This window comes from Drosophila subpulchrella, chromosome 2R (genome assembly GCF_014743375.2).
Source record: "Drosophila subpulchrella strain 33 F10 #4 breed RU33 chromosome 2R, RU_Dsub_v1.1 Primary Assembly, whole genome shotgun sequence".
Classification (NCBI taxonomy): Eukaryota; Metazoa; Arthropoda; class Insecta; order Diptera; family Drosophilidae; genus Drosophila; species Drosophila subpulchrella.
The window spans coordinates 5,843,098-5,953,699 of record NC_050611.1 but is presented as its reverse complement, the minus strand read 5'-3'; the positions used below and the strand labels follow the sequence as shown (position 1 = coordinate 5,953,699).

Genomic DNA, 110,602 nt, shown 5'->3' with positions numbered 1-110,602 from the left:
GCTATAGTCGAGTACCTCGACTATCAGATACCCGCTACTCAGTTAAAGGGACCAAATGGAGATATGCAAGCAGCAAAGCGAGATTGAAACGCGCCACCTACCGGCGGTAGACAGATTTAAGCGTTATGGGCGTTAGAGTGGGCGTGGCAACATTTTTTTTTTGGATCAGTCGATAGGTATTGACGAGACCAATAAATTTCTGTTGAATTTTTTTGTGTTTGTGGGCAGTTTGTGGGCGTTAAAGTGGGCGTGGCAAACTTTTGGGTCAATCGATAGGTATTGTTGAGAACAATACATTTCAGTTAAAATTTTTATTCTAGCATCAAAACTGTAGGAGCCACCGTTTTGGGCGCTTTGTGGGCGTTAGAGTGGGCGTGGCACTCTGCTGAAACAAACTTGCGCTGCGCAGGAATCTCAGGAATCTGCATGTCTAATCCCAGTATTGTAGCTCTTATAGTTTCCGAGATCTCAGCGTTCATACGGACAGACGGACAGACGGACATGGCTAGATCGACTCGGCTAGTGATCCTGATCAAGAATATATATACTTTACGGGGTCGGAAACGCTTCTTCTGCCTGTTACACACTTTCCGACGAATCTAGTTTACCCTTTTACTCTACGAGTAACGGGTATAAAAATGTTTATTTCTTTTTATATTCAGGATCACTATCCGAAAGTTGGAGACGTCTAGAAATTAATATTGTTACATAAACAACCATTTTTAAATGTTTCAATCGTAATATTTTGCTATGTTGCAATATTGCCGACTTAAATTAAAAGTTTCGCTAGCATGTCTAAACTCATTCTGCTCAACCTTCGCCAAAGCCATAAGGCAAACAAAGAAATGTTGAATGTTGAATTGGGATTAGCCACCTCCGCACAATAAATGATAGCGGATATGGAGACGCAGTGGTTATTGTTGGCGCTGTTATTCAAATGAATTCGAATCGGAATCATCACATCGGAGGTTGCGAACATTAAGACAATGCTCAATTTTGGATGTTGATCGATACGCGATATTGATTTTGATGTGCTTTAAAAGACAATCGGCCCTATCTACAGCTGTCCATCGGCGATACGATTGTGAAAACCCCGGCGAAATGGACGAAATGTGCATTCCACCAGATATGATGAGTCGACCCAGTGAACTGGGCAAATATTCGATGACACCTCGCATGATTGGCTCTTACATAAGTGTGACCATAAACAGACGACAATGCGGGTGTCTCAGCAGGGCCCGGGGATTATGCAAATCCCGAAATGACTACCGTCATAAAGCCGACACAGTTTGTGCGTTTTTGGAAATTTGTGCATATTTGATACGAAATCAAATAATTTGGTTCGTCACTTTGGCGCCACTTTTGACGCGTGCTGATTGAACCTAGGGCACTGGAACCGAAATTGGAGTTGGTATGGAGTTGGGATGCGGCATTGGGTAACCGGTTAACCCCCAAGCGTTTTAGTGGGTGAGACAATGGCTGGGCATTGTCATTGCCAAGCTGTTGGCATCGTGAAATCTTTCACTTTCGATTTAGTTGTAAGCGAAGTTCCCCTGCTAGGATCGCTCAAACTAGATCATAAATCACGCTCGAAAACGTATGATAATGTGGCATCATTACGCTTCCCAGGCTGATCAATTTGTCATGGGAAGTCGTGGACTTGCTCCAGCTCAGATCCGATCAGATCCGACCTGTGCTCATCCTCTCGAGCTGACGAAACCCCAACAATCAGCCACCATCGCAATTGCCCAACCTTTTGACATTTGCAAAGGCTTTCGTGGCGAAACGAAAGTAGCAGACAGGCCATAATAATAATCCGTTAAATCTATGGCAAACATTTTTCAATTGCTATCCCAATCCCAATTCTGTTATTATCCGCTTTTGACTGCCCATTTCCATTGATGGATGGTGATCGTTAGTCGACCATTTCTTGCCAGCCTGTGTGATCTTCAGGGTCATTTAGATTTAATAGATTTTTGTGGCCCGAGTCATTACGACGAGCACCTTAACCGCAGTCTGCTCACATGTGGTCTTTAACTTGTTGTTTTTAACCCCTTTATTTTATTGTGTGCTACGCGCTTTAATGAGACCTCGTTGGGGGGCTTCAGCCACACTCATTATTGAATAGAGTAATTTTCAAAAATTATTTATCGAGCACTTCTGCTATTTACCCAAACGTATCTGCGGGCTCTTGAAGGCGGCTTGGGTTTTCAATCCGGTTGCGGCTCATAACACTTAAGAGCCAACTAATTCGACCTCAGGCCATTAGGCATTTCACGAATGTGCTGAAAATGCATAATTTTCGGTGGCGATAATAAAAAAGTATTTCGAATTTAAGAGGTGTTAATTTTTTCAACCGAAGAAACTAATCTGTTTCAATGCCGGACTCGCTGCATTTTTACAAACTAGTATTTTGAGGTCGCACACGAAATGAAATTCCAAAATCTCGTCTCGTATCTCCCGTCTTTCTGCTTTGTCTTATTTTAATTTTGTTTTTCTTTTCGGTAAGGTGACTAAAACAAAGGCCCCCGCCAAGCAGGTCCATCCAACTGCGCCCCACGGACCACAAAGTAATTTATTTCCTTCCTAGTTTTTGTCGCTCAGAGCCATTAGGGAGTTTTAGCGAAGATTGGCAAAACAGTTGCCACCTTTCAGCGGCTGAGATCTTCCCACAAAGCAAACGGCTCCGAACGAATCCGAAACTCCAATTACCATGGCTCTGGAGCACTTTGAACTTTAATTTGGCTGCTGGGTCGCCGATCGGGCCAGTGGCGCCTCCCGCTGCGACACCAATGCGTATACGTAACGTATTAATTATGCGGCCCAAGAGCTCAGTTAAACCAAAAAACACAAAAAAACACCAGCTCGCAGTAAGATTCGTACGCTAATTAGCCAGATTAATCACAGACCTCTGCCAAACGGGGACAGTCTTGTTGGCATCAATTCGAGGCATTACAAAATGAAAGTTGCCTGATGAGAACCCCAGTCAGTTAGAATTCAAATGAGATTTAAACAAGCCGCAAGAGACACATTGGCAACATGTGGTTGCATGTTTGGGCCAAAAGGCGGAGCAACAAGTTTTCAACGGGAAACCCATTTGTTTCGCCCTAACAACAAATGAACATGCCATTTGTGCATTAAGTGCCGCAGCAAAAGTGTCAAGTGCGGCCTCAGTCGGTCAGTCCCTTTCGTTTTCGACTCGAAAACGTGTGCAGGAAGCCTTTGATTTAAATTTCCGCTTGTTTTAGTAATTGACGTGACAACTGGCGCAGAACGTGCGGTGGGAGGGCCTTGCGTGCCTATCGGTTGTACCTCTAGTTATAGGTTTTATGTTCACGCTTAAAATAACCTGCAATCTAAACTAAACTGACACCACAAGCTTTCCGTGATAATTCATGTTGTTCTTAACGGTGTATTAAGCGATTAAGTTATTATTTCTTCGTTCGCGATTTTAAGCTGTACACTGAGAAAATTCGGACGTTCTCATCTCAGTTATAAATGTTCTTAAAAATATAACGGCATTTTTAAAGTTCAAAATGTTTTTAATTTGCTTGAATCAGGTTGAATTGAAGGTTTGTGCAATGCATGTATATCTCAATATTTATCAAAAAGTTGTTTAATAAACTCAATTTAACTTTCTCTTTTCACCATTTCGCATTGATACCAAAAGGTTCCTGCAAGGTTTTTAAGAACGAATGTTCTCAGTTCAAGAACAATGTAATTGAATATTTGTCTCTGTGTATAACTTAAACTATATTTAGGATCTGATTTTAGTGTTAGAGAACGAGACTTAAGTTTTGGGTAGTGGTAGTAGTAACTTCAGGATCTCAATAGGAAAATATTGGAGTGCTTGGACTAATACTTTTTTTATTTATTTATTTTAGTATCGATAAGACAAGAATGAATCTTCTTTATATAATATTATGCCTGAAAAATGTTCTAAGCCAGCAAAGATGCAAATTTTAAATTGATTTATTATCGTACCATTTTCTCAGAAGGCGTTTTCTTTGTCACGATTCCCAGGCCAAAAATAAGTTTAATATGAAATTTTTTTTTAATTTGAGCACAGAGACCAAGTCAACTTTTGTAAGTTTTCTAATTGTTATCTTAAGAATCCATCATTGATTTCAAATTGGCTTAGCATGAGAAACAAAATTTTATTTCCGGGCAGAAATTTAATATTTTTCAGCATTCCGAAGACAGAAGTAGATTAGTTTCAAATAGTTTTGAATTTAACCGCCGATGCTATCGATATATTCCCAGTTATCGTGAAATGTCAGGTGGGTGTATCGGTGTATATATTGAAAATTGTCGGGAGTGTGCATCGGCTATGTCGGGAGGGGGACTCCGCTATTTCCGGTGTGTGCATCGGATACACCCCGATTCTTGGCGATGGGCGAACCGCGATACCACCGATAACAACGGCACCGAAGAGAAGCAACAGCCGTAGAGTAAAAAAAACATGCCAGAGTAAGTTTTCGTTGTTTTTTATTGTTGTTGTTGTTCCTATTGTTGTTGCCGCCGTCGCGCTTAGAATTAATATTTCCATTTAGTCTAGTTTAAGCCACTCCAGACAGCGGCGGTGCGCGGCGCTAAACGGCAAGCAAGCAGAAACTGGAATTGAAATTCTGGGCGAACCGAGAGCCACGATTCATACATATGTGTGTCTGCTTTTTCGCCAGCGAAACGGAGTTAAATGATTGAGTAGCGGATAACAACGGACACCCAGATCCGCGGAGCCACGTTTGCGTGGAGCTCAACCCAGTGCTAACTACCTCAGAAGGCCAGAAGCAAAGCCTACTCTAAGCCAACATGCTGCCTCGGTTCCGTTCCTTCTACGGCAAGCTGATCATCTTCATCCTGGTCGCCCTGTGCTTCATCCTCTACAGCAAGGTGCAGCAGAATGGCGCTCCCGAGGAGCAGGTGGCTCCACCGGTCCGGGCGGCCGCTTTGCGTGGCCATGGACGCGAGCGCTTCGAGGCGGACAGCGACAGCGAGAACGAGATCGCCAGGCCAGCCACCCAGTCGCCCTACGAGCAGATCATCCAGCTGGACCTCCAGAAACAGAGGGTTGGACTGGGCGAACAGGGCGTGGCAGTGCATCTTTCGGGCGCCGCCAAGGAGCGCGGCGATGCCATCTACAAGAAGATCGCCCTCAACGAGGAGCTCAGCGAACAGCTGTCCTATAATCGCAGTGTCGGCGACCACCGGAATCCCCTGTGCGCCAAGCAGCGCTACGATGACGCCTCCCTGCCCACCGCCAGTGTGATCATCATCTTCTTCAACGAACCCTACTCCGTGCTGCTGAGGACAGTGCACAGCACGCTGAGCACCTGCAACGCGAAGGCGCTCAAGGAGATCATCCTGGTGGACGACGGCAGCGACAACGTGGAGCTGGGCGCCAAGCTGGACTACTATGTTCGCACGCGGATTCCCGCCGGCAAGGTCACCATCCTGCGGCTCAAGAACCGGTGAGTAAGGGGGCTAGGAGGTCATACGAGGTAAACTGGGAAACCCCATCCATAGAGATAAGACTTTCTATTTGGTATCAGTATAATTTTTTCGACAGACCTTAAAAAATGTCAAAACATTAGTATTTTTTGTTCAAATTAGGTAAAATTTGAAAGTATTAACATTTTTTAAAGACTCTTAGCTTTGTACAATCAAGATAAGTGCTTAAATAACTATAAATAATCTACAACGTGGATTCCCTGAATTAATTGACTCTCTATAAAGCATACTCAACGATAAAGAAAGTGTGATAACGTTAGCGTCGCATGCTGTTTATCAACAAGAGTTTAATAATTCCAAGTAAGCTTCGACTTGAACAAACATGTGCCAATTATAAACATATGTTTAATGTGAAGTTCTTTATGTGGCATCTGTTCAATTAAGATAGCGTAAAAACCTACTTAAAGAAAAAGGGGCACAAAACCTATTGAAACTTAAAAAGTTTCGATGACACAAATAAAATGTGTATCTCGCGCAGATTAGAGAGGCTTATTTATTATTATTATAACCTTTGGTATATGCAAATGTTGTGTGATAAACTTTCAAGCATGCTTGTTGTTCTCGTCGTTTAAAAATGTATAGTATTTATATAGCTTGAAAGAACTCTAATTGTATCTAACCAAATAGAAATCGAAACTAGGTTTTATGATTTTTTAAAACACCTAGATTCTCTCCATTATTGCCAATAGACGAGGAAAAGTTCAGCAATTCGGCTAATCGAATCGCTGGCGGCTTGAACTCATTTGAATAACTTGTTTGCCCTGTCAGACGCGCATGGAGCATCTTCTTTTTGGCCAGAACCACTGACAAACGCTCAAAAAACCCAAAACTAAAAACTGAACACAAAAAAATGAAGAGAAAACCAGTTCGTCAAGTTACGATTATGTGTGTTGGACTTGACTTTTTGTAACTCCCAGACTTGGTTTCTGCGTGCATTACACTCGGCAGCCCGCGAGCTTTGCAGACTTTCTGATGACTTCACGCGGCTGAAGCCATGTAGGATGGTGTTAATCGTGCTTGGCAGACGATCGAAGGTTTTCGGTTGACCCAATAAATTTGTTTTGTTTTGCCCTTCACATAGCTAAAGAAAGTTTTCACCTCTCTCGATTTTCAGATTGGGTCTGATTCGTGCCCGATTGGCCGGCGCTCGAATCGCCACGGGGGATGTGCTCATCTTCCTGGACGCCCATTGCGAGGGCAATATTGGCTGGTGTGAGCCTCTCCTGCAGCGGATCAAGGAGTCCCGGACAAGCGTCCTGGTGCCCATCATCGATGTCATCGATGCCAACGACTTCCAGTACAGCACCAATGGCTACAAGTCCTTCCAGGTGGGCGGATTCCAGTGGAACGGCCACTTCGACTGGATCAATCTGCCGGAGCGGGAGAAGCAGCGCCAGCGACGCGAGTGCAAGCAGGAGCGGGAGATCTGTCCGGCTTACAGTCCCACCATGGCCGGTGGTCTGTTCGCCATGGATCGACGCTACTTCTGGGAGGTGGGCAGCTACGACGAGCAGATGGACGGCTGGGGTGGCGAGAACCTGGAGATGTCGTTCCGCATCTGGCAGTGCGGCGGCACCATCGAGACGATTCCCTGCTCCCGCGTGGGACACATATTCCGGGACTTCCATCCTTACAAGTAGGAAATATTTCTATACCTATAATTTATGGTCAGACTGGCCTTCAAAGCAGATTAATAGTTATCTGTAAACGTTGTTTCGATCTCCGACATTATCTATGTCTCTATTTTAATGGGCTCATTTATATTCTCTTTAGATTCCCCAACGATCGCGACACACACGGCATCAATACCGCGCGCATGGCGCTGGTGTGGATGGATGAGTACATCAACATATTCTTCCTCAACCGGCCGGACCTGAAGTTCCACGCGGACATCGGCGATGTGACCCACCGCGTGATGCTGCGTAAGAAGCTCCGCTGCAAGAGCTTCGAGTGGTACCTGAAGAACATCTATCCGGAGAAATTTGTGCCCACAAAGGACGTGCAGGGCTGGGGCAAGGTGCACGCCGTCAACTCCAACATCTGCCTGGACGATCTGCTGCAGAACAACGAGAAGCCCTACAACGCGGGCCTGTATCCCTGCGGCAAGGCGATGCAAAAGTCGCAGTTGTTCTCCTTCACCAACACGCAAGTGCTGCGCAACGAGCTGAGCTGTGCGACGGTGCAGCACAGCGAGTCACCACCGTACCGGGTGGTGATGGTGCCCTGCATGGAGAACGACGAGTTCAACGAGCAGTGGCGGTACGAGCGCCAGCACATCATCCACAGCAACACGGGCCTGTGCCTGGATCACAAGGGCCTCAAGAGCCTGGACGACGCACAGGTGGCGCCTTGCGATCCCACCAGCGAGTCCCAACGATGGACCATCGAGCACTGAGCGGATTGGGCGGAGCGGGGGAATGGGATGGGGACCAAACCAACTGAGAGATACTGACTAACGCCGACTGAACGGAACTCGAATTCAAGTTAGAACAACTCATTGTAAATACATAAATCGAATGCTAGAATTATATATTTTGTGTACACTAACCGTGTATAATAAGACGAGTCGGGGTAGCTAGTGCAAATCAAATCAAATGGAATCAAATCAAAAGAAGAGAAAACAAACCCAGCAAATCAAACGCAAACGAGTCATTTGGAAAGCTAATAACAATTAACTGTGTGTTGTGTACTTTGTGTGTATAAATATAAATAGAGAAAGCTGTAAGGATAGAATGTCGGAGCATCCTATGTAAATGATATAGTCGCCATGTGATCATGTAATCATGTAAGGATGTGGGCAGGGTGTGGAACGATTGCATTCCATGGCCAGGGATTCAACAAGGAGCTCTCCCACGCGAGAGCCTCCAGCAATAACCAACTATGTAAACTGTAAACTAAAAGTGTTGTAAGCATTTATCTACTAACCTAACGATTTTGCCATTTGTTTTCATGAATAAAACACTTCCGACTGGGAGATGCACATCTTCAAACGAACCAGTAGCCTCGTTCATGGGAGCCCTCGGGGCAGGAGGTGATGGCCCCACAAAACGTAACAAGTTGGCAGTAGCGAAGGTCGAGTTCGGGGCTAATATCGCTATACCCACTTGTTGACCCAGCCGCAACAAGTCCCCATTTAGCCCCCAGCTGTTAAATTAATGCCAACTCAGTAAAAAAATATCCATTGCATGTTTGTATATTTTTGTATTTATAGATATAAGTACATATTTCATATTCTCTTTTGTTTTGTTTGTTGAAGTTTTTCAAAATTGCTGATTACGCGTGTGTTTTTTGTTTAATTTCTCTGACGTGCTTGCATTAAAATACTTAAATTGGAGTAAAACAAGTGTAAATTACTAAAATTATCTTTATGGTTTCCGCTGCTGACACTTATTTTTTTTTATTCTAGTCTGTTTTGTATTCGCAACTACGAGTGGGAAGTGGGGAGTGAACTCAACTGAATCATCTGTACTTACAGAACGAACCAAATTCATCAACAATGGTTTAGCTCCGTGCGTCTGTCTGTGTATTATGATAAAGCAGATCTAGAGTATGGTTTAGTTTATTATTAACTCGTGACTGAACTTCTTGGATAGTTTATTTAACGGCTGATGGAGTCTCGCTATAACTGTGGTGTAATAACATTTATTCGTTGACCGTGCTAAAAGCTCTAAGAGTGCGCAAACTTACGAGTAGACTTTTTTCGAAGGCTGCCTTCCGATCCTATATCCATATAATATGTGTGTGCCTAACATTCCGTTACGCTAGACTATATGCAATGGCAAACTATCTTATTTGCGGGGCTGATTGCGTGAGAACTGCACTAGATTGCACAAAAATATGATTAATTCTTTAATAACGTCAAGGTACGATTCAATTTGTCGGCGTTCCAATCGATCTCTACTCTACTTAATTTCCTTGCCATGCACTCTGCCTACAACTATGGATTCTCGATCTATTTTACAATTAAGCTGTGCTGCTAACTTTCGGTTTCTATCGGGGTTTCGTTACGTTACTCAATCAACCTCTAGTTGAACGTTATTTGCGCTAGTTAAATGCGTTAATTTGAGGGTGATTTAGCCGGTAATAATGCCCCACTATGTACATTCATGTGATTAAATTAGTTCTGAATTATAATGCTCAGCCGATCTGAATTGCGGCGTCTACAAATTGCACACACATACTCGAAAAAGTGCCCCCTGGCTGAGATTTATTATCTGGGATTCCCCCAGGGAGCACTCAATATTTAAATGAACTCTGTTTCAGTTAGGATTATCATTGGTAAATATGCAATTTATATTTATATTCATGAATATCCATGCAGTTGTAAGTATATATCGTAGTTGTATCTTGACCTTGAATTTTTTTCTTTTTATAATTTTGGACGTATTTTCAAGTATATTTTGGTAGTTGCTTTTCGCTTTACGCAAGTAGAAAAACAGTTCGAAAATATATACCTAATATATATATAAGTGGTGTATATTTATGCTTGTATACACTGGATGAATGGCTGTAGATCTTCCAGTTGGGTTTTGACCTTAGACGCGTCCCAACTGCTCACTGTTGGATTTTAGTTTCAGTTTCTCTTTGGGTTTTCTAAGTGTAAATCGCTCTTATTGTTTGTTTTTAAATTGCAATTTATCTCAGACTCAGTTTTGGAGTGCTTTGGATGTTGGTTGGTTGGATGGATGGATGGATACGTTTACGGTTTTGCGTACAAACGTTCGTTAGCCGGTATTGGATTCAAACATTCACATTTCCATGCTGTCTCCTGCGGCCACTCGTTATCCTTTTCGTGTACGATTATTAAAGTATCTTAACGTAAAATTGAATATTTAATGCAATTATTGCTTTTTTTGCTTTTTTGGACTAACACCAGCTTCTGGCTCGGTGTTCAGTTAATGTTACTTAAAACGCCTCACAAACATAGTGGCACAACCTTCAACATTGATAAATACAACTTAAAGATCCTAACACTTATATTGCACACTCCGGACGGGGTAAGAAAATAAAGGAAATCATAAGTAATGAGGTACATATACGATAAAATCAATTTTATTTATATATATGCATATATAAAGGGAAATTATAAATACATCACATCAAAATAATACAATTTACACATTAACTGCGCCGGTGCGAAGCGTCTTAATCGGGGAGTAAGTTCCAAGATGCGATCATCTTGGGAGGCTTCAATTGCTTGGACGCAGCCCTATAGAATATTTTGCTCTCATTATTACTAACATCGTATTGTATTGGTAATTGTATATAAATGCGCTAAACAGAATATGAGCTCAGGAAAGGAAACATGGAGACAAAATTATTGCAAGACCTTAATTATAAATATATACAAATGATTTATATATTGAATATAGTCAATAACAATTAAAAATATAAGCTCATCGTTAACCAAGTCACATCGATATCAAAAACAATTGAACTAAACTAAAGGCAAAGAACCATTACAAAAATATATCAGTAAAGCGCTTCATTCAAAAATCGAAAAGCAATAAACGACAATTAACTACACGAGAACACAAAACAATGGAATCAAAAGAGAAGTGCTTCTTTCACACATACATTAATCGAAGGGTCGCTAAAATTTACGATCTCGCCCAAGTGTTCGAGGTATTGCAACTACGCGAATGCCCGCCTGGCTTAGTTTAGTTTCGATTTGATTCGTTTAGTTTAGTTTAGCTAGATTAGTAATTAGTTCTGCTGTAGACACCGCCTTAAACTACTTAGAGAAGCGTGGGGTTAAGTGTACGGCATTTCATTTGCGGCATGGTGTGAGAATAGTTAAGTAAGCTAGAATATGGTTGGCATGTGGATTATGCTCCGCATTGTTCGTTGCTTGACGAGACGCTCCCTCTACTCCTACTCCCCCGTCTTCCTCGTCCTCGTCCTCGACATTGTCATCCTGGGTGGCGACCTTAGAAGGCCGTCGAGCGTCGATTGGCATAGCACTTCTTGCCATGACTGTTCGCATCTGCAGCGCCGCTGGTTGCACGCAATCTGTGGCAGGTCGCCGGCGTGCTGGCAGCAGCACTGGTGGCCACCGTCGACTGCCTGCAATTAGTCCAACGCTGCAGCTGATGCGAACACTTGGGGTACAATCATTTGCGCGCCGAAAGGTTTAGCGAATCGCCGCGGCTCTTGGAGCGTGTCATCGAGCCAGTCATCGATCCAGTCATCGAGGTACTCATCTCTACGGGACGAACAAAGTGTATCAGTGAATGAACGCTAACCATGGGCCAATGCCAATACACTCACCTTTGCTGATGCTGTTGCTCTTCTCGGCGGCCTTGTAGGCTCGCATCGCCTTGCCGCGTTTGTCTAGCATCAGCTTGTCGGAGCGCACAAACATGCCGTGCTTGGGCTTGCACTGGAAATACTGAATGCCCTTCACGCTGCCGTCGTTCTTGCCGGTGGGCGTGTCCAGTTCAACGCCTATCCAGGCGCCGGGCTGGAACTCCGTGGTGCCCACAAATCGGATGACGCCGCTTGTATTGTAAGGTCGGATCAGCACCGACTCGCCCACCACAATCCAATCGGGCAGAATTAGTTCCACATCCTTGCTCTCATCTATAAAAAGTTGGGGTAAGCAAATAGGTAATAAGAAACCATTTTCATCAAGCTTATAGTTCAATCAATGCCCTGTACTGGACAATTACAGATCTTTCACTTTGTATATAAATAAATATAAAAAGTTAATAATCACCATCAACTTCTGTGCTGCTGGACATGATGCTGGAGTCCATGTACGCGGCCAGACCCTCCATTTTGGCCACCGAAGCTCGATGATTGATGCGCGGTGCCTGACTTGTGCTGTTATTGTTGTTATTATTATTGCTGTTGCCATTGCTCGGATTCTGGGTGTTGGACTTCTTGCGCCGCACCACCTTTCCAGCGGGCAACTCCTCCCGAACAATGCCATCGCCTTCCAGAAGCTCCTCGGAACTGTGGCTCACCTCGTCGGAGGACCTGTTGCCGTTCTGATTGTCTGTGGCAAGCTCTGTTTGTGACTCGGTTTGCGGCTCAGCTTCCTCCAGCTCCGTTTGACCGGATTGCAGCTGCGGCTCCTCGACCAAGTCTCCATTGTTGTTGTCATTCTTTGGCAGCTGTTCGCGCTCATCCTCGTCGCTTTGTGCGTTTTCCCTGGACTCCAGCTGCTCCAACGGATGCGTGAAGGTTTCCTGCAGTTTCTTGGCCTGCGGCTCCGGTTTCTCCTGTACTTTGGCTTTGGGCATGTCCTTGAGGAAGGGATTGACTCGTGCCTGTCGATTTGGGGGCGAATTCGAGTTGACTCGATCGAAGTCTGAGGGGTAAAATAGAATTAGCTTCATGAAAATAACCAGCAAAGGGTAATATCCCACCTGGCGTCTCATCAATGCTCATGGAACGCATTGAAGCAATATCCTCGTTGCTCAGGTTATTGCAGGAGACCGCCTGAGAGCCGTAGCCACTGCTAGTGGAGGAGCTCATGCTCAGCGTGGTCAGGCCGGTCAGGTGCTTCATGTTCGCGTTGGCACTGGACGTGTAGCTCAAGTAGCTCTGGTTCGAATGGCTGCTGACATCCATGAAGGAGTCCATGGTCTTGGAAGCCGTGAGTCGGGAACGTGTGGCCAAGCTTCGGTTCTGCTGCCGCTCCTGTTCGTACTCAGCGGTGTACTCCGAGTCGCTGTAGCTGTCCTCCGGCTCCTCGTCCAACGATCTATGTCCACCCAGAGGCTCCTCGTGCAACGTGGTCATGCGCATGCCCAGCAGCTTACTGGTTGCTGGCGAAGCTGTGGAAATATCAGAATGTCAGGGTCAGTATATAGATTCTTCGCAGACATAACTCTAAGCTTAGAGCTAGACAAACCACATACGTTTCGTTGGCGCAATTCTCAATGTGTTCAAGTTCAAATTGAGATTCAAAAATGTTGGACGCGCTGCATTCCACATTTGGGGGCGGGGAAGATAATGATTGTGAGTTATGTTAAGTTACAATGCAATTTACAGATTTTAATGAGTGATCAAACTAGCCGGGGAAGCGACTAGCTCGCAGGCCCAGCAACACACTATGGTAACACCAATGGATAACGAAATAAGGTCTAGATTCTAGGATAAATAATCGCTACAAATACGCGGCTCGTGCTAAGATCTCGTGCTGTGTGCTTTGCTGCTGTGTGAATTGTGCACCGGATTGCATGGGTGGCTGGAATGGAGTGGATTTAATGTCCATGTGATGAATGTACAACTGATCTCCATCGCGATGACTCGAATTTGGTTGGATGATAGAGAGTCTTGGGTATGATTTGAAGACAGATTTACCAGCAAACAGAACTAACACAAAACTACATGTAAACACTTCTAAATGGGGCACAAACCAATCCTTTTCATCGGGGGTCATGGGCTAATGAGAGATACATGTCTGTAGATGAGCGGGTGTAGAGATGGCGGGTTGTGAGAGACAGACAAACTTAAACTCAACTAACAATCAATGCATGGCAATCGATAATGCACTTTCGGATTTGATTTGATTTGGGCATAAGATTGGCCTTTACCTGACAGCAGAGATATCGAGCCTGTTGGCCGTGGAATTTCATTGAGATTACGTTATGTTGAAAACACAGAAAAGAGTTGGACAATGTGAGAAACCATATAGTAAGTACGAGAAGCTATGTGGGCTTGGTTCGGTATGGTTTGGTTCATGTTTTCGTGGATGCATGTCAATTTATATGATAAGCAATGGAATGTGGAACAGTCGTGTGCATCAAGACGAAGAATCGCTCGAGTCTTCAGATCGAGTTAATGCAGTTGCTCTCGCTAATTGCTTGGTTGCTGCAGGTGTTGCATCGAAGCAAAGCAAACAAATTAGGTTTTGAAAGTTTAACTAAGCAATGCGACAGTTCACAGAAGTGGAAACTATTGCCTTGGGTGGTTGCTTTCGGGCATGAAGAAAGCGTAAGTTAACAAAAAGTTAGAAGGGATTTATCTTGCTCTTAGATTTAAGTCAATATGGGTTCTTTAGAGCGGTCCACACTTGTTTGGAAACTTTTAAGGTCTTACTCTCACCGGAAAAATACGTTCTAAAGTATGCGAATTGGCTTCAAAGTTTATCACTCATACGTACTTTGATAAAAAGTTTCTTTCAATTCAATTAAAAATTTGTTATCAATGTCAATAAGTCGACAAGTTAAAAATGAGGTAACAATTTTATTTGGATTTTAATCTACTGGTTTACGAATCGTATGAGTATCTTTTAAGTAGACTTCAATACCATTACAAAACGTTTAAATCTTAAACTACATTTTTTTAGTTTTCGTTTACATTTGTTGCACAACAAATTTACCAAATTTAAGGGGGAGAATAAGATTATATTTTTTGGACCACCCTAAGGTTCACTAAGTACTACTAAAAGTAATAAATTGCGAAATGTACAAAGTTATCTACGATTTTGGTGGATTTTATAGAAGATCCAAAACTTAAAACACAGATAAATCCCTTGATTTTGAGCTTGGCTTCAACTAGGTTGTATAACAAGTTCACTGCGCATAAGCATATGCAGAATTACTTAATTAAGTATATAGTGTATTGAAAAACTCGGTTATATGGATTATAGTTTCAATATTTTTGCTCAAATATTAATGGTGAGTATATAGAAGAAAACTGTTGGGTGTACGGAGTCGCTTAGACCAACTGAATACCCACCAATGCCAAAGGCTTTTCCGGGTGAGTCATCGCTGCTACCTTTGCCGCCAAAGCTGTGGCGATTCCGGATGACCCCGCCTGCTCCTGCTGGGCTGTGACCTGCTGATCGAAAGAGAAGGATAAGTCCGAATTCGATTTGAAATCTCAAGGTAGAGCTCACCTGGCGTAAACTTGCTGCCCAACGCACTGTTATTGAGATCGGCAAAGGACTCGGATCGTCCCACGTTCAGCAGCGACTCCATCGATGCATCGAAGCGCATAATCTGCGTAAGTTTACTTATGAGTTGCTTGCATCATAAATTTCGTACGAACGTTTTGTTTTTTAAGGAACAAATGTTATTCAACAGGATGAAATAAAAATGGTCGAATTAAAAACGAAAAATAAATGAACACAAAAATAACAAAAAATCAAACCAACGTTTACGGAAAAGGCGAACTGAAGGGCGCACACAAACGGTTTTCAAGATAGTTAGTAGTAGAATAGTCAAGAGGGAACTTAAAAAAACTCCAAACTACTAAAGCTTAATGTACAGTGCTCGGCACAGGATACAGGAAACAGATTACAGAATACAGAGTACAGAATACAGGAAACACAAAACGGAAAAGAGGATACTAGTTACTTACACTCCCGGTATTGGTGGTGTCTTTGACCGCCTATGTGCGCAGTGAGAAGCGTTTTGGGGCAACACACACACGTACACAGCATAAACATAAAGACAGGATAATACCAATACGCACACATACACACACATAGAGGGAAATTCAAAATTGCAGGAAGTGCGCGCCGAATTTCGGATTGGATTTTGGTTAATTTTGTAAGTTTTATCGGTGGTTAAACACAAATTTTTGGGGGTTAGTTTGGTGAAAGCGCATAGAAAAAAGTGTGAAAAGAGAAAGAATTTGCGTTTAGTCAGATGTTCTTGGTTAATTTTGCTCGAGTGTGTTAGGTGAGTAAGTGGAAGCACATAATTCAGCGGCGGCGGCGGCAGCGACGAATTGTGTAAGCGGCGCAGCGGCAGCAGCAGCTCGATGGGATGAGCGGGATGGGGTTCCCAATTAGCACTCGTCCTTACCTGCGAGAAGTTAGGCACACTGACGGTCTTGCGCATGCTCAGCGGCTGTCCATGGGCTGTCTCCAGCTCCTTGACCGCCACGTTCTGCCGCAGGCGATCCAGGGTCAGTATGCTCTCCACCGCCGAAACGCCACGCGTGTATTTCTCTGAGGGATCGAGAGGTCAGTAAGCTTCTTAACAGCTCTATCCAAAGTGTCTCACCTATGTAGGTTTCGCCGTCGCTCGCAGAGCAATCGTCACCGCTGGCAGCCAACTGGGCCAGCGATTCGCGATCCTCCAGCTCCTCAGAGGCCTTTGGAATGTTTGAGACCACCTCATAGGTGACGCCGCTCTGCCAAATTGCATTCTCGCCCCGCACAAGTCGGAATTTCTTTAGCCGATCGGTCAGTGTTTGGCCCTTCTTGATGTTTATGCTCAGACGCTTGCGCAGCACGAGATCCATGGGAGCTGGATGCGAAAGGCGCACCGTGGTGCGCAGAATGAGATAGACGCGCTCGTTGGCCTCAGTGACGCGGTTCAGGGCCTGGCTGTCGTGCATCGACGAGTCCCAGCTAGCCACACAGCACACATCTTTGTCCAGGTGCTGCAGGATTTGCAGCGTGTAGAACTTATGTCCATGCTCCTTGGACAGAATGGAATTGATGCCGGCAACGGAGAGCTCGTCGTTGGTGTTCTGTGCCGACAGATCGTCGCCGTTCAGGTTGAGGAAGAGGACGGGCACATGGGGCTCCATTCCCGACGGTGGTTCCCACGAGGCGGGAGCTCCGGGAATGCCTGATCCAGGAGCCGGCACCAGCACCGCGTTGCGCTCCTCCGTCAGCGAAACCCACTGATGCACCAGGCTCAGCTCGCGCTCCCGTTCCTGCTCGTTCTTCTCCTCCTTCTTAATAAGCATCTGGATCTGCTGGTCCAGGTATTGACGTCTTCGTCCCAATGCCTCGCTCCACTTTTCGCGCAGCACGGTAAGATCCTCTTCCTGGTACGAGTCCAGTGGTCGCTGCAACCGAGATCGCACCGTCACACTGCCAATGGCAACGTTCACAATCGACTGACAGATGATGGGCAGGGTGCCCGAGTTCTGTACTGGCTTCACCCGCACATTTACTCGTCGCTGCTGACCCTGACGCAACTGATAGATGCCGCCGGTCAGGACCTCGTTCCGATTGGTAACTTCCACGGGCGAGTACTCGCCGTTGTCGTTAAGCTCGTGGATCTCCACCCAAAGCTCGATCTTGCGCGACAGCTCCGCCCAGCGATCGACCAGCGAACGGGCCTTGGCCTGCTGCTGCTCCACTTCCCAGCCTTTTGTTTTGGAGAAGCCGGCACTGCGATGGCCCCACACTTCGATGGACAGGGCTCCCTCGATGCAGTGCTCCAAAAACTCTTCGTTTATGGTAACCGTGAAGTCCTGCGTGTGCTCGAACTTGAAGACCATGTTCTGATCGTGGGCCGTCGACTCGGCATTTATGACCGGTACAACCATCTCTTGGTGACCCCAGAAGGTGTACTGGCAAAAAACGAAGTTGGACAGTGACAATGGCAGCCCACTGGCGCACTTGATGGTCACACGGCAGGTAATCTGATTGGATGTGGGATCCACGGGGTCGTCGTACTCATCCCGAGAATCGCCGGAGGACTCAGAGACCGACTCACACATGCGATCTTGCGGCATCTGCCCGGCAATCCGCTCGACTTCCACCTGCAAACGACCCGCCACCTCGCCTTGCTGGCTAATGATCGGCGTGTGGTAGTCCAGCTTGACGTCGTGGAAGAGAACCTCCAGGAAAATATTGGCCACGCCAATGAGATTGTGGTTCTCCTGCGACTCGTAGAACGGATCCTGCGGCTTGGAGCTGTCCTCGTCCTGTGGGAATCCGAGATCAGTTAGTTTTGGCTAGGAGTTCCCAAACAATACTAGCTACAACATAGTTTAGACGTGTGTGGTGTTCATGTTTTGGGGTGGTGGGGGTGTGGTGTCTTAATTACCTTGTCGTCGTACTCGTCATCTGAGAATGGCTCTATAAGGGGCTGTAGTCAGGGGTTAATTGAATGCGTGTGTGAATCGATACAATTATAAATGGTTAGTACGCAGCACAATGGCAAAAGGTGGATGAAAAAGGAATTGAATCTGTGATAACATACCAATCCGTTAAGCACGCGCTCCTTGTGGTCCTGGTACATCTCGCGCATATCGATCAGCTTGTTCTCCAGCTTCTCCATCGTCCAGATCTGGCTGCCGGAGTTTGTGCGCTTCACCAGAATGGCGGGTTCGCTGACAAAGGCCCCACGCCGTCTGTTGGGACTCAGATTGGCCGGCGGAATCTGCAGGGTGACAGAGAACTTGGTCTTCTTCTCCATCTCCTCTGCCAGGAAGTTGGCCTCCTGAACCAGAGAATTCGCACGCATAATATCCGTTTTCAGCTGGCCCAGACTGCGCCGGAACATCTCATCGCGTTCCTGGAAAACGAAAGTGTATAGAAAGTGGAACAACAGATGACTATCGATCTCGTCTTACCTGCGCCCACTTCTCCACCCGCATCTGCGAAGTGGGAGTATTCGGGGTAATCTTGCCCATGCGCAGTGGATCGTACGGGGCATAGGGAGCATACGGTGTACTGGGCGACAGAATATTGCGCAGCTGTTGAAACTGACGCTCGTACTCCTGCCGCTGCTTCTCCAGCGCCACCTGCTTATCTTCCTCGTGCTGACGTTCCAACCGAGCAATGGCCGTCTGGATAGGGTCGTTGCTCATCTCATTCTGCATAATCTCATCGCGTGCGAAATTGTAATCAATCAGTTGCGCCGGCGTCTGGGGCTCCGAGGCACACATGCTAGTGTTGTTGCTCTTCGGCGAGTTGACGCGGAAGAAGTGGTGGTTGCCCCACAGGATACGGTCGCCGTTCTGCAGCGGCGTCTTCTCCACAGCTGCCGATCCGTTGACAAAGCATCGTGCTCCCTGCACAGGCTCCATGTACAGTCCACTGTCCTCGATGGTGATCACACAGTGCTCTGGCTGGATGCCCAGGCCGGAAAGTTGTATATCAGGCTGCTGGCCACTGATGCTGCGTCCGCCGATCAGTGTGCGTTCCTAGAAATGAAGGGGATTGATAAATCTATTTTCTTTCTGGACTTGTAGACTCACCTTCAGGTAGTAGACCAGCAACTCATTGAGGGACGGATCGGCATTCAAATTGACCAAATAGTACTTGTTTTTCTCCACCTTGATGCCACTAGCCTGCACACTAATGCCCATTTTCTCGAGCGCCTGCTGTCGTTCGTTCTGAATGCGTTCTGTCTTCACCAGCTTCTCCTCCCAGGTCTGCGAGATCTGCTTCATCAGGTTCTCGCTCTCGGCCAGCTTGTCCTGGACATCGCCCACCGGTGACCCAGTGGCATGCTTCAGCATACTTCGGAGCGTCTCCACCTCGTGTCGCAGCTCTCGAATGATGCGGGCATTGGGATCTTCGTTGACCACAGCATGGTTGACAATACGCTTGGCCCGATCCGCATAACGCAGCGTGGAAAGCGTCTCCTCGTAGTTGTCCGCCGAGGGCGAAATTGTGGCCACCATCACTGTCCTGGAGTTGCCGCCCAGATTATCCTTCAGCAGCCACGTGAGCACGGAGTCGCGGTAGGGCACGAATTTGTCGTTGCCACTCTTCTTGCCGTTGGACTGATCGGCCAGCTTGGAGATGACCAGGCCCAGTGTGGTCAGAGATCTGGAATAGGCACAAGATTAGCTCAGAATCTTAATTGATTGACTTTCAACGGGAATGCAGGTCACAGCGATGCGGGTTGCTCAAGATTAAATGCCATCATTGATTTCAAATGCATTACAAATGACCTGCATAACCGTTGGAAACCCAATGCAAACCAAGATTATTGACTAATTTTCACCCACTTGTTGATGTTGGAGCCTTCCTTGAGACGATCGCCAACTGCTCCCGTTTTCACAGCTCGCTCGGAGCCAGCCAAATCCACCAGGGACATGCGGGACACCTTCTCGCCACTGACGCCCGTCGCCTGATCCGTGAGTATCTGAGTGAGGACCACCGAGAAGACGGCGTGGGAGCGCGAAGACTCGGCGTTCATGTTCGTGGCGGCCACCGTGCGCGACTTGTTGCCCTCGGTCATGAGGTTATCGATGTCCTGGTAGGATGTCACGGCCAGCTGCGACAGGCCGTCCACATACGGACCCATGACATTGTGCTCGCGCACCTTAAGCGACTGTTTGTTCGGCTTGGGATCGAGCAGATCGTGGACCTTCTCGTTGTAGATCTCCATGTAGGACACCTCCACCTTGTACATCAGCTCGGGCGTGGATTTGTTGGCTATGGCCGAGAAGAGCAGGTCGCACAGACGCGGAATGATGCCCTTGCTCTCCTGGCTGCCCATCATCGTGTAGGACTTGCCAGAGCCTGAAGAGGTGACCAAGTGATTAATGAAATACGCGAAAATGGTGATTCACTCATGATGGATCTTACCTGTCTGGCCGTAAGCGAATATGCACGCATTATAGCCCTGGAATGCATTATCCAGAATTCCACGTCCCACGGCATCGAATACTGTCTCCTGGGACGCAAAGTTGTTGTCCTCGGGGTTTAATGAGTAGAAGCAGTGATCGAATGCAAATGTCTTTGGTTGTTTTCTGTTACAAAAGCGAGGGTTTAAAAAGGTATTAAGCAAACAGTTTGGTATTACGAAGGTATTATAAGTGCTGCTATAAACTACTGTATAATTTTATTGGTTGTGCAACGGACAGTCGGCTGATTAAATAATACAATATGAAATTATATATGTAGCTCCTCACCTTTCGATTTTTTCCAGCGGCGGCGGATTCTGCAGTATCGTCTGCTGTTTTTCCATTTCCACGATACATTTTGTACCCAGTTCGATTTCTGAAAGTAAACGAAATCACTATTAGCCCTCTGTTCCGGAATGTATTTATATGTTATGTGTGAAATTGAGATAATTTTGCCTTTATTCCGCGCTTGGGGTGATAACGAGTTCAAAGTGGCAAAAACAATTTAATTTTATACACTGGCTGTACCCTGCACATAGCGCTCGAAGCCTGTGTGTTGGGTTTTTCGTACATAAGTGCGAAAAATGGATTCGTAGAGAGCGAGGGGCGATAAATGTGCATGTTGGGTAGGAAACGCCAATGCCACTACAATCTCAATGGAGAGAACCTTTCAAATAAATTGTAAACAAACTTGAAAAGACTGAAAAATGGAGTTGCCCAATCTGCCCATGTAATAAATATTTCAGCTGTAATAAAACAATGAGCGATTAGATAGTCCTCAAAACGAATTTCGATTGCCCTTGGAATTTTTTCAATCAGAGATTTATATGAGATTTCTGGGCCTTGCTGATACGATTTTGTAGGTTATTGGAAATTTATAATTCCCGTACTTCTTAAGTATATAAATATATATATAACCTTTTTAAGAACAAATAGACTACTTCATCATAAATAAGAAATTGTGATTTTTTATATTTATAAAAGCTGCGAAAAAAAATGTGAAATTTAAGATTCATATAGTTATCATGTATATCATCTTATGCATTCACTAAAACAGCCAAACGAGGTGGCCTTATCAGGCTGATTATTCCATTCATCCTGGCAGGCTTGTACAAAAAAGTGCCAGCTAATAAATCGTGGAAATATTTCTGTTCCTAGCCTCCCCGTGTCCTTCGCATACTTCATTCACTCCAAACAAAACGGAACGAACGGATCCAAATGGCAGCGGACGGCGAAATGGCAAAGGCATACTATATTCTATATCTATATGGCGTATATAGCGCACAAAACATGACGAGGAAACGACGAGGAAACAGCGACGTCAAAGCCAAACCCAGACGGGCAGACACATTCGGGCCCACACACACAAGTCGGGATGGTAATGGAAATGGTATTGGGGTTGGGGATGGGGTATACATATATAGGGCCGTATCCTGATGTGCTGCCTGGCCTTTGGAACTTCCGTTCCGCTTTATGTTACAGAGCCGAGAACGTGACATGACATGGAAATGAAAGCCGCAAAGGACCCAGAGCAGGACAGAACCGACCTGGCCCTATACCTATGTATATCCATACCGGCTGGCTACTTGTCTTGGCCAACTTGGCCCGAATGTGACGAAGGCGTGCCATAAATTATTTGATGGTCTCATTTGTAGTTCTGGTCAGTTGGTTTGATAGCGTCTCCGTATAACCTCAAACGGTTTTCTCTTCGCTATTGTCCAACGCTGAAATTAACATACATACACAAAGGCAGAGTGAAAACAGGTTAAGCTTTTTGGTAAGAAGTACCGGAGCTGTGACTTCATTTCGAGCTTGTTTCAACTGACTTTGCTCCGTGTCTTTGGAGTGTCTTTGCCTTTGAAATTGCCTTTTCTGTTTTCATTTTACGCTCTGCTGGCCAGCTCAGCGCGGAGAGGTCACTAGTCAGTGGCTACGGACATGGCCCAAATGCGATGCCCACGATTGACTAATGCCAGGCACTTCATGTGTAACAAGGTATGGCAAAATAAACGCCTTATCAGACCTGAGATAGCGCTGCTTATCGCAGACATACTGGTGACTACGACTACTCCCCTTCAGTCACAAACATGCCAGCGGATCAGGCCTTTAGCCAAACAAGCTGGTAACATGACAACATACAAGTCGGAATCACCAAATTCTATAAATAAATGCTGTTACTAAGTTTGCGCGTTCGCCTTACCTGGTCAGACTTCTACTGAAAGTGACAAATTATGATGGATAAACTAGGCGTTGTTTTTCGTTTGCCAATAAATAAGTCACTAAGGCTTTTACCAATACAATTAATTATTTAGCCAAATAATATAAAAAACAGTAGTTCAAATATAAACGAATTGTTCATAGTTTATATAAATATTTAAAAAAAAACTTTAAAAGAAAATAAATAATAGTTAAGTGATCTGTTTATAATTATATTTTAACTAACACTAAATAATTCCCATTAACCAACGACTCAATTGAATACAATATTTTATGAGTAATTTTTATAAGGTCAAACCGTGTTTTCACTTATAAAACTCATCAATTCAGACGTGTATTTAAATAGAAAACAATGTGCAATTATTGCACAAACGCCGAGTGCACCTTGCTCTAAATATACTCTATTATCTTTAAAACGGAAATGTAATTATATTTTTTCTAGTCATTTATCCCAAGTATGTAGTTGAATAATTCTCCTATGAAGTTTAAATGGTATTTTTTCTTATGCAAGTTTGTCAATAAAACTGTTTATATGAATGATGCACATATAAACAAATTTCCAAATATTGTAGACAGTTTGGAATTTAATCAATAAAGCTGTAATCCGAGAAGACCTTGCCCCATATAACACGAACATTTCATAAACTCCAATGCAGTTTGTTTACATTTGGGGCTCAAGTTCAAGGTAGGTATGACTTATTTGATGCAAAAATCAATAATAAAAACAATAATTGAATCAAAGTTAGTAAAACCATTTCCCTAAATCGTTAATTTGAATGAGATTGTTTCAATAATTTATGTAAATATAAACAAATGTGCAATCATGGAACAGCGTTTGCCATTCAATCAATAAACAGGGGATCCAAGTGGACCTTGCCCCACGCACAGGCATCGTATATATAGCATATAGCATATAGCATATGGCATATGGAAATGGCTGTGTCGTAGAGCCCCTTTTTCCGCTGCCATCCTTCGTTTCCGCCGCGAATGTGAGTCATGGATAAGCCAAATGAATGATCAGTGTTGACATTGGAAGCGCTGACGGCGTTGCTTTTTGCACTTGCAACACTTCATGGCTGCAGTGGGAAACGCGAAATTAGCTGGAAACGAAAATCGTTTGTCAGACGACCAGGGACCATCACCATCCATCCCACTTCGTAGGTAGTCGCCGCAGTAGGTACACACAAAGGTATGGTATAAACCATGCTACACAACACATTTAAAGCCAGCGAAAAATCCGCTGGCGCAGCAGTGGAAAATGGAAAACGAAACCGTATTTCAAAGGAAGCGAAGAAGCCCATGTAAATTTCGTTAGCCTAAAAAAACAGTCTCTTGCCTGGTTGTTTGCATTATTGATTGCAGGCAACTGCAGTGCTCGGGGTATTGTTCAGAAACAATGTCGGAAAATGTGGCCAAAACGGAAATTGCGGGCTACTCAAGGCAATTCCTTGTGAAACTAAAGGATCTTCTCCTAGGAAATATATTTAATTATCTAAGGTTCCCTAAATACCTAGCAACTGTAAACACTTAAAACAAATTGAATAAAATAAACGAAATATAATAATGGAACATTTTCTAGCATATATGTTTTTTAAGAGAATTACTGACTGTTTCATTTTTTCAGTACCAAAATTCGTATATGAACTTACTAACATGGTACTCCAAATATTTCAGCTAGTAAAAACAAGTCATATAATCTTTTGTACTCTTTTTTAGATTTTTCTGTATAAATATTTGTTGGGAACATTTGTTTTGGAATTTCTATCATAGTACACAACCAATTTTATAATACTTGGAAGTAAACATTTAAAACCATTTGAATAAAATAAACTAAATATAATAATGGAACATATTCTAACGTATATGTTATTTTTAGGAGAAATACTGACTGTACCATTTTTTTCGGTACCAAAATTCGTATACGAGCTTATAAATTATGGCAATCCAAATACTTCAGCTAGTAAAAACAATTACTATAACCTTTCGAAACATTTTTAATATTTTTCTGCAGAGTATAAATATTTGTAGAGAATATTTGTTCTCAAATTTCTATCATAGCACACAACCATTGTATAATACATACATGTATGATATTTTATTATGCAAAGTACTTCAATGTTTTGCAGATTATACTGTACCCGAATTATCTAATACATGTGTAAAAGGGCAGGAAACGCAATCTTTTAACATTTTTCCTCAAAAATAACTTGTTGACAATACTTATTCTGAAGTGAGTTATATAGTACATATGAAATAAAAAGTAAATGTGATAAACCACATTTAAGGCTCTCGAATTATCTGCTATGCGAAAGAGAAACCATTATTTTTAGGGATGTGGAACAGACTGGGGTATTTCTCGCAGTGCAGGGGATTATCTGAGGCAAGGAGATCGAGAATCAGGACTTACCACGGCGATTGAAGGGTCGCACCCTTACGGCGACTTTGATCTTATCACTTGACATCGCGGATGCGGATGCTGCGGCTGTTTTTTAGAGAAGTTCTGGAGTGGAGATGCGGGTGGGCGGGGCACCTCTCGCGACGGGGGGCGTGGCAGCTCCTTCTCCTCCTGCTGCGTTACTACTTTTGATTAGCGTTGGTAGTTGTGTCGTTGTTGGCGTCCCCGCGGGAATTGTGTGCACGCAATCTGGAAGGCAGGTGGAAGTCGTAAGCTGACTCACAAATATGTGGCTTTGTGGAGCGCCAAAAAAATAAATTATATATGTATTGTGTGAGTTCAATTAGCGCCACGCACACAGGGGCAATTCTAACAGTAAGCGGGGCGGGTGGGGGCAGTGGGCGGCAGCAGGGGGTGGTTTTCCATTTCATTCTCGCCGTTTGTCATTCACTTTGTTTTGCTTTTGCTTTTTTGCTTTGTTGTTACTACACACACACAACACACACATCACACATATTTACACGTTTTATTGTCATGCGCTGGCATTCCGTTATTTACGCGAGGCACTCACAAATATTTGCTGGAAATTAGCTAATTACGATTATGATTCGAGTGTCCTTTACGATTTTCATTGCCTGTGCAAATAAGTATGTATAAATGCATACATAGAGATAATTTTTTTCGCACTTGCTCTTTCACTCACACACATGCACCCAGTCTGCACAGGTAGCACTTTAACCCCATAAAGCCCCCTCAATATAAAGACTTCTCGAAATGCATATAGACTTGCGAAAAGTAACGCCAGGCTCCACCGCCCGCGCAAAAAAGTCTCGAAGGCAGTGTGCGACTTCTTTGAAGAATCGATTTTTATGGCTCTCTTTTTTCTTTCGCGGGGGGAGCTTCACACTTGGGGGGTTTACTTTCTTGCACCCCGGGGGTATGCTCTGCAATTTAAACTATCTCGACTATCGCACCTTACGCTCCGTCGTTGTTGCACTTGGTTTCACTTCAATTTTGCTTTTCTGTATTGCGTTTTCATTTTTCGCGTTTCGTTTTTCTAGCAATTTTTACTAGTGGTGGAGAGTCATCGATTCGATTTGCGACTATCGACCAGTGTGACCGTGCGCGGAAGCAGAAAAATTAACACGCACGTTTTAAAAAATACCAAGCAGTGCTTATACACAGGTTGATGGGGGTGTATTTGGTATGCTGGGTGGGTGTACTCGCTATCTCCCATTGTACTATGGGTAAAACCGTTATTTCTTTCCATAAAATTTAAATTAAAAGATATTTAATCAAAATGTTTAGCTTGTACTTCAAGAAGTAAACTACCTTTTTTAATACGAAAGTATTAGTTAGCTTTAATTAATTTGATTCCAAATTTTTCTTATCTCCCCTACCTATCTTTCTACCATAGAACAGGTAAATGCCCGAACGGCCTGACTTTTTGTCCATACAAACTGAAAAATTTTCAATACTTGAACCGATACCTATGGGTGCTATATTGAGTCGTCCCATCGGCAAAAACTTTTACTTTGATCAAGGTGTACAATAGGGCGGTCCGAAAAGGAAATCTTGGTTTTACCCCTTCACAAGGTTTATTAAAATGTGCAAAAAATGAATTCAAAATTAAATTTTTTTAGTTGAGTTTTAGTCCTTCCGAAACGTCCTTAAAAGATTTAATAAAATTTAATTATACGACATGTATACCAGTCATAACTTTTCAAAAAGATCGATTTCCCCTTACCAACTTTGTCAACTCTTGTATCTAGGTCAATATGAATAAAATATTAACGACAAAGGTTTTTTGGAGGAAAAACTAAAGTCAGAACTAGACACAACGGACTTTCCACCCAAGTCAGGCCCTATACAAAAATAATATATTTAGTTTGTATGAGTTATAAACTTTGAAACCAATTCGCAGACCCTGTAACGCGTTTTTTACAAACAATTTTTTTTTGTATACCTTAAATTCGTCAATGCAGATGAGAGTAGGACTTTAGGAACGCAAAAGTCAAATGACCCGACTTTGGTACAAACGTTACTCTATTAACCAATTTCGGTTAAAGGAGAAAACACATCGATGTTTCCGTTTTTATTTACTTAAAATTTGTATTAAATGGCTGTGACGTTACAGACCATATATTTGCTATATTCATACGGGCATAACTTTTTAAGTAACCCCAACTTTCTTGACAGACAGATGGAATTGGTTTATCGACTCGTCTAGTTATACTGAAATATAAATAGTTTACATAAAAAAATTACTTAAAAGGTGGAAATGGCATCTTCACTGCATTAAAAACGTATAGCCAACAAAAGAAAACGCTATAGTCGATGACTTCTGGATTATTACATTTTTATTGAATTCTTAATTTCATTTATTTTTATAATTCTGATGTGTAAGAAAATATATTTAAATCGTTTAAACGTTAGATAGTATTTAGTAAGCTATCTCCATTTATACTCCTTAAAACGAGCCCAATAGTTTAAAGATCTTAAAAGCTCAAGTGCAAAGCAGCAGCCACTGATACCCAATGCCAACGCATATAATCCCAGAACCCAGTAAAGGTCATCCACGCAGATTTTCCGTTGATCCTCCAGCGGTTTGCTGAAGTCCGTGCGCTTCGTGAGATCCAGCCTGAGCATATCCAAGAAGCTGTGATCGATCCAGTGATTCAACAGTCCAAATTCCTTCTGCCGTAAAATATGGTCTTCAAAGGTTTCGCGATAGGGAAGGTGACGTCTTATGGGAAAACTCAATATACTGTAGCGGCTGAGACAGAAATCATCTGAGTAGTAGAACACTGGATGCTGAAACAGCTTTTGCTGCTCGTTGTAGGTGCTCCAGCGCACACTGGTCACCGGAAAGACAAAGTCGCTGTCAAAAGATCCTCGTAAGTTCTCGAATTTGTGGAAGTCCTCAAAGGTGTGGATCCTATCATCGCTTACTCTGTGTAGTTTACGATGCTTCTCGGAACGCAACATGTCTATCTCGGCCCAGTTCATGGCCACCTTGTATCTAGATTTTTCAAAATCACTAATTGTACGTACCATCGGCTCGGCTGGCGGACTGTATAGAAAAGTGTGCAGATAGGCTCCGTACATGGTTGTGGTCATAAGGCTGGAAAAGCACAGAAGCAAGCAAATTAGCTTCAGTTTCCTGCTCGATTGGCGGGGAAATGGAAACGGCTGAGCCAAAAATCCCCTCAAACACATATCGTTCATCAGGACTCTGGTCAGCCTCAGACCGCGAAAGGATTTCTGCTGGATGTAGATTAGCAGCATCGAAAAGATGAGGAATAAGACCAGTAGCACGACCAGGACTCCGTGATCTATGATCACCCCGTAGATCTCGTGGTGTGGCACCAAATCTGGAAGAGGTAACATTAAGCAGTACGAGCTTGTCAAGTAAGGATATGAGAATGTATCAAAGTTAGTCATTTCCCAGGTGGAGTCCACGGTCATGCCAATATCTAAAAGATCGTTTGCGGTCCACTGAGATATATTCACAAAGAAGACTTTTCCGTCGACTCCCGTCAATTCTTCCGGCATATCCATGGTTGCGTTAACCTTTTCAATAAAATTGTTTATAAGGTTAGCCACAAAGCCAATCCACTTCTTCTTCCCTGTTTTTGGGTCCTGGGATCCCATGGATCGAGGTTCCAAGTTGTCGGTAATTGTTCTTATCGGCGCTCCATGCATGTTTCTAAACTGTTCTACAAAAATTTGGTTAACATCGGATAGAATCACTTCTTCATAGTTTCGATCTTGAAATAGGCGACAGGAGTATACTACTCCGAAATGATCGAAGTTTTCTTTTACCATTGCTATGTTATATTGCTCCTTTTTCGAATAGAAGTCGCATACTGACTCTGGTTGTAAGTCCCCACGCAGAAGAAGTAGGCGCCTGGCTACTTGCAGCTTCATCAATGTGCGATAGTTCTCCTCCATCTCTGCTTGAAACTCACAACTGAGAATAAGTGTTAAGCTACTGAAATTCCACTCGAAGTTGGTGCTACTCGAAGAAACCAGCACTGTCGGGACTTGTAATCGACTGGATAAGGAAGGAAAAGCACAATCCCGTCCATAAATCAAAAGGGTGTCGTATAATTTCTCCGTTTGTAGTGTTAAGAGAAGACTCAGCAATCTTTCCTCTAGGCCTGGCCCAATTTTACTGGTAATGTTTAAAAAGTTAGCCCTTGAACTCCCGAGGCAGAGAAGAATGAGTAAAAGCCAAGCCATGGCGTAATATTAACTGTTTGAAATCCTGTGCGTTCCTCACCTTTTCTACTTTACACACCTTTGCATTGTTAATGTTTTTCTGGCATGCCATTTGTATGTTTCTCGTTTTGTGTTAACAAGGCTGAAAGTTTGGTACTAATGGTCCATTTTACAAGTGGTCACAATTAAAAACCCATATACACTTTTACTCTACGAGGAACAATACTGAGAACATAGTCGTTGGATACCCGTTATGCAAGCGGCAAAGCGACTGTTCCCAAGATAGCACACCATGCCTCCCTAGCGTCGATTCTTTTACTTGCTTATTATTTTTTAGTCGATGGTCTGATTTCAACAACTTTAGGCATGTAGATGTATAATGATAATCAAAACAAAATCCAACTTAAACTTTTGCAAGAACCTTAGAAATGTAAGGGTATCTCAGCGCTAATACGGACGCTCGGAAGGACAGACGGACTTGGCTAAATCGACTCGGCTAGTGATCCTGATCAAGAATATATATACTTTATAAGGTCGGAAACTCTTTTTCTACCTCTTGCATACTTTCCGACGAATCTAATATACTGTTTTACTCTACGATTAACGGGTAACAAGTATCCTTTTACTTTTCGAGTAACGGATAAAAAAATGTAAAAATATAACAACCTCTGAAAGGGATATAACATGTACTCCCACAATTTTCCATTTCCGTTTGTATAGGAATTTCCTGGTCTCTATTTCGGGGTAAAGTTATATCAAACAAAAACACCTCTCAACGAGGTAAAAGTCTAGTGACGATCGCACCTTCACCAAACAAAAGTTCTGATATCAACTTTTGTGACGAAAATGTGTTATTCGATCTACTAAATAAATACAATTTCTTAATTATATATTATGTATTATAATTTTACATACATTTAATTTGAAATCGTTTGAGCCGTTTTTGAGGAGTCTGAAAAAATGATAAAAAACTAAACGGTGGTGTTTCGGCAAATTATGTTAGAAAGGCATACAAAGTATTTTAAAATACTTTTCTAACGACGTATAGCACAAGCCGGTAGCTTTAGTAGTTCAAAAGTAATGGGTGAACAACATTTAGCAATTTATATCTGTTTTCTCGCTATATATTGAGCTGTTTAACATCGTCTAGCATTTTCAACACTATAAAGTAACGTTTCGGGACAAACTGACAAACAAAATAAAATGTTCATTTTGAGAAGTCTTCCAAAATCTTGTTTTGCCTATTACTTTTGAACGGAGCATCCGATTTTGACAGTTTAGGTGTCATTCATTGCGTATTTGAAGTGAAAATACAAGTAGCTTAATAGCGGGGGATATTTATGCCCACCGTCCCCAAAAGATCAAAATTTCCAAATTTACATGTTTACTCTTTCACTGATCTTTCTCCCAAGCCAATTGATTTTTTTTTAAGCCTTGGTATGCAATGCTTTTAGTTTAAGTGAAAATACAAGTAGCTTGATAGCGGGGGATATTTATGACCTTTATTTATGTAGTCCTTGAAAAAATCGGTCGATTACAGCAGATTTTCATTTCTTCGTGTATATATAGTAGTCGCCTTCGCACACCCTCCTGGTGCGCTTCGTCACTACGTGGACTGCCGTTCACAGTGATACTGAATACGTTGGTCAGCCTTGATAAGACCGAATGGCTCTCATCAGGAGAAGTTCATGTACTACATCTAGCCAAGTATAGAAGTCTCACTGAAAAGCTAGGTTTTGTTTCCACCGCCTTAGTAGCATTTTAAGTGTTCAACACGCATTCACGTTACACATCTTCCTGTAATTTTTGTTGACCCTGTTGGTAAATAGGTATACGATTCCTTATGTAATTGCTATTTAAGTGGTACTTCCTGTTTATTACTGCTCAATCTAGCTACAGTACACTACCCCTATTTGAAATCTCCAAGGTGCTTTGCAAAGTTTAAAAAAACAAGAAAGGAAGTTAGCTTTGGCAAGCCGAAGTTTGTATACCCTTGCAGTTATGTTTATTAAATTTAATTCGAAATTATTAAAAATACAAAAAATGATAATCCCAATAGTATAAGATAAATTGTCAAAAAACACCCAAGCTATAATTTGTTTCATATTATTTTCCCACCACTAAAGGGAATAATTTGCATAAATAATAGTTATTATTATATGAACAAACTACAAGTCTCAAAGGTTTATACCATTAAAGTTTCACTGCATTATTAAGGGAATGGGTTGAAAGGGCTCTCATTGCCGATCCCAATTCCGGGGAACGCCCCCATATCATCGCAGTGTCAATGAACGCGATCGATCGGTGTGAGAAACAAGAACCGGCACTTTAAAGCCCGGCTTGTGACGTATGTATAAAAGAGCCGATCGCAAATGCAGGCCGTCAAGATTCCCAAAAATAAACAGCGCGAAGAGCAGTTTCGCTTTCATCGCTCGGTTTGTTTTCGTTCGTATCGCATTTTTGAAACCCCCTTGATACCTGTTCACGTGCGTTTAGGCGATCACGGAGTTTATAAAGGTTTGGATCGCAGCGAAGGGTCACAGTTTCTCGGAAAGACGCGAAGCTGCGAGTGTCGCGCTTAACCAAAAAATATATATATTATACAAAATCCGTGGTTCCGATATCAAACATTACAAAAGTAAATAAACAAGCCGAAAAAATAACAAACGAAACTATTATTAACCACACGCGAATGCCAAGGACAGTTCTATATTGATTGGATACTTGTTTGCACCGCCCCTGAAAGTAGGTCAATTTTATTTGTTTGAAGTTTGTTTAGATCCCGGATTTGTATGGATCCAATGCCTTGACCCCTAATCGTGATAAAAAATACAATGCAAAAGGAGCAAAAAATAAATCTTCATCTCCCATAAGCTACTTCCATTAATAACTACAAAAATCGCACACGCAAATCAGCAAAGTTGGCAAAACCAGAGCCAGTTGGCGAATATTAGTTACAAAACCATCGTTGGTCCAAAACTGGGCGATCGGGATCCGATTCACTGGCAAAGTTAAGGTGAAGGTTCATTTGCATAGCCAAATACAACAAAAAATAGATGCGAAACCAAGCGCAGATTTACGATTTACCCTTGAAACGGTTTCATAGAAAGCCATTAGCTGCCATAAAATGCAAACTCGCTATTGGGGGCTTACAACTGCGAGTCTTCGGCGACGTCTTCAAGTGCAAAGAAAACATTGGAAATGGGACTTATTTTCATATTCATTATTATTAGTTTTTGGCCAATTGGCGAAACGCCCGGGGGATTTATTCTCGAATTTCTACCTCAATCAGCCTAAACAAACATTATTAAAGATGAGTATTTTGGGAAAACAAATAATAATTTTGAGGCTTTCGCGTGGTCAATTAAATTTATGCATGTCAGTTCTGAAGCACGTGTCTTTATCTCCTACCAAAAGAGGTCTATCTTAAGATCGTGAAAAATATTTATCAGACACACGCACTCTGGTCGTGGACCTCTGGAATTTTTGCAAAAATAGGTGCAGACAATAAAGTTAATGACACTGAACTTGGGATATCAATAGTTGGTACTTGAAATCTGATGAATCGACGCGAGTGACAAGTTCGACTGATTTGGCAGCCCATAAACCTTCAGGTGACTGTTCATTATAGATACTGTTTTCTCGTGAATCAAACTAATCCGATACATTGGAGCTGACATTGAGACGCACTTACCGCTCGGATGCGGCTAATTGATGTTTGAATTGAACTCCACCTTCCACTTGGATTACCTTTATTTCCTCCATGTTCTGCGAGCAATTGACTGGCAGGCGTACTTCCTCTCTTGGAATCTTATATCCCTTAACCTATTTTTGTTATAACCAATTTATACAAAATGCATTAAAATGCTTAGGTTCAATAGTTTTACATTTGAAGTAGCATATGAACTCCTTAAAGCCACCTCCAAAATAATCTGTCAAAGAAAAAATAGTAACCATCTATCCACACCTAACTCAACCACGAAAATGTATGGTTTTGAAATTTAATCGCGAATTCTTTAGACTCCCATTGTGATAAGATTAATTTGATGTCGTCTGTTTGATTAATACATATTAATCAATAGTGAAATTCGAGTCGGAATGTTAGAAAGTTGGTTCCAGTAAAAAGGTCGCTTTTTCGAAACAGATTAGTAATCAACGAAACTAAAAAGTTGGGCAAGATTTAAAAGGGTTAAATGATTACTGAAGTGCAATCATGCCCATACCTAAGTTACGGCTCTGTAAGGTCGTAAATGTTTTCCGGGAGGAAGTCAACGCAACCTTGTTTGTTTTTCCCTCCTTGAGGGCTGCTGCCTCTGTTTTTCGTAACATGGGAGTGGAGTGCTCGTATTGATGGGTAAACAATTAAACACCTCTTACTTTTTCCAGCTGCCGCTTCGTTGGCGGTCCGTTGGCATGGAAAGACACTGGAAATGGGTCTTAATCATCGGCATCTTGGCTCTAGTGACTGATGCTGCCGTGAATGATACTGCCACCTTGCGACAGTATCGCTACGATTACGGACTTTTCAATGGCAGCTTGGAATTGGCCACGGAAGTTATCAGAACAGATATCCAGGGGAAAGCAGGATCTGTTTTTCAGCCGCAGCATGAACCCCATCTCATCCGGAGCTCTGTCATCTTTGGGTTAACCAAAGTGGCCAACGAGAGCAATGTGAATCCCAGCTGCCACAACCACCTGAAGCAAGTGCAGCGGGGAATTCTCAGCAAGCAACCTTGGGCCATAAAGGGTGAGTAACCGGAAAATAAATATAATTGGATGTTAGAAAAGTATGGGTGGGACCCTTTCTTAAATTTTGTAATATCATTAGCTATTACAATGAATTATTTTTGAAAATTTGAAACTTAACATTAAGGGTTATCATTATTGTAAAAGTATGTAATACTTCGTACGGAGAACTTTAGAAGTCAGGATCAATTTGATATTCACAAGACGCCATATTATTTAAATTCGCTTATTAAATAATGGAGAATTATATATTGAAATTTAGTTATTTTCTCTGTCTTTGAAATATTTTGAAGTTAATAAATAGTGAAACAGCGAACATGATACATGATACATGACAAAAGTTAGTATGAATACTTATTCGTTTCTTAAGTGTAGATAGGGTTAAGCAAGTCTTATAGACTTTAAGCTTAGATTTTAAAAAACAACAATGGATAATGTTTAACTTATTAAACAGATGCTTGGACTTAAGACTATTTTAATATGCCCATTACAAATTGAAAGAAATTGAGTCACATTGCTACAAGTAAGTACTACTTTCTCCGTAAATTCCAGTTCTTGATGCGTCGGGTACCAAGCCATCTGGTTTCGTCTTCGGCCAGAACTACTGGCTGGGAAGTCGGGAGGCGTGTCATGGAGTCCAAAGGCCCGTGGGCATCACCTTGTCCCGGAACTACGAGCGCGTGATGCACTACAGCATTCTGACGCAGAGTGCTCCCTTTGGGATGGACTACCGAGTGATATACCTTCGCCACCGCTCGCCGTGGCAGGTGGAGATCAAGGTGATGTCCGAGCAGGTGCTCCACATCGGTCTGTGCCTGCCCAGCTCCTGTGGCTCCGAGGAGGTGAAGCAACTAGCCAGGGATTATGTGGCAGACGGTTCGTTCGCCGAAGACGACATCTTCGATATGAAGCCGGAGGTGCTCTACATGAAGGATCTTCAGCTGAAGGAGAGCTTCTACCAGCGGCTCACTTTCCGGCTGGTGGTGGCCGCGATCCTGGTGACTGGAGCTCTGATGCTCTGTGCCCAGCAAGTGCGGGTGGCCAAGAGGGGCGATGATCCGAGTCCCGGTCTGGCTCCAGTGGAATCGGAGCTCTGGCAGGCATTGGATTTTCTCTTAAAAAAGGAACCCCTTCAGAAGTTCGTTTCCTGTTTCGATGTGGCGAGCAATTGGAGGAAGATTTCCGCCATGAGACCCAATCAGCCTGGGGAGATTCCCATTATGAACGGTCTGCGATCCGTGTGTGCCATCTGGATACTCATCTTCCACGTGGTGTGGTACATGTACTTCACGGTGCACAACAAAACGATGCTGATTTCCTACGCGGAGCAGGTGTTCTTCCAGTACGTCTCTACGGCTCCGCTCTTAGTGGATGTCTTCTTTACCATCAGGTGAATAAAACCATTCAAAAATCCTAGAAATACCTTAATAAATTTATTTTTAGTGGCTTTCTGCAAACTTATAACTTCCTGAGGAACACAAAACAGCTGGAGGCAGTGCGTCTTAATGGTCTGTGGGGCAATGTGAAGCTCTTTGGGAAACTGCTGTTCCATCGCTACCTGAGATTGGGTCCACTCTACCTGGTGGTGATGGGCAGCGTGGACTTGGCCTTCGCCTACATCGGCGACGTTTCGGTGTTCCACATCAACGAGAGATTTGACGAACTGTGTCCCCAGTATTGGTGGAGGAACCTACTCTTCATCCAGAACCTCTTCGATCACCGGGAGATGTGTGCCAACTGGAGTTGGAGTCTCGCCTGCGACATGCAGTTCTTCCTGCTGGCAAACATTGTGCTCTTTATTTACGCCAAGTGAGTCTCTATTTAATATATCTATAGGTGATAAATCCCCGAGGAATTCTTTAAAAAGAAATTTTAGATAAGGTCCATCTATAACTAAACAATAATTATCAGTTTGATATTAATTCAATATTACTATTACTATTCTAATATTTCTACCATTGAACTATTTATTGTAATCTCTAACTTTTGTTTTCTTTAAACATTCCTTGGGAAATGGCGTTTAACGTTACGAGTATCATATTTTATGAACTTCTTTTTCTGTGTAGTAATTAAAAAAGAATGGATACTTTAAATTATATTAACATACATAATTTTCAAAATTTTTGTGTATAGGTTTCCCAAATTGGCCAAAGGAATTACGCTCTCCGGGCTTGTGGCCACAATAACCTGGTCCTACGGCATCGGGATCACCAACAATTTCGAGTTCTCCTTCGACTCCACCTACGCCACTGGCACCCAGATCTACACGAGTCCCTTCGTGAGGGTGCTGCCCTATATTGTGGGAGCAATAGCCGCCTGGTTTTACCAGGAGCAGCGATTACCATTGGAGATGAGCGAGCGGCGAACCCGTCGGTATTGGCACTTGAGTCTCAAGGTGTTCGTAGGTTGTATTTACTCCACGGTGAAGCGGGATCTGGGTACCCTGATCACCATATCGCTGTTTGTTCTGGGACGGGCTCTCTTTTCCCTCACCGTTTGCTGGATGATCGTGGGCAGTGCGTCCGGAACTGGGGTCTGGTGGTCTCGCCTGTTGGAGGCCAAGTGCTTTCAGCACTTAAATCGCCTGTCCTACGCCATATATCTATTGAATCCCCTGGTGATTGCCCTCGTCTACAGTCTGACCAGTACGAGTTCTGCAGCCGATCCCTTTTTGCTGGTGAGTTACCCTCTTTTTTGAAACTCTTTTTCTCAATTAATTTATGATTTTTCAAATATTTTAGAGCGTCGTCTGCTGCGGCTTTACGATAATCGTCTATGTTGCCTCCATCGCCTTTTCGCTGGCTTTTGAGCTGCCCTACAGCAATCTGTCCAGTTTGCTGCTTAAGGGAAAACCAAAAACCTCATAAACTGTGATTACCTCTCATCGTTAGCATTGCATCTAAGTCACTTATTATAAGAAAGTATGGTTTAAACAAAGATTTCGTTAATAATAACATTTTCGCGTCAATATTTTTACTTTCTGCTTTCACCGGATGTATTTGGTACGTGTCTCCGCTAAATGAGTACTAAAAACGCTCTTGAGTTTTACAAGGCAGTTACATTGTTTTTTGCATAAAACTCAAATGTATAATTGCTGCTAGGCGTCGACCACCAGTTTACACACATTTTGCACTTGAAAAACTTTAAAAAAACGAAGAAATATCGGGAAAACTAATTTCCCGCCAAAGACTAAAAGTGTGACCAGCAAAAAACACTAAGAAAAAGCCTAAGTTCAAAACTGCGGTCACACTGACCGCGTCTTAAAAAAAAATAAAAAAAGTATTGACCAAGAAATATTGATTATCGCCCACTGCCAATCGCGTCCTGCCAAAAGAACCAGTCAACTAGTTAGCCCAGGCCCAGATCAAAACCGAAATGCCCAAGGAAGACGCGGAGCCATCGGCCGGTGGTGTTCCAGTGGTCGCCAAGGAAAGCGATGTGCCTCCCGCGGAAAATGCGACACACAAGGAAAGCGACGCCTCTGCCCCAGCCTCTGCCAGCGCCAGCAGCGCCTCGACCACGCCCCCGCCCGCCCAGGACGACGCCGAGGAGGCGGAACTGCTGGAGCGGATGCGCGGTGATGCAGTGGGCAACACAATGTTCAGCAGTCGGTTCATCCTGCAGACGGTTTTGAAATTGGTGGAGCTGCAGCCGGAATCGCCACTGGAACAGCAGCTGGAGGACGACCTGTGCAAGGTGTGGGACATGTCGGTGTCCCCCGAGGTGGTCACACTGCTGCTGGAAAACGAGGCCATCGATCCCATCATGTACTCCCTGATGGCCGGCTGTGAGGATGTGCGTCTCTACGAGATTCTCATCGGCCTGCTGGGCAACATGTGCGCCCAGGTGGAGTGCGCCGAGCTGCTCACCTGCAATCACAGCACCATGGAGACCCTGTTCAAGCTGACCAACTGCATGGACACCGCCATGCTGATCCAGCTAATGCGACTCTTCCAGTACATCATGGCCCACGTGCTCAGCGGCAAGGAGCAGTTCGCTGTGGACTGGTACGTCTGCTTTGCTGCCTTCGAAAACTCCGCCCAGAATCTGGGCAGGATTCTGCAGCAGTCCGTGAGCGATGAACTGCTAATAGCGGCGCTGAAGGCCACCAATGCTGTGCTGGCCAGTTGTGCCCTGGTGGAGGAGGAGAACGCAAAGACTACATTGAATTTGAAGCCATTTGCGCAGGTCTTTCTTGTTCCGGAGCTCTGCGATGGCGTCAACAGCGCCTTTCTGCGACTTATGCGCGATGATCAGGCCAAGCTGGCCGACGAGGAAGCTGGCGAGGAGAACGGAGAGGCCGAAGTGCCACCCGCTGCCCAGGACAGTGATGAAGATGCCGACGTTGGCTACGACTCGTGCGGGCCGAAAATAACCTGTGATGTGGAGATCATTCAAACCTACCTCAACATTTGCACCATTCTGGTCCAGTTGCCCGAAGCGCAAGCTTCCATGGACGTGTATGCACCCAGCATAGTCAGCTGTCTGGCGCGGATACTGCAATTCCTGCAACAGCCTCTGCAACTCATTCCATTGGGTGAAAGACAGGAGGAGTACCTGGAGGATCTGGCGCACATATGGAGTGTGAGTTAACGAACTTTTCTAAACCATTCAAAGTGTATTTTAAATATTCCCCTTACAGCGCCTCAAGTACTTCTATCACAAGGAAGCCTTCTTAAATCTTCTGGAGTTGTGGTACAGACTCAAGCAGCACATTGACAATTACACCGGAAGCGATCCAGAGACCAACGACTTCGAAGAGGACGAAGAGGAGGAGGAGGACGCTCCGAAGGAGCAGTATGTGGAGAATGCCTTCAAGCTGCTGCGCCTTTTAGCCTGCATGGTTATAAAAGCGGAGAACTCGGATCTCCAAGAGATTGGTGACGAAAAGGTGCAGCTCTTTGTGTCTGCGCTGAAAGCCGAAGAGGATGATGCAATCTTCTCAAAGGCCCTCGAATGCCTGAGCGGAAGTGTGGACAAGGAGGCGGGCCAAGCCTAAAGAACATACCTCCACGAAAGGAAAGACAAAAAAATGACTGAGATTGTAGCTTGCAGCACAATATATTCGTAACTTAGTGAGTTTCTATGTCTTTTATTATGGTACTTCCGTTCCAATGGCCTGAAGTTTTTGGCGCATCATATCGCTCCACGACTGTTTGCCCAGGCGGACTCCCTTGCCGCCAGTGCTGCTGACCTGCAATCGGTTTGTATTCGAATTGCCGAGCAGGAATTTGTTCTTGTCCTCGTTGAGAGCATGGGCTACATGCTCCAGTTCGGTTTCCAATTTCACTTCCGGGGCTGTCACCTCGATGTGGAGATCCTGCTCGATGGCTTGGGATATGTGAATGATAGCCTCTTCGTCCAAGTTGTGGGCGTCGATTTTGTTGTGGCCCACTAGCTCCGAGAGTTGGACATTTAGGCTGCCCCCTTTGCTCGTTACTTGGAGGTTGCCATGCACACCAGCTGGGAATTTCGAATAATTAATACATTGTTTGGGATTACTTCGATTTACTTACTCATATTGAGCTCCGCGGACTGGTGGACATGAACCTGACTGCTTTTGTGGACATTCTTGAGTTCCAGGCGTCCAGTTTGCGTCTGAAAGTTAGATTTCTCCACATAGCAGCAGTCGGTTACAATACTGCCAGCCTTGGTGGAGCAATTCAAGCTGTCTCCTTGCAATTTGTCCATGGAAATGTTCTGGGAAGAGGATAAATCAGTTAGTAATATGATAGGTCTATGGCCAATCCCTGTTTACCCCATTTTGCGTCTCTATTTCGGTGATCTTGCCCAGCAGCGTGCCCTGGCAGTTGATGTTGCCATTTTCGCTGTACAGGCTAATGTTGGTGGCCTTAACATTCTTGGTGAGAATGCCTCCCTCTGCCTTGACCTGCAGCAGCTCACTCTGGACTCCCTCCACCCGGACACTGCCCTTGGCCTGCACGGAGACATCGGAGCGCACGGGAATCTGCAGACTGCATTCCATCTGTGAGGGCTGCTCCGCCAGTTGCTTGACCACCACATTCACCACCTTGTCCTCGTCGGTTATCTTCACATCCAGCGAGACATTGGAGTTCTTGACCTGGCCACCGAGCAGTTGGGCTATGAACACATCCCCACTGGTGTACAAATGCACATCCGCCGGTTGAATGCGAAGGAAAATGTCGGATTTCACGTTGATCCTGGCAAAGGGATTTACATAATGGAGGATCTCCTGGTGGACCATGCGCTTGTTCACGGCCATGACTGACTTAATCTGCGCCCGGGACTTTTTCGCGTATTGCCGCAGGTGACTGTTTAATTGTGGCAACCACGCACGTTGCAGCAGCATTCTAAAAATGCAATCCAATCCTAAGAAAATATTGTTTACTTTCAAATGCAAAATCAGCTGTGGCTGTGTGTTTACCAACACTGTCTTCATTGCACTTTCAAGCACTCTCCGTTATCGATTGCCCCATGGCCGTAACCAACACTGCTGTCCGTCATTTTCCAGTTGGAGATTTTCAGTGTTCTGCGACGGTTGCAATTTTCTCGATACGCAGTTGAAAATATCTTAATATCCAGCCAATAAACGCCCGAAAAAAGCAACAAAATGTCCGGAAAAGATAGGCTACCGATTTTCCCGTCCCGTGGTGCCCAGATGTTGATGAAGGCCCGTCTGGCTGGAGCCCAAAAGGGTCACGGCCTGCTGAAGAAGAAGGCGGATGCCCTGCAGATGCGTTTCCGCATGATTCTGGGCAAGATCATCGAGACCAAGACCCTGATGGGCGATGTTATGAAAGAGGCGGCCTTCTCGCTGGCCGAGGCTAAGTTCACGTCCGGCGACATTAACCAGGTGGTGCTCCAGAACGTGACCAAGGCCCAGATCAAGATTCGCACCAAGAAGGACAACGTGGCTGGCGTGACCCTGCCCGTTTTCGAGTCCTACACGGACGGAGCCGATACCTACGAGCTGGCCGGTTTGGCCCGTGGTGGCCAGCAGCTGGCCAAGCTAAAGAAGAACTACCAGAGCGCCGTCAAGCTGCTCGTGGAGCTGGCCTCGCTGCAGACATCGTTCGTCACCCTGGACGAGGTGATCAAGATCACCAACCGCCGTGTGAACGCCATCGAGCACGTGATCATCCCCCGTATCGACAGGACACTGGCCTACATCATCTCCGAACTGGATGAGCTGGAGCGCGAAGAGTTCTACCGACTGAAGAAGATCCAGGACAAGAAGCGCGAGGCTAGGATCAAGGCCGATGCCAAGAAGGCGGAGCTCCTGCAGCAGGGCATCGATGTGCGCCAGCAGGCCAATATCCTGGACGAGGGCGACGATGACGTGCTGTTCTAAGTAGTATTACCGCGGATGTGTAGATATTCCAGCAATATTATTGTTAAACTAATTTTCTGTTTCCGTTCTGTAACCGTTCCCATATACTGTATGTAATTGTAATTATTCGCAGAGGGCAAGCCACAAAAATCTTAGCAAAAGTGTGTAGACTATTCCAATAAGCAGAAAAGTATGTATTCCATTTTTGTAGTGTAGTGTAAGCTGCGCCATCCATGCATTAAAGTCTTGTTGTTTCATACGAAATCTGTGTAATCCTGTGAGGAAAGCGAAAAAGGGAATTTTCATTGCAAAAAGGGTCATCTGACTTGTTTTATACAACAGCAAAAGCAACAAAAACAATGACGCGGTCACATGACAGCAAACATATGTCTGATTGGAAACAGTGTTGGATAATGCGCAAGTGGCCTCTTGCATTCCGATCAGCTGTTTGCGTGGCTTTTTTTGTATTTGCTCTGCACGCTTTTTAGCCGAACTTTATTAAGTAAAATCTCTTGATAATGACGAATTCGGAGTTCCAGGCGGTGGTCTTTGCCGCGGGGCGTGGCACCCGCTTGCCCGAAGTACTGGGGGATGCCCCCAAGTGCCTGCTGCCCGTGGGCCCATATCCCCTCATCTGGTATCCCCTGAATCTGCTGCAACAACACAACTTTTCAGGTAATTTCGGTGGTTAGATGTGAAATAATGGTTTTAAATGTTGGATCCTTTTCTCCCGCAGAGGTCATTGTGGTGGTCCTGGAGCAGGAGAGGCTAGAGATCCAGTCGGCTCTGGAGAACACCCCTTTAAAGCTGAAACTCGACTATGCCACGATTCCCAGCGACAGTGACTTCGGAACTGCGGACAGTCTGCGCTACATTTACGACAAGATTAAGTCTGACTTCTTGGTGCTCAGCTGCGACCTGGTCAGCAATGTCAGTCTGTACCCGCTGATCAACAAGTTCCGGGAGCACGATGCCGCCCTGGCGCTCCTCCTCTTCCCCAGCGGGTTCGAGTCGGATGTGGTGATGCCGGGGCCGAAGAGCAAGCACAAGCCGGAACGGGATGTGATTGGCATCCATGCCGCCACCCAGAGATTGGCCTTCCTGTCCGCCGCCAGTGACTGCGAGGAAACTCTCAATATCCAGCGGCATCTGCTCCAGAACCGGGGACGATTGGATGTCTACAGTCGACTAGTAGATGCCCATGTCTATGTGCTGAAAAAGTGGGTCATCGATTACCTACGTAGGGTAAGTAAGGGTGTTACTTTCAGATAAACATCCCTCTAATATTGTTCCCTTGCAGAAGGAGAATATATCCACCTTTAAGGGCGAGTTCCTGCCGCACTTGATCAAGAAGCAGCACTCCAAACGTCCGCTTAAAGTAGTCCAAGATACCACCTCCGAAGTAGGCGTGATCACCAAGAATGAGGATAACGTTCTGCATGTAAGTATATGTTAAACTCTTGGTAGACGTGGATAACAAAATCAAGATATATTTATTAACTTCCTCACTTTCACCCCATTTCAGTACGTTCCCCATTCTATCCTGGACCAAAAGATCACGCAGACCTCTCTGTTCAATCAATCTCTATCCCAAGCTCCCTATCATGGCGACGTGTTGCGTTGCTATGGCATCCAGGCTCCCAAGGAAGCAATCGGAGTGCGGGTCAACAACACCCTGAGCTTCTTGGCCATCAATCGCAAGTTGGCCAGCATCTGGAACGAACTGTGCGGCGAAAAGCACCCACTTATCTCCCCAGGAGCCCTGGTGAAGTCCACCCAAACAAAGGAGATCATAGCGGCCGACAATGCCAAGTTGTCCGAGAAGACCTCACTGAACTTCAGCGTTTTCGGACCGAATTCCGTTATCAATCCCAAGAACATTGTGGCCAACTCGCTCATCATGTCCAACGCCATTGTGGAAGAGGGCTGCAACATCGACAACTGCATCATAGGCCACCGGGCTCAAGTGAAGAGCGGTTCCGTGCTGAAGAACTGCATTATTGGACCCAACTACGTGGTGGAGGAGGGCACCCACAGCCAGGCGGCGCATCTGTCCAACGCGGATCAGTTCATGGAGATAGACATACAGTGAGCGGCTAACTTAATGTGGCTTCCTTTATTAACGAATTGAGTTAGAAGGCGGATTCTTCTAGCAGGACATTAAATATTACAAATAGGTACACAAAACTCGCGCAAGGATTTTCGGGCCTGACAGACAGCTGCGGGGGCGAGAGCTTAAAGCTACTTAGAGAAGGGGAATGTACACGAGAGGTGGATATTGGATCCGAGGGAACGACAAGACTGTTTTCTGCTCACTCCTCCGCCATCCTCCTCACTTCCTCCGCTCGTAGAGGTACTCATCCTCATAATACCTCGGCGTTGTGGCAATGAACACCTGCGGCCGGCGCTGCTGCAGCGATATGTTGATCTCCTCGGGCGTGCGGAAGACCTGCTGCTGCTGCTGCTGCAAGTGCTGCAGCTGGGGGGCGGCGGTGAAGAAGCGGTACGGCGCCGGCGTCACGGTCGGCGCCAGCGTCTGTGGCCTTTGCTGGTGCAACTGCAATTGGGGCTGGTGCAGCTGATGCAACTGCAACTGGGGCTGGACTGTGGTCACGGGCAGTGGCTTCCGGTAGGCCAGGGTAGTCGGCTGAGGTTGCGGCTGGTGGCGGATCTGCGTCACCACTTGTGGTTGCGGCTGAGCCTGTTGGTGGTGCTGCTGCGGCTGCTGTTGGTACTGTACCCTCACTTGGGGCTGCTGCTGTGGCTGCTGGTAGGCCACCACCTGGCGATGTTGCTGCTGGGGCTGTTGCTGTTGCTGTTGCTGCTGGTGATGTTGCTGCTGCTGGTGATGTTGTTGCTGCTGGTGATGTTGCGGCTGCTGATGCTGGATGCGTGGCCTTGGCGCGGCGGGCAGCTCCTCCTCCTCGTCATCGTAGCGCTCGTGCTCGTAGTAGTTCTCCGGGAAGTAACGCTCCGAGTAGCGCAGCGTCACATTGGGCTTGCTCTGGTGCTCCTGCAGGTTGATCGGCTTGTACAGGTAGTCGTTCACTATGTGGTACTTGGAGGACTGCTTGCAGATGTTGTCGTGCGAGGGCGGCATGCAGATCAGATGGATCTGGTGGAAGGTGAAGCCCTCGGGACAGATCCACGAGTGCTTCTGGCTCTCCTGGCAGTAGTGGAACACCTCGCAGCTCAGCGATTCGTCGGCATAGTATCTGAATTCGAATTTGATATTAAGAAATTGTTACTCATTACTTTCAGAAGAATACCCACCCAGAGTTCCTGTCCGTGCAGCTGAAGGAGGACTTGCTCAGCAGGGTGGACAGCCGATCGGGCTCCTCCACTTCTTCCTCCTCCTCCTCGCTCTCCTCGCTGAGGGGCTTCTTCAGCTGTCCCTGGATCTTGAGGTAGTTGCTCTGCTGCTTGGCATTTCGGTTGGCATACACCTGGCGCGGAGGCTCCTCCTGATCCTCCTCGCTGTACTCATAGAGCTGGCGCTGCTGCTGCGGCTGTTGGCGATAGGCCAGATGTGTCTGGGCCTGGGTCTCGAAGTCGTCCAGCTCCTCTTCGCCTCCGCTGGAGCTGACATCCAGGGATCGTGCCTCGAATCCCTTCGGTTTGGCCGTGGTGGCCGTGGCCGAGGGTGCTCCGGTGGCTGCTCCCTCCGCGCAGCTGGCCCACAGGCCTGTGGCCACAGCCAGGACTAGAAGAACGGCTGACGGGATGCTGCAATGAAAGCAATGGCCATCAATTGATGAGTCAGTCTGCTTTATGATATGGGAAACTCTGTGGCAACAAGACAATCAACCAAAAAAACGCGGGAAAATATTTCTGCGAACCTTTTCGCGAAGATGCCGCCAAATTGCAGCCAAAGAAGGCAGCATCATCGGATCGTCATTGGCATCGGCAGCCCAGCGACCAGTTATGCAAGAGACCAGACCAGACCAGCCAGGCCAGAAAACTTGTTATAAGGCAACACGGCAAGCCAAGTCCCCCAAGATCGAAACGGGCCACGGAGTTCGCTGCATGGAGATGCAACTGCGGCTGGGAAGGCAAGGAAAGCTGGGCTCTGGGAATCACTGATCATGGCAAACGCTTGTTACCCTGAGTAACCACAAGCCAAAATCAAAAGATTTAAACGTTTTGGGGAAACCATGTCCAGGTCAAACACTTGATCACAGTTTGGTATCACACAACTTGGCCTTAATGGCAAAAATAGATATGATTTTCCAAAGATTATATGTATTTCCTTTGCAAATCCTAAGTGAAACAAAGTCTTCAATTTTTAAAGCTTTTTGAAACACCCCATTCTATAGAAACTAGACTATCTTTCTAAAATCATTTTGTTTATTGGTAAAGTGATTCAAATTTTGTATAATATATAAGGCATACCAACAAGTGACAAGTAATCCACTAAACTATGTATACCAGGTGAATATTTATATGGTAATCGTATTTTCTAAATGTTTACTAACATATTAGAATAATGTAGATGTATGTCGTTACATCAGGCACCTTTACAATAGCCATAAAGGTTCCTAGTCAAAGTTTCTACCCCCTGCTTCGGGACTCTGATCCCATAGCTCATATACCCCACCAGCAGTCGGCATGATGAAGATGCTCAGCCTGCGGCGGGTTCAATTTGAACGCCATTTACCCGAGACCCGATCGCTGACTCGACTTGGCTGAATGTCAACTGCTGTTCATACGCATAATACATTGCTACCCCCGTCGAGAGGGGGGGGGGGGCATTCCTGGCCCGGAATCGCTGGCCAGTCCAATTAACCAATGTTACGTGCCTGCATCTAATTGGGGCCATAACCTCAAAGCCCGAGTAAGAGTGAGTCGCAAATAGTTGGGCAAGGTGAAATATGCTTGGAGCGGTGGTAATAAAAGCAAAAGTCCGACCACTGGACTTTTACTTTTCACGCCAATCCGAGTGTCCGCCTGGGAGTGACTTTGAACCCGGCTAAATACCCAGCGGATTGGATGCCATTCCGTTGATTTGGGCCAGGCCAATAAATCTGGAGAGCGTCTTATGCAAGTATCGAATTTTCCAGCTGGCAATTTGTCAGCCTGTCGCTTGGCAGCTGCAAGTTGCAAGTTGCAAGTTGCAAGTTGCTAGTTGCACCTTTGAACTTTAAGAGCTGGCTAAAAGAGTGCCACTGTTGCCTGTTGCATTGTCACTGTCAGCGAACCTTTTGCGCAACCTGCATGGGAATCCGGGGGAATCTGCCCCCAGGAATCCCACTCCATCTCCATCATCATCTTCATCCCCCATGCTCAATCCCATTCCCATCCCACCTGCGAGTCATGCAAATAGCTAGGCACATTCCTGGTCTGGAGTGCTCCACTTGCGCACCACTTTCGCAGTCGCAATAGCCAGTCTGTCTGCCATAAATGGGGAATTGGTTGCATGTCTCGGGATCTGTCTCTGCTTTTGGTCCAGATGCAGACGTTATCGCACTGCGGTTACATCATGCATATAGCATAGAGCATATACCATAGAGCATATAGCATATAGCAGTGGAGGCGATGCGTTGATGTTGATGCTTTTCGTCGGCCCCGATCCCCAATCCCCAGTCCCCTAGACCCGTTCCCCTTTGCTCAGCCACTTCTGGAAACCACAAGACAGGCGAAGCCGTCGGTTTCGTTATACATTCGAGTTAGTTGAAGTTAGTTGGTTTTTTTTTTGCCGTGTGTGTGTGTGTGCCACCGGGTTTTTCTTGCGTATGGAACTCGGACTATATTTGCTTTTGATTTCCTTAAATGTTGGGTGTGCGTCATGTTAGGCGGGCATTTTTGGGGTGACATAAGCGCCGGTCTAGGATTACGACATTTGGCAACCATGGTTGCACCTGCATTTTGATAAGTGTCTGGCTGCCTTCTTGTATAACTCACTGGGCATTTTCCTTGGGGAGTAGGCAGAGAATTAAGAGCTTGGCCCGGTCCACTTAGCGCCACAATCGCTTCGGCTGCCCGCTGTTTTCCATCCATTTCAATTTCCATTCGCATTTCCATTTCGCGGCTCCTTAGCATGTAATCGGTTCGAGTTCGTTGCCTAAGTCTTTTGTTTTCACTTGCTGTACTTTATCCAAGTGCCTAATTAAACACTGGCTCGTTAACACAACTCCCGATGCCATTAAACTGTGTGAAACATGAAAGCCCAAAAAATAAACCACATTGCACGGCATTAAATTTGTTTTTTTTTTTCACTTTTTGCCACATTTATATTATACTTTGTGTAACAAATTAAGCACTGTTAATGTGCGTGCAGTTGGGGCGGTTTTTTAATGTGCTGGAATTTAACGTTTGCCTGATTTCGGGCATCTGGGATAATGTGCCACCATAATTGCTTGGCAATGGGTTTTATGTTCCACCGTTTTTCTCTTTTCTATTTTTTTATGCCGTGGTAATTTTCACAAATCACAAATCGGTGACCTTCACTCGGGGCTGTCTTAAGTGGGTGTGTTTTTCTGTTTGCCCGCTTCGATGACGGGCGAAATCCAAATCGAGCCGAGGCAAAAAAACAAAAAAGTGAAAGAAATCAATTCGATGGCAATTTATTAATTGCGCCCCAAAACACACCCCATCAAAGGTGGCCAAAAATCGAAAGCCACTAAGTACACCCGGGGGCGGAGGTGGGCGTGGCCGGCAGCACGCTTGGGCAATTGCGCATTTCTGAGCGTCGCTGTAATTCCAAACGTTGAAATATTGCGTATACGCCACATGCGTCGCAGTGCGTGCATTTGATACAATTGCCACTCATATTCGCAGTCTCTTATATAATGGCCCAGGGCATGAGTAATCCACACGACCTGGCTTTTAGAAAGGACCAGCTTTGTGATGCAATCTGTCACGGAGATTGGATCTCCCTCTGTCCAGCAGGCGTGACCGTTCCGAGTCCTAATCGATTGATCTAGTCTCGGACATTCGATTGCCACAAAGCAAACATAAATTAAAGCCATAAGATCGAGAGATTGGCTAATCTACACAGGAACCAAAGATGATTGATGTTTCTATTTATTTTGCCACCAAAAAGTATATTATTAATATGAAATGGGTGGGCTCACAACTGAAAATCCAATAGTGTTGCCGCAGAATATTCTTGAACTTTGTGAATTGGTTAAGACAAGCTAAACGAATGCAAAAAAAAAATTCTAGATACTGTGTTGTTAAATAAATGATTCAAGTGTCGCTCAGAATATTCGTGAACTTTAAATTCTTGGTAACTTGTTGCTCAAAAGGATAATACCAATGATTGTTATGATCACAAAAGATGATATAAGTATGTTTATAGGATCCCAATAAATCCAGAATATTTTTAGAGTGGTAATATCAAGCCCCTACAAAAGAGATCCTAACTTTTTTCTGTATAACAAATCATATAAATACAAATATAAATATTTTGTTGCTCAAAAGGTTTAATCCATTGGTTATTATGATCACAAAAGATGATATAAGTATATTTGTAGGATCCCGAAAAATCCCTAATATCTTTAGAGTGGTAATATCAACCCCTTACAAAAGAGATCCCAACTTTTTTCTGTGTAACAACTCATATAAATAAGTACAAGTATCCCCCTGGGTTTAAGGCAGCTGCCTCAATGAACTGGCGGCAAACAAAAGCGAAAACTCCCACGCCAAAAACACACACCGACAGAAAACGAACAGAAAAGATATAGAAGGAAAAGTCAGAGCAACAACGTCTTGGGTTGGGGTTTTCAGTCTCTGTTACGTATGTCGCTGCTGGGTTTTGAAATCGCCCAAAAGAATATTTCGTGGTTGCCAAGTGGCCCAGAAAATTGGGCCGAGAGAACCCCGGAGACCGAGACAATACCGAAAATGTTAATTATTGGTTGCAGCGACAGCAGCACGAATTTGTGGCCGCGAGGCAGGCCAAGTCCAGGTTCAGATTCCGATTCGGATTCGGATTCAGATCCCGGTTCGGACTATGATTCATGGTATCCAGTGGGTGTAGAACTTACTGCATTCTGGGGCGATCGCTTCGTATCGGTATCCAAATAATCCAAATAGCTTTGGCTCCGGATCACACACTGCACTCACTGGGGGATCGGATGGGTTCACTTTATGAGTCGGGTGTTTGTCTCTTGCTTTTCTATTTATCACTAGGTTGCACTGGGCAGCTCGGCTCTACTTCTAGCTGCTGCTGCTGCTAACGGTTCACTCGTCTGGCTCGAACAACTAAATGAATGACTTTCTTTGGCTTGTTTATGTTTTATACCAAAAAGTACCCTCGCAGCCGAAGCCGCCCAATGAGAGGCTAGTCTTGGCCGAGAGAACAGCCACTTCTCAGTGTCTCGGGTCTTCTCTCTCAGCCGTGGCTCTCCGGTTCTCCGTTTCTCTTTCTCAGCCCAGCTCAGGGGTCTCAAAACTTGGCTCAAAAGACTCGGCTAGTTGAGTGGAGTTTTCCTCATTGCCGTCAAGTTCGTTCCCCAAGTCTTTTGATTTGCACCACAAGAAAATCATTTTAAAACAGATACAAGATTATGGTAATGGTTAGAAAAATATGATGCATATGAAATATAAAGAATACATTCAAAACTAAAAGGTTGTTATTCAACTTTTATTTTTTATAATTAAAAAATACCTTTTGCAAGACCATTTTGCCCAAAACTAATTTTGGCTGATTTAGTAAAAATAAGTTTTAGATTTATTTCTTCAGTCGTTACGAGTATATATGCAAACACCCAAGGATCATTAGTTTTTGTCTGCTACCGAATTTTTTTTTAGATTTATGTTTCATGTTATACGTATAAATAGTTTTAATAATTTACATAATAGATTTTGTAAAATGGTAAAATATATAAGATACAAAGGGCACGATTTTAAAATGATCATTATATAAAATATAGGGCTATAATTTGTTATACCGTGTCCGCTGACAGGAGTTTGGTTTTAGCCTTGTCCATTAGTTTAGATTCATGTTTCATATTATAACTAAAAATAATTTTAATAATAAATTTTGTAAAATGGTAAAATATATATTTTAAAAATGATCATTACACAAAATATTCTGCTACAATCTATTATGACTTTATTGTTTCAAAACATTTGCGAAATAATCCCAGGAAAATCTTTACTGTGTCCGCTGACAGGGATTTGGTTTTAGGCTTGCCCATTAGTCATAAACCAATTGATATTACTCATACAGTCCAGTTCAAAGCATATTTCCCGAGAGATCTGTAACTGTTTGGGGTTTCGAAAATGGCTTCTACACATTTGCATCCATCAGATACACTTAAGTGGCCGTCGAACGGCCAGATAGAAGCTGCTCAGATATAGTGTAATTAACATTTTCGCTGTTGATTTTCTCAGCCTTCGCTGCGCATTTTGCATGTTTGCTATTTTCAATACAAGTTGCAGCAGCGGCAGCGCAGATAAAAAAAGAAATAAAAATCATTTGCGCCGGTTTCTTCAACGAGGCTGCGACTTCTACTACGAATACGACTACGACTGCGACTGAGATGCTCCCACAACGAACTTCAGACCGCAGAAAAACAAAACCTGTGCGGCAACTCATCCCATCTCAACTCATCTCATCTGATCTGCCGAACGAAATGCTAAAAGCTGCTCACCGACACACTCGGCCAACACACACTATATGTCTGCATTTGTTTGGCTAATATGAATTAATTTACAATGCTGAAAACGCCTACAAGTTGAGAGAGGTTTCCAGTGAGAGGGGGTTCCACCAACGCCTCCGACTGTTGAACTTTTGCGTTTCTGTGCCGCACTTGTAAATGCATCTGCATCTGCATCTGAATCTGACTCCCCGCCGCATCTCAATCCGCATCTGTATCTCTTCGAGCATTTCAATTGCTCGCCGTTCAATGTCTGGACACTGACCGCTTGCATATAGCCGCAGATATCTGGCGTGGCTAACTGTCTATATGTATATCTATATACAAACGATTTGGCAATATGCATGCAAAGAAGCGTAACGCAAAGAAAGTGCAGCAGCAGCTTGTTGTTATGATTGCCGCCGCTCGAATAAAAATACAAAAAACGAATAAAAAACAAGTGTTTGAAGCCTGCGATTTTCAGCCAGGTGATATAACAAGTTCACATAATTTGCTGGCTTTTCTTTTCGGTTTCTTCTCTCCAACCATTCCACATTACATTTTTGCACTGCTGATGGCATACGGGCCGAGCAAACAAATTCAGCAAACTTGCAAACAGCCTCACGATCCGAGGGATAATTGCAGGGTGGCGGCTAATCAAAATTATTCCCAGGCGGGTGCCTCAATTATGAGCCATAATTAATAAATGTTTTGTTGTTTATTAGTCAGCGCAAAAGGGAAAAACAGGTTGCACACACAGAAATATGCATTTCAAAGGCACGGACCTTGTTGATTTTATATGATGATTAATAGTCGTGATTTCCTTTTGAGATTTATAAAAGGTTTATTTTGCTGACCTTACGTTTTGATAATATAATCTTATCTAGAAATTATTGAAATAAACAAAATTATAGTTCAGCTCATTGTTCGATTCTTACATTTTTATCATATTGATCTTTACTTAGTTATAATTAAGATTGATTAATTTCGAAAAAGTGTATTTGCTTGGACTTAAGATTTAACAATATAATTTTAACTCGATCTTATAAAATATAATCATTATATGTATATCAGCAATGGGATCTACTAAGGCAGCATTCGTTTTTTAATAAACATGTTTCTATTTTTTTTTCAGCTTAACTTGCACATACAATTTAAATTAATCGCTACACCCTAAACAATTATTTTTTATGAAAGTTTTGTTTTCCTTTTGCCTAAAGGCTTGCCGAAAAAACATTGCACCTGTAACTGCAATGTCGCTGACTCCCAACAACGATTGTCCCCTAATAACACGGGTAAAAATTCATTACACGAACTAACTGGCTAACTGGCTAACTGGCCAACTGCTGGCCATTATGCAAAGTCCAAGTCCAATCCGAGCCATTCCATGCCAAAGCCATTCCAAAGCGGCACGTTTCGAGGAAGTTGATTGTCACAAAACCTCTCATAATCATAACTGTGTTTGCTGTGCCCCATCAGCACTACAACAACAATGGCTGGTTTGGTAGTGGCAGCGTAGAAACAACAACCACGACGGTCAGGTTCAATGGGGGAAATTATAGGCATTGCGGCCGCAAAAAACTGGAAAAAATAATGTTAAACTTAAATCCGAATTGGGCAAGAGACCTGGCCAAAAATTAGCCCCTGCGTATTACCATTTTGGCTCAAGTTGATTACCACTCAAATTTTGGGCTGTAATGTAAATAGGAGAACTTAAAATATCTATTAAAAAGCTCATAAAAAATATATATCATATTACCTTTCTTTCTTTTAATTTTATTGCAGCTCTAACATTTTCGGAAACAATTAAAGCAAAATTTTTTTTCAGTGCAACACAGAATTGACCACTTGAAAAGTTTGCAACGGACTCTGCCACCAAAAAAAAAAGAAAGACAATAAAATTATGGCAAAATATATTTTGCATGTGTCCATAGTCCACTCTTTTCTTTATTAACTAATTAGCCCCAATGCTTAATGCTCCACATATTTTCCAACTGAGATGCGAGTGCGTAAGTTTGGGTTATGTCACTTGTTTGGTTTTCCCTCTTGCCAATCTCAATCTCCACAAGCGATGGGGTTTCTCAAGAATTGCGACGTTGTATCTTGATGGTAAAAGCGAAAGTAAAATGCGGATCCATTTGCGTTCTAATAGACACGTCGCTCAAGAAGTTCAAGGTCGCACTCGAAGAGTGGCGAATCGAAATTAATTACATCGAACGCGCCCCGAAGTTCCCTGGGCGTTGTTTGAGCACTCCATTAATGACTTGGGGCTGGGATCTGTTTTAGATTAGCAGTTCGTTTAATTCACACACGAATGGATTGAGTAATTTTGCTCAGACATTTCGAGGGGGTCTGTAGGTTCTCTATAACTGGAAAGGTTAAATAGTATTATAAATATTCAATTGCTAGAAAATACCATTTATTGTATAAAATGGAAATAAGATTACAAATATGAAATATATATGTATTTCTTAGTTTTAAGATTACTTATAACATTTCTAATGTTTGTTAAAATTATATATAAGGCTAAATAAGGTACCTATTTTGGTAATACTATAATCTTAAATCATAAAAGCATTAAAACACTTTTTAATAAATTTAAAAGAATTCAACAAACCAATCTTAAAACTTTTGTTGTAGTTCCTTTGGGAAACTTACTAAAGAGCAGCTTACCTTCGACTTTGTTATGATCTTTGAAAGTTATTTAATAGATGATTAGAGACCCAGCAACTGACATCACCCGCCAGCATCCACCGGCAATCACACACCCACAATTAGCGGGCAGTCGGCTCCAAAAACCGTTGGGATTAATTCACCGCACATTCACAGCGTCATAAAAATTATAACCATCGTTTACGCCGAGTCAACAATGGCCAAGTATTAGACCATAAAGCCAAACTCGAAAGCCGGAACTTGTCCGCCAGATGATTTGTAAGTTTTTCGGCTGGATTGTTTGTTGATTGTTTTCCGTGGCTATCAAGATAAGATCGGATCAGATTAGTGGAAGTTACGTGTCAGCACCAAGTCGTTGCATTTTCCGTTTTTTGGCCCGGAAGTGACTGTGAACTTGACATTGAGGGGGCGTGCCCCGGAGCCAAAGAAATGCAAATTTCTGCCCGTTCTCACAGCTCACAAAAAATATAAGGTATTAGAGCGGAAGGAAGTGGAAATCGCGATCGAACTTGACTCAGAATTCGCACATTATGGTTAACAACAAACAGTTGATCCAAACATGATGACAAAAAAATATTTTGTCATTACTTAAGCAGTTAAGGTATAGAAAACGGTACGGAATTATAATCATACAATTATATCATTAGTTCACTCAGAGAAAAAGTCAAGTATTTCGTGCTTGAATCAAATATTTTGAGTGTCAAAACTTCGCGAAGCATAGAAAATCCCAATGTCGAGATCAAAGTAAAGCATTTAAGTTCGAATTTTAAAGACAGAAAGTATTCGATTTAAGTACGTTTATAGAACCTTTCGGTCTAAAATCAAGAATGAATAACTCTTAAATGTAGTCATATTCGTACTAAAAGCAAGTACGATTTAATCATAAAGTAAGAATATTGCAGGCATGATTTAGGGACGAATAATTCTTAAATCAATATACATATATTGTAAATTTAAATTGGGTTTTAATTATTTGCTAGTAAGAGAAATAAGTATTGAAAACTAAAAATGAAATAATCGAGTTGTATCTGAATTACATTAATTTTACAAGATCACTTACGACTTTCCGCTTTCCGACCGAGCACTTTCAGAATAAACAGATGGAGTTTTCAGAGTTGACAAATATATAAATCCAAAATGTAAGACCTTTTTCAGTACGAACGGTCCTAATAGGGTGATCTTGAAATCGTTCTTAAATCAAGACTGCTTGTACTTGAATTTATCACGGTGTTTTTCCCTGAGTGTTGTATTATTATATTTCCAAATTTTTTAACAATATCCATAAAATAGCGGTTTGTTGGATGAGGAACTTCACGTGGAAGTGGAAATTGCAATCGAATTTGACTCAGAATTCGACAAACAATTTATACATTAAACAATAAATACCTTAGAGAAAGTTGATATTATTATTTTAGCAGTAAATGAATATAAGAAAAATTATAAAAAGGTAAGCAATGATAATGTTATCATTATTTGTGTTTCTGTATTATACCAATCTGTTATTAAAATCCTTAGAGTAAGAGAGTGGGTGGGCAACTCCACGTATATATATAAATATAAATTGAATGATTTGTAGTGAACTCGATGCTTGGTTAGATATATTTCTATAACACATCGATTTAGCATTTCAACGTACTGCGTGAGTGAACCTCGGACTACTTTGGATTTGCAAATTTCAATAGGTTGTCATCCTAATCTCATGAATCTCATTAAATGTAATCATAAAACCGAATAATAAAATCCCAAATTAATATATTTCGGCTTTTGAGTGTCCAAGTTGGTGCGCTGTTCAATTGAAATCAATTGCAATGGGTCTGCTAACAAATTACCAGTCCACGCCAACCTCAAACATCAAGTGGCAACAAAGAAAAATGGAAATGGGCAAGATAAAAAACCCAACAGCCGAGCCAAATCCGCTTTTGTCCAATTGTTGCGCACTTGAAGCATGAAGCGTGCCCATGGAGCAGGTATACCCAAGCCCAAACCCAAACCCAAACCCAAACCCAAACCCAAACCCATACCCATACCCATGGAGCACCTGACGGCGGGCCCGATGGACTGGACGGATGAGCTCCTCCGCCACGGAACGACCAATTGGGCATGGCTGGCTGCATTAGCGGCCACAAAAGAAATGCTGACTCGGAATTCGGTCTTGGACTTGGGAAGCTGAGGCTGCTGAGGCTGCTGGACCCTTGGACGGGGGCTAACACTCTACTCTGATTCGGGCTGATTCGGGGCTAGCGGGCTCATTAATTTCAGTTCAAGGCATCGAAACACTTTTTTTTCGAATGTTGGTATTTTTACGTAAACTTGCTCGTTTCGTTGGCGATTTGTAACAATAAAATAGTGTGGACGCGAGAAAGAAATAAAACAGGCGCACAAAAGTAAATTCGCATTTTTGTTACAATTTCCATTGTGTTGGGTGCAGTTTGGTAGTTTGGAGTCCGAAGGCAAAATCTACCCTCCGCAGACACTCCCAGGCCAACTATTAATTATCACAATTCAGCAAAGTCTGTTTGTTTTCAGGTCCGACCGCCCTATAATTACCCGAGCGGTTCACTTTAATTGCCTCAGATTTATAAAATGGGTCAGTTCAAGTTGGTTTTTTTTTTTTGGTTTTTTGGGTCTTGTAGCTGCTGTGAACTTGAAAATTGAAATTGTAGTACGATGACCATTCGAGTACAATGCAAGGGTATACAAAGATCATGACTGTGTTGTTTAGGTGGGAGGGTTCGGCATTTCAATTAAGGTGGGGAGTACCGATTTCGCACGTTAAGTGGGAGGGTTCTGAACAACAAACCTATTTCACCAGTCTTGTTATCTAGTTTCCAGCGTGCTAGTAAATAATGATGTTTTTCAAGGTCTTGCAGTTAAGCAGAGAAATAGGCTATAGAAAGAATTTCTGTTTTATGGGGGTATCCACTCAATGGCTAAGGAAAGCCACTCACCGTAATCTGCCTTCCTATTCTTAGAAAAGTAATATTTACTTACCTTGAGGTGTTTTAATTTTAACCAGAGGTTTGGAATTTAGCAATTTAAAAAATTTAGAAATTACTAGAAAGTGCCTTAAGTGAAGGCGATTTTTCAGTACAATTTTTTATTTCTTATTTCTTGAACCAGTCCAATATTAATAACTATGTTCAATGGACAGTGCTCACTCTCTTAAGAGAAATGAAATACACAGTACAAATAAATATCTGCATTATAATTTCACAATGTTGCATTAAATATTTCAATAAAAAAAAGACATAATGTTCAATACAAAAAAAATTGCATCGTTTACTTTGAAAGTATTTAAATTAGGGTTGCTAGTCAAATTTACTTTAAAAGTTTAATGTTATTAAAAAAGAAATCTTTCTTAAATCAAAGTATAAAATCTTTATACTAACTATACTTGTTAAGTAAAAGTTCCATATTTAAAGTATATAAAAACCGCGAGTGATGAAAAACATAGCGAAAAATATTTTAATTTAGTATAAAATGCTTGGATTAAGTATTACAGTCCAAGAGGGTATTCCAAGCCTCGGTTTCAATATTTATTCAAACTTATTTTGACCGATAAGTATTAATCGGCAGTTAGCGTAGACCGATTAGAGTGTCTAGGAGACGATCATGTATTGGCGCAATTGATTACCCCACACATCTGGGACCTGAAGAAAGTACTTTCAGTTGGCTCCTCGCACTCATCAGATCTAGGACAAGTGAACCAAAGATGACGGCAGCCTTTCTTATCGCTATGATTTTCCTGGGCCTGGGCACCATCGCTTGCATAAAGGTGGGTGAAGAGGCTCAAGATTGAAGAGATCACTTGAGTTCATTGAATAAGTATTTCGCTTACAGGTAGCCTGGTCGTCGTTCAGAAGGTGTTCCCACAGAGGTAAGTGTGTTTTGATCGCGTTACGGAAAACGGTTATACGGTGATAAGATATGGATAATGGGCAATCGGTTCGGGGCACCGAAATCGGCAGGTTTCGATAGCTAGTCAGTTGTCATAAAGCATTCGTCCCAAACGGGCTACTACAGTTATGGGTGCAGAGTTCAGTTCTTTTTCCGTGGTGCTGCTAGTCATCATTATGCTTATTATCGTGAGTATCCGCACCCGAATCTAAATCGGAAGAAAGCACTACAGGATATCCTCTACTTTCCCCTATACAGTTCATATCGAATGCCTATCACAAGGCCAAGAGAGCCGGCCAGATCAGAGACAGAGAACTCAGGGCTAGATCGGAGAGGTCCATCGACAGACTTAATGGTGAGCGGGATCTGTAAAATATACAAATAGGCTTAGAGATATCGTAGATAACAAACCCGTAACTGGGCGCACATGCCTGTTTTATTGGTCCTCTGCTATAATTAGCTCTGATTTGCTTATCGGGTAACTCAGCCGTATTACCCAAGCTGTCAAGTTGATGCAACGCCGTATCTGACTTTATCTTTGTTTATCGAAAGAGCTTTATCACAACAGTTTCCCTAGGGCTTATTTTCGTATTCCCGTGGGCATCCGCTCATTTGTTATTTCACATTTCTCAGATTCAGTTCAAAATGGATCTGGTGGAGGGCTATTACTTCGTATCCTTCATTCTGATATTCCTTATTTTGATAAGGGTGAGTGTGACTGGTCTATCCTTTTTCTGATCTGTGGTTAATAGAGAATTTTTAAAGGCCTATATCTGTCCCAACCACAAGTGGAGGTGCGTGTGCTGCCTGCAATATAGGCAAGAAACGGGTGAGTTTATTTATCCCAAGTAACTCCGCTTCCATTAGTCAAATCTTTTAAATTCGAATGTGAAAAACTGGTATCTTTCGATCGAAATAACTGCTAGGCAATCAAAAAACTAAAATCCCAGAGAAATAGAGTCCAATGTATGTGGAAATCTGGTTTTTTGGCTTCGTAGTGCTGATTGTGGTGTCACTTGCCGCGCGGGTAGGTAAGCCACAACGTTGATTCGACAATTTAAGTCATCACACCCTCTCAAGGAGTGCTATCTGTTTATCAAGTTGAAGATCGACGAGTGGAATATGCGGGTTCATGCACGCCTCTTACGCCACGAGATGATGTTGCGCCTGGCCATGGAGGGTAAGATCCAAATCCAAGTGTTTTTGCCCATATCAATGTGCAAAAAAAGCTACAAAAGCTTGGGCGATAAGATAATGGATGTTGTTCGATGGGGTTCATAGCGGTATAAAAATAAGGAAACTTTTCCAAGATATGAGCGAACAACTTGATCGCATTCTACGTCTTTCTTCACAAATTACCACCAGTCCAAGTTAATCCATCGCATACTCCACTCCGTTCGCTGCTCTCGAGAAATGGAAGTGATAGACATATTCTACATAACTCTAGTGTTTTTCCTGGTGTTTGTTGTGAGTTTACACTTCTAAAATCAGGAATATATTCTTGATGGCGCGGGAAATCTTTTAAGAAGTCAAAAGAGTTAATTTATTCTTGACCCACAAGTTTAGAGCGAAGTCATTCTTGATAAAGTTCCTAAAATACCTTTGATATTTTTTATTGGTATATTCCTGATTTTAAAAGGTATTTTCACTTTTTTAAAATCTCTATCTGTTCCGATAGTTGTGCTACAATATGAGGAAACATGTCAAGTGCGGAAGCCACCATGTCGCAAGTCATGTGTCCCCAGGTGCGTAAGCCCCATTGTCCGAATGAGTTGTAACTGTAGAGACCACAATCTTAGGACACACCTTCGCTATTTTTTTGATCGCTTGACCTTAAGAATGTTATTGACTTCTTTTATCAGCACTTCTTATAGTAATCCTCTATCAAGAGTTATATTCCTGATATTGAAAGGTATTTTTGATGTTAATCATTATCTTTGCCCCGACAGCTGTGCTACAAGAGCAGGAAAAACATCGATTCCGGGGACTACGATACCGAGAGCATTTCGGCAGGGGTCGTATCCCCAGGTGCGTAAGTCTTTCTGCGCGATTGACTCTACCGATTGCTTTAAATGTGAAATGTGCGTGTGTATGCCTAGTTTTAATCGCAATTTTGTTCAACCATTGATAAGGTTTGTGTTCGATTTGGTTTTGTGTGGTGATTAGGTTGTTAGCGATGACAGGCCTCGCCATTGCCATTTTAGCAAGGTTTCTTGTGCGCGGCGAACGGTGGAAAATTGGTGTTGTCTCTTCCGAACATCCGGCATTAAATAGTCGATTTGATAATGCCCTATTACGCTTTTATGATGATTGGCTGGTTCCTAATAATCTCAATTGTATCGATTTTGATTCGAGTAAGTTGTAATGTTGTTTAGCACGAGTCCTGCAACTCTAGCTGATCCCAACGATCCTTCTAGGCCTGTTGTCTCTGCGCCAGGCAGAAGATTCCTAGCCAAACTACCTCCAGTGGTCGTGGTCCAGGTAGAGGTCCTGGTCCTGGTGAAAATCCAGCAAGCCGACAGCCAGGAAGAGTGCTACAGAGCTATCGAATTGATCCGGCAGGAGTAAGCTTGAACACAGGTGAGCAACCGTGAGTCACGAGCGTTTCCCGATAAGGTCGGTTATCTATGGTTCTTCCCTTATCGATGTGTTGGCTTGGATAGTTGGTTGGTCTGTGGGCTGGGAAGACTCCAAACGTTCGACAGTAAAATTAATTTATTCAGATGTGCGGTCGCAGTTCGGGATGTTAGAATATCTACATTCCAATTCCTTAAAATGGGTGATCAGTTCCGCTGGTGTGAGTTCGGGGTCCTGCTGCTCTTCTTCCTGCTGATCCTATACTTTTCTGTCAGTGTGAGTTGTTGGCCCAAATGTAGCCACCCAAATGGGAGTGAAACCGCCAGATAATTGCAGAGATGTGTGGCCCAAAAGCGCCGCAGGAGATCGCCGGTTAGCCCGCCCTTGAGCAGATTCGTTTCCTCGTGCCCCTCGTCGCCGGGAATGAGTAGTCGACTTAGTTGGACAGCAGGTGAGCAGCCCCGGTGATTTGTGGCATTCGCATTTCCACTCGCGGTGAAAATGTTCTTTCGCCCTTCGAAAATATGTTCTTTTGTCTGGCTAAAATGAGTCGCTTTGAATTAATCAAAAATTTGTGTTATGTTCGCGTTTCACGCTTGACTTGCAATTTATGGGTTACAATTTAAAAACAAGCGTTGTAAAGCTTTCCTTCTAAAAGGTCTTTAAAGAATATATTACTTCAGAGCTCACTACGTATACTTATTTAGATTGAGGTACACAGTATTAGAGGTATTCTATAAATGCTTTTATTCAGAAAACAGACAGCTGTTTATATCAGCTGTACATATAATAACATGTTAAAAGAGGTTTGGTAATCACTTTTAAATAATAAACATAATAACTTCATGGAATTCAGTAAAAATATACTTAAAACTTGATTTCCTTAAATATAAAATCTACTTATAATGAGTTGATTTGAAAGTAAATATTTGCTATGGTGTATTTGTAACCGTATCTTATCTAATCTATTAAAGAACTTGATATTTGATAGTCAAACTAGTCATGCCACTGAGAAAAACGTCGCTATAAAGCTAAAAATATAGTGTTAACTATATTTGTTAAAAGCTTATTATTAGTTTGTTTGATACGTCAAAAATAGGTTGTCTTATAATAAAATAATATATTTTATTTTTTTTTATAGAGGCCCTCTAATAAAGTCAGCTGGCCTATTATAGGGTATTTTTTCTTTCTTAAAAGTTTTCTGACTTTTGCAGGTCACGTGTCTGTCTGACACTATACAAAGCGCAATTATGCGCATATCTGTTAGATACAGATACATTTACTGCTCGCCCACGGGTAATAGAACGGCAGAGTGAGCAAGAGAGAGGGGCGGCGTATCTTATCGGACTTCGTTCGCCGAGCGCTTATCGCATGGCCCTTGACACACCTGCTCGCCGCTCCCTCTCGATCCCCTCTCTCTCGCTTTCCACAGTCGCCGATAAGTCTTGGCCAAAAGTCAGCGACGCGTTATGATATGACAGTTGGCCTAAGGCCTTTTCATGGAGCGAATATCTTCGTCGGTGCGGTGCTCCCAACTCTCGTATCCACGTGGATATACCGCATAATCGTATCGCGAACCCAAAATGTCGAACATTCCGCCCTACCTGGTGTTCTTCTTCCTGGCCTTCATATCCTGCGCCGTTACCTTCTGCTGCCTGCGATTCTGCATTTGGGTGTGCTTCGAGGCCAGGGATTCCAGGAGTCGTCGGCGAAGACATAGTAGGTTTTCCCCAGCCCGAAACGAACTCAATGTGACTTATTTTTGGCGGCTATCATGGGTTATACATATAGAAACTTTGCCAATCAGACTGTTACCTCGGCTCAGATAAGATTAGTTGGTATTTCGCTCTGGAGAGTTCTCAGTTTAAACTCGCCGTTCAAGTGATTCGATTGTGTATTTTACTTTCCGGTGGAGATTGACAGGATGGATTTATTTATCCTCTATGTGGGGCTGTTCTTCATCTTCTTCCTGATCATGCCCATGATCTACTTACTCCTGCAGGTATATGTCTGGTACTCGTTAGGACTCCTCCCTCGCTTAGCCAATGTTTTTAGAATGTTTCCAAACTAAAGTTGTCATATAATACCAATGAACATCGTTGTTCTTAAAAAATATATTTCCTATACCCTGTGTATATAACGCCTCTGAGTGTTAACTTTGATATATGTATCATATAACATAATCTTTAAAATCTAAAGTCGCCTAAGCGAGGGTTAAGGGGATTAGGGATTAGGTTACACCCCCTCCTGATCCTTCACTGATTTTCTTTGAAATTCCTTCGAAAGTGTTTACTATGGACTATTCTGAACAAGTGCTGTGGGTCCAATCCCAGGGGATTTCAGGATCCGGTAAGGCAACGACGTCGACGACAACGTCAAGAACGCCAGCGTCGAATGGTTGCCATTGGTATGTATTGATGAATCGAAATGATATTTTGACCAGCTGATATATATGTATTGGGGAACTGATATGCTGTGGCCAAGTATGTGTGGGCGGGTTTGATGATCAAGTGCTTCTATAAATCCATAAAGCCTGGAGTGGACTGTTTGTTTTGCGGACTTTCGCGATAAGGGTTTTTTTTTCGACCGCCTTGCAGATATTGCAAATCAGTTTTTAGGGGGTCAGTCTGCTGGAGAGCTCGTTGCACAATGGATGCCAGTCCCCTGGGAACTTTCTTCATACTCCTGCTGATCGGCTTCGTGGCCTATGCGGCCCTACAGGTGATCCCCAGATCTTAGAAGTCCTGCCTTGCTTTCCTATAACCATTTTCTAATCGTTCTTCCAAGTTCGCTATTATTTGGATCGTGAAATTCTGCTGCTCCCGACGTCGAAACTCCCGATTTGAGATGTGTAAGTTGCACTGCCTTTTGTTTTGTTTCGCCAACAACCAAGTCGTATATATATCTGCCTATATCTGATATATGGAGCAACGTTTATGGGGTATTACCAACCAAACATGGCGGACAATCTAATCTCGGGCGACTAATCAATTGCGTGCCAAGCGGCAAACTATGGCCAATACTAGAGCCCAGAAAACGCAGTTGGTGGCTGTAGTTTGGCTTTGATTACTGCCCCGCGTCGTTCTGAGTTCCTTTATAATAATGCACGGATCGGAGGCCACGATTGATTGGGACAGCAGCTTCGGCCTGCATGTGGCCATCTATATGGCCCTGGTGTTCTTCTTTTTCTGCCTGATCCCCCTGGCCTGCTACTACATCCGCGTGGAGAGCCAAACTCTGGCCAAGATCTGCCATCCGCGATGTCGACGTCAGCAGAGGCAGAGGCCGAGGGCGAGGATTCGTCAGCGATACGACATCGGAATTGGTAACGTGTGCCAATTGAAAGGTGGGCAGGAAGCCTATCTAATCGGTTAGGTTGGGGGCGATTATTTTGGCCACAGTCTTCGAGAATCGCAGAATGGGTCTGACAGCTAATCTGAGCGTGGCGCTGGGCTTTGTGTTTGCCATATTCGTCGTAGGCCAGCTGATATACGTAATTATCCCTATCCCCACCAGCTGAAAGCTGAGCTGGTCTGATCTGACCTTCAGCCGGAACAATAGCCCCAATAATTGATTTATCTGTTCGTTTTTTGATAGCTGGCAAAGCGCATGCACGACTCGAGGGCTCGAAATCGTCGCCAAATACAAGCTGGTACTGATGCAGTGTGGATATGGGATACATTGGCTGATATATCAGCAAAATTGATCATAAAAAGTGTCTTATCAGCGTGTAGTTTCGAGTGTCACAACTTTATATTTAGCCTCTCAGCACTTGACTTTTAAACAACTGTCATAAAGTGATATATAGATGATTGCTTAATTTTAAAAGTGCATATCACAACAGTAAACTGAGGGATATTGTGTCATAAGTACTATCTTGTATAAAAACTGAAAACAAAAATTACTTAATGTGGTGATAGATCATCACTTTCAAATGTTCAGCCAGATGTTGTTAATACATATCGATTTGATATCAACAATTCAATTTCAAATGAACTTTTGTATTTAATAATATTTTGATGTCAATCGAAGTCACTATGCTAAATCAAAATTATCTACCCACCTATAATACTCACTTATTTTTCTTCGATTTTTTGTAGATCGCCAGGGCAATGTGTTTAGCGTGCCGGAGGAGCCTTCTGCGAACCGCTACGGCGACATATTCTTCATTGAGCCCGGCAGCGTGGAGGCCAACCGCATCCGCGACCAGCTGGAAAAGGATGAGAAGGATCTACCCAGCTATGACGAGGTAATGCGCATGTGCAACCTGACCACGCCCACAGCTGCGGCAGCGGGGACGCCCCTTCCTCTATCCCCGCTAGGCGAACCCGTTGCCGGTCCCATTGGGATTGCCGCACTGCCGGCTCCACCGTACTCGGAGACAGACCCACATTCACCCACCGCAGCAGCCACTGTCATCGCAATGGAACCGATGGAGCCGTCCACTTCCCGAGCCGCACAGATCCCACCCAGCTCCGGTTCCGGGCCACCTGCTCATTCGCCGTCCACGACAACGGTGTGATCCGCCGGAGGCATGGAGAGACGGAACTGAAGCATTCGCCGTGCCACTCTGGGCCACACAGATGCAAATTTGTGTGCGCTTCCAGAACAGTTTATGAACTTGTGTGATCTTATTGAGTACATACCTAGTTAAGTGCTAGAGATTAAGTGTCGCCTATTGTAAATACATATTTTTAGGATATAGGATGAAAATTAAAGTGAGTGATTTATTAGAAAATAACTTTGACTTTCATTATGCAGAGAAACTAAGAATAATAAAATAACTGACTCTCATTATGCAGAGAAACTAAGAATGTTCTATCAATAACTGGGTAAATAAGAAGAAACCTATTAATAATTAATCAAAACAAAACATACATACAAGTCATAATTGTTTAATAAAGTCAAACATCCATATATATAGCTATTCTAATGTGTATATCTATAATCTTCAAGTTATAAAAGTTTGACTGTATGTTTCAAAGCCCTAATACTCTATTAGTAAACAAACTAAAAATAAAGTATGTACCCATGGTTTTAATTTCACCGAGGCGATTTCATAACAGCCACCATTATTTCAAAAAGCTGATTCAATTTATAACAATTGAGCTTGAGCTAATCAGAACTGATTTTTTTTATGATTCACTTTCAGATTGTTCAGCGTCAGCATTATTCGAGAGTCTATAAACCTCCTACTAACTGTAGCATTTTGGAGGCTTACGGTAGACAAGTTTTATTTATTGTTATTAGTTATCAATATGTGTATATGTTTTCTTATATTCATCTTGTATTGAGAAGTCAACAATTATACAGCTAAGCGCAATGTGAATACCGAGAAAATACAATAAATTATAGGTGGACTTCAGCAAAACGTTGTAGACTATCACATAGATAAACGGTATTCGTGGGAGCTAAAGCTATTTACAGAGAATACACTTGTAAGATTATAATAAATAGTTGTATGCAAGATCGCAACATAATAATATCCAACGGAAAATGCACAAATGAGAAACACAAATCAGGGCAGATGGGGAATTGTGCAGGACTTGTCCCAATAGATTAAAGAACGATTCGAAACGAACTCGTGAACAGCCAAGTTTTAGATTGCATTGCAATGAGCAACATTCAAAGTTTGTAGAAGCGCAAAAAGCCTCCGATCATCGGTGCGTTCAATCGCTGTTGCTTATTAGCGACTCCTGCTGCTCGTCATCGTTGACCCTACATGAGTAATTATCCTGTTCAAAAGCAGTTCATTTTGGCAGAATACAAGACTCACCTCACAATGCTTGGCTTATGGCACCGGCAGACCTTTCTATATACAATCCTAAACAGCTTCATCAGCGGATCGGAATCGTCGTTTCGCATCAGTAGGGATACGAAAACCAGGGCGACGAATATGGGTACCGAGCCCATGTAGAACATCGGCGAATACGGCTTGTTCTTGAGCAGGACATCGAACATGATAGCCAGCGGAATCTGCAGCGACATGGCCAGCGTGCCAATCAAGGAGGAGGTCAGAAAGCAGCCCCACAGCCAAAGGGCTTCTCCCAGCACAGTGCCAATCAATCCGTTGAGGAACAATAGGGCAAACTGCCCTTGGCTGGGCAGCTCAAAGGTTTCAATTTTGGTGAAGTGGAGAATGAAGAAAATCGGCCACAATAGCAGCAGATTCCAGAGGCCCACAAAACCTGCAAGAGAGCCAAAGATAAGCAACGATAACAAACTCAAAATTCAATGATTTGGCTTACCGAAAAACAAAGGTATATCGACCTTTTCCTCCGTATCGCTTTTTCGCTTCACGAAAACCAGATAGGCGGCATAGAAGAAAGCACTGAACAGGGCCAAAAGGACGCCTCGCGTCATCTTTGTGTCGTGCAGGTCGTTCATGGTGATGGCAACCACGCCGCCAATGTTCATGGCCACCGCAATCACCTTGGTGATGGTCATCTTGTCACCCGTCGCCGAGGGAAACACGGCCGCCAGGCAGATAACGAAGAACGACGACGTTGAGCTGACCAGCGTTATCATGGCCGTCTCGTCCATTTCCAGGGCCAACTGAAAGAAGTAATTGGCGGCGAACCAGAGCAGGCAGAAGAGCAGGGCGGTCTTGGCAGTCTTGTGGTGGGTCTTCTGCCGCCTGATTCTCAAGCTGGCGGCATACGAGAGCCTGGCCATCAAAGCATCGGTGGCTTCGTGGGCGGACATCTCTCTGACCTCGGCCATCTTGCTGAAACGCACACTCCTCACACTGGAGTCATCGCTTTCGGTGCCGGATAGGGAGTTTGAGGTGGCATTATTGGCTGGGGCTCCCAAGTGGGGCGATCTAATGGGCACATAGGTAGGATCTCCCTGGCAAAGTAAATACCTAAGGGTTAGACGAGTTTTTGAGGCCCATTTAAGCAGGTTTGGCTTACCAAAACAGCCTGATTGGTGTAATAATTCTCGTCGTCTGCATTCTGCTCCATCATCTGTGGGAAATACAAATATATATTGTGCCCTATAGTTTGGCTTTCTAATACCTTACAGCATAGTTTCCATTTTGACGCTCGCAGGACTCTTTCCAGGGAGCCAGGATACCAATGACTAGCAGGTAAATGCTGAACATGGATGTTTTGAAGTATGTGCAGAAGAAGGGTTTGTCGAACTTGGCCTCATTGTAGAGAAACTGGGAAGAAAATGAAGGATTAGATATTTGAATATGGGGTATAGTAGATCCTCACCTTTGTTAGCTCGCTGGAGGAGACCCAAACCACATCGACTAGTATCAGTATCGATATGCCCAACAGGAGTTTTTGTGTGCGACCCAGCATGATTTTCCGCTTGTTTTCCGAAGGTTTTCCAAAACGAATCCGGCTGTTGGGTGAATGTCTTTCCCCTTCGGTTATCTCTGGGTAAATAACTATTTACGCTTGTGCCGCCAGCGTTTCAGTTTCATTTTTGCGACGTTTTTCGGTTCTGCCTTTCGGAAGTGATAAAAGGTTCGTTGCCACTCGATTTAAATCTGGTTTCCACGCAGATAAACCTTCTGAAATTGGTGGAAAATATAGTTAAGTGGGTGGCTTGGAGGGCGGTAAGGAGCTGCATTTATTGATTTTGATTTGGCGAGTGGGTGCGGCATTATTCAAGGCGCAAATTACCATTTAACACGTTCGATTCGATTCGTTTTTGTTAGGAAGCAGAGGTGGAGTAACAACTTGATTAACGAAGTCATCACTCAATTAGCATCTGGTTCACCAGATATCCCCCATCCAATTGCGGATTAACGCTGGCAGATGTGATCACTGATCAGCTAAGTATAAACAAATTAGCAAGATTCGGGGGGACTGACTGATAAGATAGCGTCGATTTGAAAACCAATTGTTTGGCTGGTAAATATAAATCATTCGGGGGCGGAGTGGGCGGCAGGTTGTTGATAACGGCCCAAAAACAAAATCAATAAAGGCCAGCAGCGATATGGAAACTGGGAAAAGCAACAAGTCTACCGACCACTTATTTAATTGCGATATTATAATATACCTAGTCGATACGCTTGGTTAATTTATGCTGTTTTTACCATTTCATTCCGCTTTTAAAGGCCGAACTTTTTTCCTTGTACAAGTGCCGCAGTCGATTTTGTTGGCTTCTAAGGTGGGGAAGTCCCCTTCTCTGATTCCTTTCTCAATGAAACTCAATTGAGCAGCATATGGATAGCTTTTGACTCCGCCCCCTCGCTTGGGGAATTTTTGTGCGTTATAATACTGATATTCTATTCTGATTAAAATTTTTGTTCCAGCTGGATGCAGTGTTACCAGAGGGTGAATTGGATTTCGCCGGAAAATGCGTTAGGCCGACCATAGGTTCACACTAAAAAATCCACGTTTCCGCCTAAGTTCAAACTGTTGTTTGAATTTAAACATAATATAGAACGGAAATCTCAAAAAAATATTGTGATTTTAGTAACAATTGCAAAGAAAAGTAACGTGATAATCTTAGTTATTATAAAATGTTTGCATGCAAAGTAATTTTTGTGTAACTTTTAGCCAGTTTTCATAGAAAACTAACATAGATGTTTTAGAAAAAAAACAAAAAAAAAAAATCCTACCCCTAAAACTAAAATCTCTGCTCTGAACACCACATCTGGCAACGCTGGAGCGTTTGGTCGTTGTGTCGGAAAAAGGCTGTCGCCAATAAACATTAAAAATAAGAACTATTTTTGAACATATCTAGAATATCTTTAATTACACAAATGTCGGAGAAAAAATATTTTAAAGCTTACAGAATTACGAAATAAATGGATTGCGGGGATAAACGATATATTTCTTCAACAGTCTTTTTAAGAAAAGAACATTTATTTTAAAGTGTAAAAAACTTTCGCTGGGTCCAATTTGAAGATCGTTTTAGAATTTAAACTAATTGAACATGTTTTTTTTTCTTAATGTAATTTATAACTAGTTATATGTACATAAATAAAAATAATGTTTTTATTTTCAAGTTTCTATTTGGTCCTTTATATAAAAAGCTGTTAGAAATTAGATTTGTATGTATGATCTATTATTATATTATTATAATAGAGAGAGAATAATGAGGTCTCCCAAGATTCCGACATCCCCACCAAATGTCAATATTCCATCTTGACTTGGGATTTTTGCACGAGCCAGTCAAGCAACTGAAGAAAATGTGAAGTCATTAAAACTAACACTTCCATCGAAACGACGAAGAATTACCATCCAATTAAATACCGCCGAAATGCGGACTTAAATCGAAATCCACTTTATTAAATCTAAGATTAGGTATTTTAGAGTGGCTTAGTATAACCTTTTGAAGATTTTAATTATCGCAGCTTCTAACATTAATAGTATATTTCCCTAGTCTGTCATTTTTTTCTTTTAGACTAGCAGCGTCTAATTTGACAATTGATTTCAGTTCAATAATTCGATATTTAAGTTTATCATCATAAGCCTTGGATTTTACTCTATATTCGGTCAGCTCAATTTCCTTTTCCTTGACTCTAATTCCGACTTTAATATTTTTTTTGAAAGCGTAGTATTTTGCAATTGACGTTCCTCAAGTTGTTTTTGCATCGTCTGGAAATCTTCATATTCTATCTGATTGGATCTCATTACAACCTGGTTTTGTTTATAGTTTTGTTTTCTCTCTTGGACTCGGCATCATTTTTCTCCATCAACAATTTTATAAAGTCGTTCTTGTCTCTTAATGAATCCTCATAGTGTTTAATCTTTTCCACCAGGGTACAAACTTGTTCTTCTAGATTTTTTATCAGTTTTTCATTTATGCTTTTGACATCCCATTCTCTGCCGAGCTGAAATATGATTTTTATTATTAAAAAATTATTACTTGAGGGCGCAAAATATGATTCTTTACATACCGACAATATGGTTGAAGATCCAATCAGTTCCTTGATTAAGTAATCTTTTTTCATGTTTACAAGTAATTTCAAGTAATTTCGAACAGACTGGACTGGGGAGATGTGAAAACGTCAAAAAACGTTAAAAACTTTATATCTTGTGAAGGATTTTGTATTAAGCTTAAATATTTATAATATATTTATTATATAACATAATTATATTTTTTGCTTACGTTCTTGGAATAAGATATAAAACTTCAGTATTATCCAGCTGGAAAAAATCCCACAATAATTTAAATAAAAACTACATTTTTTGATTCAAGGAAGAATATTTATTCCACGCTTTGTGCAATACACTTATATAAATACATATATATTGAATACAAAATATCTCTGCTCCTCTCTCTGAGTGCGTGTGTAAAACATGTTGCAAAATTTGTAGGGTTAGCACAAAGATTCAATAATATATTAATTATGCTGTTAAATACATAAACAAAGTTTAAATGCGTTCGATTTCAGTTTTTGAAGTATTCGATCGTTCAAGATTGCATAATTTTTTTTTTTTTTTTGAAGATTACATAATTGTGTGTGTTTTGATTTGGTTTTCGTTTGGATACTTGTTTAGCCAGCATGCACAGACTGAAATGAAGAGAAAGGAAACGTAAAGTAAATCGAAATCAGGGAATCAATATCGCAAAACAAGGCTCAAATCAAACAACGGAAGCAAACTGAATCGGCGTCCTCTTTTGTCTACCAAGTCTTTTGATTGCCATTTGTTTTGTTTCGTTTGGGTCGTCCATCTTCACCTCGACGAGCTTCGAGACTCGAAGTTAGATAAATTCAGAATTGGAACGTACCCGAGCAATGTCCACGCCGGTTATGTTCTTGACCAGTTCTGGCACTTTGTTGACGATGGCCAGCACCTCGCCGGTCAGCTTGGCGGCACCGATATCGCCATTTCCGCTGGACACCATCGTGATCTTCTTGGCCTGCGACAGTGGAGCAGCCACCTCGGCGGCCACCTGCAGAAAGATTTGGCAAATTAATATTTCACTAGTAACTATGGTAAAAGTAATCTTAAGATGTACAATAGAGACTAACATTACAAAAAGTATTATAAATAGGAAAATGTTTCAATGGAAAACTCAACCCACCTTCGGCAGAGTGTCCAGGAGCATTTCCACCATGGCAGCCTCGCGGTACTCGCGATAGGCCTCTGCTTTCATGGCCATCTGCTCAGCCTCCGCCTTGGCCTTAGCGGCAATAGCAAAGGCCTCGGCCTCGCCGCGAATCCTGATCTGTAACAGAACAAGAAGTAGCTACAGTCAAGGCCAGGGTTTTTATCCTCACATGGGACGTTCCATATCAACACAATCGATATGGAAAATTCCCATATTTAAGTGGTATCTAACCGATTCAGCCTCTGCTTCGGCTTCCATGACTACGCGCTGCTTGTTGGCCTCGGCCAGCTTCTCCATGCGGAACTTCTCCGCCTCAGCTGGACGGCGAATGGTGGCCTCCAGCTCGCGCTCACGACGCATGATCTCCTGCTCCTGCACGGCGATCTCTTGGGTGCGCTCGATCACCTTGACCTGCATCTGCTCCTCCTTGATGCGCTGCTTGGTCTTGGCCGCCTGCAGCTCGTAGGCCATCTCGGCCTCTGCCTTTTTGGTCTGTACTTCCACATCGTAGGCGGCCTTCTTTAACTCAAAGTCGCGCTGAGCCTTGGCAATGTCGGTGTCATTGAGGAACCTGGCAGCCATGCGCTGTTCCTCAGCAATGGCCTCCTTAATATGGGCCTCAGCCCGGGCCTCCGCTTCGCCGATCCGGGCATCTCGCTTAACCTCTGCCGTTCGAGCCATTCCCAATGACCTTAGATAGCCCTGAAAAAGGAAGTTGAGAGCGAGAGTCAGTATCCCGTTTATCCCAAAAAGGAGCAGGAGAATGGGGCACGGATCCCACCGATTCCACACGCAGGCGGTTGAGCGGACATACGCACCTTTGAGTCTCCCTACATTGGATCCATGTGGACATGCAAGAAATATATATATACATATATATACAAGAGGTTAATAGGGAGCAAGGGACTCGAAGCCAGTACACAGTGATGGGAAATTCGATTTTAGAATACTAAAAAAAAAGCTTAATACAGTTAAATACGGTAAGAGATGAAAGAACAGAAGAGAGAATTTGTAAATTATTTAAATTCGTTAAAAGAAATTTTCATAAGTCAATTAGAATTAGTGACTTTACAAATATACTTAAAAATGCATTTTTAAATATATATAACTTCTTTGGCTTTCTATGTTAGTTGAGTATTAAACAACAAACTTGTTATAGTCTAAAACTGTTTAAAATAAGAGCCACATCAAAAAAAAGTACAATGAAAAGAGTGTATAATGGAATTTAGGGAAATTCAAAATAGTTCCCATCACTGCTGATGATTGGGTTAGTTGTGCAGGGATTATGGCCATCATTAATCGGCTTAAAATAACGCACCTCCTCATCGCGCAAATCCTTAATGGTGTAGGAGACCACAGTTATACCCATATTGGCCAGATCGCTGGAAGCCACCTCGAACACCTGCTTGCTGAACTTCTTGCGGTCCTTGTAGATCTCCTCCACGGTCATCGAACCCATGATGGCCCGCTGATGTCCCTCCAGGGTGACCAATGCAATGTGGTTGATCTCCGCCTCCGATTTGCCCAAGAACTGCTCACAGGCGGTGAGCAGCATGTCCTCGTTCTGACCCTGGACCTTCACCTGGGCGATTCCCGTCACGGAGATGGGAACTCCTTGGCTGGTGTACACGCAAGGACTCTCCACCTGGAGGGTCATCGTGTTCAATGAAATTCTGTGGGAAATGGGGAAATGTTAATATTTACTAATTTTGAAAACACTTAATCTTATTACTAGGTATTTAGACCTAACAAACTATTTAAGGTTATAGGCTCTATTGAAACATCTTTTTCAATAATGCCGGCTTAGTCTATAACATTGCCTTTTTTCAAAACAATAGGAACTATTGTTTAAATATAATATAGACGTTTTGCTAATAGTTCGTTGGTTCCGAAAAATGTTGAACCATAATCCTTGAGATATAGTGATAAGTGATATAATACCACGAACCCTGTTGATTCAAGCAAGTTTCTTGTAAGTTCACTCAATCAGAATATTATTTTGATTAAAACTAAAGGTTAAGTCTTTAAGGTAGTTTAAGAACTGTTATAAAAATTTAAGTTCAAAAAAGTGTTGGTACTTAAAGACCAATTTCAAAATCTAACCGTAATCCTAGCCTAAAAGGGAGTTTTCTTTGAATCCCTGGAAAGAAGTGTGTTTAATACCCACCGCTGAACCTGCTGGATAGTTGGCCACACGAAGGCCCGACCTCCCGGCACCAAAAGCGGCTTCATGTAGCAACATCCTGCGGAGAAATCGAACAAAAAACACTTTGTTTACAAAACATTACAGAATTCTGGATTACAGCATCGCAACGCCGTTTGAATGCGCGCGCACGGCTTCGGAATGCTTCTTCTTCGTATTATTGTTATCTTCTTCTTGTATGCGGTACACAAAAATCGATAGTGACGTCATTAGGGGTGGGGTGCGTGTGTGTGCCCATTTTATTTATATTCGCTGAATTCTTTAATTAATTCGCCAATTGCTCGCGCTATCGAGTATATAATGATTTTGTGTTTTACCAGAGACAACTAAGGCCTCGTTGGGGCCACATGTGACAAATCCCCAGGTCATTTTAGAGCTCTTTTCGATATTTTTCTATACCGACGCCTGCTAGGAACAGTCCTGTGCGATTGTTTTATTTACGGGGTTCTGTTTTTTCTCGGTTCAGTTCTAATCGCTGTATAGCTAGCGATCCACAGGTATTGTTTATCGGTCTAAATATATAGAAGTACGCCCGACTCAGAACGCGACCGGTTCGGTGAAGAATTCGTAGCACAATAAAACTAAAACATCTCTCTCAATCAAGTGACATTCTGATTCTCGTTCTCAAATCGCATATGCGCAGGTCTACTTTAACCCCTATCGTGTGACGCTGGTCCGAACAGACCTCTCCAAAGAGTATTATAATGGTAAGTGTCCATTTATTGTACATTTAAAACTCTAATGCTAAAAATTGCTTTTAAACGTCAAAATTAAAATTAGAAATTGGTATTTAAAGCACTTGCTTCCAATGGTACACACTTGAACGAACTCCTCTTTATTGCTCTACAAAACTAGGATACATCTGAAATTCTGGTTCCTAGTTTCCATCGGATAAAGCCGGTTTCTTTGGAATTTAAATATTAATTTAATCAGAAAAACCCTTAAACGTCATGTCTTTAAAATGTATTTTTGAAACCAGAAATCTTAGTTCCTTAGAATTCAGAATAAAAGAGTGGGATTTAAATTAATTATATCCGATGACACATGTTTTTGGTGCACACTCATACGAACAGTAGACATCGCGTAAGGTAAACTTTGACAATTTTAAACATTTGTTAGATCCTAACAAATTAGTTAACAAACATAATTTTAAAATCAAAGGATTTGAAATGAGATCTTTTTAAAATCAACCAGTGTTAAAACGTTAACGATTAATTTGGCAGCTAAAATGTCACATTGGTAAGGATTGTCATTAATCAAACTTCGCTATGATTTCTTGCTTAGTAAGCGAGACAAAAGAAAACAAATAGTAATAAAGAACAGTTTATCTTAGTCTATAATCGACATCTACTGCATATGGGGACACTGCACACATTCATAGGTTTCGGCTTAGGTCTAATCAAAGTACGTGGAAACAGTCGCAATACAATAGGAAACACTATTCCCATCCGTTTCAGTGGCCCGAAGAACTGCTGTCCGTGAAGTAGGGATGCTGCATGGCGGCCTCCGCGCTAATACGCTGATTTGGCCGGCAGACGAGCAGTTTTTGCAGCAGGTCGCGACCCTTGGAGTTCAGCCTAGGCACCAGTTGACTCCACGAGGTGATGGCCGGAAAGGCTGTCGAGTTAAAGAGTTTGGAAAATCAGATTCTAAACAAGAAGTTAACGCCGGACTCCTTACATGGAAGCGCCACGTAGTCAGAGAGGTGCGATACCCCCGGCCAGGAGTCCTCGTTGGGGGTGCCCAGCACTCGGAAGATCTTCATCAGCTGGTCCAGCACGTCGGAGCCGGGAAACAGCGGTCGTCCAGCGTCCGCCAGCTCGGCCAAAATGCATCCAGCCGACCACATGTCTATGCTGGTTGTGTAAAGCTTGGCTCCAAACAGGACATCAGGTGGTCGGTACCACAGGGTCACCACCTCTGCGGAGTAGCACTTTACGGGAATGCCGAAGGCCCTAGCCAGGCCAAAGTCAGCCAGCTTCAGTTCGCCATTCTTGTTGATCAGCAGGTTCTGCGGCTTCAGATCGCGATGCAGGACGTTGTGGCTAGAATATTAACATTAAGTTATTGAATTAGTTGAGAATTCTTAACTTGGGGTATTGAAGAAATAATGGGAACAAATATTTTTATGGCAATCCAATATGGTATAGTATAAGTACCCCTTTCCAACTATTACTCTGTACTTAAGAATAGAATGTCGATATCGGTCGACTCCAATCATTTGATGGGAAAACTCAGCTATACCTGTGGCAGAAGGCCAGTCCGCGGAGTAGTTGAAGCATGAAGCTCCTGCAGACGGCCATGTCGATCTCCCCGTTCAGGCTATCGAAGTATTTCTTAAGGTCCTGGTCACAATGCTCGAAGACCAGGGTGAGTTTTTTGTCCGAGTGAAGGACGTCTATCAGCCGCACTATGTTCTTGTGCTTCAGCTCCTGCGGGTTGAGAGGTTTGTGTAGAATCAAATTAGGTCCTGGTCCGGCCCCGGACTCACCTTCAGCAGGCAGATCTCACGGAGGGCGGAGCTGGGCACGCCCTCGTCGTCCTCGTCCAGTCTCACCCGCTTCAGGGCCACTATCTCCATGGTGTCACGGTTGCGACCCTTGAACACCGTGCCGTAAGTGCCCTCCCCGATCTTCTCCATCTTGTCGTACTTCTGCATCCTGTTTCTTGGGGGGTGTTCCTCTTTTTTGGTTGCTTAAGAAGAACTCCAAGGATTATTATTTTTGCAGTTTGTTTTGCTGCCAGCAGTGTGACCGCGGAAATATCGATCAAATATACCGTACGGCCCTAGGAAATATACTTTTTAAATACCATTTACATTTTTCTAAATATACCAAAGATGAAAACAACAGATTTCTGTTAACGATTTCCCTCCAATTTTTGCGAACTGTTAATTTTGTATGAAAAATTTATTGAGCATGTTTGCCTTGTTAAAATATTACCTAATACACCAAACATCTTTAGAAAAATAACAATTTATGTATATGCCAGCGATTCGTGAGCCTGACGGCTAACAGTACGCTTCCAATATCTAACAGTGCTGCAAACTCTCGGCTGTTTCAAAAAATACCGAAATATTCCAATTTAAGTAAGGAAAAAGGATTGCAAAGAACACAATTCTTTTTTTATATAATGTCATTCTTAAAAAAAATATACTTAATTTAATCTTGTATGCTAAAAAAATAAGCTTATAAACAAAACTGGTTACAAGGAAAATCTTAGAAATGGATATATGAAGGTCTCCCTTTTTTTAAATAATATTTTACAGAATTATGTATTATATAATATACAAATATTTTCTATAATATATCATTTTCTTTTTGGCTTAATTCAGTTTTGTGTACAGGAATTACAATATTATAGCTTTTAGCAGAAATAACTCTGATTTTATTTTCAGTTTCTTTAAAAATTGTAATATTCATAACTTTTAAAATAACTTTTTATTTTTTGCACATAATCTTTTAGCCAAAAAACAAAAAAAAGCGATGTTATTCAGGAGAAAAATCTTATAAGCTTTATGTTTATATAATATGTTGAAAAACAATCACTGTCAGAGTTAACTGAACATTTGTGATTTTTAGATACTAATCAGCCATATTTACAGGAATTAAAATAAAAAGCTCGTTAAAACTTTCTAAAGAACTTTTTCAGGTAGTTTAAATATTTCAAGTCATTCAAATGTAAAGCAATCTTGTTTTATAAATCTATTTACAGAACGCCGAGTCTGATTTATTAAGCCTGCCAGATGATGCCCTAATTCTAATTCTGTGTTATCTGGAATTGCCAATACAGCTAAGGTTGACACAAGTGCATCCTCGGTTCTTGGAAGTAATGCCCCATGTCTGGCGGTCTTGCAATAAATCTTTAAATCTTTCCCTGATCGAATTGCACCTGAGCGACAAGGATCTTCGTTTCTTCCTGGAAAGCACTCAACGATCTCTCAATGCTTTACGATTGAGGATGGAAAAACAATCAAACTTTGATATATTTACTGATTATGTCTTTCCAAATCTTAAAGATTTTCGCTTCTCAACGCATTCGTTTTCGTTAAGCGATTCGGACCTACCCAAAATGATAAATAGTTTACCTAATTTGACGACATTTAGTCCCCATGGAAAGTTCACTGGCAAGCACTTGGTGGATTTCCAGTTCCTGGAGAACCTTACGCTATCCTATTGCAGCAAAATGAAGGTCGTCCATTTGATTGACATCCTGAGAGCCAGAAGCTTAAAAATTTTGAAACTGGCCATTTTCGATATAAATGACACCCAGAGCATAGAGTTGCCTTGGGAAGGGATCAAAAACCTAGAGCTGCTGCAGGGCTACAGCTGGGAATTGGAGCGATGGTTTTTCACAAAGTTGGAGCACCTCAAGCACTTGAAACAGATTATTCTATGTGATCATGATGACGAAGGTTTCCTTGAAAAAGTCCTGATGTCTGCAAAGCGAAGTAGTATCAAAATGCTCGAGATAAACGCCGGAATGCCCTTATTCTATGTAATTAAAAAGTTAAATGTCCCGTGTAAGATCATGAAAGTGGCAGGCTATCATCTTTACTTATATGATGGATGCTTTGAAAATATAACCGAATTGTATTTAAAAAATTGTCATTTTCCTAAGGAGGCAATCCTAGAAATTATAATGCAACAAATGAAGGCATGTGAGATACTGGGACTGGAGTGCTGCCAATTTGGGTTTAAGCATTTCACATTTGTGGCACTGGAGATCGGCTTCGGCCGTTGCTCAAAACTCAATGTGTATTTAAGTGAAAACATATACCAAAGTAATAATTTCATGGTAAGTGTACGAACTATTACTTATTTTTACATTCGGAAGCTAATATTCTGGCTTACAGGACAACGATATGGAGATGAAATGGATTGTGGAAGGCGAACACAAGTTTTTCCAACTGCACATGGATCACCCAAAAATCACCTCCTATTCCCATCCACTTTCAATATATTTCGACTGAGATTGCAGTTTCAAATTTGTAGCATGTATTCAAGATCTCAAGTGATAATATTCATTAAAGACATTTCTGTGGTCAGCATTTGAGTTGAATAAATCTAAGCTTGGCGACATTCCTGATTAGATAACCTATAATTAAATCAGTTCGGCTTGGAATAGGTGTGAAATTGGAAGAAGCGAGACCAGAAGACTTCTCCTTCTCCGAAAGCTTCCTAGTTGCAATTTGTCAATATGCAAGTGGTAACGTGGCTGTGCAGCGGAATGCTCCTGCTTGTCCAGGGTTCACCCTTGGAGATTGATTTCAACAAGCCCCCTCCTACGAGCGGCTTGCTTTTTCCCCAAGACTCGGAGACCAGGGAAGTGCGATCGCTAGACGGAATCTGGCATATGGTTAAGGGTTCTTCTTCTGGCCTAATCAACAAGGACAACCAGGAGAATTTGTTCGAGAAGGGTCTCAGCCAGTCGGGTCGCCATTTGATTCCCATGGCGGTGCCCGCATCCTATAATGACATCACGGTCAGTCGATCACTGCGTGACCATGTGGGTCCAGTTTGGTACGAGAGAAGCTTCTTTGTGCCCTCCTCCTGGGATCGAAGGCTTCGAACGTGGCTCCGATTCGGAAGTGTCCACTACCGCGCCGAGGTGTGGATCAATGGGCAGCACGTCGTCCGTCACAGCTCCGGGGGATTGCCCTTTGAGGCGGAGGTGGGTGGCGTTGTGAACTTCGGGGCCGAAAACAGACTGACTGTTATGTGCGACAACAGACTGGATAACTTAACTATTCCCCAAGGAGAGCTCCATGAAGATGGTGATGACACATCCAAGAGAACCCGGCAAGAATATGGTTTTGACTTTTTCAACTACGCTGGGATCCACAGGAGTGTTTTGCTGTACTCCACGCCCCTGGTCTTTATCAGCGATGTCTCCGTGTCCACAGAATACACCTCGAGGAAAGTGGGCATCGTCAAGTATCGGCTGTGGATAGCTGGAAAGACCACAACTAAGTGGCGGAGAAACTACTACTTCCGTGTCCAGTTGCGTGATCAACAGGATGAAGTGGTGGCCCAGCAGGTTAGCAGGCATCCCTTTAAGGGTAGACTGCGCGTTCATCATGCCCGAGCCTGGTGGCCCTATCTCATGGATCATGAGCCAGGCTATCTTTACCGACTCAAAGTGGAGCTCTTCGAAGGCGATTCGGAGATTGAAGAGACATCAGATGATGACCGGCTGGATGTCTACCGGATGTCGGTGGGAATTCGCAGCCTTAAATGGGACAACAACAGCCTGCTCCTAAATGGCAAATCCCTGTATCTGCGAGGATTTGGCCGCCACGAGGATTCGGAGATCCGCGGCAGGGGTCACGACAATCCTCTGATGCTGCGGGACTTCAACTTGCTCCGATGGATAGGAGCGAATGCCTATCGCACGTCCCATTATCCCTATTCCGAGGAGTCCATGCAGTTTGCCGACGAGCAGGGCATAATGGTTATAGATGAGTGCTCGGCGGTGGACTTAGAGGGCTTTCACCCAGGCCTGCTGCAGAACCACATGTCGGCAATGGAGCAGCTGATCCACAGGGACAGGAACCATCCAAGTGTCATCGCCTGGTCGCTGGCCAATGAGCCCAGCTGTACGTTACAGTCCGCAGAATACTTTAAGTGGGTTTGTAAGAGGATTTCAGGGTTATTTATTTAATACCATTCGTTATCCTCCAGATCCTTGGTCAATTACACTCGGAATTTGGACCATGGTCGTCCTTTAACGGCTGCCCTTGCAACGCCAACTGATGAAGCGAGTAAATGCGAGCTCGCTGGATTGGTGGACATTTTGGGCTTCAATCGGTATAATGGTTGGTACTCAACTTCTGGCAGGCTAGACAGAATCACAGGTCCCGTAGAGACTGAGGCCACAATGTGGCATAATCTGACCAACAAGCTGGTGATTATGATGGAGTACGGCGCGGATTCCATCGAGTCGTACCGATCGGTATGGGTTATATCCTTGGTATACCCTTCGTTTCAAGGTTTTTCTTTCTAGTTGCCTTCGCTTATGGGTTCCCCTGACTTCCAGCGGCAACTATATTCCCAGCACTTTCAGGCATTCGACAAGTTGCGGGAGAATTCTTGGTTCATCGGGGAGTTTGTGTGGAACTTTGCCGACTTCCAAACGGCCCAGTGTGAGTGGAGCTACTCCTTCGTTTGATTGGAATTTACATTTGTTGTCCTAGCTTATACGAGGATTGGTGGCAATAGGAAGGGCATCTTCACCAGGGACCGGCAGCCCAAGGAAATGGCCTATGTGCTGAGGCGACGCTATTTTGGCCTGGCCCACAAACTGAACCAGGCCAAGATGCCGACGGATCTGGAGGAATATGTAGTGGGCGAAAGGTGGGTTGTGTGTACTTATTAACATTGCTTGTAGATTCTGTACTGTTTCCTCCGTCTTAAGCAATCCTTCCAAGCAAGCCGATCACGAGTCTGGAGAGGATATTGATATGTATTAGTTACAAAATACATGGTGGAATTTATTGAGACTCTGAAGTGGGAACTTTTGGGGGATTAGCCTAGGAGCATAGCTCCAACTCAGCCTTTTCTGCATCCGTCATGGGTTCCACGACCTGCAGACAGGCATTGGCGAACTCCACGAAGAGCGGCTCCTGCATGGCGGCCATCATGGCCGACTGGGCATTCATGGCCACATCGATCTGCTGGAGCAGCGAGCGCAGGTGGGGATTGTGGAGCAAGTTGCGCAGCTCCTGGCAGTGTTCTGCGGGGGAATACGATGAGCAATTGCTGCTTTAGGTAGTCAGTGAACCCACCTAATTGCTGGAGCTTCTCTGCGGGAACGGTGTCATCTGTGCTGAAGGGCACATGGAGCGTGGGCTCCTCCTGGAATGCATTTTCCGCCATTTTCCCCACCAAATCCTTTGTCGCACATTGGGGGGAATCTCTATGTTCCTTGTAACAAGCCACAGAACAGCTGAAATTGTGGTTTTTCTTTTATACCAACTTGAGTTTACAACTTGGAGATACTTACTAGGGCGCCTCGCACTTGCTGCACTTGTATTTTCTCGTGTTTTCCTCGCAATTTACGCAGGTTTCCATATTTCAACAAACAAAACTAGCGTGCAAAATAAAAAACAGCTGGGCGAGTTTCACAGATACCAGCTTTTGTCCTTCAACAGAGTCCCAGGCCGCTGCGACTTGGCTGTAACGGCGTTCTGTTGTTGGCGGTAGAGAATGAAAAAATTAATGGCAAATCTCAAGCAGAAAAGCAAAAAAATGCGTATTAAATCGCGTGGCTGCATGGCAAATTGTTTAGAAATATAATCAGCAGAATTTAGGAAACGAGTGTGTTGTAAATTAAATACAAATATTTTAACATTGACAGTTGGACTTTTAGTTTTTAAATGTCCGACCTGGAACTGCCAGCTTTTAAAATCGAAATCTGGTTTTTGTTTTGGCGCCACTACTTTGTATTTAAGTTTTTAATGTCATTATCAAGTTATAAGGAAATCTCTTTGAAATTTCCAATGTTTAAAATGTTTATTTATTTTAATAAATGCAATTACAGGAAATTTTAGTGAGAAATATAAATTATTTTCTTTTTAAATAAATGTTCTGCAGGCTTTAGAAGATTATAACACTGTTTAGTGTTTGGATGTTATATTATTATTGATATTAAGTTTATCTTGAAATAATGTTTTAATTGAAAATCTAATCGATCAAAAAAGAAAAAAATAGAAAAAAATATGTTTTTTTGGGTATGTACAATGTATACATTGCCTTACTTTTTGTAATACTATAACTAGTATGATTATTTCAAAAAAATGGAATAAGGGTGTAGTCAGGTACTTTTCGCCATTTGCAAATTATTTTTTTTACAGAAAAGTTTTTATTTCACGTTCAAGATTTTTTACAGGTTCATTGTACTTGAAAAAAAGTTTAAAACTTTTTTTATTTTGAATGCCGGTTGACTTTCGGAGGTTGATTCAAAATGACACTGGGTGCAACGATTTAACACAAGTTAAATTTCCATCATACAAAAATATTCATAAATGAACAAATAGCGCCGGTTTCTATTTTTAGTAAATTTTTCCCCACTTTTTAACAGTAATTGTTATATTACATTGTTACTACCTGACTACTCCCTTAAGAACCAAAGTAAAAACTTTCGTGACGACAAATTGCGTATGATCTAATTATTTCCATAGAATACTAATAAAATCTAAGATAAAATAATTTTTTTCTTTTATTTAAAACAATTTATAAATAATTTGATGTTTTGACAGTAGCTTTAGTTTTACGATAAATTCAAAAGGTAATCGAAAGGTTTTTAATAACTAAACCCAAGATTGTTGTAGAAGATCTCCGCGTATATGTATTAAAATATAAAAGTGCACGACTAGAGGTGTGTTTGGTCAGATTAAGGGAGACATATAGACCTGTTCTGCCCTTTTCCGGTTACAGCCCTATTTGATTGTATGTATCCTGTGTATCCGGTCTTGTTTGCCTTAGCCAGTCTCATTTATGGGCCATCCCGGGCACGTCATCTTCCGTGCGGCCTCTGAGCAAACAAACGAGGTCCGCTTATCACGGTAGCCTCCCTACTTTCCGACCCACCTGGAACCCCCCCCCCCCCCCACGATTTCCAACCCCCCAGCAATGCGCAGTCTGAAGCCACCTGGCGAATTAACCAAGAATTCGACAAGCGAGAGGGAAGCAATCAAATGACGGTCGGCGTGTCCACAAATTGTAAACATATCCTGCACACGGAATGGAACGGAATCGGAGTCGGCATCGGAATGGACCTTCCCGACAAGGAGTCGTCCAGATCCGCTCCAGCTCCAAAGACAAGTATAGTTGGCGAGGGGCAAAAAAACCTAAAGAAAGAAAGGAAGGCCAAAATGGCTGAACGACGTTAAGAATACCTTTAAATTCGGTAAGAGTCCAATACAACCCTCAACTTATAAATATTAATACTGACTTTAAAATAATTATACAATCCCTAAAAACTATTATTACAACGGTACTCAGTGGAAAGTAAATATGTCTTATCTTAAAAAACAAAATTAAGAAATCTGAATTCGTTATACGATTCAGACTGTTAGGAACTAACTAGGATAATTCGTAGTCACGATATACTAATTACCATTTGGGTGGAACTAGTTGTATTGAGCGTTTAATATGGCATCTATCGATATTGTACAAAAATGTAGTCGTACACAGAGAAAAATATCCAAGAACATTGTTCTTGAATTGAGGACATTCGTTCTCAAAAACCGTGTAAGTACATTTTAATATCAAGGTTCTCAATACTAGAACGAAATGGTGAAAAGAGAAAAGTTAAATTGAGTTTATTTAACAACTTTTTGATAAGTAGATATACAATGTAAACACCGTCAATTCAACTTGATTCGAGCAAAATGAAAACATTTTCAACTTCAAAAATGTCGTTATATTTTTTAGAACATTTTCAACCCAGATGAGAAAGTCAGAATTTTCTCTGTGTATACTTGTTTTTATACAAAATTAAAAAAAGTTTTTAAAGAAATGATTGTTAGCTATTTAATTTCAACTGGAATTTAAAAGGTTTTACGGAATTTTATAGAAACAGATATCATTGACAGCAATGACCAAGTTAAACTTCCATTTGACTGTAAATAATATATCCAACCTTATCGGGATCCCTTATAAGCTATGGGTTCTGTTCTATACGTGGTCGGTGCTATAATAACCGCTGGTAACCAGGGTATGGCAAACAGCGAAAAACTTTTGGTGGCAATAAATGACTTCAATGACTGACTGACTGACCGGAAGGGGTGGTCTAGGTGCCTGACTATATGCGGGGAGGTCTGAATCTTTTTCTCTATATTTTTTCTGTTTGCCATATTTTTTGGGGACTTGTACTCGGACTGGTTGTTGTTATTTTCAATGGTTTTTGCTTTGTTTTGGGCGCTACCAATTGGATTGCACAGAGAAAAAAGAAGGGTAAGGGAAAGGATGCCGGGGAGTAAAGGAAGGTTGGGATTGGGGGTATGGAATCGGACCGGGTAACATGATGTGGCGCCTCTGCCGCTTCCGCTGTTCGTGCGGCACAAGCGCGATAATTGCCAGCGTTATCCGCTCGGCCTGCCAGTCAAATAGGCGCAGCAGCAGCAGAGGCAGAGGCTCTGGCAGAAGGGGGCTCAAGGGGGCAGGAAGACCCTTCGTGTGACTCGCCTACTTTTGATTTACAACATTCGTGCAACATCAGCAGCGGTGTATCGCCAAAAGGAAAAGGGGCAACGGCGACCAATGCAAACAGCAAGAAGAAAGGCGAGACACACGCCACCAAACGGGGCAGATGGGCCGGGGCCCTTTTCCGAGGGCAGGTGTCGTTCGTTAGGAGTTTTCAGCGTTTTTCATTCCCAGCTTTTCCCTACCAGTTACCAGTTACCAGTAGCCAGTTACCAACTACCAACCCGCCAGCGAAAAAGCCAAAAGCGATATTAATAGATAGCGGCACTTTTCCCTTCGTTTTTATCGCCCGAAAAGCCAAATGGGGAAAACTCGGGAAGGTGGAAGAGAGGGGCAAGATGGTCCCGGAATTGGGCAGATTGACAGATCATGCAATCATAGTGGCACAGCGTTTATAGTGCATATAATGAATATTAAATTACATGCAACACATCTGGCTTTGGCAGTCGAACTTCCTTACCGCGAATTTGTTTATACAAAAAGTTCTAGTTTTTTTTGGCGAATTTTGCTATACAATTTTAGTTCAGAGATAAGCCATGTCTATAAAGGCCAGCACTATTAGTTCCTATGCTAGTCGTAGTTTTCTAAATAATTCTAGCATTAAACTTAAAAAAACACCCAGCTAAAACAAACAATAGGAAGTAAATCCTTATCCAATAAATTAATTTCTTTTAAAATATTTGTATATAAAGTTTTTACAAAAATAATTAAGGTTTTGGTCAACTGGAATATTTTTTATTACATCTTTCAATGTTAAAATTAAACTTAGACTTAACAAAAAGTCATTTACAACATTTCTCATGATGTTTATAGGATTGTAAAAGTCTAAGAAAAACATAACTTGTTACCAAGCAAAAATGAAAAATTTACTTTTTGAAATATCATATACTTCAACTTATTTAAATGTTCATATATATAATAATTACTAAAATATTTTTTATTTGTAACTCAAAGACCTATTAGTAAATTACGATTTAGCGGTGATAAACTGTAGTGTTTTTGGTAAAGGCAGGCATGCAAAAGCGACATCTGTCGGCCGATTCGATTGGAATTCCCCGGAGCTATTGAATAGTGGACTAGTGGGTCATCAAAAGGATTTGAAAATAATTCGAAATTCCAAACGGATCCCGGGAGACATTAACTATCAGCAGGAGACTCCGACTGGGATTCGGGGGGATGGGGCAAATAGCACTATATGAATCCAATGGCTTGTAATTTATAACGCAATCACGTGCCACATTCGACGCCGTCGAGCAAAGGCGCCAAAAATATGAATATATATATGAGTCGAGAGCGACTAAATAATTTGGAAATGATTTACAATATGGCCGGGACGAGGACGACCGGAGGCCCGGCGATTCCGGAGGTTCATAAATCTAACTGCATGACGAAAAGATGCAGTCCACTAGAGTGGAGTTTCGCCGGAGTTCTTCTTGGGGCGCCCGGCGGAATGAAATGTGCTGAAATTACAGGCTGCAGCCGGGAATGATGCATGACTGGCAGGCGAAAAGTCAGGAGCGGGGAACCCCACTCCGAACCCCGAAAATTGTCATATAAAAATGCGACCCCGTGGCGCTAATTCGGTTATGTATTGTCAGTGGGCCTAATCTAGCGGGAAATGGCCTTTGGGGAATACCCCCCTCCCCCCCAGGCGATGCTGAGGCGATAATTGCAATGGCAGTCATTTCAATTCGCCCGTTCCACCATCCGAGGTCCTCGATTCGCTCCCCGCTTTTGGCCACTTTGATGGATGACAGCGCCTGCAGTCCGTTGCTGTTGTCAAACATTTCGCGCCTTGGCCATTTGTCTTTCCGCCGCTGCGGCTCTGGCTGCTCCTCCCGATCCTCCCGCTCCTCCAGGCCCTTCTCCTCCAGCTTTTGTTGCAAATATCGCTTCTCATCCCATGGGGTAGCTTAACTTTTCATTGAAGTTTGAGTTGATATACTCGATTGCCTAAATCGTATCTAGTAAATACTAATATAATGGGACTCATTATTATATCATTTATATTTACCTGGACTAATGCCCTATTTTGGTATAGTTACAATGTAAATACAACTTTTTATTTTAAAATCAGATGTAATAAGACTTTATAAGCCAAACAACAAATTCCAAAAGTAAATTTTATCGTGTTTTAATTATTTATTAATTTTTCAAATTAATTACTTCGGTATGGATTTGATATTCTAATCAGATAAAAAGCGTTAAATTAATGTCTAGGACTTAAGTTTTAATTTACAAGTAACACCTACGCATACAGAAATTTTGACGTTCTAATCAGGATTCAGAATGTTCTTAAAAATAGAACGAAAATTTTGAAGACGAAAATTTTTTCATTGTGCTTAAATTAAGCTGATTGCCGATACTTACATTGTATATCCCAACAACTAAACTATTAGTCCATTAAAAAGTGTATACTTATTATAAAGATGTTAAATAAACTCAATTTAAGTTTTCCTTTCTCACCATTTCGTTCTAATATTGAGATAATTGACACAAAATGGTACTTACAAGGTTTTTAAGAACGAATGTTCTGAAATCAAGAATAAGGTACTTGAATATTTCTCTCTATGAAACATTAATATAAATTAAAGTACACGTAAATATTTAACTTTACATTTTGATACATGTTCTATGCTTAAAACCTACTTTAAGTTTAACATGCGGATAAGAAGACAGTGTTTTACCAATAAAAGTTTTTTGGTTCAAGAAATATAATAACCTACATATTTATACTAAGGCGACTTTAAAGCAATCTTATTCTTTTTTATCAAGAGGATTTATTTCTTGGGCTCTCCAAATATTTATCCGTGAGTTACACCGATACATTAGCTGTTAGGGCAACTAATCGCTGGCTTGGGTCGTGGGTACTTGAAACATTCCCCAACTTTGTATAAGGATTTTAGCTACTTTTTTTTGCTGCTGCCGCGCTGCGCCTTAATTAAAAAGCTGCAGGCCGCTTTAGAAGAAGTTGCAGTGCTGAAAAGCAAGCGTCCAGGGGAGCGGGGCCGCCGAGGTATTTATGACTTGGCACGCAACGGACGGAGCATGATTTACGGTTTCCACGGCTTCGGTTTATTGAGAGGCGCCACGGGCAGCGGCCCAGGATGCAGTGGAAGCCAATGGATTCCACTCGAAACAAAGGCAGCGCCAAGAATTGGCCGCAATGGCCCATCAATCATTGGTAGCTGTCCATACCTTGCCGTAATCCTTTTCGCCACTGGATTAGGGGGATGGTGGGTATCTGCGTCTAAATCCCGGCCATCCCATGGATACCCATCCCAATTCGGGGTGGCAGGAAGCAGGAAGCAGGACTCGATTGGCTCGAATGGCTTTATGGCCGCATTATGCTTAATAAAGCAGTCGATGCCACTGGGTCTTTATTTTTATTTCTATCGGGGATCTGGGATCGGGCAGCGAGTTTTATCTGCGAGTCATAATGGGAGATGGCGACGCTTTTACATCGTGATTTATGTGATTACTTCAATGCGGCGGCGTTGCGCCAAAAGTCGAAAAATGTATAAAAGCGATTTGGAGATTCGGGAAGCGATTCGCAACCCCCATTGACTGCAAACATTTTGTGGTCGAGGCGTGTCAGCTTGGCAGTATAAATATGCATAAATATGCTGCAGTCTAAATTGCAATTAACACTTGCCCCGAAACGTAGGCAACACTCTTCGCCAGCTCTTTTGACCACTAATGAGCCCGACCGTCCAGTTTGATATTCAATTTATTTATTTTCTGCCCTTTTAAATGGCCCAACTGCCGCGTTATTAACTCGCCTCTTGCCTTTTTTCATGCCGCAATGGCACAAAATAATTTTCCCAATTGGGCATAAGTCCTGCGGTTGCACAGACCGCCCCCGACTGCCACGCCCCCCGCTCCTGTCTGTGCACAAATTGAAACACTCGCAGATCCTGCTCTTCTGCGCCGGCCTTTATGCAACCCGGAGTCCACGAGAGTCGTCCACTCATTCATGAATGCATTTACATGGCCCGGCTTCAACTTGCCTCGCAGGCACTCGAAAAAAAGGGCTTTTCTTGAATTTATCAAAATTTAATAAAGAAACTAGACTCCTAATTTAAAAGAAGTTAATATAAAAATGTATGTAATTGATTTTGATCAAGGACTGACGTTTTTTAAACATTATCATTTTATTTAGAAGCGATTTTTGTAATTTTTTTTTAAACGTCTTAAATAACAATCTTTTTTCTTTTGCTCACCAAGTAAATATGACATACATAATATATAAAGATAAAACTATATTTCGTTGCGTCAATAAGTGCAAAAAAGCAGTTAAATAAAATATACAAAAGTCTTTGTTAATAAAATCAGATTTTTCCGAATTTATTTTTAGATTTCTTTAAGTACTGACAATATTATTTTATAATCTAATACAATATTGGTTATCTTTGCCAATGAATTTGTTTACACAAACTTTGTAAGCTGGGCTGAAATATTAATCCTAATGAGACACATTGTTGTTTTTTTTTTAGGGATTTACCTATTTTTTTTTAAGTAAGACTTCTTTAAATTAAAATACCAGTATGCAAGTAAAACTCTTAATTTGCACACATTTTTTTAAAGTGCCTTAGGGGTAGGGGAATTCAAAGGGGTGGCAATTTAACAGCATTTACAGTAACACGTGTAATTATTTCATGAGATTTATCTGCAGCAGCCGCTCGCCTTCGCTGCACTTTGGTAAATGCGACAAAAATTCCAATTGCAAGGCGCAAACAAACGGGGCGTGGCAGGGGGGCAGAGATTGGGGATGCCACAAGTGACCGCAGCATAAACCAGACCATCTTACGAGGTGCCCGAAAAGCGGAAAGGGGGGGGGGCAGGATGCCGTGATAAGCTGCCATGTGGCAGGCGCAACCTGTGCTCATCTGTCACTTCCGGCCACGCCCCCCGCCCCCCGGCGCCCACTCGAGCATCAACTTACAAGGCACACGCAGCGCCATCTGTTGTGGTTTATTTGCGTTAAAATGATTGGATGCACGTCATATCTACGGGCCCCCAGTTACCAGTATCCCCGATCCAGTATCCAGCACACAGCACACAGCTCCAGTTTCATCTGCAGTCCCTGCAACCCTGGCCAGCTCGTAATTCTTTTACGAAGCCTGCGATAGGCGCAGTTTTAATATCCTGCAAGGTGTTCGGAATCAGGGTATATTTGATATAGTGTCTAAGAATTGGTTTATCAGGATATATATATTAATAAATATTACAATCCAGTCTCTTAATCACTGTTCTTTGTACTTAAAAATTTGATTATTTTCCAAACTCAATTATAACGTTCATTTAGGTGTGCTAAATATAGCTTCAAACATTTGCTTATAAGACCAATTTTACACATTTTAAAAATATATTTTCTTGGATTTTGATATGCAAATAAGAAATTGATAAGTAAAATTTTGGGACTTATAATCCTAGAAGAATTTCAAGTGCCTATTTTAACAATCGTTTTGATTGCTCAAATACCGATTTAGTATTTGTAAAGACCGGTTCGGTATAAACTGATATGGGCATTATAATTTAACTGTTTGTTAAACTTGTTGTTAGCTCAACTTAAACAAAAACACCTTTTACATAATGAAATATAGTAAACTATCTGTATTACAGAATTTATCATGGGAAAATAATAAATGTAGAGTGTTTTTAAAAACATTTAACATTCTTTTAACAGCGGGCTTTGGAGTCGGGACTAAGAGTAAATATTATTGATAAGAAAAGTCTCAGGGTACTGGGTATCCTTTAGTCGATGGTCTCGAAATCAGCGTTCTTGCGGCTGTTGTAACTGCAACTTTTGTTGGTGCTGCCACTGCGTGTGCCGTGATGTCGCGATGTCGCGATGTCCCGGCAGGCCTTTCCCAGGTACTTTATGGCCTTGTCGCGGTTGAGCTGAGCTCCGCGCGTGCCTCCTCTGCATATTTAATATGCAAAGCCACGCGGAGAGCGACTGAGCCGCAGATGGATGCACTGCCACATGGCGGAAGATGCAGCAGGAGCCCCGGCCACCCGAACTGAAGCTGAAATCGAGCCCTGGGAGGCCCGGAGGAGGAGCATTCGATGGCAGGAAATGCGATACGATGCAGTGTGGTGGCCAGTCTGTTATCAGTTTTCAGTATTTTTTGTAGCCTGACCTGGGGGAAAATATCGCAGTTGATAAAAGCTGCCCTGGGTTTTTGCTACTTCTTGCAGGGAATTTTCGAAAAAATGTTTTTAAGGAGACTTTCTTGCTTGTTTAATAATATTTTTTTACTCGATATTACATTGAACGGAGAATATTTAAGTTTTAATTCCTTGAAATATATCTGTCAAATGTCTTAAGCTTTGTTTCAATTTATCACTGTTAAATGTAAGGTTTATTCATAAATACAGATATGACACATAAAATCTTTAAATTTGAACCTGTGTTACCTAGGAAATCATGCTTCTTCACAGGATAATATAATAACTAAGAGCTCAATCCCTAACTCGTTCTCATCATCCTCATAAAGTAGAAAAATCTACCATTGCATCTGGCATTGCGATAAGAAGTGTTTGGGACATAAATAAAGATGGTTCTAAACTTGAAGTTTTATTTCCGAAGTCAAAAGACTCTCCCCATCTAATCTCTGTTGGACAGGTGGCGTTAAAGTAATTCCTCCCTGGAAAGTCCCCACACTCCCTGTGGCCATCAGGCCAAGTTCCCGGGCCACATGCGTTCTCATGCAAAATCTCAAAGCCGGGCCAACAAGTTTGGGGCATCTGTGAGTGTCACCTGGCTGCCTTGCTACCTGCGCCTGCCCATCTCCCTGCGCCGACCATGCCGAGCAGCATGTCACCAAAAAGGCAGGAGATACTATCGCCCATGCCAACCGCACCGCAACGAGAAATACCCGGGAGGATTTTCAATTTTACTGCATCATAAATTAAATTACCTCTTTCGATGCGATGTGCGATGGGCAGGAGACAGAGGGAGGGCAGAGCTGGGCCCATATTTCGCCAGGACAGGAGCAACCTGGCTCCATTTTATTACCGCAAAAGAAACGCAACAAGGAGATGGGTGGCGGTGCGACCTTTGACTTTGCCAAAATGCCAAAGGTATGCGCAAAAATGCACAAAACATTCAAACCGTCGGGGTGGGGGTTAAGGGCGCTTAGGGGGTACAAGGGGGTCCAAAAAGAGCCAAGGAGTGGGGCCCGACCAATTCCCAAACTGCAGCAAAAATGTACAACAGCAGTCGCAGTCGCAGCCGCAGACAACGATGAGGCCAAACGACGATTGCGACTGCAACATTACGTATACGCAGTGGTGCACCGCTGGAAAAAAGACAGCGGCCACCCAACCAGCCAAGCTCTGCCCATGGATCCTAATGAAATCAGTAATAGTAATGTAGCAGTGGCCAAAAAGAATCCGAGGGATGGAAAGGCACTGGCACTGCCCGGCCAGTTCATCCACTCCAGCCTCCTCCATCCTCAAAACGCGAATAAAAAAGTAACATCACGTACTGCCCCCGGCTGGCAGTTTGTTTTTCGAGTGCGTCCTTTTGAAATCTTGCACACAGGAGTCCATTAAATTTTCCAGCTTTGATTTGGCGAGCGGAAAACTGGCCACCAACAAACACAAAAAAAGAAACGAAACACTCGCGGCTAATTTATGTAATTTGGCTAAGAGGCAAACACACCACGACTGTCGAATTGGCGCGCATCCATAACGACCCTGAAAAAGGGGGCTAAAAGCTGGTATCCGAATGCTGATGAACCCGGCAAGACGACAGCACATCGACTGGCCATAATTAAAATTACCCCGTTTACCTGTCACGTTTCCGGGGGACCAGGTGGATCCCAGGATCCCAGGATCCCTGGATCCCACTCTCCGATGGCCTCGCTTTTGGCCTCTTTGTTGACGTATTTTTTGGTTTATTGCCTTGCATTGCGGATGTGTGCGACGGCTGCCAAATTGTAATGTACGGTGCGTCCAGGGAAATGGCCAAGCTCTCTGCGATCATAACGTGGCTCTAATGGTCCTCAGTTCTGGCCCAGTCTGTTTTGGCCTGGTCAATGGAGGTTACTTTATCTTTTCCGGCCTCAGACTCGCTCTTTTATTTTATTGCTGTCCGTTTTGTTGTTTCGGCCTTTTGTTTGATGAAATATGATTGTGTTTGTCACTGGAAAAGTGGCCAAAAGGGGCTGCACATTTTCCTGGTACTGGGTCTCAGGTGAAGTGCATGCTTCGGCACTTTTAATTGCCACAGAAAAACTGAGCTCTCGTTAGACGTATTTCATTTGGAAAATATTTTAATTAGAAATGGTTTTAATGCCCGCCCAGACCATAAATCCAAATAGTTACCCAATAAAATCATATTTAGCCAAAGGGAGAATTTTTTAAATGCCCGTATGCAGGCTGTGTGTGTGTGAGAGGTCACCGTGTGGATGGGGTTATCCTTGTGGGTTACCGAGTTAAAGTGTCGTGCAAGTATTTCCCTAGCCTTGGCCATGTTATGCTGTTCCTCCAGCTCTGTGGGCCAAATCACATGCTGCTTACTTATTGCCGGGATTAGGAGAAGATACCTTTCAGCAGAAGCCCCCACTTTCTCCGCACCCCCTTTACTGTTATCCTACACTACAAAAATACGATCAGAATTTGCAAAGTTTCAAGATAGCGTTTTAAAATATTATAATATATAATATCATAATAGAGTTTTTGATTTATAGGCAATGAAAATTGGGAACCCAGTTTAAGTAATTTGTTATTAATTGTCTTTTAAATTAGTTTCTAGGAACTGAAACCTTAGGAATATCGGTAAACAATTTTAAAAAATGCAACATGTATTCTAAACACTTAAGCTATAGAAGCTTACAAAAGCTATTCTCACTCAAACTTTCTTGAATTTTTCTAGATATGTTTCTTTTTTTGTATTATTACAAATCTAAAACGGCCTGTTCCTTTTTGTTTTACCATTGTCTATAATTCCAGAAAAAAGCGTTCTCAAAACCGGTCTCTTGATATTAAAACTGAGCTCATTGATTTCATTCTAAATTTTTAAAAACGTAATTGTAAGATTACCTTAGCTACTAAAAGAAAATCTAGTCGACTTTTATAAGATCGCTTCATCTCGAAAAGCGTACTCAACAGAACTTTCAATCCAATTTCAAGAATATTTGTTCTCAAAAAAGTGAGATAAAAATACATCTGAAATTAAGAACATTAGAACTTGGCCCTTGTCGCTTTAATTTATTTTCTGTGTGAGCTGTATTTTCTATGAACTGTTCTCAGTATTTTTTTTTTTTTAACGTTCTCTTGATTTAGTACCCATTTTTGTCTCAGTGCAGGTGCGAGTGGTTTTTGCCGGGCTTCGGCGGACATAACTCAAACCGAAATCGCCTGCCATGGCCTGCACGTGCAGCAGTTGCCGCCTGAGCCTGAGCCTGCCCTGCCAGCAGTTCCCCAGCTGCGGTTGCAGAGGCTGCCCCGCCCCTTTTGCCCCAGCCCCTCATTCCCCTCCCCCCCCCCCTCCACAACGTTGGTGGTGTTGCAGCCAGCTACTCGTATTTGCAACAGAATGGAATGGAATATGGGTCAAAGTGCAGTTGAATGTCCTGAAACATCCGCAATGCTGTAGTTTGACTTTTTCCACACACACACGATGGTTCGCTTTTGGTTCAGTGTTGGTTTGCATGGGAATTGCATTCAGGAATATTTTACGTTTTACGTTACTCTCTGCATGTGTGTGTGTGTGTGTGTGTGCGGCAGGACTTTTACGTTACTTATTCGCAGTTGGTTTTTTTATAGGCGCATACACATGCCTGGGATTTTGCGATTTGGGGCTTGCAAAAGTTGTGTAGCCTGTCAGGCATCGAGTCTGAGCCGATCTGTCTGGATCGGTCGATGGTTTATGCATTCTCGCCTCAACCCCATCGCCTTCCCCATTCCCAAAACCGAAAATCCAATCCCCCTGCCCCACTATATTGTGTGCCAGCCAAGTCAGTCCTTTTCTGGCCTTCAATTAGCGTTCGAGCTTTAAGGACAAACAATTTGCGGAACTAGAAATTGCCGGGACATGTGCAACACATTTTTAGATTATTTTACGTTACCCAGTACTGTAAAAGAATAAAAGGTATATTGGATTTGACTTGATTGATTGTAAATATAATTTTCATGGCTCTTAGTAAATTTATATCACCAATTTCTTTCTTACTATGTATTTTATAGATCGTAAAGGGCTTTAAAAAATTATTAATAAATTTCTTGATTTTTATAGGGGTTACTTAGTTAAAATCTTAGATAAGGGGTTCACTTTGCCTTTGCCGTTTGTTTTTATATCATACCACTATTTCTTTTAAGCCGTATAAGGTTAAAGAGTAAATAAGAATATCTATTAATGCATTTACGTTTCTGGTAGGATTTATTCAATTTATCCCTATTTTGTAGCCACTTAAATTCAAGTACTCAATATAAATAAAATTTGTCAATGTATTGCAACTGGAATGGGTATCTTGCGGTCAACTAATTCCTTTCAATGTTGCTTTTCCCAGTTGAACCCATTACTTTCGACTTGTGGACAATCAAAAGGTCCTGCCTGCACTTGGCCTTTGATCAAAATTCAAACTACAAATTAGCCAGGACGCGACTAGGACCGCTGCCAGTCTGGGGCTTTTCCTTGGCCACTGGCTGTTTTCCCCCGCTCCAGTCTAATTTCAAAGTTTCACGGGTAATTTTAAAGATTTGTGTGCCGCAATCCATTAGCCAGGACGATGAAAGCAAGAGCAACTACTTGACATGCCGTTGGCCGCAATGAAATGCGCAATAAATAAGACGCTAAATGAATACCAGGGCATGTTGGCCCCAGATCGGCCGAACAAACAAGCGCATAAATTTGGCAACTCCTCCTCCTTTGAGCCGTGTGTCGCCTGTAATTTTGCTCTTTATGGTGCTGGTTTGTCATTGAAAGGATGGATATCCCGGAAGGGATATCTCCGGCTTTGATCACACATGCACGGGTTGATTGACCGGAAGGGCTTGGAGTGCTCTGGGATGCTCCACCTTCGATGCCCAGGAGTGAATCACGACTTCGGGTGGCCAAACACTCCAGATCGGAAGTTCTGCAATCGCCTCTTCAGGCCAAAGTTTGGAAAGGTAAAGGAGAGTTGGCAAAAATGCGTAGCTCAGCAGTTTTTCTTCTACACAGAAATAAACTCCCCAGTGCCTTGTTTGTTAAATAAAATGATTAATTTGTCATTTTGAAAGTCATAAAATATCGTAGGTATTTTTTTTAAGTAGGCTTAATAAATACAGGAACTCTTCAGAAAAAATGTTTATAAATCTCCTAGGTCCTTTTTTTTTGTAAACCAAAACTTGTATAGATTTCTTGAATATTAAAGTAAGTTTAAAATACATATTTTAAATAGACTGCATAAAAACTTCTCAAAGATATTTAAATTTATAGATACACAAGATAGAGAAAGATGTTTAACTCTTTAGATATTTTTGGGAAAACAGTGCAGTACTCGCTTTTTACGACTTTTTTTTAAATAATAACTACATAAAGTAAATATTAACTATTAAAGTATAATATTGATAAAAAAATTAATTTACATAATATGGATTTATGTGATAATGCCCAGTGAAATAACGCCCAGTGAAATAACGCCCAGTGATGTAACGACCAGTGAAATAATGCCTCGTACAATAACTCAAATTTTGTTAAATTTGGTATTTGCTAAAAAGTAAATATAACACATTTTAAAATTATATAAATTATTATTATTATTATTCTTTAAGTGTTTCGATGCGCATTATTGCTATCATGTCATACAACATCGGATAAAAGAATTACTTCAGTAAATATGGTTCGACTCCAAACTGTGGTCTATTGCCCAAAACATCGAAGTCATCTGTTGTTGCGAACCCTTTTTTCCCGTGCACCTCTTCTTTGTGGCTCTCTTCCCTAATGAACGTGTGGCATTTGTCACCCGAGGAATGCGGACGCCACCGTGGGTGGATGCTACTGTGGGCATTAGTGTCGGCCAGTTGGGTCTTGGCCATATGCAGCAGATTAAAAGTCGATTTGACAAGCTGTTGACTGGCCGGAGGCAGGAGCCAAAGGATAAGCGAGTAAGTGGAAGACAAGTGGCATGCGTGTCCAGTGACCATGCCCCTGTGACCCTTGCCCCTTGCCCCTTAGCCATTTCGACCGCCTTCTCTCTCTCTCTAAAGATTTATGTGGACAAGGACCACTGGCTGGCAGGCAATTAAAAAGCAGTTAATAAAAAGCGCCAACTCAGCCTCAAAAATCTTTGCAAAGTTTTTGCTGCGCCAAAAATTACGCATACGCCGCATGTGACAACTGTCAACAATATAATTCTTCAAGCCAGCCATAAAAAATGATGCAGGTAAGGTGGCAAAGAGAGGGGAAAAGGGGGGAGGGGTGGACAAGGGCAAGCCTAAAGCAGCTTAAGGCAGTTACTTTTTGCACCTTTTAGACGGCTTATGCGAACGGGAGGGAAGCCAAGTCAGTGCCAAAGCCGGGGCTCACTTGCCTGTCGTCTTCGCTGCCAGCAACAGAGGCGGCGGGAGGGGGGTCAGGGCATGAGGGAACCAGAACAGAAAGATGGTCCCGGGATCTGAAACTTAAAATACCCTTGCAGAGTGATATATTATCATAGTGATCATATATATGAGGTTGGAACGCCTAGGATAGTTCAGAAAAAAAGCGTTTAAGGGAAAGATTTTTTTATAAAAAATGTTTTTGATGCTTGATAGACACAAATAATATTCATATTAACTAGGATTAACATTAAATATATAGTTTATATCATCTAATATATATCTCTTTATTTTTGGTATACTTGAGATCAATAAACAGAACCGAAAAATGTTTTTGATGCCTGATAGACACAAATAATATTCATATTAACTAGGATTAACATTAAATATATAGTTTATATCATCTAATATATATCTCTTTATTTTTGGTATACGTGAGATAAATGTTTTTGATGCCTGATAGACACAAATAATATTCATATTAACTAGGATTAACATTAAATATATAGTTTATATCATCTAATATATATCTCTTTATTTTTGGTATACGTGAGATCAATAAACAGAACCGAAAAATGTTTTTGATGCCTGATAGACACAAATAATATTCATATTAACTAGGATTAACATTAAATATATAGTTTATATCATCTAATATATATCTCTTTATTTTTGGTATACGTGAGATAAATGTTTTTGATGCCTGATAGACACAAATAATATTCATATTAACTAGGATTAACATTAAATATATAGTTTATATCATCTAATATATATCTCTTTATTTTTGGCATACGTGAGATCAATAAACAGAACCGAAAATTAATATTATACTAAGATATTATAATTTTATGTCAAGCTAAAATTGTTTAGTTTCAAAACGTTATCTTAAATAAAAACGATATAATATCAAATATATTGTTTTATGAAAGATGTATAGACGTCTAAAAAATATAAATAATATTCATATTAAAATATCATTAATATGTAAAATATCAAGTTAATATAAACTAAAATTAATTTAAAGTTTTAGATAAAATTGATCGCTTTCTTTTTGGCACACGTAAAGAAAAGAATCAGAACCTGAAATTAATACCAAGATGTTATTTTTTAATGTCAAGCTAAAGTTTCTTAGTTTCAAAACGTAATCTTAAAAGATACCTTTTTTGTATCATACGGATATTGAGTTTATTTTGTTTGTGGGTAGGTTTGAAATTGGTAGTACCCCCTAGAAGGGAATACCCGCAGATGGCAGGAGAGCCAGAGATATACAGAGAGAGAAAGGGGGCGGAAAAGCGTGGCTGCACTTTAAGCCTTCACTGAGTAATTGCGCGCAAAAAATGCGCAAATTGAGCGCAAGACCCAGAAAGACCCCAAAAGCCCCACCACCCCCCATTCGCATCCCCACTTTTCAAAGGGCAGCGAAAACTTAGTTTTCGACTGTGTTTACTTTACGAGTTGCGTTTTGCGTGCGAAAAGTTTTACTTACGACTTGCATAAATGCAGTCATTGCCAGCTCCCCGCCCGGTTTTTCCCCCGGTCCGCAAAAAATGCAGTCAGAGTCCCAGAAGAGATTGGCATGTAAAATATGCTAAAAGCATGCCACTTCCCAGGGGGCCGAAGGGGGGACGGTTATGGGGACGGCAAGGCCTTTTCAAGGCGTCGCTTAGTCGCGTTGTCAGATTTGTCAAACGCTCTCGGAAATGAGGGGTAAATGGGATGGCGCCCGGAGCAGCTGGAAGACATCGAATGCCACCATGAATATTTTCCAATTGCATAGTTACAGGCGCTTGCCAAATATTTTGGATATTTCTGACATTTAACTAGTCGGTGAATTCTTCAAACCGCTGGAGACTACAAAACCCTGTCAAATTGGCAAATAAATGGACGTTCAAACGCTTTTATCAAGCCAATGGAATCTAACTTTACTAAAAAGTGATACCTAGAGAAATTGTAAATATTTTTGTTATTTTTGACATTTCAATAGTGGGGAAATTTATGAAACCGATGCAGAATACAAAACTTTAACGAATCAAAAGACATTTAAGTGCGTTTCTGATGCCAAAATAATGTGGTTAAAAATATCTGCAAAATTTGGATGAAAATTAGTAAATTGTAGAAAATCCTATAATTCTCAAAAGAAAAATAAAATATTATTTCGATGAATACTACTCGATATCAACAATTTGTCACGAAAATTTGATGTATTTTTGTTTGATTGATCTTTCTTTTTCAACGTACCCAATTACAACCCTTAAATCCTCAACGCCATAATAAATATGATACACTTTATATAGCAAACTTATTGTTTTCAAACAAGCTTAAGTCTCAGGATTAGCGGAATAAATACCTTCTTTGATATATCCATTTCAAAACCACTTGATTTCCTTATATCTGCATGAAAAGCATGCCTGATAAAGTGCAGGGGCCAAAATTTAGAGGAGGAAACTTACAAAACTGGAGAACGGGAGGCGGCGAACATAAATTACTCCGCTCATTGCGCACATTTCTGCGCCAAATCTAATTTGCCAATAAATTCCTTTGTTCATCTCGGCTAGAATGGGGGCCATACTCGTATCGAGCAAAGTATCAAAACTTTAAAAGGATACTTTGCGGCAACCAGCAGATAATGCCTAAGCAGAAAGGGTCGAGGGGGGGTGAGCTGAAATGCAGGCGAAACTTTAAAACTAAACAAACTATTTATAAATTGCGCAGAACTTAAGACCAACCGAAAACTTGCCAAGCAAAAAAGGGTAGATATGCACAGAGAAAAACTAAATGGTATTGATTTAACATTAAATGTTAGAATTCGTTTGTTTGTTAAGTTCTATTCTTTAGAAAATGTAGGTACATATATATTAATATTCTTTTATACTATCCGAAAAAACCTTACATATAAAGGTATAAGAATATAAGTTTGCCACAAACAGTTCGTATATTCGATTAAGAATATTTGATAATACAATAAATAAAGTAACTAAAAACCATTTAAAAATATGTTTGGTTGTACTTATAGTTGTATTAATTCTTCCATTTTTCTGGCAAATAAACAAGAATACTGTGAAATGTTGGGAACTTCTTTAAATACTACTCAATTTTTAAAGTATTTCTTCCAGTTTTCGAGAAGGGGAATCGGAAGAGGAGGGGGGTGCAAATGGACAGCGCGTAGGAAGATGCAGTTGCAACTGCTAGCCAAGCCAACTTCTTGCGGGCTGCGGCAATTCGTTTAAGCCGCTTTGCAGCCCCGGCAATTTATGTGCCACGGCTGCCTTGCCAGAAGTTCCTTAAAGTATGCAGCGCACCCCCTGTCCCTGCCACCACCGCCGCCCCTGCGCCTTAACCCTCCGATGGGCTGGCAAATGCGTTTGGCAGACGCCGCGGCATCGATGACGCCCCGAAAAACTTGGCGCTAAATTGCGGCCGAGGCGCGTGTTCCACAAAAACTTAAGTGGCTTATATGCTGGCCATCTCAAGGGGGTGGGGGACTCACAAACAGCAAATACGCAGCAACAACACTTCCAAGGAACATAAAGAATAACCAGGGGCCAAGAACGGGATTTAAAACCGAACCATGGAATACCTTACAAACAAAAGACTAAAAATATATATTTAATATAATTTTTATTTAAATGTAATAGTGCTTATTAAAACTACTCGAACTAAATAAAAGAATAAATAATCAAAATCGGAAAACTTTCCCATTATTGTAATTCTGCCACTGCAAAAATATAATAAAATAAACTTCTATCTAAAATTTTGACTATTAATTAATGTAATATACGTTCATATAAAAACACACACATATCTTGTCAATGAACTCAAATGAGACTAAATAGGGTTATTTAAGTTTGAAAAAATATTAATTCTTGCTATCATCTAGTATGTTGTAGTATTTGCTTAAGCAAAAGCAAGCTAAATATTGTAAAAAGTTTTTGTTTTCCCCAAAAACTTTTCGCATAAAATCATTAAACACACAAATTTCAGATGGTGTGAGTAGATTATCTCATTTACCTTACAAAAGTCCAGCCCAATAGGCTTTGTAAAGCGATTAGAGCTCCCAAAAACTAAGGCTTTTTATTGTAAATTATAGATTGAATAATAATATTTAACAACATTATCTTAAGATAAAAGATTGGAAACAGGTAATACTTGTAATTATATCCGCAATTACCTACGATGGTGAGTATATATTATAAAAGTCATATCCTTGGCAAGTGTATGGAGGTATCTGCTGATGCTGATGTGCTATGTGCATGAAAAATAATCATGGGCAGCACTCGAAGCGTCGCAAAGTCTGCGGCAAAGTCTTTGGCTTTCGATGGGAGCTCTTGGCGCTACTCAGTGAGTGTTCTGGCTTGGGTCTGGGTCAGGGTGTTGGATATATATGTATATATATATATGGACTAGGGATGACGAGACACACTTCGGCATGAAGCTCACGCCAGGCGTCAATCAATCAAACGAGTGGAGAGATCGATGCCGCTTATCGATGAGTTCATAACATCAATAACCATAAAAATCCGCTTTGGCAAATTCGTGGAAGTGCCCGTAATGAATGGATGTGGCGGTCCTAACCTGTGGATCTGGGTCCTAATACCTGGATAGCCGAGCAGTGGACACGGGACTGTGCGTCGCTCAAGTGTGATAATTAGCTGCTGCAAGCTGTTGTTGCACCGACCATGTCCGGTGCTCTCGAGGAGGCTTCATTAGCAGCATCAGCGGCTGAGGGGGATAGCCGGTGCATAGTTAATTGGCCGGCCATTGTAATTACTTAAGCATTAACCACGAAAGCAACACTTGAGCGGCGCCAGAACGGCAGCCACATGGCCAACAACAATGGCCGGCCATTTCCGGCCGAGTCTCAGAGCCTCTTGGCCTCATGGCCTCGGCTCCTGGCTTAATTAGGTTTTTGGGCAGCGGGAATTTGTCGTCATGTCGAGCATATCCTTGGGCCCCTCCAACCCATCTGCCCCATAATTTATGATCGACAACGCGTTCCGGCCCCTGGAATCTCAGTCTCGAGAAAGCCGGTACATTAGAACCCATTGATTTATGCCCCTCGTTTGCGGTTTTCTATGTCTGCCCGTCGTCTCGGCCTCGGTGATTTAATCGACAACCCATCGATTGTTAACTGAGGGGATTTTACGGCTGCCTTGTTTATTCGATGGCTAACAAATTGTCGGTTAACTCACAGATTAGTTGCAGAATCGGAATCAGACACCAAAAGTGAGTCCTTGACTGGCTTTGATCGCCTGGGAAGTATGAATATTGATATACTGGCAAGCCTTTGTGCAAGTTTTAATAAAGTCAATTCGGCAGTCAAGAAATTTGCAAAGCAATTTGCAATTGGGGAAAGCTGATTGATTTCGTCGACGATGGGATGGCCCCCCAGGATGGGGCAACAATCGGTGGAAAGCCGGCAAGCTGGCAAGTCAAGTGTGCCGCAGTTAACGAACACACACAGAGGGCCAGACTTTCCCAGATTTACCCTACAATCGCACACTTAAAATGCCAGCAGCTATAATTGTTACTCAGGTGACAGATTGCTGAATGGCAGGCAGCGACAGCGAATGGTTGAAAGGGGGTTGCAGGGAGGGGTTTTCGAGGGGGTTTCCGGGGATTTCAGGGGGCTGCAGGGGGTTGCAAGGACCCAAGGACCGAGTGGAAAACCAAAACAAGCCCGGACCCGGCAATCTCGACCCGGAGAACGAGGCGGCATCAACGAAACGTCAGACAAATTATCACGTTACACTCGAGTGCGTGAGGCGGGCAACTATCTGCCTCTCGGTTGCCCCACTTGCCTCACTTGCCCCATGCCACGCCCCCTTTCCGCCCGCTGTCTTGCAAGTTGTCGCCATGTGTCGTGTTCGTGGCAATTGCAACGGCAGTTGAGTCCGCATCCGCATCTGAATCTGAGGAGGAGGAATGGGATGCGGATGCGGTTGGGGATGGGGACGGGGGCTTCCCCCAGCAGGAGCTCCAGTGACGCTATAAATGCATCGGAGAATGGCAAAAGTCAATTTGGGGCTCTCCAGGCTCAAAAGCTACATGGCGGTAAAAGTTTTTTAATTGCATTGGGTAGAAACTTGATTTTTTATCATTTCTTTGGAATCTCAAATTAATGCTTTTCAATGATTTATTTTTTGTTGGTCCAGGGAAGAATATAAATCTTTATACATATAATTAATATTTCAGAAAATAAATTTTCATAGTTTTAATTAAGAAATACTAATGTCTTTATTATAAAATTCAGAGTTAAAATGCAAGCTAAAATAAAAGGTAAACATCTTACAATATAAATACTTTGTTGTGATTTATCCATAAAATACAAACTTAATTAATCAGGTACAACTTTTTTGGGACCTTTAAGAAGTTAGTAAATATAAGTAGGTCTTAGAAAATCAATAGGTAGATTGATTAAAATTATATTCCTTTTTTAAAAAGGATTTAATTTCTTTAGGGCTAAGATCATCGTGTTTTAAAAGTTATATCCTCAATCTACCAATGATCTTCGCATTTGATTACGTACATATGATTATATAGAAAGTCCGCTGACTATTAATGAGGATTAAAATCTTTGTAAATATAGCTATAGGTTTATGCTTATGAATGTGAAATATTCTTTAAAGTAAAAATCAAATATAACTTTAATCAATACGATGGTACTGTAAACATTCGTAAGCCTACTTTAATTAAACATTAAAGATGTCAAATGTATCTATTAATTGATTAAGAATTTTTAGAAAGAATTGAATATAAGGACAGTTTAATTAGATTCGAATGCCGTAGAATACATTTGGAGGCGCAATTTGAACAATTTGAGGACTTCTCATTAAAACCTATATTATTTTTCTCAGTGTGCACCACTTGGTACCCCTCTCTTCGGGTTAAATGTATGTGCAAGTGTGTGTCATTGCTTACCGCAGGAATGATAACCCTGCTCGTGGCGTCCGTGGTCGTGCTTCGACTTGCAGCCTCCCATTTCCCAGCCCCCATTTTCCACCTCCCAATTTCCACTTTCCATCTCCTGCTGCCTGCTGCCTGCTGCCTGCCTGCTTTATTATCTGCTTAAGCATTGAGCCTTCCGACTGCCGTGTCCTGGTGTCCTGGAGTCCCGGGGTCCTGGCTTTATGCGCCGCTGATTGACACACCGAAGGCCCATCGTGGCTTAATTGCATTCTGCCCAATGATAGCATAATTTAAAGGGCCCAGCATGGAAGTCAGGTGTGCGGACTGTCCGGCTTGATTAACGATCGCCCCTATGCCTTGCCACCCGGCTTTCTTTAATATTTGATTTATATGTATACCAAAAAGCATAAATTCAATTAAATATTCAACACTACAAATATCAATTGATAAACCATCTCGTATTGCAGGGCATTGTTTAATGTTATCTCTCAATTGCTATGGCATTTTTAGCATTTAAATAATTGATGCATTCGCTGGCATGGCCTTTGTTCTGGCCTGCTGGGCTTTAATGGCGAGAAAAACGGACTAAAACTGCAATTGCTAAAACGATTTTCGCGCCAATTTCATTTGATAGCCCCCCCCCTTTTGGCCCTCCGACCGCCGCCCCTGCCCTCGCAATGGCACCAATCACGGCTTGCCACCATCAATTAAGTGTCAACGTTGTTGTTGTCGCCGGCAACACATAAAAAGTTATAATAAAAGTTGACAACATTTTTTGGTGCCATGCAGCAGCAGCAGCAGCAGCAGTAGCAACAAAAACTTTTTGCCGATTTTTATATTTGTGCACAAATTTTTAATTTGCCCAGGCCCTCGCCGCTGCACCAGCCCATAAATTGTTTTATTCGACGGGGGTTTGGGGGTACTGGAACTGCCAAAAGAGATGGGCCAACTAAAACTGAAATTAAACAAAACTGCTGTCATCATCTCTGGCAAGTAAACAATTGACGAGGGCGGGGATTCCCGATCCCATTCTCGAATTTTTCCATTCCGAACTCCGTTGACTGACTGGCGGACGGACTGTCAGCGAATCGGGTGACAACCAACAGAAACAGCAGAGCCACGACAAGGACTCCCGATTTCTGGGGCTCTATGCAAATTTTATGAGCCCAACAGTTTTCGTTTAGTTTTCCATCTCAGAAGCGGCAGTGGTGGCACCGGAAGAGCCCCGACTCGCCTCAAAGCTGTCATTACATAATGACAATCATTAACTGGTCTCTAATAGGTGGCTTGTGGGGAGAAGAGGCTCAAGACATTTTGGAGATACCAGCAAAGTCTAAATACTCTGAAGGTAACTTCCTTCTTTGTAAAAGATTATAAAATATAATCTATATAATATAAAAATATATATAATGTATTATAAATTATTCACCCGATTGTTGTATGAATAATATGAATCAAACATATTATTGAAAATAAATTCTCCAACCAAAGTATTTGATTATAGTCTTAAAGTGGGGTTGTTAGATCTAACTAATATTTGTTATGATATTTAAAAAAAATATTTTCTTGGTAGGTTTCAGTAACCATTATTCCAGATTGTAATTTCCTGAGTGCAAACTCTATCTTGAGATACATTAAGTTAGAGGCTTTACGTTATTTTAAAACTTGTATATGAATTATATACTTTTATATACATACTTGATACATTAAGTTATAGGCTTTACGTTATTTTAAAACTTGTATATGAATTATAATCTTTAATATACATACTTATATAGTACCTTTCCTAAAAAATATTGTCCTTCTTACCATTAAAATTTCTTGGAATAAACTTTATAAAAATTATCTTTTCCAAAAGACTCAATGACTAGAAGTTTTGCTGACAAATCAATCGGTCTTTAAATCTCAATGAAGTGTCCTTAAAATAAATTAGGTAAATGAAGTTCCGAATCTTGTAGGCCATATAATATCTCTTCTTTTCACTTCACAAACCTGCTGACAGTTCGGATATTTCCATGGGGGACCGGCTGTAATTAGCATAATCAATTTGCTGGCTGCCTTCGTTTGCGTCTCGCTTGATAAATCGTTGCGGCAAGTCATCAGGAGGGGGTGGGCAGTGGGCGGTGGGAGTTGGGGCTTGGTTATGGCCTTACTAGTTTTTTGGTAACGGGCAACATCAGTCGGAAGTTGGAGTTAGTGTCACTATCTCAACCCCTTCACCCCAAACCCAACCCCTCGCTCGGGGACTGCGTGCATCCTTAACGGTTGAATGGGCAGGGACACGAGTCAAGTGTGAAGGGCGTTGGAAGGGGGTCAAAAAGGGTTGGAGGGGGTTGGCAGGGGGGTGGAAAGTGTTGTCCTGCGACCCACTTAACGCTGCAGATACGCCGCCAATTTCGCATGCAGCAAGGAGTTGCAGTTGTTCCATTTGCGTGGCGCATGTTGCACGTAGTCGTGTTGCCTGTAAAGGGGGGCTCAACATTGGGGCTCGGGGGTGGCTTCTGGTCCACCCCTTTTCTTGCCATTCCTTTGGCTTCGTTTCGTTTCGTGTTTACTTTGGCATTTTTTAGTGCATCTGCAGCACATAACTAAGGGCGCAAAAAACAAAGCAACAAGCAAATGGCCCACGAGGAAAACGGGAACCAGAACACGGCGAAAAATATTAAAGACATTCGCTTAAGCTTCCTGCTTTTTATTAATATCTAATGCTATCATTTCAAGAGTCGTTTTGGAAACTTTTTGTACTGTTCTTTTCCGATCTGTAACTAAGCTAAGATATTTAAGTTTAATTTATTAAAGGTTATTTTGGAAATACAGAAATCCTATAGGTTTATGGCGAATACATTTCAGAGACTACGCAAAAATAGTATAATCCACAAAGCTTCTTAATTTTAAAAGAAATTAACTCTGTTCATTGGGTCTAATATCCGTATACTTCTTATACCTGTTACTCGTAAAGTAAAAAAGAATACTAGACTCGTCAGAAAGTATGGCTGAAGGAAGCACTTCCGACCCTATACAGTATATGTATTATTGATCACTAGTCATGTTGATCTAGGGTCTGTCCGTATCAAGGCTGAGATCTTGGAAAGTTTAACAGCTAGATTGTTGGAATTTGACATGCATACTCTTAGGCTTCCTGTGCAGCGTAAGTTTTGTTTCATGGGAATGCCACGCCCGCTCTAACGCCCACAAACGCCCATAGCACTCAACCGTTCCAGTGCCCACATTTTTTTTAATATTTGGTCAAAGTGTAAATGGGATAAAGTTCTGATTATCAATACCCATCTACATCCCAAAAATTGTTTAAATCGGACCATTCATTAAAAAGTTATAAGCAAATAAAGTATGAAATCACGGAATCAGACGATTTGCAGCATGCATGCCTTCATCTCTCTCGCACTCCCTTTAGCTGAGTAACGGCTATCTAATAGTCGAGGCTGTTGGCTATACCGTTCTTCTTATATCTTTTTTTGAATGTATCTTATATTTGAGTTAAAAGAGAGCCAAGAAATTTATAAAGGAACACTTGAATCGTGTAAGTAGAATTTTTTATTACTGTGCATCAAAAGCAGGAGCATGAAAAGGGAAGAAAAACTTGCAAACTGTTTGCCTTTTCTTCGGCCAGGCCCATAAACTGGCCAGTTGTTATAGTTGTTGCTGCTACACAAGGACTGTCGCCAGCGAATGCATTTTGTCACTTGGGCAATTTATTGCCGGGCGCCTTTTGATGTTTTGGTGTTTGACACAAAGGAAGTCTTTAAGCTGTACTTGCCTCGACCCGCCCCCTATCTTTTCTCTCTCTTTTTTTTTGCAGCCCAAAACCATTTAAAGCCCATTCCACTTGGCACTTGGGCAAACTTCATTTGCATAAATAACAAATATTACTCATACGCCGCATTGCACGGTGCTCAGCTGCCGCCTTTTCCGACTTTTCCAGCCTTTCCGGATGCGTGGCAACATTAAAAAGCATAAAAAATTATGAAAAATCGTGCCGGGCTATCGATATTCACTTGAATTTCCCCCAAACTCCCTCCCATCCGCCGAAGCTCTCGAAAATTCCAATCAACATTTTTATAAATCACATGCGCGCCGGCAAATTTACAGCTGCGTTGCGGGAAAATGTTGAAATGGTCGGTGGCAGGGGGTGAATTTATGAACTTGCGGCATGTTTCCATTGAATGTGGCCGACAATTTCGCGTTATGCCAAGATAAATTGTCTTTGGCAGTGTAAACAGCAAATGAGTTGCAGGCCAACTGCTTACTAATTGGGAAAGAGCCGGCGAACAGTTGCAATTGTCATGGCAAACACGTGAAAAATTGCCACTCATTACAAAAATGTTGGCCAACGGCAAAGGAACAATGGCCAACACGCGTGACAAACTTTTTAATAAATGAAACTTTTGCCAGCCACTCGACTCCTGTTTTATTTTTTTTTTTGGTTTGGTTTTTGTTGCTGGTTGTTTTCCACTTGTGGTTGACCACTGTGTTGTTAACCGCAACATTTTTGTGGACCAGCATTACAAAACAAGAACAACAACAGCCGTAAACATAACAACAATAGGCCAAATGCCAAATGGCCAAAAAGCTTAAACAAGCTGCCAATATTTTGGTGTCTATTTCCGCGTGGTCTACGCGGCTCTTAGCCACCGAAAAAAGACCCATACTTCTTGGTTTTCCCATTGTCGTTACTTACACTTTATTGGGTTTTTGTCATGTTTCAATTTTTTTGCCCTTCGAACTTGTACAGTGCGTGGCAGGGTCGTAAGGCAAGGGGATTTCTAAAATCAAAGATCTTGAGAATTAGACTACAAGTGCTGTTTTCAAGCCAAGTCGTTCTGTCTAAATTGTATCTATCGACTAAACATATGTCTTTATTGTCACCTTTTTAACCAAAGGTTAGGAAAAGAATATATAGATATTTAAATAAACATATGTTTTCATTGTCACCATTTTAACCAATGGTTAAGGGATGAATTCCTTGATATTTCAACAATTATAATTGTCAAAATATAAGTTCATATCTTTTTTTCGAAGCTTTATAATTCACTTTCTTTAATGTTTTATATATTTTACAAAGTCTGTAAGCATTATAAATAAATATTAATCGATTATAACATTTTTTTATTATTTTTTTTTATGGATTACACCTATATAAACATATGTTTTTATGGTCACCTTTCTAACCAAAGGCTAGGGATAAATATCTAGATATTTAAAAAATTATAATTGTTTAATTTTTAATTAAGTTCTTATCTTTTCTTCGAAGCTTTAATGTCAGTTTTACCTTCATCAATAATTTATATATTTTATAAAGTCTGTAAGCACTATAAATTTTAGTTGATTATTTCAAGCATTTTATTACTTATTTTCATTGAGCTTTTTACCCCTTTTTTAGAGTAAGGAGAGCTGTAAAACACAGGTTGATTGTACTTAGACCATAAAATAAGTTCTAATTGAAATCTGTGTGACTCACAAAACGAACTCGCTTATCGCATCTATTCCTTGGGAAATAAAAATCTTTTATCGACCGGATACCGTCTTACACTAATGAAAAGTAGTGTACGCATATAGATGAACAAATTGCCGATACTCTCCCCAAGGAGATGCAATAATTCTGCGAAGCAAACAAGTTTTTGCGAGCCCCCCATATATTCCAATGAATTTACAATAAAATAAAACTATCGTTGAACTCTGGAGCTGTTTTTTCCCGGAGAGTGGGGCATTATCAGGCGTATCAAAAGCGTATACCCCGGTCGACCTGCCCGGGGGCAATCTCTGGTTTTGGTTCGGTTTCTGGTTCTGTTTCTGCTGGTTTTATTTGATTTGAAGCCCTTTTCCGGGGAATTGGCTGAAAAAGGAGCGAAAAGGCATTTATGGCTCTTTTCATGTTTATTGTCGCACATAAAGCAGGCGCAAGAAGGACACTCGACCCGCCGACTGACTTCTCTTAGCTATTTTTACGGCCAGTTGGCAAATGTGTCGCTGCTTGCCAGCTTTAAATTCTATTAAATCAAGCAGAAGAGTTCGGGCTTCGCGGGCTGGGGGAGCAACAACAAAAAAATTACGCTTACGACAACAAGGAATAAACTCAAAAACAACTTTCTGCTCGGAGAAGTCTAAACATGCACACAACACAATGGCAGTAGCAGCAGTATCAGGACAAACAACTACAACTACAAAGAGGGCAAACAATGATCTCCTGCCCAACTGCCTCACCCCCTCCCCTGACCCAACCCCTCACCCCCTAAACCCCTCCTACAGCACCCCTTGCTCTTAACCATTTTTGTGCGCGCGTTG

General features: G+C 42.3%; 16 protein-coding genes across 38 annotated transcripts; 8 read left to right on the top strand and 8 right to left on the bottom strand.

Moving 5' to 3' along the window:
- Positions 1-4,400: 4,400 nt before the first annotated feature.
- Positions 4,401-8,251, top strand: LOC119551147 (polypeptide N-acetylgalactosaminyltransferase 1). The gene is made up of 4 exons (XM_037860338.1): positions 4,401-4,470; positions 4,554-5,471; positions 6,626-7,147; positions 7,285-8,251. The coding sequence occupies exons 2-4, from the start codon at positions 4,813-4,815 to the stop codon at positions 7,904-7,906; spliced, it is 1,803 nt and encodes a 600-aa protein (XP_037716266.1). The 5' UTR covers positions 4,401-4,470; positions 4,554-4,812; the 3' UTR covers positions 7,907-8,251.
- A 2,296-nt stretch (positions 8,252-10,547) lies between these two features.
- Positions 10,548-26,527, bottom strand: LOC119552054 (kinesin-like protein KIF13B). Of its 12 annotated transcripts, none has more exons than XM_037861802.1 (20): positions 26,386-26,527; positions 25,424-25,660; positions 21,088-21,175; positions 20,762-20,925; positions 20,179-20,695; positions 19,420-19,996; positions 18,793-19,365; positions 18,420-18,734; positions 18,264-18,305; positions 16,479-18,141; positions 16,278-16,423; positions 15,829-15,858; positions 15,365-15,467; positions 15,205-15,306; positions 14,058-14,078; positions 13,380-13,442; positions 12,885-13,295; positions 12,230-12,826; positions 11,782-12,093; positions 10,548-11,716 (listed from the first exon to the last, which is right to left on the bottom strand). In XM_037861802.1, the coding sequence occupies exons 2-20, from the start codon at positions 25,476-25,478 to the stop codon at positions 11,625-11,627; spliced, it is 5,871 nt and encodes a 1,956-aa protein (XP_037717730.1). In that variant the 5' UTR covers positions 25,479-25,660; positions 26,386-26,527; the 3' UTR covers positions 10,548-11,624. The 12 variants fall into 12 exon arrangements, with proteins under 12 accessions (XP_037717730.1, XP_037717731.1, XP_037717733.1 ...); XM_037861803.1 differs by having other exon boundaries at positions 15,205-15,303; XM_037861805.1 differs by lacking the exon at positions 14,058-14,078.
- Positions 26,528-27,862: 1,335 nt separating this feature from the next.
- Positions 27,863-29,656, bottom strand: LOC119549580. The gene has a single exon (XM_037857737.1). It carries the CDS (start codon positions 29,654-29,656, stop codon positions 27,863-27,865), a length of 1,794 nt encoding a protein of 597 aa, XP_037713665.1.
- Positions 29,657-34,048: 4,392 nt separating this feature from the next.
- On the top strand, positions 34,049-37,248 carry LOC119551725 (nose resistant to fluoxetine protein 6). Its single transcript, XM_037861227.1, has 5 exons — positions 34,049-34,382; positions 34,934-35,771; positions 35,825-36,190; positions 36,515-37,058; positions 37,123-37,248. The coding sequence occupies exons 1-5, from the start codon at positions 34,049-34,051 to the stop codon at positions 37,246-37,248; spliced, it is 2,208 nt and encodes a 735-aa protein (XP_037717155.1).
- Positions 37,249-37,635: 387 nt separating this feature from the next.
- LOC119551275 lies at positions 37,636-39,461 on the top strand. Its single transcript, XM_037860541.1, has 2 exons — positions 37,636-38,965; positions 39,024-39,461. The coding sequence occupies exons 1-2, from the start codon at positions 37,757-37,759 to the stop codon at positions 39,378-39,380; spliced, it is 1,566 nt and encodes a 521-aa protein (XP_037716469.1). The 5' UTR covers positions 37,636-37,756; the 3' UTR covers positions 39,381-39,461.
- Positions 39,419-40,784, bottom strand: LOC119551277. Its single transcript, XM_037860542.1, has 3 exons — positions 40,140-40,784; positions 39,898-40,081; positions 39,419-39,844 (listed from the first exon to the last, which is right to left on the bottom strand). The coding sequence occupies exons 1-3, from the start codon at positions 40,710-40,712 to the stop codon at positions 39,477-39,479; spliced, it is 1,125 nt and encodes a 374-aa protein (XP_037716470.1). The 5' UTR covers positions 40,713-40,784; the 3' UTR covers positions 39,419-39,476.
- Positions 40,785-40,866: 82 nt separating this feature from the next.
- Positions 40,867-41,957, top strand: LOC119550018 (V-type proton ATPase subunit D 1). The gene has a single exon (XM_037858442.1). It carries the CDS (start codon positions 40,974-40,976, stop codon positions 41,712-41,714), a length of 741 nt encoding a protein of 246 aa, XP_037714370.1. The 5' UTR covers positions 40,867-40,973; the 3' UTR covers positions 41,715-41,957.
- A 161-nt stretch (positions 41,958-42,118) lies between these two features.
- On the top strand, positions 42,119-43,880 carry LOC119550016 (translation initiation factor eIF-2B subunit gamma). The gene is made up of 4 exons (XM_037858439.1): positions 42,119-42,368; positions 42,430-42,938; positions 42,994-43,134; positions 43,219-43,880. Exons 1-4 carry the CDS (start codon positions 42,212-42,214, stop codon positions 43,783-43,785), a joined length of 1,374 nt encoding a protein of 457 aa, XP_037714367.1. The 5' UTR covers positions 42,119-42,211; the 3' UTR covers positions 43,786-43,880.
- LOC119550017 (putative mediator of RNA polymerase II transcription subunit 26) lies at positions 43,791-49,885 on the bottom strand. The gene is made up of 3 exons (XM_037858441.1): positions 49,682-49,885; positions 44,967-45,419; positions 43,791-44,908 (listed from the first exon to the last, which is right to left on the bottom strand). Exons 1-3 carry the CDS (start codon positions 49,684-49,686, stop codon positions 44,026-44,028), a joined length of 1,341 nt encoding a protein of 446 aa, XP_037714369.1. The 5' UTR covers positions 49,687-49,885; the 3' UTR covers positions 43,791-44,025.
- An 8,057-nt stretch (positions 49,886-57,942) lies between these two features.
- On the top strand, positions 57,943-65,165 carry LOC119550503. 11 transcript variants are annotated; one of them, XM_037859197.1, is made up of 5 exons: positions 57,943-58,035; positions 58,106-58,202; positions 58,481-58,555; positions 58,613-58,676; positions 64,525-65,165. In XM_037859197.1, exons 2-5 carry the CDS (start codon positions 58,116-58,118, stop codon positions 64,944-64,946), a joined length of 648 nt encoding a protein of 215 aa, XP_037715125.1. In that variant the 5' UTR covers positions 57,943-58,035; positions 58,106-58,115; the 3' UTR covers positions 64,947-65,165. The 11 variants fall into 11 exon arrangements, with proteins under 11 accessions (XP_037715125.1, XP_037715131.1, XP_037715130.1 ...); XM_037859203.1 differs by lacking the exons at positions 58,481-58,555; positions 58,613-58,676 and having other exon boundaries at positions 57,949-58,035; XM_037859202.1 differs by lacking the exons at positions 57,943-58,035; positions 58,106-58,202; positions 58,481-58,555; positions 58,613-58,676 and adding exons at positions 58,718-58,874; positions 58,928-59,027.
- A 474-nt stretch (positions 65,166-65,639) lies between these two features.
- On the bottom strand, positions 65,640-68,721 carry LOC119550502 (solute carrier family 35 member F5). Its single transcript, XM_037859195.1, has 7 exons — positions 68,478-68,721; positions 67,645-67,949; positions 67,449-67,589; positions 67,339-67,392; positions 66,673-67,273; positions 66,201-66,612; positions 65,640-66,142 (listed from the first exon to the last, which is right to left on the bottom strand). Exons 2-7 carry the CDS (start codon positions 67,732-67,734, stop codon positions 66,094-66,096), a joined length of 1,347 nt encoding a protein of 448 aa, XP_037715123.1. The 5' UTR covers positions 67,735-67,949; positions 68,478-68,721; the 3' UTR covers positions 65,640-66,093.
- Positions 68,722-70,821: 2,100 nt separating this feature from the next.
- Positions 70,822-74,219, bottom strand: LOC119549319 (flotillin-1). Of its 2 annotated transcripts, XM_037857294.1 has the most exons (8): positions 73,970-74,219; positions 73,617-73,692; positions 72,768-73,122; positions 72,268-72,279; positions 71,681-72,151; positions 71,423-71,566; positions 71,126-71,290; positions 70,822-70,907 (listed from the first exon to the last, which is right to left on the bottom strand). In XM_037857294.1, exons 1-8 carry the CDS (start codon positions 74,019-74,021, stop codon positions 70,890-70,892), a joined length of 1,293 nt encoding a protein of 430 aa, XP_037713222.1. In that variant the 5' UTR covers positions 74,022-74,219; the 3' UTR covers positions 70,822-70,889. The 2 variants fall into 2 exon arrangements, with proteins under 2 accessions (XP_037713222.1, XP_037713223.1); XM_037857295.1 differs by lacking the exon at positions 72,268-72,279 and having other exon boundaries at positions 73,970-74,218.
- A 3-nt stretch (positions 74,220-74,222) lies between these two features.
- Positions 74,223-78,743, top strand: LOC119549320. Its single transcript, XM_037857296.1, has 3 exons — positions 74,223-74,359; positions 77,367-78,449; positions 78,508-78,743. Exons 1-3 carry the CDS (start codon positions 74,357-74,359, stop codon positions 78,622-78,624), a joined length of 1,203 nt encoding a protein of 400 aa, XP_037713224.1. The 5' UTR covers positions 74,223-74,356; the 3' UTR covers positions 78,625-78,743.
- Positions 74,558-76,420, bottom strand: LOC119549321 (cyclin-dependent kinase 5 homolog). Its single transcript, XM_037857297.1, has 4 exons — positions 76,144-76,420; positions 75,897-76,084; positions 75,333-75,697; positions 74,558-75,269 (listed from the first exon to the last, which is right to left on the bottom strand). Exons 1-4 carry the CDS (start codon positions 76,309-76,311, stop codon positions 75,106-75,108), a joined length of 885 nt encoding a protein of 294 aa, XP_037713225.1. The 5' UTR covers positions 76,312-76,420; the 3' UTR covers positions 74,558-75,105.
- A 104-nt stretch (positions 78,744-78,847) lies between the features above and the next one.
- Positions 78,848-81,160, top strand: LOC119549318 (beta-glucuronidase-like). The gene is made up of 5 exons (XM_037857293.1): positions 78,848-80,278; positions 80,336-80,606; positions 80,658-80,796; positions 80,848-81,007; positions 81,069-81,160. The coding sequence occupies exons 1-5, from the start codon at positions 78,852-78,854 to the stop codon at positions 81,121-81,123; spliced, it is 2,052 nt and encodes a 683-aa protein (XP_037713221.1). The 5' UTR covers positions 78,848-78,851; the 3' UTR covers positions 81,124-81,160.
- Positions 81,124-81,936, bottom strand: LOC119549322 (zinc finger HIT domain-containing protein 3). Its single transcript, XM_037857298.1, has 3 exons — positions 81,657-81,936; positions 81,439-81,599; positions 81,124-81,386 (listed from the first exon to the last, which is right to left on the bottom strand). Exons 1-3 carry the CDS (start codon positions 81,722-81,724, stop codon positions 81,184-81,186), a joined length of 432 nt encoding a protein of 143 aa, XP_037713226.1. The 5' UTR covers positions 81,725-81,936; the 3' UTR covers positions 81,124-81,183.
- Positions 81,937-110,602: the final 28,666 nt, after the last annotated feature.

What these genes read in the sequence shown, in the direction of transcription:
- LOC119551147 (XM_037860338.1), top strand. Translation starts at nt 4,813, where the DNA reads ATGCTGCCTCGGTTCCGTTCCTTCTACGGCAAGCTGATCATCTTCATC. An exon ending in ATCCTGCGGCTCAAGAACCG is followed by an intron (nt 5,472 to 6,625) that starts GTGAGTAAGGGG and finishes CTCGATTTTCAG; the next exon opens with ATTGGGTCTGATTCGTGCCC. An exon ending in CGGGACTTCCATCCTTACAA is followed by an intron (nt 7,148 to 7,284) that starts GTAGGAAATATT and finishes TATTCTCTTTAG; the next exon opens with ATTCCCCAACGATCGCGACA.
- LOC119552054 (XM_037861802.1), bottom strand. Translation starts at nt 25,478, where the DNA reads ATGTCAAGTGATAAGATCAAAGTCGCCGTAAGGGTGCGACCCTTCAAT. An exon ending in GAAGGCTCCAACATCAACAA is followed by an intron (nt 19,997 to 20,178) that starts GTGGGTGAAAAT and finishes TGCCTATTCCAG; the next exon opens with ATCTCTGACCACACTGGGCC. An exon ending in CAGCAGCACAGAAGTTGATG is followed by an intron (nt 12,094 to 12,229) that starts GTGATTATTAAC and finishes AACTTTTTATAG; the next exon opens with ATGAGAGCAAGGATGTGGAA.
- LOC119549580 (XM_037857737.1), bottom strand. Translation starts at nt 29,656, where the DNA reads ATGGCTTGGCTTTTACTCATTCTTCTCTGCCTCGGGAGTTCAAGGGCT.
- LOC119551725 (XM_037861227.1), top strand. Translation starts at nt 34,049, where the DNA reads ATGGAAAGACACTGGAAATGGGTCTTAATCATCGGCATCTTGGCTCTA. An exon ending in GTGCTCTTTATTTACGCCAA is followed by an intron (nt 36,191 to 36,514) that starts GTGAGTCTCTAT and finishes TTTTGTGTATAG; the next exon opens with GTTTCCCAAATTGGCCAAAG. An exon ending in CAGCCGATCCCTTTTTGCTG is followed by an intron (nt 37,059 to 37,122) that starts GTGAGTTACCCT and finishes CAAATATTTTAG; the next exon opens with AGCGTCGTCTGCTGCGGCTT.
- LOC119551275 (XM_037860541.1), top strand. Translation starts at nt 37,757, where the DNA reads ATGCCCAAGGAAGACGCGGAGCCATCGGCCGGTGGTGTTCCAGTGGTC. An exon ending in ATCTGGCGCACATATGGAGT is followed by an intron (nt 38,966 to 39,023) that starts GTGAGTTAACGA and finishes TTCCCCTTACAG; the next exon opens with CGCCTCAAGTACTTCTATCA.
- LOC119551277 (XM_037860542.1), bottom strand. Translation starts at nt 40,712, where the DNA reads ATGCTGCTGCAACGTGCGTGGTTGCCACAATTAAACAGTCACCTGCGG. An exon ending in AAATAGAGACGCAAAATGGG is followed by an intron (nt 40,082 to 40,139) that starts GTAAACAGGGAT and finishes TCCTCTTCCCAG; the next exon opens with AACATTTCCATGGACAAATT. An exon ending in GTCCGCGGAGCTCAATATGA is followed by an intron (nt 39,845 to 39,897) that starts GTAAGTAAATCG and finishes CGAAATTCCCAG; the next exon opens with CTGGTGTGCATGGCAACCTC.
- LOC119550018 (XM_037858442.1), top strand. Translation starts at nt 40,974, where the DNA reads ATGTCCGGAAAAGATAGGCTACCGATTTTCCCGTCCCGTGGTGCCCAG.
- LOC119550016 (XM_037858439.1), top strand. Translation starts at nt 42,212, where the DNA reads ATGACGAATTCGGAGTTCCAGGCGGTGGTCTTTGCCGCGGGGCGTGGC. An exon ending in TCATCGATTACCTACGTAGG is followed by an intron (nt 42,939 to 42,993) that starts GTAAGTAAGGGT and finishes GTTCCCTTGCAG; the next exon opens with AAGGAGAATATATCCACCTT. An exon ending in ATGAGGATAACGTTCTGCAT is followed by an intron (nt 43,135 to 43,218) that starts GTAAGTATATGT and finishes ACCCCATTTCAG; the next exon opens with TACGTTCCCCATTCTATCCT.
- LOC119550017 (XM_037858441.1), bottom strand. An exon ending in TGCACGGACAGGAACTCTGG is followed by an intron (nt 44,909 to 44,966) that starts GTGGGTATTCTT and finishes ATTCGAATTCAG; the next exon opens with ATACTATGCCGACGAATCGC.
- LOC119550503 (XM_037859196.1), top strand. Translation starts at nt 60,133, where the DNA reads ATGCCCTATTACGCTTTTATGATGATTGGCTGGTTCCTAATAATCTCA. An exon ending in TTGTATCGATTTTGATTCGA is followed by an intron (nt 60,202 to 60,264) that starts GTAAGTTGTAAT and finishes CGATCCTTCTAG; the next exon opens with GCCTGTTGTCTCTGCGCCAG. An exon ending in AGGAGTAAGCTTGAACACAG is followed by an intron (nt 60,428 to 64,524) that starts GTGAGCAACCGT and finishes GATTTTTTGTAG; the next exon opens with ATCGCCAGGGCAATGTGTTT.
- LOC119550502 (XM_037859195.1), bottom strand. Translation starts at nt 67,734, where the DNA reads ATGCTGGGTCGCACACAAAAACTCCTGTTGGGCATATCGATACTGATA. An exon ending in ACACCAATCAGGCTGTTTTG is followed by an intron (nt 67,274 to 67,338) that starts GTAAGCCAAACC and finishes TTACTTTGCCAG; the next exon opens with GGAGATCCTACCTATGTGCC. An exon ending in CATAAGCCAAGCATTGTGAG is followed by an intron (nt 66,143 to 66,200) that starts GTGAGTCTTGTA and finishes TTACTCATGTAG; the next exon opens with GGTCAACGATGACGAGCAGC.
- LOC119549319 (XM_037857294.1), bottom strand. Translation starts at nt 74,021, where the DNA reads ATGACCTGGGGATTTGTCACATGTGGCCCCAACGAGGCCTTAGTTGTC. An exon ending in CGAGGCCTTAGTTGTCTCTG is followed by an intron (nt 73,693 to 73,969) that starts GTAAAACACAAA and finishes ATTTCTCCGCAG; the next exon opens with GATGTTGCTACATGAAGCCG. An exon ending in ACTATCCAGCAGGTTCAGCG is followed by an intron (nt 73,123 to 73,616) that starts GTGGGTATTAAA and finishes CATTTCCCACAG; the next exon opens with AATTTCATTGAACACGATGA.
- LOC119549320 (XM_037857296.1), top strand. An exon ending in ACCAAAGTAATAATTTCATG is followed by an intron (nt 78,450 to 78,507) that starts GTAAGTGTACGA and finishes TCTGGCTTACAG; the next exon opens with GACAACGATATGGAGATGAA.
- LOC119549321 (XM_037857297.1), bottom strand. Translation starts at nt 76,311, where the DNA reads ATGCAGAAGTACGACAAGATGGAGAAGATCGGGGAGGGCACTTACGGC. An exon ending in GTGAGATCTGCCTGCTGAAG is followed by an intron (nt 76,085 to 76,143) that starts GTGAGTCCGGGG and finishes CTCAACCCGCAG; the next exon opens with GAGCTGAAGCACAAGAACAT. An exon ending in GGACTGGCCTTCTGCCACAG is followed by an intron (nt 75,698 to 75,896) that starts GTATAGCTGAGT and finishes TTAATATTCTAG; the next exon opens with CCACAACGTCCTGCATCGCG.
- LOC119549318 (XM_037857293.1), top strand. Translation starts at nt 78,852, where the DNA reads ATGCAAGTGGTAACGTGGCTGTGCAGCGGAATGCTCCTGCTTGTCCAG. An exon ending in CAGTCCGCAGAATACTTTAA is followed by an intron (nt 80,279 to 80,335) that starts GTGGGTTTGTAA and finishes GTTATCCTCCAG; the next exon opens with ATCCTTGGTCAATTACACTC. An exon ending in GAATATGTAGTGGGCGAAAG is followed by an intron (nt 81,008 to 81,068) that starts GTGGGTTGTGTG and finishes CTCCGTCTTAAG; the next exon opens with CAATCCTTCCAAGCAAGCCG.
- LOC119549322 (XM_037857298.1), bottom strand. Translation starts at nt 81,724, where the DNA reads ATGGAAACCTGCGTAAATTGCGAGGAAAACACGAGAAAATACAAGTGC. An exon ending in AGCAAGTGCGAGGCGCCCTA is followed by an intron (nt 81,600 to 81,656) that starts GTAAGTATCTCC and finishes CCACAATTTCAG; the next exon opens with CTGTTCTGTGGCTTGTTACA. An exon ending in AGAGAAGCTCCAGCAATTAG is followed by an intron (nt 81,387 to 81,438) that starts GTGGGTTCACTG and finishes ATTCCCCCGCAG; the next exon opens with AACACTGCCAGGAGCTGCGC.